General features: G+C 43.9%; 2 protein-coding genes across 2 annotated transcripts; both read left to right on the forward strand.

The window, feature by feature from the left end:
* Nucleotides 1-21,154: 21,154 nt before the first annotated feature.
* On the forward strand, nucleotides 21,155-56,657 carry LOC129496893 (multidrug and toxin extrusion protein 1-like). Its single transcript, XM_055305252.1, has 20 exons — nucleotides 21,155-21,357; nucleotides 23,158-23,221; nucleotides 25,493-25,592; nucleotides 25,724-25,850; nucleotides 26,834-26,957; nucleotides 28,413-28,481; nucleotides 29,439-29,587; nucleotides 30,688-30,730; nucleotides 32,335-32,379; nucleotides 35,412-35,509; nucleotides 35,771-35,868; nucleotides 35,972-36,085; nucleotides 36,169-36,236; nucleotides 40,286-40,394; nucleotides 40,506-40,581; nucleotides 43,791-43,860; nucleotides 44,130-44,262; nucleotides 52,732-52,826; nucleotides 53,703-53,772; nucleotides 56,245-56,657. Exons 1-20 carry the CDS (start codon nucleotides 21,155-21,157, stop codon nucleotides 56,496-56,498), a joined length of 2,109 nt encoding a protein of 702 aa, XP_055161227.1. The 3' UTR covers nucleotides 56,499-56,657.
* A 2,216-nt stretch (nucleotides 56,658-58,873) lies between these two features.
* Nucleotides 58,874-117,986, forward strand: LOC129496895 (multidrug and toxin extrusion protein 2-like). Its single transcript, XM_055305253.1, has 17 exons — nucleotides 58,874-59,044; nucleotides 59,176-59,277; nucleotides 66,737-66,805; nucleotides 69,549-69,697; nucleotides 70,543-70,585; nucleotides 71,161-71,205; nucleotides 73,352-73,449; nucleotides 75,101-75,198; nucleotides 86,428-86,541; nucleotides 87,871-87,938; nucleotides 97,632-97,740; nucleotides 98,317-98,392; nucleotides 106,289-106,358; nucleotides 107,498-107,630; nucleotides 115,607-115,701; nucleotides 116,770-116,827; nucleotides 117,317-117,986. The coding sequence occupies exons 1-17, from the start codon at nucleotides 58,874-58,876 to the stop codon at nucleotides 117,553-117,555; spliced, it is 1,737 nt and encodes a 578-aa protein (XP_055161228.1). The 3' UTR covers nucleotides 117,556-117,986.
* The last annotated feature ends 7,344 nt before the right edge of the window (nucleotides 117,987-125,330 follow it).

The raw sequence follows: 125,330 nt of genomic DNA on the forward strand, positions 1-125,330 counted from the left end.
GGCACCTAACACTTTTATTATAATTTAAAATCGTTGCAAGAGCTGGCCTATTATAAATAGTAACATGTTAAAGTAAGCAGTTACATCATTTCCTAAATAAAGCCCATGAAGTATAAACACCATCACGATTTGATACTATGATGCATTTTAAAAAGACAAGAACAAACTCCTGTGTACTAGTTAGAAATTTTATAGGTTTCCTCCTCTTTGTATGTGATATACTTTCATTCTGGATGTCTTTTATTTACGGCCCTGTCATACTTCACCCCACAAAAATGCAAATATAAGTTGAGAAGTAAAATGCCTATTTCCTGAGAACTTAGAAGTTGAAGCGTTAACAATTTTTCTTTGGGATTGAATTATCACTATGATTCATATTACAACACAGATGTATTACAAGTTTTAATACCAGAGCTGAAAATTGTCAGGTTGCCTCTTTATTTGGCACTTCTCAAGTTTTTCACACCCTGGGGCAGTGCACTCTAGGGAGAAACTGGCTTTTCTGGTGACAAAGACTGAACAAAGAAAGGGCAAAGGCAACCAAAAAGAACAGCCCGTAGGGTTTTTCTCAGGCAGAGTGGTTTTAACAAGGAAATTGAGTCTGGAAAATTCGTCCCTTAAAACTGACCTTGTCACGGGCACCTGGGTGGCTCAGTCGGTTAAGCATCGGCGTTTGGCTCAGGTCATGATCCCGGGGCCCTGGTATCATGCTTAGTGGAAGTCAGCTTCTCCCTCTCCCTCTGCCTCTCTCACCTGCTCATGCTCTCTCAAATAAATAAATAAAATCTTAAGGAAAAAAAACAAAAACAAAAACCTGACCTTGTTACAGATTTCCTTGGAAAGTCTTTAAACATCCTGGGGTGTGCTGTTAAAACCTAGGAAACCAGGAAAGCCAAACAAGCACATTGGCCACTGGTCTGGGTGGTGGCCCAGCAGAGTGGATGAAATAGGAGCCAGAGCACTTTGCAAGGAGCTTTCATTAATGTCCAGAGCTCCCAGGAGAGCTGGGTCAGAAAGCACTGATCAAAGTCAGCCCAGAGAAAGCCTCAGGACCGACTCACAGGTGGCATCTGTGCAAAGGGACGATGAAAAGAAATTTTCCCAGATGACAACATAACTTCAGAGCCAGGAATAACAACCCAGCAGGCAGGTGGTATTTCGATTTTAAATGTTTTGTATCATTTTTAAATGTTTATATTACATATTCGAAGCATCACGTGTGTCTATATCTTCAAATTCCACTTTTAGCAAGTCCTATAAATAGAATTTGAATGTGATAAAATGACAATATTTGAAACTCACCCCACTGTTTTGTACTGTTTTTTTACTTTTGAATAAGGGTAGTTTGTGATTGAATGGAGCTCGAGTCCCTTGCTCTTTTGATCATGTCTGATATTTTGAAATAGATGAAATGCATGTGTCTTGGTGGAAAGTGTAAACTTTGAAGTTAGACATGTTTACACTCAAATCCTAGTTTGACCATTGCTTTTTAAATGAGCCTTAGTATTCTTATCTGTGAATATCAATAAAGAATAATAATGCCTACATTGCATTTTTGTGTGGGGTGGTTGTGTGTGTGTGTGTGTGTGTGTGTGTGTGTGTGTGTGATATCGGACAATGTCATTTTAATACTACAGCTTGGGGACGCCTGGGTGCCTCAGTGGTTGAGCGTCTGCCTTCGGCTCAGGTCCTGATCCTGGAGTCCCGGGATCGAGTCCTGCACTGGGCTCCCCACAGGGAGCCTGCTTCTCCCTCTTGCCTGTGTCTCTGCCTCTCTCCGTATCGCTCATGAATAAATAAAATAAAAAAAATATATAATACTACAGCTGGTCTTAGGGACCTGACTTTCAGATCCAGTTCTTGCTCTAAATTCCCTATGATCTTGAGAAGTTTTCAACCTCTCTGAGACCTAGTTGTTCAATGTGAGTGTGTGTGTGTTTTTAAAGACCTACTCTTTTATTTTAAGATTTTATTTATTTATTTTAGAGAGAGAGAAGGAGCAGGAGCGAATCTGAAGCAGACTCTCCTTTGCTCGTGAGTCTAACACGGGGCTCAGTCTCACAACTCTGAGATCATGATCTGAGCCGAAACCAAGAGTCAGATGCTTAACCGACTGTACCACCGAGGCGCCCTTGTGCAATGTGTTGGATGCAAGAATTTTACTGGCTGTGTGTTACTGGCTGTGTTGTTACAAATCTTCCAGCACTAACACTCTCTGCTTGTAGCTCTCTCCAACTTCGCTGCTTCCACATGGTCCTCTGACCTAGATTAAATAGATTTGAGGCACCTTGCAGAACAAAACTCCTGGAATCATTATAAATGCAGACATTTCATAGACTCTCGGGTCGAGGCTGCTTCTGACAACATGGAGATGATGGATGCCTTTTCTGAATCTCCACATCTGAAAATATGGAATTTATTCGTTTTTATTGCTTTATGCTTGGGGACAGCAGGCTCACACAATGCATTTGCTGAGTATTCCTGTCTGTTATTTCTCTGATATTAAATTATACCCTTTATTTTTCTGCTGTCTCTGGAATCAGGACAGAAGTCATTTCCAGTCCCCCTTCTGCCACTTAGTAACCACCTACCCTCGGGCAATTGTTAGCCATTCAAACCCTAAACTAACCCATCTGAAGAAGCTAAGAACCCCTCAAGGATTGCTGTGAAGATTAGGAGATTATGGATGAAAGCACTCAGTGTAGGCCTGCAATATGGCAGTGGCTAATGCTATTACAAAAAAGAAAATGTAATTATTTCAAATTATGGGTAATGATATGATGTTTTTATGGTTGTTGTAGCAGTCAGCTTAGGCTGCCATAGCAAAATACCATGGATTGGGAGTCTTAAACAACAGACATTAATTTTCTCACTGTTTCTGTTGCCAGAAGTCCCAGATCAGGGTGCCGGCTGACTCATTTTCTACTGAGGACCCTCTTCATGGCTCTTCAATGGCTGCCATCTTGCTCTCTCTTCACATGGCCTTTTCTCTAATGCATGGGGGTCTTCTTATAAGGGCATCAGTCCTATCAGATTAGGATCCCACCTTTATGACATCATTTAGTTTTAATTACCTCCTAAAAGCTCTATCTCCAGATACAATCACATTGGGGGTTTAGAGCATGTGAATTTGGGTGGAGACACAATTCAGTTGTCATTAATATTCTTGAGGAAAGACTCAAATGGAACTACTGGCTTCCTGGCGTTCAGTGGTTCAGTAATACCCAGGTCCCTGAAAGTCCCTGCCCCCAGGTCCCCGATGTTATTTTTGATCTGAATAATCCTCAGACCACAGTAGCACCTCACAGGTATGGCCAAGCAAACAACCCTTTACAAAGATGCCTTAGAATTTGAGGGTCTCTGGGCAGCCCGGGTGGCTCAGCGGTTTAGCACCGCCTTCAGCCCAGGGCCTGATCCTGGAGACCCGGGATCGAGTCCCACATCAGGCTCCCTGCATGGAGCCTGCTTCTCCCTCTGCCTGTGTCTCTGCCTCTCTCTCTCTCTCTCTCTCTCTCTCTCTCTCTCTGTCTCATGAATAAATAATAAAATCTTTAAAAAAAAAAAGAATTTGAGGGTCTGGGGATCCCTGGGTGGCTCAGTGGTTTAGCACCTGCCTTTGACCCAGGGTGTGATCCTGGGGTCCTGGGATTGAGTCCCGCGTCAGGCTCCCTGTATGGAGACTGTTTCTTCCTCTGCCTGTGTCTCTGCCTCTCTCTCTCTCTGTGTCTCTCATGAATAAATAAATAAAATCTTAAAAAAAAAAAGAAGAGAGAGAGAATTTGAAGGTCTTCCTGATTCTTACAAACATGGTCCTTCAGATGACTCCAAGCTATTTGTAGCTGCACAGAACTTTCTGGACTGGAGGCATGGAGGACGGGATATTCATCTATCTTTGATGCTGTGTTTTAATCCTCTTTTGAACTTCTCCTGAGCTAACACAAATGTCTGCTGTCTTCCGCCCTCTTTAACCAAGTGCTGAAAATCCAAAGGGTGTGGCATTGTATGTTATATGGAAAGTATCATCTTCTTTCTTTTATAGAATTTTAGTTCCCTTAAGACATAAATTCTTGACTTTTATTTTATTTTATTTTAAAGACATATTTATTTTGAGAGAGAGAGATAGAGTACGAGAGGGAGGGGCAGAGGGAGAGGGAGACAGAATCTCCAGCAGAGTCCATGCTAAGCATGGAGCCCAATGTGGGGCTTGATCCCAGCACTCTAGGATCATGACCTGAGCCAAAACCAAGTGTCAGATACTTAATAGACTGTAACACCGAGGCACCCCAATTTTTTTAAGATTTATTTATTTATTCATAGAGACAGAGAGAGAGAGAGAGAGAGAGAGAGGCAGAGACACAGGCTGAGGGAGAAGCAGGCATCATACAGAGAGCCTGACGTGGGACTCCATGCAGAGTCTCCAGGATCACGCCCTGGGCTGCAGGCGGCGCTAAACCACTGCGCCACCGGGCGGGACTGCCCTCCCCCCCTTTTTAAAAGATTTTATTCATTCATGAGAGACACGGAGAGAGAGGCAGAGACATAGGGAGAGGGAGAAGCAGGCTCATCGCAGGGAGCTCAATGCAAGACTTGATCCTCATACTTGGGATCACGCCCTGAGCCAAAGGCAGATGCTCAACTGCTGAGCCACCCAGGAGGCCCAAGGCACCCCAATTCTTGACCTTTAAAGTCCTCAAGTTTGGGGCACCTAGGTCACTCAGTGGTTGGGCGTCTGCCTTTGGCTCAGGGTGTGATCCCCAGGACCCGGGATGGAGTCCCACATCAAGCTCCCCACAGGGAGTCTGTTTCTCCCTCTGCCTGTGTCTCTGCCTTTTTCTGTGTGTCTCTCATGAAAAAATAAAATCTTTTTTTTTAAAAAAAGTCCTCAAGTTCATCCAAAGAAATTAAGAGAGTAAGAACTCTCAGAGAACAGTGGAACATACTTGTAATATATACATATTCCACAAAGGATTCATATTTAAAATATATAAGGAGCTCTCATATTTGGTAAGAAAAATAGGCAATGTTTAGCAGACCCAATAGTAAGATACAGAAAAGATTTGAACGTACATTTCAAAAAGATGCTTGGGTGGCCAAAAAACAGAAGAAAAGATGACAAATCTCATTAATCCCTAGGGGAATGGAAATCGAAAGCAAAAATCTACTACTACACACACTGGGATGGCCAAAACAAGAAATCCCACACGTTGGTGAGGAAGTGCAGCCAATGGAAATATCCTGCACTGCCGAGGGCATTTTTCTTTTTTTTAAATTAATTAATTAATTAATTAATTAATTCATGATAGACATAGACATAGAGAGAGAGAGAGAGGCAGAGACACAGGCGGAAGGAGAAACGGGCTCCCTGCAGGGAGCCCGGTGTGGGACTTGATCCCAGGTCTCCAGGATCACGTCCTGGGATGAAGGCAGGCGCTAATCCGCTAAACCACCCAGGGATCCCCCTGAGGGCATTTTCTTACAATGGATTAGAATATAATCATGAGGGATCCCTGCGTGGTTTAGTGGTTTAGTGCCTGCCTTCGTCCCAGGATGTGATCCTGGAGACCTGGGATCGAGTCCCACACCAGGCTCCCTACAGGGAGCCTGCTTCTCCCTCCACCTGTGTCTCTGCCTCTCTCTTTTTCTCATGAATAAATAAATTAAATCTTAAAAAAAAAAGAATATAATCATGAGAATTGGTCAACTACCACTATGCAAATGAGTACAGAGGAAGCTCACAGCTGAGACACTCTCGGATGAAAGAAGTCAGACACAAACAGGTGCGCCATCTAAATTCTTTTTACATAAGTAGAAAACAGAGCTAATCTGCATTTGTATTAGTTTTCTAGGGTTGCCTTAACGTATCTCTACACTCTTGATGATAAACAGAAGAAATTTATTCTGTTACAGTTTGGAAGCCAAGAAGTTGAAAGTCAAGATGTTGGCTTTGTTCCCTCCAAAGGCTCAAGGGGAGAATCCATCGTGACCCCTTTTGGTGGTTCTAGGTGTTTCTGCATGTGTCCACATCACTGCAGTCTCTGCCCCTGTCTTCACATACCCTCTTCATGTGTGTCTTTTCCTCTTCAGTCTCCTATTAGTACACTTGTCATTAGATCTACAGCTCACCTAGGTAATCCAGGAAGATGTCTTCTTCAGATCATTAATTTAATGACATCTTCAAAGACCTTCTTCCCAAATAAGGTCACATGTATGAATTCTAGGGTTTAGGACATGGACCTATCTTTTGCGGAGTGTGGAAGACGCACAGTTCAATCCACTACCATGCAGCTAAAAGCCAAGATAGTGGTTTCATTTGGGGAGATTAGTGACTAGAAGGCCACAAGGGGGCTTTTGGGTACTTGGTAATGCTCTGTCTTTAATCTGGCTACTGGTTAGCCAGGTGTGTTCACTCTGAGAAAATTCACCAAGTTTATTTCATAAATATAAATATAATATATATATATTTCATAAGTATAATCATAAGCTTATTCACTTATGATCTGTGCACTTTGATTTATGTATGTTGAACTACAATGATACTTTTTTTTTAAAGATTTTATTTATTTATTCATGAGAGACACACACACACACACACAGAGAGAGAGGCAGAGAGAGAAGCAGGCTCCATGCAGGGAACCCGATGTGAAACTCGATCCCGGGTCTCCAGGATCACGTCCTGGGCCGAAGGCGGCACTAAAACACTGAGCCACTGGGGCTGCCCTACAATGAAACTTTTTTCAAAAGAGTTCATCAAAAGGGTTGGTAAAAATTGTCCACTTTTGGCCAACCTTCCCAGCCTCCTAATGAAGGGAGTTTGGGGTTCTCTAATCACACCATACCCAGGGATGTATCATTGGTTCCAGACACCTCAACTTTTGTAGGATGTGGGGCTTCAGTATAAAGAGGGTCAATGACAGATCACACACCCCAGAAGAAGCTACAGAATTATTATTATTTTTTTTGACAGAAAAGTTATGAGAGAAATAGCATACTTGGTTCAGATCATTCCAGAGCTCTCATGTGGGAAGCAGAGAAGTCACACCTAGTGTGAAAACAGAATTAGGTCTGGCAGGTGGGGATTTCATATTATGTCTCAACATAATGAAGAGTCTTCTCCTTCTGTGGTACTGTAAGCAGAATACCCGGAATCCGTGAATATGTTACATCATATGGCAAAGGGTAATTAAGGATGCAGGTGGAATTAAGTTGTTAATAAGTAGACAGGGTACTTGGTACCTAGGGTGGTCTAATGTAACCACAAGGCTACTTAAAAGTGGCAGAAGGTGACAGAAGAGGAAAGAGCCAGAGTGATGTGGTATGACAAAGACTCAATTGGTACTGCTGGCTTTGAAGATGGAGGAAAAAGCCATGAGCCAAGGAACATGAGCAGCCTTCAGAAGCTAGGAAGGACAAGGAAATAGATTCTCTCCTAAGGCTTCCCAGGAGGAATGCAGCCCTGCCAATACCTTGATTGTAGTCCAGTGACACCCACTTTGGACCTCTGGCCTCCAGAACAGTCAGATAATACATCTGTGTTGTTTAAGTCACTACGTTTATGGCAGCTAGTTACAGCAGCCCCAGGATGGCAGCTAGTTACAGTGGCCCCAGGAAACGGATACAAATCACAGGGTCCTCATCACTAAAGTGTTGAGGAACTAGAGGACAATTTGCGGTGATAAGCATAAAGAGCAATCTAGAGAATCTCTAGGACTCCTTATATCTTGGAGAGGAGGAGGATGGCTATATTTGCATCCTGCAATGGAGTTTGTGGTGCACTTTTATACACATGTTATCCTTTTATCTTCTGAGTAAGTTTATAGAAATAGAGGGGCATCTGGTTAGCTCTGTCGGTGAAGCGTGCAACTCTTGATCTCAGAGGTCGTGAGTTTGAGCCCAGTGTTAGTGGTGGAGATTACAGCAAAATAATAAATATCTAAAAAAAAGAAAAAAGTTTATGCAAATAGGCCAAGTGGGAATTGTTCTTTTTAAATTCTTTTTAAAATTCAATTAATTAACATATAATGTATTATTGGTTTCAGAGGTAGAGTTCAGTGATTTATCAGTCTTATATAACACCCAGTGCTTTTTACATCACATGCCCTCCTTAATGCCCATCTCCCAGTTATGTGTCCCCCAACCCCCTCCCCTCCAGCACCCCTCAGTTGTTTCCTATGATTAAGAGTCTCTTATGGTTTATCTTTCTTTGTCTCTGATTTTACCTCATTTTATTTTTTCTCTCTTCCCCTATGATCCTCTGTTTTGTTTCTTAAGTTCCACATATGAGTGAGATCATATGATAATTGTCTTTCTCTGATTGACTTATTTTGCTTAGAGTAATACCCTCTAGTTCCAAATATGTCGTTGCAAATGGTAAGATTTCATTTTTGGTTTTGGTGACTGGATAATATTCCATTATACAGATACACCACATCTTTATCCACTCATTTGTCAATGGACATCTGAGCTCTTTCCATAGTTTGGCTATTGTGGACATTGCTGATATAAACAGTGGGGTAGGGATCCCTGGGTGGCACGGTGGTTTGGCGCCTGCCTTTGGCCCAGGGCGCGATCCTGGAGACCCGGGATCGAATCCCACGTCGGGCTCCCGGTGCATGGAGCCTGCTTCTCCCTCTGCCTATGTCTCTGCCTCTCTCTCTTTCTCTCTCTGTGACTATCATAAATAAATAAAAATTAAAAAAAATTTAAACAGTGGGGTATAGGTGCCCCTTTAGATCACTACATCTGTGTCCTTGGGGTAAATACCCAGTAGTGAAATTGTGGAGATGTAGGGGAGCTCTATTTTCAACTTTTTGAGGAAGCCCCATACTGTTTTCTAGAGTGGCTCCACCAAATAGGAATTCTTTTTTTTTTTTTTTTTTTTTAGTGGGAATTATTCTTATCATTTAGGGCAAGAATGTTAAAATTCAAGATGAAGTGGCCAGTCTGTGGTCACGCAGCCAGGAAATGGCAGCAGCAAGGCCATAACCCAGGTCTCCTGATTTACAGGTGGGTGGCTCTTTCCACTCAGTGATGCTGCCTTGATGAGAGTCCAAAGGTCTCCTCTGATGGGGAAATGAATGAGTTTGGTTTACACTGTCCCAGATAATCCCTAGGGTTTCTCCTTTTAGCCTTCAAACCCAGGCCCAGTCCAGTTCTGCCCTGCACCTCTGGGCAGCCCCGAGTCTATGAGCTCCTGGCCAGTTTAGGGGCTTGAGCTCCTTTGTAGCTGAGCGAGACTTGGCCCTATGAGTGACCAACATCTTGAGCTCATATTGTGGCAGCAACTGGCCCAGGTGCTAACTCCTGGCTTTGCCTGGAGTTTGTTTATTTTGATCACAAGGGATTGTGGCAACACCATTGTACACTGAAGAACTGGGTTTAAAATCTCAGGGCGCGGGATCCCTGGGTGGCGCAGCAGTTTGGCGCCTGCCTTTGGCCCAGGGCGCGATCCTGGGGACCCGGGATCGAGTCCCGCGTTGGGCTCCCGGTGCATGGAGCCTGCTTCTCCCTCTGCCTGTGTCTCTGCCTCTCTCTCTGTCTCTGTGACTCTCATAAATAAATAAAAAATAATAATAATAAAATAAAATCTCAGGGCGCTACATCAGGTCTCAGCAAGGCATGAGCTGGGTGGGGCAGGCAGGTCTAGGTGTATGTGGGTGTACCTGAGGGGTGCAGTGCCCCAAACCCAAGGTGAGTGTGGAACAGTCTTCTCTCCTGGGCAGGGACATGGGCTTCCTCTGAACACACGTCAAACACTTACTTCCAGTTGCTTGCTCTACATCCATTCTGCCTTCATTCTATGCTACAGGAACCACAGTGCTTTTAATGGGTCATTTCCCATCCTTCTTTCTCTACCAGTCTGTACTCCATCCTATTTCAAGGGGTGTCCCCTTGTTAGCCTAAATCAATCACCAAGTCTTACCACAAAAGCCTTTATGAAGATAGTATTGGGGGGATCCCTGGGTGGCTCAGCGGTTTCGCGCCTGCCTTTGGCCCAGGGCGCGATCCTGGAGTCCCGGGATCGAGTCCTGTGTCGGGCTCCCGGCATGGAGCCTGCTTCTCCCTCTGCCTGTGTCTCTGCCTCTCTCTCTCTCTCTCTCATAAATAAATAAAAATAAATCTTTAAAGAAAAAAAAGATAGTATTGGGAAGGATGTCAACTTTCCCACTATAGGCAAGGTGAGGTTCTACCGTTTATTTTATTTATTATTTATTTTTAAGATTTTTATTTATTCATGAGAGACACAGAAGAGAGAGGCAGAGACACAGGCAGAGGGAGAAGCAGGCTCCATGCAGGGAGCCCGACGTGGGACTCAATCCCAGGAGCCCATTATCAGGCCCTGGGCCGAAGGCGGTGCCAAACCACCGAGCCACCCGGGCTGCCCCCATTTATTTTATTTTTAAAAAGATTTTATTTATTTGTTTGACAGAGCATAAGAGAGCACAAGCAGGGGGAGCAGCAGAGGGAGAGGGAGAAGCAAGCTCCTCACTGAGCAGGGAGCCCAACATGGGGCTTGATCCCAACATCCTGGGATGCTTGAGCATATGCTTAACCAGCTGAGCCACTCTGATGCCCCTGGATATGATTTTCAAGTGAAAAAAAATTTTTTTGAATCCTGGACAGACTTGGTAACCTTGGAGATCTTGACTTTTTCCTCCTTTTCAAATACCTGTAATGTTTCCTTATCTGGCAGTCACACTGAAGGGTCCACTGAGACAACTGAGAAGTGTTTACCCATCAGAGCCAAGAAAACTGCCCTTTGGGGGCATCTCTATTGGGTAGGGGCCTGCGGTGTGGGCCCTGAAAGAATTCACCCAAGGCAGAACAAAAGAAAAAGAAATTTATTGAATACACTGCAAGGGAGCAGTGTGCAGGACAGCAAAGGAGAGACTGTCTGTCATGAGGCAGTGGTAAGGGGCTATAGTTACAGGGTGAAGCAAAGGAGTATGGGAACATATGGGATTTTTCCCTTCTGGTAATCTTAGGAACTGTGCCTGGTTGTAATTGGTCAGTTAGGGTCTGTGGCTATTTTGATGTGGGGCACTGGATGAGCCTGTTTGCATTCAGCTCGGTGGTTACTGTGGGCTCTTGTACCTTGCTCAGGTTTTCTTTCTTTCTTTCTTTCTTTCTTTCTTTCTTTCTTTCTTTCTTTCTTTCTTTCTTTCTTTCTTCTTTCTTTCTTGAGATTTTATTTATTTATTTATTCATAAGAGGCACACAGAGAGAGAGAGAGAGGCAGAGATACAGGCAGAGGGAGAAGCAGACTCCCTGTGGGGAGCCTGATGTGGCACTGGGATCATGACCAGAGCCAAATGCACATGCTCAACCACTGAGCCACCCAGGTGCCCCCTTGCTTAGGTTTTCTTTGTGCAAGCCTGTTGCCTAAAAGCAGCCTCTACAAGAAGGGTCGTTTACCCGGAGCCAAATCTCATGAAGCAATAAAGCCTAGCTCTCATTGATCCTGTGTTTTCTGTGTGTATTCTGGCTCTCTTTCTATCCCAAGTTACATCCGGGTCTTGGCAAAGTCTGGTTTTTGTCTGGTTCTGACCTGTATACAGCTACTTGTGTCCCCATTTCAGGGGATGGGGGAGATTTATGATTGGACCATTTGGTGAGCATTATCAGATGGCAGAACATAGGAATTCTAGCCATTACTTTACTTCTTCATTTGTCTTGGGGATTCTGAGATCTCCTGGGAAACCAAGATTTATTTATTTATTTATTTGTTCATATACCAATATGAGCTCAAATCACTTATAGGAAAAGTAGTTTTTTTTTTTCTTCCTTGGAATGGAGAGAAGCTGTATGGTAGCTACAGCACAACCAGCCCATTAGTGTCAAGGTGTTTTACTTACTGACCTGTGGGTGAAGTGGATAAAACAGGTGTTTTGTTCTCTTTCTCTGTGTATAAATTTATAAGAAGCATTCTGTACCCAGCTCCAGTGTGTGTGTGTGTGTGTGTGTGTGTGTGTGTGTGTGTAAGGGGTGGTTCCCCACACCACCAAACAGTTCTTAGACGTTAGCCCAGGATCCTACAATTCAAGTCAATTCTTATACCATCTAACTGGAGATAGTGTCACATCCCACAGATTAAAAAGCTCAGTCCTATAAGACAGTCCCCTCACTCTTGTCCCCAAGCCTCCGTACCACTTCAAATGCCAATCACAAGTCCAGGTTGTCACCTGTGCTTCTGACCAACAGGCTATAGATTGGAGGAGGTACTCTTGACTCCCTCTTTTTTTGACCCCTTCTTTAGACTCAGTTAATTTGTTAGAGCGGCTCAAATAACTCAGAAACAGTTTACTTACTGGTTTATTATATAAGCCAATTACTTACTGGTTTTATATATACAGGTTTTATATATTACTTACTAGTTTATATATACTAGATTACTGGTTTATTATAAAATATATAACTCAAAAACAGCTAGATGGAAAAGATGCCCAGGGCAAGGTATGTGGGAAAGGATGGGGGGCTTCCGTGTTCTCCAGGGCCCACTGTCCCCAAATATCCACCTGTTCACTAACCCATCAGGTCCCTGAACCCCATCCTTTTGAGTTTTTACGGAGGCTTCAGTAAGTAGGCATGATTAATTAAATCATTACCATTGGTAATTGAACTCAACCTCTGACCCTTCTCCCCTTCCTGGAGGTTGGGGGTGAAATAAAAAGGTCCAACTCACTAATCACATAGTTGGCTCAACTGGCAAACAGCTGTCACCCTTAGGTGAGGTCCAAAAGTCACTATGAACAGAACAAAAGACATCTTGATTTCTTTTTTTCTTTAAGATTTTATTCATTTATTCATGAGAGACACAGACAGAGAAGCAGAGACAGGCAGAGGGAGAAGCAGGCTTCCTATGGGGAGCCCAATGTGGGACTTGATCACAGGACTGGGGAATCACGCCCTGAGCCAAAGGCATATGCTCAACCACTGAAACACATAGGTGTTCCCCAAACCCCATTTCAGACTGATGACCTCCGTAAAACAATAAAGCTTTTGAAAGAGGACTCCAACAATCCCCATTTTGAACTCAGTTTCTAAATGATTAAGGTCTTTCTAGCTTATCTCTTAACCTCAGGCAAGAGACCCTGTGGACAAAGCACCCTGTGCTGGGCACCCAGCTACCCCATCAGGCAGTAAACTTCCCCAAGCTAGGGAGACCCCACCTGCAGGTGATCCACTCCAAGACAATGATGGACCTGATCTTTACTGCACACCTGCATCCCCCCATCACTCTTTGCCCCACATTTTCTTTACGCAATCCTGGAAGTATTTTCAGCACTTTGGAGACTTTGAGAAGCTAGTCCCTTGTCTTCCTGGTGTTGGCCTCAGTGAAATAGATTCCTGTCCTGTTTCACCACCACTGTCTTTCTGCCTTTGGCTTTTGTGAGTGGGGAGTGGCTGGACCTCGTCTGTTTGGGACCCATGGAGCCAGGGTGTTTGTTACGCCTGGCTCCCAGCTACATTTTCTTGTATCTTTTCTTTCTTTATTTTTTTTAAGATTTTATTTATTTATCATAAGAGACACACAGAGAGAGGCAGAGACATAGGCAGAGGGAGAAGCAGGCTCCCTGTGGAGATCCTGATGTAGGACTTGATCCCAGGACTCTAGGATCATGAGCTGAGCCAGAGGCAGAGGCTCAACCACTGAGCCACCCAGGCGCCCCAATTTTCTTGTTTCAAACCACTAAGTTTGTGGTTATTTGCTACAGCCACAATCTACAAACATGCATCACTGGCCAAGATTGATTCAAGAAGAAGTAGAAGATCTGAATAGACCAGCAACTCATTTCTTATTTCATAAGAAATATAAACTTTTCCCTTTTATCTTATTTTCAAACAAAATATAGCTCCTAGAAGGCATCTAGCCGGTCTTCTAGATGAATGCCTTCAAACCTTCAAAGAACAGATAATTCTTATGATATTTTAATAATCATAGAGCATAAAAATGGAAAGCTTCACAACTTACTCTGCAAGGTTTTAAATGGTGTCAATAGCATAAGTTGGACAGTGAGCCCATATACAAAAGACTCTTACCAATGCACGCACATATAAAAATCCTGAATAAAGCACTCGTAATAAATTCACCACCCTATGCCAACAATACTACACCATAATCAAAGGAATTTTATTCCAGGAATCAGTGATGGTTAATCATTAGGGAAGCTACGATGAACTGACATGAAAATCCTAAAAGAAGAAAATGTGACTACTTCACTGAATACTGGGACAAAAAAGTAGATAAAATTAACTTCAACACATGCTTTTTTTTTTTTTTTAAGGATTTATTTACTTATTCATGAGACACACACAGAGAGAGGCAAAGGCACAGGCAGAGGGAGAAAGAGGCTTCCTGCAGGGAGCCAGATGCAGGACTTGATCCTGGATCCTGGGATCACACCCTGGGCCCAAGGCAGACACTCAACCGCTGAGCCACCCAGGCATCCCTCAACACATACTTAAAAAAAAAAAATCTCTTATCAAGACCACATATGAACATGATAATGACAATTTGTTAAAAATATGCAGCAAAGTCAGTACATTACTTATCTAGGGGGATAATAAATGAATTAATGTAGGGATATAATTAACCTGGAAGACTCAGGATCTTAATGAAGTACATTCTTTCTGAATAGATCTGCAGATATAATGCAATGTCAGTCAAAACAGCACTGTCCAAGGTAAGCCTGCTTTTTCACAACCATTCATGAAATAGTCCTTTACTTCTTCATGGACTCCAATGGACCTTCAGAAATATGACTTTTAATGTAAGAAAAGGGAGCGCCTGGGTGTCTCACTTGGTTAAATATCTCCCTTCTTCAGCTCAGGTCATGATCCCAGGGTCCCTGGGTTGAGCCCCGAGTCAGGCTCCCTGTTCAGCCGGGATCTGCTTTTCCCTCTCCCTCTGCCTCTCCCTCTGCTCCTTCTCTCTCTTTATCTCTCTCTTGCTCATTCTTTCTCAAATAAAGCAAATCTTTAAAATAATAAAACATTATATTAATGTAAGAAAAGGCTAATCAATAAGGTCAATTTCTTGGCTGCCTACTGTTCCCTTGATCGAATTGTCTAGTCTTCTGCTGTGTATTGGTCTAACCTGATTATCAACTGACAGAACTACTTCTCCTCCCTCCCACATTACTTTCCTTTGCTAGAGAAAAAATTTTCCCCCTTATCTTTGCCTCTTTTTATTCCTAAATGCTTTTTGAGTCACTATTAGATTTTTTAAAGTACGAAATACATTGGAGTAGACTAAAAGGTTTTAGTCTTTTACATAACTTGGAAAAGATCTTGGAAAGGTCTTGGAAAAGGTCTTCAAGAACATCACCTGTTTCTAATGGATTCAAGTTTTTTCTAAAATTCACAAATAAATGTCGTATCAATGGCATATCAAAATTATTCTTAAGCATTGCTTTTGAGGGCTTCTCACAGCACAGAAATGCTTGTGCTTTGGCCACATTGCATTGAGTTTTGGTGCTTTTCATCCCAATGGGATAAAAACTGAAATTTGACCTGCCACAGAAACAAGCAAGTCAAACAGTTTCATAGCTTGTTATTTATTGCCAAAGAAAGATACTTAAAAGCTACAAGAGTTGTTCACAGTTCTCTGCCAAGGGGAGAACTTCCACCTGTTCCCCAAATTCCCAATTCTATGTTAGTTTTGCCTGGTGTTACGAGTTGGATTTATTTGTTCCAGCAATTGGAGGAGTGGCTTTGGTTCTTTTTTTTAAGATTTTTAAAATATATATATTTTTTAATTTATTTATGATAGTCACAGAGAGAGAGAGAAGAGAGAGAGAGAGGCAGAGACATAGGCAGAGGGAGAAGCAGGCTCCATGCACCGGGAGCCCGACATGGGATTCGATCCCGGGTCTCCAGGATCGCGCCCTGGGCCAAAGGCAGCCGCTAAACCGCTGAGCCACCCAGGGATCCCAGTGGTTCTGGTTCTATTTAAACAATAACTTTCAGGAGCTGGACTGATGCTGACACATTACTACTAACTGTTGTCCATGCTTCACTTAGACTTCCTTGGTTCTTTACTTAATGTTCTTTTTTTCTGTTCCAGAATTCCGAAGATACTACTTTATATTTTGCTGTCATGTCCCTTAGGCTCCTCTTGGCTGTGACAGTTTTTCAGAATGCCCTGGTTTTATTTTGTTATTGACTTTGACCATGTTGAGGAGCACTGGTCAGGTATTTTATAGACTATGCCTCAATTGAGATTTGCCTTATGTTTTTCTAAAGTTAGACTGGGGGTGGGAGGGCTTGTGGGTTTCAGTGAGAAGACCAGAGGTTAAGCTCCATTTTCTTTTTTTAAGATTATTTATTTATTGAGAGAGAGAGAGAGAGAGAGAGAGAGAGAGAGAGAGAGGCACAGACACAGGCAGAGGGAGAAGCAGGCTCCATGCAGGGAGCCAGATGTGGGACTCGATCCCTGGACTCCAGGATCACACCCCGGGCTGCAGGCGGCGCTAAACCGCTGAGCCACCGGGGCTGCCCTAAGCTCCATTTTCATATCACATCAAAGGTACTATGGTTGGTTAAATAGTATCTCCTCCAAAGGCCTGTCCACTTGGACCCTCAGAATGTGACCTTATTCTGAAAAAAAGAGTCTTTGCAGATGTGAAGAAGTTGGGATGAGGTCATAATTAGAATGAGTCCTGATGTGATGGCTGGTGTCCTTATAAGAAAACATAGACGTAGACATCATACGAGGAGAATTCCGTGTAGTGGCAGAGACAGAGATTGAAATTATGTGGCCACAAAACAAGGAATGCCAAAGATTGCAGGCAACCAGAAGCTAGGACAGAAGTATGGAACAGATTCTATCTCTGAGCCCCCAAGAGGAACCAACTCTGCCAAGTCTTGATTTTATTTATTTTAAAAAAAAATATTTGAAAGAGAAAGCAAGTGGGGGGGAAGAGGAGGCAGAGGGTGAGGGAGAGAGAATCTCAAGCAGACTCTGTGCTGAGCATAGAGGCTGACATGGGGCTCGATCCCAGGACCCTGAGATCAGGAGCCAAAATCAAGAGTTGGGCTCTTAATCGACTGAGCCACCCAAGCACCCCTAAGTCTTTGATTTTAAACATCTTGCCTCCAGAACTAAAATGAATAAACTTCTGTTGTTTGAAGCCATCAAGTCTGTGGTAACTTGTTTCAGCAGCCAGAGAAAACTAAGACAGTTCCATCTATCCGTATGATTTTGATCGTGACCTTCATCGTCTGGCTGAGGTAGTGTTTACCGGTTTTCTCCCCTCTACACGTATTATTTGTCCCTCTGCATACTGTGCTCTTCGGAAGGTCACTGTACACAGCCCCTTTCAGCAGAGAATTACATTCTGCAGCACAAGGAGGGTTTGTTTGTTGCTACTGTGAGATTTCTACCATATTTTCATAGGGTATTTATTACCAATTTAAAGACTGATACTGCCTCCTGAAGAAATTGTGTGTAGCAACTTTGTTAACCCCTTTATTAATACTATTAGATTTCTTTCCCATTTGCTTTATTTGGATTGCGTGTAATTGTAATTGCAAGTAATGCTCTCACCTCTTTTTTCTCCGTATTTGTATCTTATATTTCTGTCCTAGGTCTTATTGCATTGAAGAACGGCAGTGGTTGCAGATCTAGTGTCCAGCTTAGGATTTTTGTCTGTTGGGACTCACGGCTTCCCCTTTACTCCCTACATGTAATTCTGGTGGGTCTGGTGGGTTTCTTACCAGTCACAGTGATGAAAAATTGGAAGTTTTTGGGTTTGTGACCAAATGGCTAAGATAATTTTTTAAAAAGATTTTTTATGAGAGAGAGCGAGATAGAGAGCACGAGCAGGGACAGAGGGAGAAAGAGCAGACTCCCTGTGGAACAGGGATCCTGACAGGGGTTCAGTCCCAGGACCCTGGGATCATGACCTGAGCCAAAAGCAGATGCTTAACTGACTGAGTCACCCTGAGAATTCCAGTTATGTTTTTGGTGCAAAAAGGTGATTTCATTATAGCACAAGGGCAAGAGCCATAGACAGAAGAGCTGCACTGGAATTGTGAGAAGTGACTGATTTATCTATTTTTTAATTAGTGGGGGTTAGGAAGTAGCAGAAGTCTCTAAGGAATTTGGAAGCAAAGCTTTCAGGCCCTTGATGGGTTAAGGTTACTTTTAAAAATCTTTAATAAAAGAGAAACATTAAGGCTGGAAGGCAGCCCTGAATTCCTTGAGGAAGGTCACCTCTATATGTTTCAGGTATCTATCAATGGGCGGCAAGCTGTAAAGAAATTTAATTTCAGCTACATTTCTCTTGCCTTTGTTTTTCTCAAAAACAGCACCTAGCCCTTCAGGGACAGAGCTGAGCACTGCTGCAGGTCCAGCCGAACCTAAGACTCTTTCCCTGCCCAGGATGATTGTTCCAGAGTGGGCAAGAAATCTGCATATGGCCCACCAAGTTTCCTTGCTGTTTTTTGTCTGTTTACTTGTTTGGAGCTAGAAGAGGGGGAGAGTCTTATTAGCTGGCTTGGGGGGTGAAAAAAGAGATAAGGATTCCTGGAGGCCACGGTGCCCAATACAGAGAAAAAAAGTCTGCCTACAGAGAGAGTATGAAACCAAGGAGAGAATTAAAAAACAGTGGGAATGTGAAGAGAGGGAAAACACTAGAGATCTTGTTTTAAAATCCCCGAATCAGGGATCCCTGGGTGGTGCAGCGGTTTAGCGCCTGCCTTTGGCCCAGGGCGAGATCCTGGAGACCCGGGATTGAATCCCAGTGCATGGAGCCTGCTTCTCCCTCTGCTTATGTCTCTGCCTCTCTCTCTCTGTGTGACTATCATAAATAAATAAAAATTAAAAAAAAAAATCCCTGAATCATGGAATGCCTGGGTGGCTCACTCCTTTAAGTTTCTACCTTGAGCTCAGATCCTCCATGCCTCCCAGTCCCCCCACCCCCACCCCCGGGCCCAGGGCTCCCTGCTAAGGAGCCTGCTTCCCCCTTTCCTCCCTCATGCTCACTCTATTTCTCTCTCAAATAAATACCAAAAAAAAAAAAAAAAATCCCTGAATCCAAACTTTCTGGTTATGTGAGTCCCAAAATTTATGTCCCCCCCCTTTTTTTTGCTTATACAAGGCGTTTTGACTATTACAGAAACCATCCCGTCCTAGTGACTAACGTTTGTTAGGCAATTATTGTGTAGCCGGCTGAAGGCAAGTGGTCCACCTATACAAGCCCATTCAGTTCTCACCAAAACCAGTGATGGAGACACTACCTCAATTTTACAGATGAGGGAACTGAGGATCTAGGAGGCAAGGAAGTTGCTGCGCTCTCCCAGGGAGAACGTGGCAGGTGTCTCTCGCCTCGAGTTTGTTGACACTCACAACCTCTTGTTCTCCCACTTCAGACTGATGGATAGATACTCCGGGAAGACTGGCGAACCGGATTTGTTCTATTTGGAAGATGCGGGCTTGTTGCTCTATTTTGGTAGAGTCTGAGTTCTTTAATGCAGTTGGCGGGAGAAAAGGAGCACGCAAATTCCCAGCGTAGCCTCAACTCCCAGCACGTGCCGTGCCGAGGGCGGAGCAGAGCCCGTACCCCCAAAGCCCAGGTGTGCGCGGTGCACCCGCGCCTGAAATCCCTGAGGGGGAGGCGCGGAGCTGGGGGTCAGGTGTGTGTGTGTGTGTGGGGGGGGTGATGGGAGGGACGGAGCCAGGGAGGGGGGGTGCAGGGAGGACGGACCGCGGGTGGGGTGGGGGTGATGGGAGGCACAGGCCGGGGGAGGGGCGGGGGGTGGAGCGAGGCACCAGGACGGGGTCCAGGGTTGGGGGTGGGGTGGAAGCAAGGGGGTGGAGGGGGGCGGGGCGTGGAGGGAGGCACAGGGTCGCAGGGGCGGGAGGGGCCGGGGGTCCGGGCGGGGGCCGGGGGATAGAGGGAAGCGCGGAGCCGGGGCGGATCTGGCGTCCCGGCACAGAGGTCCCGGGTTCCCAGACGGCTCTCCGTCGGTTTTCAGAGCTCATGGCCACTGCGGATTCCCGGCCCGCGAGGCCCGAGAGCGCCCACACTGCGGCGGCGGTGCACGACGTGCGCCCGCGCTCGCCCCCGGGCAGGCGGCGCGCGCTGCTGGACCCCGAGGCCACCGGCCAGCTCGTCAGGCGCGGCCCGCCCGGGGCGGAGACTGCAGCGGGGGCGGTGGAGCTCCCTGCCGTCCGCCGCCTCAGCCCGCTCCTGCCGCAGAGCGCCAGGCGCATGGAGGGGGCCGTCGAGGAGTCCGGGCCCCGAGGAGCCCCCGGGAGCCCGGGGCCGCGCTGCCCGCTGCTGTCTGGCTTCCGCGAGGAGCTGCGAGCGCTGCTGGTTCTGGCGGGCCCCGCGGTGAGTAAGGCGGCCTCCGTCGGAGGTCGGGCCCGCGAGTCGGGGGGCCCCGGGGACCTGGGGTGCGGGTGGGGGCTGAGCGAGCTGGCGGCGGGCGGGCGGGCGGGCGCGGCCCTCCGGGTGCCTCCGCGTGCGTCCCGGGCCGCGCTCTGCACCGTCTCGCCGCCGGCGCAGCTGGCGCAGCTGGCACAGCTGGCGGCGGGGGGTGCGGGGGTGCGCCCGGGCATCCGAAGCCCCCCACGGAGCCGGGACTTGCCCTTCTAAAGGCTCTCCTGGGTGCCTTCCCTGGGTGGGGATCCGAGCGAAGCAACTTTTTGGAACCACGGGAGACTTGTTTGGATACTAGCTGTTGAGTGGGGGACTTCAACCTTGAGGCTGGGGGTTGAAGGTGTAATTCTGTGTCTCACATCAAGATCTCCAAATTCTTCCTAAGTGCTCAAGTCAACTCTGCACGAGGAAACCAGAGGCACCCTGTCCCACACTCGCTTTCTCCGTTGTTGTGTGTGGGTTTTTTTTTTATTATTATTATTTTTTGATTTTTAAAGTGTGGTTCTCTTTGGGTTTGAGGTTGCATATCACTACCTTAGGGCTCTTTCTGCATGATCTGCTTAAAAGTAATGTGGGTTTTAAAAACCACAAAAAATAAAATCTCATCCCTGTCCTCTTGCCAGTTTGGGTGATTTTCAAGTCAACAGAGTACGAATCATTGCATTGGATAAGAAGAACTCGTTGTGATTTTAAGGTGTGAATAAGTTTTGGCCTTTAAGTAGACATTCCGCACCTGGGAAGCCTAAGGTGGGCAGGTCCGTCTTCCTGGCATGGTGACATCACTGTTTCTGGAATCATGTGATACCCGCTGTGGTGTCCATGGGGGCAAGAATAATACCAGGGACAAAGCCAGGACACGAAAATGTATCCAGCAAGAAGGTGTTTTTGAAGATCTCTTGCAAAATGGAAAGAATGTGTGGTTTGCAATCTCTGTACCTGGGGCCCAGTTCCCTGCTCTGATCTCAGAAGGCAGGTTAGAAAAAAGATGTGTGGTCTTGAGTAGTTCCCTAACTTATTCTAGACTCTGCTTCTTCATCCGTAATAGAGTATTAATCCCCCCCACCCACCCAAATTCTCTAGCAGGGTTGCTGTGAGAAAGATCTCTATAGGGCTGTTATTGTCTTAATAATGTGACAAACACCACAAGGCAGTTTTATGAGACCCAGCGTCTCCCAGGAGGATCCATCCTTCATCTCTGCTGGTCCCCGTAGTAACTTGATCCCCCTTGATGTAGGGAACCTTCCAGGTCTCTAGGGGTGAGCACTGGACCGACATGCCGGGCCCTTCATGTTTGTAGGTACACTTGTGTGAAGATGTGTGTGACTGTGTTAATTACAAATGTAATTAATATTTGTCCTTGTAGAAAGGATAGGAAACCAAGACAACACCAAGAGATCATTTGGGTAATCTCCTTCCAATCTTTTATATATGCATTTGTAACTGTTTTACACAATGACATCTTAGAGTTCTTCACCTTTTTGGTCTTTAGGAATTGTATATGGAGCTTCTCTTGGTCTTTCTATAGGTCTATTTCATCTGCTGTGAGTTTTCTATTTTCTGAGGAGCTTGACGAAAGAGGAGATGCCTCCTCCTTTTCCCATGCTCTCCCAAGGATCTACCATCAGTTAGGTAGGATGCCTGGTCTGAATCTCCTCTGTGTCTTTCCCATTCACCATCTCCCTTCCAGGTCTCTCATGAACATTGACCCTTGAGGATCCAATATAGGCTTCAGGCTCAGGTGTTCGGATTTACCTTACCTCTCTCCTGAGCTTCATTTTACTTAATTTTTTAAAAGATTTTATTTGTCTGACAGCACAATCAGGGATTGTGGGAGTGGGAGAAGCAGGCTCCCAGCCTGATGCTGGGGCTTGACTTCAGGACCCTCAGATCATGACCCGAGCTGAAGGCAGATACTTAACCAACTGAGCCACCCAGGTGCCCATCCCATTGAGCTTTAAATGAAGCCTGTAAAGAAAATATTCACGATACAAGGGAAAGAGGTGTGTATCAGAATACATGTCATTACATGTCCATTTATTTTGCAGGAAGCATAGTTGGAGGCTTAGCTGATGCTACTTAGCCTTGGGCGTTTCAACCATGTTTGCTTTTTGTCAGTAGGATTGTATCTCTCTTTGTTCTTTTAAGTATTTTATTTTTATTGCCAGGCTCAGCCAGAGTCCTAAAAACTAATTCCAGCGAGGGATTGCCCGCTGTTTAGGAGCACAGGCTGTGAGCAGCATTAGTGAGGATGTAAAAGAAGTGGAATATTCTGGGCTGAACCCAAGGGAGCTGTGTGGAGGAAGGATGACCCGGAGAGGGGAGAGGGAGCTGGAGAACCTTACCTTCTAGGGCTGCAGGGCAGAACGAGCAGAGTAGGCCCCCGCAGGGTGGGGGACATCTGGATGAACTGGCCAGACTACACACAAGACATGGAGGGTACTGGTTTGATTTTTATCCAATGGACAGTGGGGAAATAATCTGAAGAGAGCACTTGGTGACATCTGTAAGATGCAGTAGGAGCAGGTTGCCAGAGGCAGAAGACAGTCTAGGCTGAGATGATAAAGGTCTGAAAGAATGAGAGGCATTTCAAAAGGTGATGGGTGTGGGGGCAGGTGTGCACAGGAGGCCTGGGGTTGGTCCAGGACCCTCTCTCTCTCCTTCCCATTCTGTCCCAGGTTTCCTGTCTCTCAGCTGTATGCAGGTCTTCACCTGCCTTCCATCATGTTCCAAGCCTGGACCATGGCAGCCTCTAACTGTCCTCTTTCCTCTTCAGGTCATGCTGCCCCAAATGCTCCTCCACTCGGAGTCAGCCACCAAAGTTCTCTTCGGATGTGCATGTGAGCTTGTCACTGTCTTTTCGCTGGTGTTGGGAGATCCTCTGGGGTTTGACTCCCATCAGTCCCTCGGGTCTCCTCTCAATTTCTCTGTCTCTTAGTGGTCCTTCACCCAACCTTGCCTCAGACCTCCCACCTTTCTGCTTCATTTCCTCTGCCTGGAATCTTCTCCCCAGACAGCCCACCTTCACCCGCCTAGTCACCATACAGGTTTCTACAGAACTTCATTTCTCCCAGAACCTTCTCTGACTCCCAGGCTGCTGTTCTCTTAGAGCTTGTCTTCTTTGTAGTGGCCATCATATGTGTAATTGGTCGTGTTATCCCATGTTGAGCATTTTTCCCTGCTGTGTGGTGGGTTCCATGGGGGTAGGAGTGGAGCAGTGGTGTTCATCTTACTTCTCTCCATATCCCCGGTGCTTGGCATGAGCTTTGTGCTCCAAAGATGCTGACCATCTGCAAGTCAAGGGACTTGGGTCCTCATTGCACCTCTGTTACCAGCCAACTCTGTGACTCTGGGCTGGCGGCTTGGCCCACCTGTGTGAATTTCCCCATGTGTCATAGAAGAGGCTGTGCCTCTTCTGACCTGGCAGCTCCTTCCAGGGCTGACCTCTTGATGCCAGGAGTGAGTGTTCAGGCATCCCTGGGAAGGGGAGGGAAGACCAGGGCTTCCAGAAGTGTGTTCACACAGCACACTGGACAGGCTTATTATACCTGTTGCCTCTGGCATCTGGCCCTGGAGAGCACCCTTCCAATGCCTTCAGGGAACAGAAGTGGCTCCTTCTTTAGACAGCAGTATGCCCCATGATTGGGGGGGGGGCAGTTCAGGAGAGTCTTGTCCTTGACCACCATGTCTTGACTGGTGTGGGTAGGATGGGCATGGGGGTGTTGAAAGGCAGATCCTATAGCCCCACCAATGTCCGGATCAGTCTCTCGAGCTACAGTGGGTCATAGCCCACTGAACAATATCTCCAGGTGATGCTCACCTACATGAACCACAGCTGTGGCCAAGAGCTCACCCGAACAGCTTGAAACCAGGATTTAGGAACAAGTATGCAGTTAGCAAATATCCACTCTGGAGCCAAGCTCTTCTTAATTTTTTTTTAATTTATTTATGATAGTCACAAAGAGAGAGAGAGAGAGGCAGAGACATAGGCAGAGGGAGAAGCAGGCTCCATGCACCGGGAGCCCGATGTGGGATTCGATCCCGGGTCTCCAGGATCGCGCCCTGGGCCAAAGGCAGGCACCAAACCGCTGCGCCACCCAGGGATCCTGAGCCAAGCTCTTCTTGGGACTGAAGGTCAGAAAAGGTTTCTGTGTTGGGCAACCTCAACCCCATGTTCCTGCCACCACCCTAGCAAGGCTATGGCAGCTCTGACAAAGAAATAGTTTTAGCATCTCACATGGATGAGCTTAACTCAGTTGGGCTTCTGGCGTTTTGTCTAGGAAACATAACTGTTCCCACCCTTGGACTGGGCACTTGCCCTAAGAAAATGCCTTGTTCCCCACCCAAGTACAAAAGGTGTTGTGTGTAGTACAGTTAGTCATAGCAAAATCAGAGAAGTGGCCCAAAGGCCTGATCCTTGAGAAGACTTAGTTTTTATAGGAAGCCATGAGAAACAGCTTACACATGGCCTGCAGGGGGACCTGCAGAGGGACCAGGGGACTGTGTAGCAGAAATAGGATATTCCATGGGAAAGGAGAAAACGGATTCCATGACATACCCATTTGCAATAGCTTACATGCATAAAGGTTGAGAGGATGATGACCTGAAAATATTTCAAGTTGATAATGAGTTTACAAAAAAAAAAAAAAAAAAAAAAAGATCCTGTGACCTTTAAAGTTATAAAAGTTCTCAGACTCCAAGCTTCTCAGAGAACATCCATAAGGGTGGTGACAGGGCCTAGATAGTGGCCATCCCTTGGGACAGGCCTTTGGCGAGGGTGGGGGGTAGGGGGGTGAGTTCATAGGTTCTATAGAATTTCATTTTCCATACTAACTTTTTTTTTAAGATTTTATTTATTTATTTGAGAGAGGGAGAGCACAAGCAGGGGGAGAGACAGGCAGAGGGAGAAGCAGGCTCCCTGCCGTGCGGAGAGCCCAACGCGGGGCTTGTTCCCAGGACCCTGGGATCATGACTGAACTGAAGGCAGATGTTTCATTGCCTGAGCCACCTGGGCACCCTTCACACTCACTTTTTGATTTTCACTCTTGCCTCTGGCTTTTCATTGTTTGCTTGCTTTTGCAATACATTCCAAAAGCACCCTTTCCACTCAGTGGCAGAAGGTTCTGTTGGATGAGAAGCTGTGTCACTGGGGGCCAAAGAGCGGCGGAACTTTGAGCTCAGAGCAGAGGAATCTGTTTCCCTTGAAAGATGGTCAGAGGTAGCATTAGCATTGCTGATTGGACCAGTATAAGCATCTCATGCCCCAGCTTTGAAAGTGGCCCATGAGGCAGACACCAGCAGCAGTGTGTCTTGAGGCACCTGTTCTGTTTTCTGGGGCATAGGAGTTGGAGGAAACCCCTTCTTGGACCACGTGAGCCTCCGCTTTGCCAAGAGGTACTGTACTGCTTACGTCTGGCAGGTGGTGGTGGTAGGGTGTGAAGTGGTTGGAAATCACCCTAAGGAATTAAGGTAAGTGTCCAAACATGTTGGAGCAACTCATGGTAGTTCCTGGAACCATGAAGAAAAATAGCTCAGTGTTCCTTCTTGACTTTGCCCTCCTCTCCTGAGCCTTCCTAGGGTTTAAGAATGAAACGTGCTTGGCAGATGAGGGGATGTCTCATCCCAAGGTTCCAGAGCCCACTGCCCTTGCAGTTGGATTTCCCCATTTTCACCTCAGGTACTCCTGTCTGTGGAATTTGCTGGCTTTTGAAGGCTGTATTCCCTCTAGGCCTCACTGGGAATTTGAGATAACAAGGCGATGATCTCAGAAAACAGCTGAGAATTTCAAGGGGAAGATATACCCTGTGATCTATGGCCCGAGAATCTAAAGTGAAAAAAGCTGGGAAGTTCTCAAAAATGGTACGCTGGGACAGCCTGGGTGGCTCAGCGGTTTAGTGCCTGCCTTCGGCCCAGGACGTGATCCTGGAGACCCAGGATCAAGTCCCACATCGGGCTCCCTGCGTGGAGCCTGCTTCTCCCTCTGCCTGTGTGTGTGCCTGCCTTTCTTTCTCTCTGTATGTCTCATGAATAAGTAAATAAAGCCTTAAAAAATGGGATGCTGATAATGGTTGCAAATGAACGTTTTAATTAATATTCTCTAAGAAGCCTACCAGAAGTTGCACATTTGCCTGTGAAAGTTGGCAGAGGCTCACTAATGGATTTTTCTTTACCTTTTTTTTTTTTGAAAGATTTATTGTTTTTGAAAGAGAAAAAGAGCATGAATGGAAGGCACAGAGGGAGAGGGAATCTCTGTACTGAGCCTGGGGCCAGACGCAGGGCTCGATCTCACGACCCTAAGATCACAATCTGAAACCAGGAGTCTTGACACTCCAACCAACTGCACCACCCTGGCACCCCTGGTTTCTTTACTTCTGACTGTGGAGTAGATTTGCCCCCTCCCACCCCCGACCTTGCGCTGTCCTCCCATTGTGAGGGTTGGCACTTACCTGAAGTTCCTTTTCTGTCTCTTCCAAGTTCTTGGCCCAGTTGATGGTGTTTCTGATCAGTTTCGTAAGCTCTGTGTTCTGTGGCCACCTGGGGAAGCTGGAGCTGGACTCTGTCACCCTTGCGATTGCGGTACGTATGGGACTTGCTAACACACGTTTCTGAAAGCTGTCTTAGTTTCCTCGGGCTGCTCTTAAAAAGTACCACTCTTTAATGGCTTAAAACAGCACAATTTGTTAACTTACGGCGCTGGAGGTCAGAAGTCTCAAGTGGGTTTCGCTGGGCTAAAAAACATGGTGTGTGTTGGGCTGTCACCTTATTTCTGTTTGCAACAGTAATTCCCCTCTGCTAGGTAACCCCACATTTTCCAGGTTCCGGGGATTAAGGCGGGACCTCTTTGGAGGATGCTTATTCTGTCTCTCACATCAGTGAATTTGTAATCCATGGAGCTCTGGTCCTTGCCCCCTTATTTCCATCTCCATGATATAGAACTAGAAGATGAAATCCTGGATCCTAGTGTCTAAACCTAAAATTGGGAGGATCCCCAGATCCTCTCTGTATCCTAGGTGTGAATCCTCCAAACCAAAGAGAGCTGTCATTGACCTCTGCCAGGGACTGACTGGCTATGCATGGCTAACTGGCCCTGCCAGCCTGTTTGGGGTGGCCAGCTGGGTGTTTCGGGGAAGATGGAGGCAGCGGCTTTCAGCAGGTGTGTGTCTCTGTTCTTTTCATCCTCTCCCATCCCTCCTTACTGCTGCCCCACTAAGGCACACATTCTTACCTGCCTGGGCCCTCTAGCCATTGGCGTTTGCGATCTCTAGACTACCTTGAATTGGCTCCAGGTATATATGGATTGTGTTGCTTTCAGGGAGCAACATGGGCAACCCCAGGCTTCATTCCTTTTGGGGCTTTAATGTTTGGAAATCTGGGGGAAGAAATGCATTCAGCAAGCCTCTGGCAGATTCTCTTTAAAAGAGCCAAGGAAGTGTAGGAAAGTTAGTGCTTTAGGGTGAGCCTAGTCCCTGCAGACTCAGGTGGACATAGCAGGTTCCAGACATCCTATGATGCCATACCCTGGTGTTGGGGATGCTGCCCTGGGCTCCCCAAAGTTTCAGGGACCCAAGGGTTTAGTTGGTGACCCTGGTCAAGAGAACTACACTTGGAAGCCCTCTGGCCTTGACTTCAGAGGCCTGATTCCGAGCCCCTAGAGTCCTTTGAGATATTGTAACAGGCCATCCTGGGTCTTCAGCAATTGGATTTATTTAGAACTGCTACTGTGCTATGTTGCATTCCCCTTAAGGAAGATTCAAGTTCCTCTGAAATGGGATCAAAATGCTTAGGTCTTGTGAAAGAAAAAGGCTTGGTTATAATCTTTGGTGAAATTTTTTTTGTCTTTAAACTTGTGCACATCCTTTGATTAAACGGGCCCAGTGGATTTGTGCAGGGGTTCCAGGGGAGAACAGAGTTGAGTAGGCTGATTTGGGAGGCTTGCCGGAGGCATGCAGCTGCCTCTGATCAGTGCAGACAGAGAATTGTTGTCTTCCTGTCTTCATTTCACTCCATTTTGCCTTCTTGTGTTTCTTTCAGATTATCAATGTCACTGGTGTCTCGGTGGGCTTCGGCTTATCTTCTGCTTGTGACACCCTCATGTCCCAGGTAAATGGAAGCTCCAGGTGACCCTCACAAATGACCCTGGACATCTTCTCGTGAGTGGAGCTGGGAGGTCCCCACCAGCTGCAAGGGAGGGTTTTGCACCCAGAGGGAGGAATCCCTGACAGCAAGCCCTGCTGTCATTTTGTCAGCCATCATTTCCACTTCTTTGAAAGGTGGCCGGATGCCTTGCAGGCTTGTGAAGCAGTGTTTATCTGTATAGCTGCCTTATGCTACCTTTTGACCAAACGGGACATTTTGTACAGGCCCCTCTCTGCGCTTTTCACATCGTTGAGTTTGGCACAGTTCCGTGGGTTTCAAACTTGAGTGCCCATCTGAGCTCCCAGGGTGGGGGGCTTGTTAAAACAGTCTGGTGCACTCCTGCCAGTGGTATACTGGTAAACATTGAATGACCAGGTCTTGGGTGGGAGGAGGGAAATGTTCTGATCTGCATGGTTTGCTAATTCCAGTGGCAGAAGTAACTACTTTCTCTTATGGCTAGTCTCAAGTTAACCACTCAGATGTCCCTGAACATGGCCCTGGGGACAGACGTGTAGGGTTTGGCTTTTGGAAGCCTATAGGAGGAGCTGGCTTGGGCACACTGCTAGCCCTACCCCAGAGTTTCTGCTTCACTGGGTTGGGGGTGGGGCCCAAGATCCTGCAGAGGTCTCATGAAGTCCCAAGAGGTCTCATGAGGAGATTTTAAAACTGACTGGTATCTGGGCACCCAACCTGGACCTGTTAAATCCAGATTATATTTGCGTGGCATCGGTGTTTTAAAAATGTCCTCCAGGTGATCCTAACAGGCAGCCTTGTCTGACAACCACTGGTACCTAAAGAATGTGGCAAAGTCCTAGGACCATCTTTATGAATTGTTATTGAAGGCTTTGGGGTGGCCATTTCACCCAGAGAAGGGGGTGCCATTTCTCTGCTAACGGGTCTGTCTTGTCTCTGTGCACCCAGACGTACGGGAGCCAGAACTTGAAGCATGTGGGGGTCATCCTGCAGAGGGGCATACTGGTGCTGCTCCTCTGCTGCTTCCCCTGCTGGGCGCTCTTCCTCAACACCGAGACTATCCTGCTGCTCTTCAGGCAGGACCCGGCCGTGTCCAAGTAAGATGGGCCCATGCTGTGGTGGGATTGCATCTATCTTGGCAGAAAAGTCCCATCCAGTTTCAGCCTCTGGAAATTTCAAAGGCCAGGGACAAGGCCACACACCAGAGAGGGAGTCAGGTGTTCCCTAGCTGCTTTCTGGCAGGCCAAAAGGCTTTCCACCCCTGGCACCTAAGATCTGGTCCCCTCCTCATTTGAGTGACTTCAGGGTAGAAAGTTTTGAGAGAAACAAGATTTGCAAACATCTTCCACTTGAGATAGTAGCTTAGTGTTTTTTTTTAAAGATTTATTTATTCATGAGAGAGAGAGAGAGAGAGGCAGAGACACAGGCAGAGGGAGAAGCAGGCTCCATGCAGGGACCCCGACACGGGACTTGATCCCGGGACTCCAGGATCGCGCTCTGGGCCAAAGGCAGGCGCTAAACCACTGAGCCACCCAGGGATCCTGCTTATTGTGTTTGTTCGTGGTATTGTGGTTCTTGGTCCTTGTTGCCCTTAAAATCACCTGGGTGGTCTTAAAACCCACCCATAACTGGTCCCTCTCCACACTCAGCATTCTGCTTTAATTGGCCTGGGGTGCGGCATGAGCATCCATGCATTTCAGAGTTCCCCTAGGTGATTCTAATGTGCTGCCAAGTTTGAGGCCTGCTGGTTTGGTTAACACAGACGCTTAAAATCAGTTCTTGTTCCAAGAGCAGTGGCTGTGAATCTAGGGGATGTTTGGCAATGTTGGGAGGCATTTCTGGTTATCAGAACTAGTATGGGGGCTTTGCTACTGGGAGCAGCCAGAGATACTGTGAAGCCTCTTTCGATGCACACAGCACTATCTGGCTGTAGAGCTGAGTTTGAAAAACCGTGTCCTAGACCTAAAGGTTTGGAAGAACCAAGGGAGGTAATCTGGGTTATGAGATGATAAGATCTATGTGTCCTGTCTCACATTTGCTCCAGCACTTTATCCCAATGAATCCAGAAAGAGGCAAGAACAGGCAAGGCGGTGTTAGTTTATCCTCCCTTCCCTTCCCTTGAAATGGAGACCCCCCTCCCCCCAAAAAAAGAAATGGAGACCCCTGCCACCTTTTTTTTTTTCTTTTTATTATATAGGCTTACCCAGGATTATGTCATGGTCTTCATTCCAGCTCTTCCCGTAAGTTTTGAAGGGTTACAAGGTCCCTCTCTTGAGATTCACTGGTAGAAGGCAGCTGAGATACCTGTGAGCTCAGGGCGTTGGGTCAGTCTTCTATGACTCACACATGTGATCATGTGATGTTGGCTCCTTCAAGAAGTGTGGCTTTAATTATGCCCACAAGAGACATGAACATCTGTCCCCCTCAAGAAACACCCGTGTCACAAGGCAAGTCTAGGAGGCCACTGTCCTGAACTCCTGCAGCTGGAGGGACCTCTGGGATCATCCACAAAAAGAAGTTCAGACTTTTTTTTGTATGGTGGTAAATTCTTCCCCATCTCAGAACCCCTTAGGGCCTCACTCTGAACTTCTAGTTTTTTTCCTTGCTAAGCGTGACCACACAGAGCCTTCCATGTGTGTTCATGGTGGACACAGTAGTGCGTGGTCAATGAACAATTAAAGCTAATTTTATTCAGTTGGACGATGGGCTGCCGTAACAAAATACCACAGATTGGGTGGCTCAAGCAACAGAAATCAATTTTTCTCACACTAGGGGAATCTGGAAAGTCAAACTCAGAATGTGGTAGGGTTGTTATCCTTGGGAGACCTTTCTCTATGGCTTGTAGATGGTCGCCTCCTTGCTGCCTCTCTCTGAGTGTGTGCAGTCCTGGTGTGTCTTGTCTTATAATGACACCAATCCTATTGGATTAGGGCCCACCCTGATGGCCTCATTTTAATGTAATCACCACTTTATTTAAATAACTTACTTTTAAAAATATTTTATTTACTTATAAGAGAGAGCACATGAGCAGGGGGAGGGGCAAGGGAGTAGACTCCCCACTGAGCAGGGAGCCTGATGTGGGGCTCAATCCCAGGAACTCTGAGCTGAAGGCAGATGTTTAACCGACTGAGCCCCCTAGGCTGCCCCTTAATCACCTCTTTAAAAACTTTCACCAAATACTAGTCATGTTGAGGGTTAGGGCTTCAACATATGAATTTGGATGGATAAAATTGAGCTCTTAAAAATAGCCATGTACTCTCCTAATTGGCATTGTGGTCTTAATTTATCCTGAAAAATTTTTTAAAGATTGTATTTTTTTATTCATGAGACACAGAGAGAGGCAGAGACATAAGCAAAGGGAGAAGCAGGCTCTCTGCGGGGAGCCCAATGTGGAACTCGATCTCGGGACCTGGGGATCATGCCCTGAGCTGAGGGCAGATGCTCAGCCACTCTGCCACTCAGGCGTCCTTATCCTGAAGCCTTTAAAGTTGAATATTCTTTTGTTATTCTTCCAAGTAGGACAGTTGCCTAGTCTGTAAGAGGGGTGCTTCCCCTAGGGTTTGCCCAGGGACCTCCTTTACAGCCAAGCCTCAGAAGAATCTTTGCCATGCACTCAAGGAAACCACTCTCTCAGACCCTAGGGTCACTTGGATCACGCTCGTCCATAAAAGAGATGTTTGGAACACTCTGGCCCCAGACAACTTGCCCCCACCCCCTGCTCCATCCTGAGATGGCATGCCTCTGCAGCTCTATATGGGAGCAGAGGGCAGCCAAGCCGTGGCTCCCAGCTCACTGCTGTGTGGCAAGGCCAAAATGTTAACATTCATCTCTTGTTCTCTTCTAGGCAACTTTTCTTTATGCGTTACAAGCTAAATATTTGCTCAACCAGGTAATGCAGACTCTCCTTTTTCTTTTGAGGGGGTGAAGTGCTCATGGGAGTCGATGCCTTCTGGTGATGGGGGCCCTGAAAATACACAGGGTGGAGAAGGTCACCTCCCAGGAGCCACTGAAGTTACATTTCCCCGGGTTGTACACGTAGGACTTTGGTGTGGACAGGTTTATGAAGTGAAATCAAGGAAAGGATACGTTATTATTGGCTCTGGAAAATTCTTATCCTGTTCCCCCTCGGAAATATTGTCATTGGCAGGACAGAGTTAGCACTGTGGTGTTACCTAGCTCCCTGGAAGGAAGGGTGTGTGCCTGTGTGCCCCGCAGAAAGTGCCTGTCAGGCTCCAGGGAGCCAACCTCTGAGCTCAGATGGGTCTGAAAGGCCTGACTCTCCTCCGTGGGGCGTGAAGGCCCATGTTGTGATGATACTTCATGTCAGTTAGAACTCCACATGTGACTTAACAGCAACAGCCAAAAAACCCGAGACAGCTGCCCTGGCTCAGGTATGGAATTAGGTACTAGAGTTTGTAGAACTATGGACTTTCTTCCAGATGAATCCAGGTAAATGAGGGTTCCGGGCAGTGGGTCATGGCCACACAGGCAGCTCTCCAGGGCACAGGGAGGGAACAAGGGAAGGAGATTTTCCATCATCTATATAGTGTTATTAAGTTTAAGATACTACCCTGTGTGTGGAACATTTTAAATCTTCACCCCTCTCTCTTATCCTCTGAGGGACAAGGAAAGACCTAGAAGGAGGAGCCTGGAGCTCAGAGAGGCCAGGAAGCATGACCTGGGTTTGAGAGAACACACAGCAAACCTGAAGTGTTTTGGTCACCAAGGGTGGTAACGCGGAGGCCATGATGTGGGTAGAGGGACCCAGCTTAGGACAGAATCAGGGAGATGGGCCAGCCCAGGTTCTGTATGTGCAGGGACCTTGCATTTGTTCTCTGCTGCAGATTTCAATTGGTGGGAAACCAGTGGATGGCCAGGGGAGGAGAGGGGCCTTTCGGAGCTGGTCTAAACAAAAGATGCTGCAGTTCTGTGCCAGGAGAGGATGTCCTATGGGAGCAACAGGAGACACAATGCCAGAGTGGATCCTATAGAATGAAATGACCCAGTGACCAGAGGGATGGGTGGGAGAGTGAGGCATTGCATGTAACCCAGCTTCGTCTTGGGGCCCAGCCCAGTTGTGAATGTGGGGCACAAGGGAAGCGGCTGGTGTGGGGGCACCATTACCACAATTGGAGAGGGTGGGAAGAGCCCTGATGAAATGGGCAGGGTGCTGCCTATACTTTTAGTGGGGGGGGGGGCGGTGTTCAGAGAAGGTGACCCCATCTGGCTTCTGCTGACTTTCCTCTGCAGGAAGCCATCTCTTGCATATTTTTGGTTTCAATCATGTGTGGGTGCATAGCTCCTGATTTATAGCTCTAACCACCGGTCTTGCCCTGCTGCCTGTGGGAGGCCTGTGAACGTTGCACACTTGACCTTCTCATTCCCCAGGCCTGCGTCTCCATTTGCCTCTGTTCCCTGTTAGCAGCCTCGCACATCTCCTCTTTGGGTAACCTGTTCTCACGTGGGTCTCGATCTTTTCCTTTGCTCCCCCAGCCCATCAGTGATAGTCCTGTAGGTCCTGCTTGTCCTCCCTCCGTCCCCCTTACCTCATTTCCTCTCTCATTCTTTCTCCTACTTCTTCGATGCCTCAGTAGCTTCTTACGGAGTCTCCCCGCTGCCGGTCCTTACCTGGGCCAACCCCATACTGCTGCTTTTACCTTCTACCCGAAAGGAATGGGTGGTCACCTACCTTTGTGGGTAAAAACGAAGCAGGGTCAAGTGATCCACATAAGCGGTTCGGCCGATATCCTGAGCCCAGGACTACCGAGACCATCAGAGACAAACGCACAGCATGGCAGGTGTGCCAGCCGGAGCATGGCGGAGATTAGAGGAGTGTGGTTCTCACCTGACATAGGGAAGAGTTAGCATACGACCATGAAGGATGGAGTTCGGGTGCAACAAGCAGGCAGACAAGCCAGGGGAAGGCTTGTTTCGGCATTGGCTCAGGGCAAAGCAGGAAAGGGATCAGTGCCAGGTCTGCCCTGCCACGTGGACCCAAGTCTTCCTTCCTTGGGGAGCTCAGATAGATGCAGATTGCTGTGTCCAGAAATCCACGGGAAGCTCTGTCCCCAGGTCAGAAATTGAGGCTGCTTTTGGTGTGTGTGTGTGTGTGTGTGTGTGTGTGTGTGTGTGTGTGTGTGTGAGAAAGTGTCGGCAATCTCCCAGATGAGAGGGAGCTTTTGTGTTTGTTGATACAACCGCAAACAGCAAGATGTCACATGGTCTGTGATTTCAGAGAGCCGGCTTTCTCAGAGAGTGAAAAAGCAGCAGTCGTTCAGAGATGGGGCCGGGGTGACAGTTCGCAGCTGGGAGAAGTAGGAGCACTTCCTGTGAGCGTCACAGCTAGCTTTGTCACGTCTGCACCTTTGTCCCTGATGCTTGATGGTTGAGGATGCCCAGTGGGCAGCTTGGTGCCTCCCCAGCCCGGGTCATTTGTGTCCTCCACCTGCCGTCTTAGGCTGAGATGCCAGGCGGCCTGGACTGTTCTGCTCTGTACGTCTGAGCAGAGCCAGGTGTGATGGAGTCGTCCTCCCACTCCAGCCTCGTGAGGTCATCTTAGATTTTCTTAGGTCACTGAACTTTCCGTTCAGTCGAGAAAGTGCTGAGCTTTTCACCCACTGTCCCGTGTGGAAGGGGACTGGTTTATACCCAGTCCCCACCAGTCCTTGCACTCTGGGAGGCGAGCCACCTGTCTTCCTGCCTCTCCGCTGCCTTCTCATCTCCTGCCTGTGTCCCCGTGGCCAGAGCTGCGTGCTTCACGCCCCTGGGAGGAGGAGAGGGTGGGAGGCAGGAAGGTAGGAGCAGTGACATGGACATCCAGGTAGGTCGTCACGGCGGCTTGCCACGCATGCGTGTATGGGGAGAAGGCAGCAGTCCTGCTGCTTGGTCTCCAGTGTGGGGTGTGGTCTCTCCTCGTTTCAGGGAATTGTCCTGCCCCAGATCCTAACCGGAGTAGCAGCCAACCTTGTCAATGCCGTCATCAACTATCTGTTTATTTATCAGCTGTATCTTGGGGTGATGTGAGTCCAGCTGATTCTTGGGATGGGGGAAGGAATGACCTGCATGTGGCTTTTCCAGAGAGGGATGGGAGGGATGGGGGGGGGAGACCTAGACCTGGTCAGGCATCCATATGTGGTCCTCTCCCTGGGCCACACTGGAATATACTGTCTGGGGTGGAGAGTGAGGCTGCTCCGGGAAGAAGATGTGTTTAGGGCTTCTGCAGGGTTCCCAGCAGGATGGAAGACAGGGGGTCCTCCCCTCACTGGGACCGTTCTTCCCAGGGGGTCAGCGCTGGCAAATATGATTTCCCAGTTCACCCTGGCACTGGTCCTCTTCCATTACATCATTTCGGGGAAACTGCATGAAGCTACGTGGGGAGGTAAAGACTGCCATTTGTCTTCCATGTTGGACATGGGTTTTGTGTTGGGTTGACATCCAACCCAACCACTCATGGTGTTAATACTTCTGTGTCCCCACTGCAGGGTGGTCCCTTGAGTGTCTACAGGACTGGGCCTCCTTTTTCAACCTGGCCATCCCCAGCATGCTCATGCTGTGCATGGAGTGGTGGGCCTACGAGATTGGGAGCTTACTGAGTGGTCAGTGTGGGGACAGGTGGTGATGGCTGGTGTGAACATGGGCCCCTTCCAGGAACAAAGTGTCAGCCGCCTCTCTCTACCAGGTATCCTCGGCATGGTGGAGCTGGGAGCCCAGTCTGTCGTGTATGAATTGACTGTCATTTTATACATGGTGAGTGAGTGGGAGCCAGTCATGGGGAGGTGCTAGGTGTTCCCCTTGAAAAAAAGTCCCAGGAATGAGCATAGGCATTTATCACATGAGTAGGGTTTTTTTTTTTTGTAAAGATTTTATTTATTTATTCATGAGACACACAGAGACAGGAAGAGACATAGGTAGATGGAGAAGCAGGCTCCTCATGGGAGCCCAATGTGGGACTTGATCCCCAGACTGGGATCATGCCCTGAGCCGAAGGCAGATGCTCAACTGCTGAGCCACCCAGGCATCCCATGTGAGTAGTTTTAAAAATGATTTGTGAAAATAAAATTTCATCCCAGAACCAGGGAGGGTCCATTTGGAATGATGGGGTCTTGCCTGTGAGCTGAGGGGAGTTGGGAAGAATGAATTGTTCAGCGCTGGTCATACACGTCTTAGCATGATTCAGATCTGAATGATTGGCTTTGATTGCCACACTGGCCAAGCATGAAGAAGCTTTTCCAGTTGTCAAACACAAAGGCCTTGGGGACAGGTGGGGGCACAAAGGGCGATGGCCCTGGGCGCATGGCAAGAGGAGCCTAGCTCCTCATGTCTCCCCAAGTTCTATTCCTGCCTGGGTCTGATGGTTCTTAAGCTCAGTGTGATCACTCCTAGGTTAGACCCCAAAGACAGGGAAGCAGGGTCTCTAGCAGATACTTGTATCCAAGCCCACAGCAGCATTATTCATGATAGCCAAAAGGTGAAAGAACTCAAGTGACCATCAACAGATGGAAAAGCAGCTGGTGGTCTGTGTGTACAACGGAATATTATCCAGCCTTGGAAAAGAAGCAGATTTTGATGTGCTAGAGAAGAATCCCAGTTGTTAGAGGCTTTCCTTTAACTTTGTTTCATTGAAAGCAGCAACTGGAAATTCTGAAGGGCTTTCATCTCTAACAAGTGCCACTTCAGAAAGGGAAAATTGTAAGCCGAAGGGGACGGAAGCTGGCATATGTGCTTTGTCATGGTTTGTGGTATTAATGCTTAGAATCCCCCTGCCCTGCCTTGAGGTTGGTTATATTAAAATTTTATATAAAACATGTCTTTCCTATTTTTTAAAAGATTCATTCTAGAGAACGTGGGGTTGGGGGGTGGTGGTGAGAGGGGTGGGGGAGAGGGAGAGAGAATCTCAAGCAGACTCCATGCTGAGCATGGGGCTCAATCTCAAGACCTCAAGATCAGACCAGATCCAAAACTAAGAGTCAGATGCTGAACTGTGCCGCCCAGGCACCCCCGTATTTCCTTTTTTTTTTTTTTTTTAAGAATCATTCTCTTGAGGACCTATGCTTTTTGTTTTTGCTTTCATTCTGTTCTCAGCAGAATTTTTAAACCTATATTTGTCACTTCAACACTTGATATTTTATATCCTTTTTAAATTCCAGGGGATCCCTGGGTGGCTCAGCGGTTTAGCACCTGCCTTTGGCCCAGGGTGCGATCCTGGAGTCCCGGGATCGAGTCCGCGTCGGGCTCCCTGTGTGGAACCTGCTTCTCCCTCTGCCTGTGTCTCTGCCTCTCTCTATATATCATGAATAAATAAGTAAATCTTTAAAAAAAATAAATTCCAGTAAGTTCAGTAACTATATCCAAATCAAAATGCTTACCAGTTGTATCACTGCGCACATAATTTTTCAGTCTCTTGCAGAATATTTATTTTCTAATGTTTCAAAATTATGAACACCACTTCAGAGATGCTTGAGGACAAAGTATCTTTATATACTTCTTTCTTTTTTTCTTTTTTAAGATTCTATGTATTTATTCATGAGAGAGACAGAGGCAGAGACACAGGCAGAGGGAGAAGCAGACTTCCTGAGGGGAGCCTGATGCGGGACTCAATCCCAGGACCCCAGGATCACGTCCTGGGTTAAAGGCAGACGCTAAACCATTGAGCCACTCAGGCATTCATCCCTCCTTGATTGTTTCTTTAGGGTAAATTCCTAAAAGGGAAATTTAATTACAGTTATTAAGCCTTTGTTTTTTAAAGATTGTGTTTAGTTATTTGAGAGAGAAAGAGCACAAGCAGGGGGAGAGGGAGAGGGAGAAGCAGATTCCCTGTGGGAGTCTGATCCCAGGACCCTGGGATCATGACCCGAGCCAAAGTCAGATACTTAGCCAGCCGAGCCACCTAGATGCCCTCAGTTTTAAGTCTTTTGCATATGTTGATATATGCTTTCCAATAGGCTTTTATGAGAATTTACATTTGTATTTTTTTAATCAAAGGAGGGATTTATACCCTTTACTTCTCTTCCTCAGCTGTTTATATTTTGCCCCATTCCCTTGTGCTATTGATTAATCTATGTATCCATCTATTACCTCTATAATCTCTATTCAAATATTATCTGTTCTGATAATGTCCTTTAAAACGATTTTTCTCCTGGAACTAAAGTGTTATACAGCTTCTTTGTTTTTTTAAAGATTTAATTATTTGAGGGAGAATGTGTGTAAGCAAGGGGAGGGGCAGAGGAAGAGAACCTCCAGCAAACTCAGTGCTGGGTGCAGAGCCGACAGTGGTAGGGGGGTGGGCTGGGTCCCCACCCCCATCCCATGACCTGAGCTAAAACTAAGATTCTGAGGCTCCACCAGCTGAGCCACCCAGGCGCTCCTAACGTGTTATGCTTCTTTAGTGCCCTTTAATCTGGAACATATCCCCAGCCATTGTCTTTCTTGACCTTGACGTTTTTGAAGTACAGGGGCCACTTTACACAGACTTCCCTCGAGTTGTCATAGCTGACACTTCCTTGTGAGTAGTTTGAATCTGCATGCATTTTTGGCAGGAATACTACAGATGGGTCCCTCCTGGGTTTCTCCATCACTGAGTTACTCTCTTTAAAGCCCTTTGAAACTGATAAATAATTGGTGGGGGAGCTGTTGGCTCCCACTGGTGAGTTTCCAGGCAGGGACTCAGTCTTGTAGGTCTCAGATCGGTGAGATTTTTTTAGTCCTGCCCATAAGGCAAAATTAATGTTTCAAAGGGTGATGACTTTTTTTTTAAATTAATACTAATTTCTCAAGTGGTAAATTTATAGCTACTAGTAATGACTGATTTCTATTGAATAATTACTACACGTGAGGCATTGTTCTCAGCAGCTAGCATATATGGACTCATCAATTCCCCACTGTAACCCTAGGAGGTAGGCTCTGTTACAAGATCCTATTCACTGACAAAATAACTGTGGGCAAGAGAGGGTGAGTAATTTGCTCAGGGTCATACAGCTGATAAGTGGCTTAGCCAGGACTTGAACCCAGGCGGTATAGCTTCAAAATTCCCATTCCTAACCACAATGCCATTTTGCCTTTCTAGCCTTTCTGGATCTGCTTTAGCACCATGTTTCTAATCCTGCCCCTCCTTGCCCCCCCCCCCCCCCCCCCGCGAGCTAGCCTGCTATCAGCCTGATATACATCTTTCTGTTCTTAAGTTCCTTTAACCCAACATTTTGGGGAAGGAGCGGGGAGGCCAGCGTTTTAGGATCTTTTTTTTTTTTTGTAAGATTTTATTTATTTATTAATGAAAGACACAGAGGCAAAGACATAGGCAGAGGGAGAAGCAGGCTTCTTGCAGGGAGCCTGATGGCAGGACTCTATCCCAGGACCCGGGATCATGATTTGAGCCAAAGGCAGATGCTCAACCACTGAGCCACCCAGGTGCCCCTAGGATTCTGACTTTTAAACTTGATCCAATGATGGTCTTTCAGAACAGACTTAGCTTGGACTCCTGGCAGTCCATTCATCCTCACATATGCTGAAGGAAGAATGTGGTCATACAGGATCCTCCCATTTCAGAAGCCATGCACAAAAGCCCAGTGAGTAATGCAGTCTCACATTAGCCTTGGGGGCACCCAGCTCAACAGAAGGAATATTGCAGATTAGCAATTGTGGATTAGCAATTAGAACTTGTAGTGCTGAGTTTTACCAAGGTGTGCTGCAGTATCTACTAGGTTGAGCCAAGAGGCAGGGCTGCTTCTTGGCTTCTGCTCTTTCTTTCCTTTTCATTATTGTATGCTTCTTTTTCATTATTTTTTCTCTTTTCATTTTAGATACCTTCAGGTTTTAGCATGGCTGCCAGCGTCCGAGTAGGGAATGCACTGGGTGCTGGAAACATTGAGCAGGCCAAGAAGTCCTCAGCTGTCGCCCTGCTGGTCACAGGTGCTTAGACTCTCCAGTCTGTGACTCACCTGAGCGGTCTTGGCACGGGAAGCCCAGCTTCCCGTCCCCTCCTTTCTCACTGTGCTGTCTCTCTGCCATTTTTACCTCTAGGATTCTTTGCTGTAACCTTTTGTGTCGTGATGTTAGGCTGTAAGGATCTCGTGGGGTTCATTTTCACTACTGACCGGTGAGTGCAGAGATTTTCTTGAAATGTGAAATCTAGGGTAATGAAATGGTTAGGTAGGTGATTTCACGCTGGGCTTCCTGGGAGTGCTGCACTGTGGAGGGTCACCAAGCCATTTGCAAGACTAGAGAAACCCACTGATGTTACCTGGGAAGAACTGATTAGCTATAGGAGGCAATTTATCATCTAGAATGCCAGTGTATTGGGCACAGGGAGTAATATATGCTACTAATGATCAGGATATACGTGTATCTTAAGGAAACCCTTTTTGGGTACCATTAATTACATTTCCAGTTAATGATTTTGTTTCCAATGACAAGAATTATTTAGTATCTCAGAATCTGCCTAAGTGCCTGGCATGTACAAGTTTGTAATACACTCATCAATTCAAATTGAAGTTAAGCTCTCCCTAATGAGTCATCTCAAAAATTCACATTATCAGGCTGATTACTGAGAAGAACTCTTGTAAGGGATGGGTCCGGTCCGCTCTGTGGTTTGGGAGTTTGGATTGATTGGTTGCTTTTGAGTTGTTTTTTTTTTAAGATTTTATTTATTTTTTCATGAGAGACACAGAGAGAGGGGCAGAGACAGGCAGAGGGAGAAGCAGGCTCCCTGTAGGGAGCTTGATGTGGGACTTGACCCCAGGACTCCAGGATCATGACATGAGCCAAAGGCAGACCTCAACCGCTGAGCTACCCAGGTGCCGGGGATTGGTTGCTTTCATCAGTGAGGATGGCTGGTGTGTTTTGGCTATGTGCATATATTGCAAGGATACCTCTGATTTGGGATTCTTTTATCAACAATTATAAAATGTAAAATTAACTTTTCCTTCATGGATTTAAAAAGCAAGTGGTGGACAGAACTGCCTCACAGTCCACTCTTTAGGTATTTGTCTTTTGACCTTTTCTTTTGTTTAAAGGTGTACATATTTATTTGAGAGAGAGAATGAGTGGGAGGGGCAGAGAGAGAGGGAGAGAGAATCTCCAGCACTCTGTATTTAGCACTGAGCCCAACACAGGGCTTGATCTCACAACCTCGACATCACAACCTGAGCCGAAACCAAGACTCTGATGCTCAACCAGCTGAGCCACCTAGGCGCCCCTGTCTTTTGACTTCTGGTGTTGGGTTGTCCTCTTTCAGCCTCAGCCATTTCACTGTGGGGAAATACAATGTCTAAGTGTTTCTCACTTCAGAGTGAGTGGAAAGGCAACCAGAAATCATTCTGGTTTTCTTGCAAAGGAATCAGAATTAACATCATCAGGCCTGTAGCCTGTGCTGATGATTTTAGTAGGAACATGGCAGGTGTTTGATCCTGAGTCTGTCTCCTTCCAGAAACCATGCAAGGCAGGCAAATGCTTGGAAAAACAAAAGGCCCACAAACCATATCTTTGATGATATTAGAGGGACAGAATACTCACAATATCAAATTATTTATGAGCTGGTCGGGATCAGCTAAAACTGGTAGAATTGGTGATGCAAATTCTAACAACACACGGACACCTAACCTAATCAAAGAGGAAAAAGGGGAGAGAGCTCCTCAACACAAAGTAAGAGGAGGGGAATTATTTGAAAATGAAACAATTTTTTTTTAAACCATGAGAGACTAGTTTGCATGACTTGTGAGTAAAGTATTATTATTATTATTATTATTATTATTATTATTATAAAAATTTTAAAATATTTTATTCATTTATTCATGAGAGACACAGAGAGAGAGAGAGGGGTAGAGACACAGGCTCCATGCAGGGAGTCCGATGCGGGACTCAATCCAGGGACTCCAGGATCACTCCCTGAGCCAAAGGCAGGCACTCAACCGCTGAACCACCCAGGCATCCCTTGTGAGGAAATTAAAAAAAAAAATGTGGAAGGAATAAAAAATCTTCTAGGAAAATAATGTACCAAATGTACCTTGGAAAACAATTTTCTTAGAAGAAATAAAAATGTATTTTAAAATCTCAGAAAGCACTAATCCCTGGGAGCTCCAAAGGAGAATTTTATAAAACCTTTAAAATATAATTCAGTGTTGTCAAACTGTTGCAGAGACCAGAAAAAAGAAAATACAACATTAGTACTGAAATATGACAAAGTTTGTACCATAAAAAGTTGCAGAACAATCTCACTTATTAATACCAATCTTAAAATCCAAAATAAGGTATTAGTGGACAGAATTCAGCAGCATATAGAAGATAACACCTTTTGATAGAATATAAAAGTGAAGATAATATATCAGGTGGAAAAGTCAAGTTGCGGAACATCATGTAGAGAATGCTAGAACATGAAATGACAGAAACTAGAAGAAGATAAGGAATGCATTTGTATCTGTCCTGGACAAGTAAGTACAGACAGTACTAATGGTTGTTGCCTTATCTGGGGGAGGTGGTAATGGGTGGGCTGGGAACAGAGAGGAAGTCAGATTTTTCTTGTTATCTTTTTCATGTCGTTGGATTTCTGTTAACCATTGCATATGTTACCTATTCAAAAAATAAAATTGAATTTGAAGAAGAACTGTGGTTCTGTCTTTTTTTTTTTTTTTTTTTGGAGAGGGGAGGGGACAGATCATCTTGTTCAGTGCTGGACTTCTTGTTTTTTTAATTCACTCAACAAATACTTATTGCCAGACAATGTTCTGGGTTTCATTTGTTAATCACTCAGGAGTATTATGGAATTTTTATTATTATTATTTTTTATTTTTACCTCACTGGGTTAGTGGCAGCATTTTCTCATTTCTCTTCAAGTGTAGGCGTCATAATCAAAGTCTCTAGCTGTAGAGGTTAGGGACTATTTTTAGGCACCAAGAAGAATTCTGTAAAATGTTATCTATGGCCTTTGTAATTTTCCCACCTTGCTTCCACAGAGAACCTTAACCACTCCGCTGTGCATGCTTCATCCAGACACACGGAGAGAGATGTGTGGAATCGTGTTAAAAGAAGGATGATGTTATAATCCAAGTTTTATTTTTTTATGGGGGCAGTGGAGCACCTAATCATTTGATTTAACTATCTCCATCGACCAAATGGACTGAATATTTCTTCTGAAAGTCATGAGATGCATTGTAGGGTTGGTTTTCCTTATGGGCCAAGCAACGGGAGGATTGTCCCCAAATTGGGCTTGTTGGCTGGAATGCATGAGCCAAATGCCATCCCCTGCATCAGAGTCTGCTTTTTTCCCACATGTCTGTCTCCTGATCACTATGTGTTTTCTTTTCCTAACAGAGAAATCATTGTTTTAGTGGCTCACGTGATTCCAATCTCTGCTGTTTCCCATCTGTTTGAAAGTCTTGCTGTAAGTATGGTGGAATTATTCCCTTCAAGCACCTTTATGATCTGTGTGTTTCTTCTGATAGTGGTAAATTAAAAGAGAAAAGAGCAATTGGGGTGGGGCAGGTAGGTGATGCTGAATATTTTTAGCATATTTGCTTGACAAGAATACACTGGCACATGATGTGATGATGGACTTTAAGTCTGCGTCCCCTGGGATGGGGAGTGCTCAGGGATGGGAATCTTTGAGAAGCCTCAGCAGTGTTCTCACTGATAAATGTTATCTACCTACAGTGCACAAGTGGTGGCATTCTGCGGGGAACTGGAAACCAGAAGGTTGGGGCCATTGTCAATACCATTGGGTATTATGTGATTGGTCTCCCTGTTGGGATTTCGCTGATGTTTGCAACCAAACTGGGAGTGATTGGTAAGTATTACCCAGGGGAAGGCATATCTGTTTTACTCCTGGGCCCCAGAAATTACTGTTGGCACCTGCAGGCTTCTTTTGGTGACTTGGCTCTGAAACTTTGGAACTTGTGCACATTCATTATGTACTTGCCTGTCAGAAAGAGCAGGGAGTGGAGTGGGCAGGATGTAGCCAGGGCCCAAGGCTCTAGGTTCATGCCTCTTTTACCCTGCCAAGCCCTCTTCTACACTGACCTACTCAAGCAGAGCAGGATGACCTTTCTACTCCTCTCCCTGTCTTGTGTCATCAGGTTGTCATTTCTTTGAAGTTGGTGACAGCAGGGGTGTAGTTCTGTCCATTGGTGACAGCCCTTTGATGGTGAGACCCTGAGAGTGAGGCTTTAGGACTAGTTGAGGCCATTATAAACTGGCCATACTGGAGTATTCGGGGAGAGTCAGAAGAAGCCCTGGGTCAGCCTTGGTGTGATCCTTCAGAACCTCTGACAGCATACGTAGCATGCTGGCTGTATACATCCTAGAGCATCCACGCCCTGTGGCTGAGCCCACACAGCACCTAGAGCTGTGCTCTTGACATCACCTTCATTGCCATTCTGTACCCTCTACTTCCCTCCTGTATGACTTTTTAAGCCATGTGTCTTGCAGGTCTCCCCACAAGGGTATGGGTGTGATGTGTATAAACATCACAGAAGGAAGGCACAGGAGTACTGGGGGAGACCCTTTATCACCTTACCACCTTTGGAAGAAAGAACCCAATCCACAGGATCTGGAATTAACAGAGCTAATCTTTCAAAGAGAAAGTACAGAAACAAATGACTGCCCAGTTTTGGTTTCTAAAATAATAATTTGGAATACATGGGCAGTTCATAAATGATTATCTTAAAACCTAAATACATTATCTTTGGGTGAAGTAGTGATGGACTTGAGTGTGGCTCATTTTTATCCATTAGTACTTGGCAGGCTCGGAGTGGTGAGAAGTCATCTGATACCTAGAGTGAACTTCCCATCCCATTAGGCTGCATGTTGTTCTCAAGTTCAATAATATTTTATGAAAAATATTGGAGATGTTGAAAGGATGGAGTTGCCAATGCAAAGGTCACTGGACTTTCATCAGTCGTGCAGAAAATTACTTAGCTGAGTCTCTGGCATTACTCATATTTTGGATTTGCCATTGGCATAGCTAAGAAAAATATTGGAGGAATCCACTTAAAAATACGGATCTGTCTGTGGTCCCAGTGCTGTATGAGGCCCGGCCCACTTGTTCATTTGACAAAAGCAAACCTGATTTGTACAAAGTAGAGGGAGTGAAGAATCACTTAAAAGAAGTGCTGTGGAGATGCCACGCCTGGGTAGTTCAGTCAGTTAAGTGTCTGCCTTTAGCTCAGGTCATGATCCCAGGGTCCTGGGATTGAGCCCCTGCTCAGTGGGGAGCCTGTTTCTCCCTCTCCCTCTGTCCCTCTGTCCCTCCCCCCCAGTCATGCTTTCTCTCTCTTAAATAAATTAAGTTTTTAAAAAATGCTCTGATACAAACTTCTAGTTATAAAGTAAGTCCTGGGAGTGTAATGTGCAGCACAGTGGTTATAGTTAATAATACTATATCGCATGTTTGAAGGTTACTAAGGGAGTAGATCTTAAAAGTCTTCATCCTCAGAAAAAGAACCTTGTAAGTCTGTGGTGAAAGATACCAAGATTTACTGTGATCATTTTATAGAATATACAAATATTGAATCATGATGTTGCACACTTGAAACTAGTATATCAGTTGTATCTCAGTTTTAGTTTATTATTTAAAGATTTTATTTATTTATAAATGAGAGACACACAGAGAGAGAGAGAGAGGCGCAGAGACACAGGCAGAGGGAGAAGCAGGCTCCCTGCAGGGAGCCCGATGTTGGACTCGATCCCTGGACCTGGGATCGCGACCTGAGCCTAAGGCAGGGGCTCAACCGCTGAGCCACCCAGGCATGCCTTATATCTCAATTTTTAAAATGTTGGGAACTCTGAGTCGATGAGGGTTCTGTGAGAACATTGTAGTTAATCCCTGCCACCCACCTCTCCCAGAAAAAAAGGTGCATAATACTAACTGATTTTTAATATTGTGGCACCATTGGCAGGGGATGCAGTATACATACCCAGGGTGCTCAGAGGAGCATCAGTATGCTACAGGCTCTCATGGGCAGCTCCAGCAAATCATAAAGTTCATCCTAATTCCCTGGGAGGCTTTTTCAAATACATTCCTAGGTCTTGCCTACGAGATTCTCCTACTCCTACTGTTTTGGGGTTCCTAGGTTGAGTTGAACAGAAATCTTTTAAATGGTGTCTAGTGAAATTGCTGGAAATCTAAAAATTACACCTGGGGATAGCTGGTTATTTTCTGTTTAGGGTGGTTAGGATAAGCTTGTAGTTTCTATGGATTGGGAACACTGGATTTATGTAAATGGAGGCTTTCTCTCTCAAATCCAGAAAGCCTCCATATATATATTTATATATATATTTACATTTGTGTACATATATATACACACATATATACAAATGTATATATACATATACGTATACATTTATGTATATATACAAATACATATATTTGCTTTTGTTTTTCATGGAAATGGCCAGTGGCCATTAACTTTACTCATCTAAATGTTGGGCTGATCTCTCTGGAAACATGTGATGGGGGCGAATGGTATCAAGAAGCAGATCTGTAAACTGCACTAAATCTGTCTACCTGCATCTTAAAGCACAAGTCTGGTCTAGCTACATTACCCTTGCCCAGATCTAGAGGAGCTGTGAAAATGAACAAAACCCAGCCAAATTGGAAAAGCAAAGGCCATTTATTTTGAGCTTACTCCAACAAGGGATGTGGCCCCCACATCGCTGGAGTTTTGGCAGAGACCCGGGGCAGGCAGAAGAGTAGGAGAACTTTGTGGTGGGGACAAGGGAAGATTTTTGAGCACCCTGGAGGACACTGGTGGCCTAGGAAAGAGGTGGGCTAACTGGAAGTCAGGCATCTTATGTGATTGGTTAGGGGTGCAGGTTTGGTTTTCTCTGCTTGGCCCTAAGTTGGAAGCAGGGACAAAAATTAAGGAAGCTGTTTGTCCTTGATCATGTCCTGCCCATTCTGGTTCAACTGTTACAGAAGTTATTATTGAGCTCCCTGGAGTATCCCTAGAGATAGTCTGGCTTCTGGCAAGTCTGATGTGTAGCAGGCTGGCTTTTGGGTTGTTTATCATAGGTAGGGGGTTTCCTGGGTATGTTGCTGCAGGCAGTGAGTCATAGTTCTATTTTCACATATGGTGTGGCCATTGTTTCTCTATTCAGTGTCTTAGTCTCTTTTTCAGGGAAAACTAGAGGGGCCAGATCTTCACCACTTGGGATTATAAAATCGTCTTCATAGTCAATCATATTGCAAGATCTCCTTGAGTTTCTTGATGTTGGCCATCATGGCGGTCATCGCTGGGAAAGCGGCTGTGCAGAAACATTTCAAGAGTTGGGGTAATATGTAACCAACCAGCACCATACCTCCTGATAGAATCCCTTCCCACGAAGTTCAGGAGCAGTTTTTCTCTGATGTCTTTTCCACTAGATAAAATCTCCTGGCTAAAGATTGTGAAGAAGCTGTTTACGAAGATGTTGTGGGAAGGCAGCCTTAAGCTGCTAGTGGTCGGACCCTGGTGACCTTTTGCACACTGGTCAGTCCAGTAATGTGGGTGAAATCCCTAGACACAGCCTTTCAAGTTCCTAGTTCATAGGGTATAACCAATGTATCCCCAAGGGAGCCAACCAAATGTTGTATCCAGTGTGCACAAAGACTGTAGGGAGTACCTTTGGCCAAGGGAGCACCTTTCTACTTTTCCAGAAGATTGTGGGTGATGAGGACAGTATAGTATAGTTTTTGAGTAAGCAGTATAGTTTTGAGTAAGTATTCTACAGGGTTCTTTTATATAGTTCCCATAAAGCGTGGGTCTCAGTCACTTGATGTAAAATTTAGGATGTCTCAGGTTGGAAATGCAAAATCAAGCAGCTTTTTAGGGATGGTAAGGGCTGTAGTTTTTCAGCAAGGAAATGCTTCAGTCTATCTGGAAACTAGGTATAGTATTCTGAAACGTATGGCGCAGCGGTTTGGCCCTTGCCTTTGGCCCAGGGCGCGATCCTGGAGACCCGGGATCGAATCCCACGTCAGGCTCCCGGTGCATGGAACCTGCTTCTCCCTCTGCCTGTGTCTCTGCCTCTCTCTCTCACTGTGTGACTATCATAAATAAATAAAAATTAAAAAAAATTTAAATCTCATGAAAGATGCCAGTGGCAGAAGATCCATCTGAAGGTGTTCAAAAGGCCCTTGAGGCCTGACTCCTGGCCATGTCAGCCATCATGGTCTCTCAAGGGTTATTTTGCTGACAGGTGACACATGACCTGAAAATAACCTCAGCTCTCTTTTTAAAAGTTTTCCCATCAAGGGATGCTGGGGTGGTTCAGTGGTTTATAGCACCTGCCTTCAGCTCAGGGCGTGATCCTGGAGTCCCAGGATCGAGTCCCATATCGGGCTCCCTGCGTGGAGCCTGCTTCTCCCTCTGCCTCTCTGTGTGTCTCTCATAATAAATAAATAAAATATTTAAAAATAAATAAAGTTTTCCCACCAATGTTGATTTAAGATACTAACCAACCTATCATGATTAATAGTTTCATGGAGAAACTTAGCTAATATCCATTTGAAATCCTTTCCTGCTACCAAGACATGGCCATCTTTTTTTTTTTTTTTTTTTTTTTTTTTTTTTAAGACATGGCCATCTTGATGATGCTACAGGTTACCTGAGTGAAGGGTACAACCAGACATTTTTCCTGTTCATCTTTTTCAAAATCAGAGGCTTAACATTGATGTTTTATAATGGCTTCTTTAAACCCTCCAGAGATGGAACTTTTGAGGCCTAAGATAAGATCAGAATGTGGTTAAAAGCAGCTTATCTGACATAATGATATGTGAGCTTCTCCTTTGGCTTCTACATTTTCTTGTTTGATGTGGGCCACAATCTTTAAATTGGCCACCTGTCTGGGAAATAGAAGTGCATTTAAAAGTTCCTTGGGGAGACACCTGGGTGGCTCATCAAAGACTCCCTTCGGCTCAGGGAGTGATTATGCCCTGAGATTTTAAAGATAAAAGATTTTAAGGATAAAATCTTTAAAAAAATAATAAATAAAATTTCCTTAGGGCACCTGGGTGGCATAGTTGGTTAAGCCTCCCAACTCTTGGTCTCAGTTTGTGGCTTCAGGGTCGAGCTCCATATTGGGCTCTGCACTCTGTGGAGTCTGCTTGGGGTTCTCTCACCCCCTCCCCCTGTCCCTCTCTCTCTCTCTCAAATAAATAACATCTTTTTGTTAAAAAAAAAAAAAGATGTTATTTATTTATTTATGAGAGACCCAGAGAGGCAGAGACACAGGCAGAGGGAGCAGCAGGCTCTCTGTGGGGAGCCCGATGTGGGACTCAGTCCCAGAACCCTGGGATCCCACCCTGAGCCAAAGGCAGGGTGCACAACCACTGAGCCACCCAGGTGTTCCTCTGTGAGTAGAATATTATCAGGTACAGTGTCAAGATCCTTGCCTGGGATCCGTGTCCAGTATAATACAGGAGGGCAAGGTATATGCAGAGCAGATCCTCTGTGACTGAATAGGGGAGTCCTCTGGAACCTCAAAAGAGGTGGTAGTCCCTCTGGTATCACAATTCCCTCTGCCTATGACATTTTGCAGGAGTGGTATCACAGAGCAGGAAGGTGTGTTTCTTAGTCAAGGGCTCAAGGGTTATAGGTAAAGACTGGGAGACTGGGGGATCCCTGGGTGGCGCAGCGGTTTAGCGCCTGCCTTTGGCCCAGGGCGCAGTCCTGGAGACCCGGGATCGAATCCCACGTCGGGCTCCCACGTCGGGCTCCCGGTGTATGGAGCCTGCTTCTCCCTCTGCCTGTGTCTCTGCCTCTCACTCTCTCTCTCTGTGCAACTATCATAAAAAAAAAAAAAAAAAAAAGACTGGGAGACTGGGAAAACCTATGGTTCTTTGAAATACCAACCACCTGTGTGGTGTGTTTAGCCTGAGGCAGAGGCTGGGCACAGGGGGCAGGGCTGCATGTGGAGAGTGGCTTGCGTCCAGCAGGCATTGATGAGGACCATCTCTATTTAAAGTTCATTCACCTAGAGTGTTTGACGGCCTGGCAGGATATTGAGTGCCTTTGCCATCCTTGAGCACTCGGTGATTTCAAATGACTTTTCTTTTTCCTGGTTTTTCTTTCCTAGGTGTCCCTTCTTTGTACAATATCTGCAAGCATGCTTGTAGTAGGTGGTTGGCTGGGGGTGGGGGAGCTCCCTCCAGCTGTCTCTCTGCAGAGCCCCACATTTACTTTGGGTCTGGTCTCATTTTTGTCCCAAATTCCTTTCAAACTGTTGCTGGGCACTGCCGTTCAGTGAAAAGGCTATTTTTCATACCACGTTCTGTTATCATAGGAGGTCTCCAATTTCAAGTTTTTTATTTAAGATTTTATTATTTATTTATTTGAGAGAGAAAGAGAGCACAAGTTGGGGAAGAGGAAGAGGGAGAAGCAAAACCCCTGCTGAGCAGAGAGCCTGATGTGGGGCTCAATCCCAGGACCCTGAGATCACGACCTGAGCTGAAGGCAGACGCTTAACCAACTGAGCCACCCAGGCTCCAATATCAGCTTTAATTTTCCCACTGACATAAGGAGACAAAAGGGCGGCTGTGATATCAGCACCTTCTCTGACTCCTGAATGGCAGTTAGGATGGGGGAAAAGGGGAATGCTTTCTGGATCAAAGTCAGTCTTTAGGACATGAACCTGTAACAGGAGAACCTCATCTGGTTTTAGTGTTAACCTGCTGCGAAGTTGGTCCATGTGGATGCCAGTTGGGGGAGAACCACAAACTCATGGGTCTGTGAGATTGGTGGACACAACAGGTTTCTAGGGCCCGTGCCTGTGTCCTGGTCTCTGATTTCTTCCTCTGTGACAGACAACACTTTATAGAGCACAACAAACACCCCCCACCAAAAAAAAAAAAAAAAAAAAAAAAAAAAAAAACCAGCACAAAACACAGCAAAAAGGATGAAAAGGAATGACCTGATTCCACCAAGGATGCCAAACAAATGGAAATCAATGACAAGACCTGGCTACCAAACCAAAGAAGAAATAGCCAAGGAGCTCATTGTAAAGAGATGGAGACCTGGCCCCCACTTAACCGTGTCCTCTCGGACTGCACACACCATGAGCAGAAAGGCACAGGAGCCCTCTGTGGGTTACCACATCTGGTTGGAGGTGGGGGTCCATGGTGTGAGGTTGTGTAGGCCAGGTCTTGTGAGGCCTCCATGATGAGCTGTGGAAATAAAGACCAACCAAATTTGAAAAGGCAAAGGCCATTTGTTTTGAGCTTGGTTTAGCAAGGAGTCTGCCACCATCACTTGAATTTTGGCAGAGATCCAGAGGCTGGCAGAGGGGTGGGAAAGCTTTGCAGTGGAATAAAGGGAGGACTGAGGTATGCCCCATGTCCTGGGGAAGCTGGAATAGAGCTAAGTAGAACTGGGGCACCCTGTGTGATTGGCCAGGGGTGCTCCGTTTGCTTCTCTCTGGCTGGGTCCTAAGTTGGAAGCAGGAACAAAAATTAGGGAAGGTGTCAATTGTTGATCAGTTGTGGCCATTTTGGGTCAATTGTTGCAGAAATTATTATTTAGCTTCCTGATGTCCCAGGCTGGCTGCTTAGGTTGTTTATTGTAGATAAGGGGTTGGTTTTCAGGACGGGTTGTCGGAGGCTGTGGATTAGAATTCTGTTTTATATAAGATCTGACCATTGCCCATTTATATATTCAGTTCTTCTGAATTGACCAAAGAAATCTTCCTCTCTTGGGGCCGTCCTCTGTCCTGTGTGGGCTTACCAGGTGGAGTGTGATGGTACCTAGAGATCCACAAGGCTCTTCTGGTCCTCCATTCCCACTCAGCCTCTCCATTTGTGTGGTCATCTGTCTGCTGATAACCCTGTCCTGGGAGCTCTGGAAGTCTGTGCCCAAAGCCAGTGAGAGCCTGCAGGAAGCACCAGGGGATAGAACTTACAAGCCTGCTAACTTTTGCATTTTGAGATGGTCACCCCCCTTTTTTGAGGAAAATAGAACATAGCAGTTTGGAAGTATAGTACTCTTAGAAACAGGAGATAGTCTTGGGAACTTCATTTCCTTAGAACTGGCGCTTCTCTTAATATTTAGGATCACAACGGCCAAAAATAGACTCTGAGATCCACAACACTGGGCAGTGACTTGCCCTGGGCCTCCCAGGACCTTTTGGAAACCAAAGGAGAGAGCATGTGAGAGGTCTCTGGCTCACTGTGGGCTCTACCTCAGCCATGAATGCAGATTCTCAGAAGTGAGTTGGGATGAACTTACTTAGGGGTTGCCGGTTTTCCACGGAATTAACCTCTGTTAAATATTTCCATTTCTAGGTCTGTGGTCAGGGATCATCATCTGTGCGATCACACAGTCTCTGTGTTTTCTAGGCTTTATTCTTCGGCTAAATTGGAAAAAAGCCTGCGAAGAGGTAACTATGCTCACTGCTGGCCAGTTAAAATTTCCTGTCCTAGGGCAGCCTGGGTGGCTCAGCGGTTTGAGCGCCTGCCTTCCGCCCGGGGCGTGATCCTGGAGTCCCAGGATCGAGTCCCACGTTGGGCTTCCTGCATGGAGCCTGCTTCTCCCTCTGCCTGTGTCTCTGCCTCTGTGTCTCTCATGAATAAATAAATCTTAAAAAAAAAGTTTCTGTCCTAGAAAACAGAATTGGCTCAGGTGCTCTTTCTCTCTCGCTGTCTCCTTTTTGAAGGGTCTTTCTCTTTTTATCACCAATGCTACTTTGTTGTTGCTGTTTTAGCTGCATCTAATTCAGATGTGAAGGGCCAGATGACCCTGGATTTATCCATTGAATAGAAAAATAGGGGTTCTTTTCTTCCTTGTATCCCATACTAAGTTATCACCCTTGTGCCTGAAAAGCCAATTTCAGGACAAGGTTTGTAACTGGAGAGAAAGGATGCCAGCAGTTTATCCTGATAACTGTATTTTATGATCCTCAAATATGTTACCAAGATACCTGTGTGCATCTGTGTCTCCAACTTGCTGGGGTCAGTGTGGGGTCTGAAAATAGATGGCAGATAAAGGAGATGAAGGGGAAAGAAGGGCCTCTATGATCTTGGGACCTGCCTTCCCCCGTATCTGTGCTTTTCCATCCATCCTTCCCTACCCACTGACCCCGTCAGTCTTTCAGAAAGACGACTCTATACTGGTAAACTGGAGAAGCTCCAATCACACATCAGTTAAAGATACTGGCTTGGTTTTTTCCTAAACTGGGTGGTCAAATCAGATATTTTATTAACATTATGGTAAATAAATAAAGCCTCGTGAATTTACTTTGAGTTTCGTCTTCTAGGCCCAGGTACATGCCAATCTGAGACTAAATACCACCCAGGATGGGACTTCTGCTGCCTGTCAGGACCCAGGTATGGAATAACTAATGGCCTCAGCTCTGCGAACAAGCCTGTCCCGCTGGTCCTGGAGGGGCCGTCGGTGAGATACAACTAGATTTGCTGCTGTGAGCTCCTGCTGGAGTACTCAGACAATAAAGTTTCAGAAACAAATGATAAAGTAACACAAATGTGACATAAACAGAATTGCAAGTTTGTTTGCTTGGATTCCAGATATTAATAGACTACTATTGATGATTATAGACAATTGCAGGTCGCCAGTTCATTGGCTGATTTATGGTACTCGTGTAAGCATTCCACAGGCTGGGTGATCTTGTGCGGTGACCTTAATCTTGGAAATTGACTTCAGTATTTTTGTGTTAATGGGGTTCCCCTGCTCCCCAGGCAAGCATGCAGGTGGGCTTTTCACAGATTATTATTTTTTAGATTTTAAACGACAAAAAAGATTTTATTTATTCGTGAGAGACACAGAGAGAGGCAGAGACATAGGCAGAGGGAGAAACGGGCTCCCTGCAGGGAGCCTGATGTGGGACTCGATCCCAGGACCCCTGGATCATGCCCTGAGCTGAAGGCAGACTCTCAACTGTTAAGCTACCCAGGTGCCCCAGATTGTTTTTAACTGTTGCTTCTGGGAAGCATCATGAGAATGTGTGTATCATTTTTCTTCTGCCCAATTAGCAATCCTGACCCCAGCACCCCACCAAGATTCCCACTTTCTCAAGCAGTTAGTGACCTACTCATATTCATCCCTTCTTTATAACCAAAACCCTTTGAGCTCACAGGCTGACTGAATTACAGCTGGCCACCAATTCTCTTGTTCCTCCTGCTAGTTCTCATTTATCTTGTCTGGTCCCCTGTGTATATGCATGGTTGTCTTTTTTTTTTTTTTTATGATAGTCACAGAGAGAGAGAGAGAGAGAGAGGAGAGAGAGAGAGAGAGCAGAGGCACAGGCAGAGGGAGAAGCAGGCTCCAAGCACCGGGAGCCCGATGTGGGACTCGATCCCGGGTCTCCAGGATCGCGCCCTGGGCCAAAGGCAGGCGCCAAACCGCTGCGCCACCCAGGGATCCCTGCATGGTTGTCTTTGTTCCAGATCTTGTATTTGAACATCGTCTGGAGAAGTAATTTGAGGCTAATGATGTATCTGTTTTCAGAGAGGATTTTCCTTTGCTTCTGTCAACCCCTTAGGGTTACCAGCAATCTAGGGCAATGTCTGCACTTGAGCTTCTTGGATCACCAGCAGACCTGGAGGCAACCAGGGTGAGGGCTGGTTTACTTTTGGTTCATCCTTAATTCTTGGATGCAGCCCTTGAGTTCCAGCCTGAAGTATACAGAGGAGTTTACATTGGTAGCACTCTGGCACCTTCAAGATGGTATTTTTCATTTATGTTACTCGGCTTTCATCATTGTGTTCAGAGGATGGTTGGTCCAAGTTTTCTACCATCTACCACTTGTAAAAGCAGGGGGATAATTCCTTACCTCATGCTACTGTTGTGAGCATCAAGTGAGCTGCTTATGTGTGAAGTGCATTTTCAAAAAAACATTTGTTTTTAAAGATTTTATTTATTTATTCATGTGTGAGAGAGAGAGGCAGAGGCAGAGGGAGAAGCAGGCTCCCTGCAGGGAGCCCGATGTGGGACTCGATCCTGATCCTGGAACTCTGGGATCATGACCTGAGCCAAAGGCAGATGCTCAACCACTGAGCCACCCCAGTGCCCCAAGATTATTTATTTGAGAGAGAGTGATTAGGAGCTGGGGAGGGGCCGAAGGGGAGAGTGAAGCAGACTCCCCGCTGAGGAGAAAACATGTTGTAAGAGTGAGCTAATATTACTGTGTGAAATTCTTTCCTCTCACAACTCCAAGGGCATTGTAACATTCCTAATATCCACAATGCTTACTGAGAAGTTGGATGCCCATCTTATTTATTCTTGTTCCATTAAGCCTTCATTTTCCCTCGGGAAGTGTTGTAAGACTGGATGTACATCTGAGTCAGTTCACCTTCCAAACTGCTGATTAGATGAGTATTGGCCCCTTGAAAACTCACCCTACGAACCTTAACTCAGAACCCCTGTATTTCTCTGGTTCTTTTGGTGTCATGGAGCTCTCCAGAAGACCCATGCTGGCAACAGTAGGATCCGGTCAGTTTGTGAATGAGCGAATGGAGAGGCACTCTGAGATAGATTTTTTTTTCAAAATTTTATTTATTCGTGAGAGAGGCAGAGACATAGGCAGAGGGCAAAGCGGGCTCTCTGCAGGGAGCCCGACGTAGGCCTTGATGCCAGGACCCCGTGTTCACCACCTGAGCCAAAGGCAGACACTCAACCACTGAACCACCCAGGTGCCCCAGAATTTCTTTTATTGATCCAAGGTAGCAACTGCTTCCTGAACAAACTTTCCCCCTGGTGAGTGACACACATGTATGGGATCATTGATACAAAGGAAAAAAATATCCTTTTATATTGCTAACTGAGTTCCTTTTTGCCTTCAGTGGGCCCTGAGAACCGTGGAGGTATTTTAATGCAAGATGTTCGAAGAAAAGTCAGGGCTCCGGTGGGCCAGCAGGTGTGCCAGCCAACGCACCAGCCGATGCACGGAGAAGAACATCTTTGCGTCCAGCCCACGGGCACCACTACCTTGACTGGGAGTCAGTTGATGCTGCGGCGTGGGCTCCTGCTCGTGGGCGTCTTTTCAGTCTTGCTCATGGGGATTTTAGTGAAAGTATATATAAAAATTAAGTGGTAGGCCAGAGAAAGAGAAGTGTGTGTCAGGTCAAGTGATACTTTTGAGCTTACAAATAATTCATGGGCCAAACAGTGAGAGTTTTTCAGTTAAGGCAGTTAAATGGCACCTGTGGATTTCAAGAATTGAATTCAAAGTTATGTTTTCTAATGAAGAAACTTAGGTACAAATTATGTTCTTGTCCAAGGCAGTGTCTGAAAGAGGGATGATCATTCAGCTCATCCAGCATTGTCTCAACCAAGGACCATTGTGTACTGGTTGCATTCACCTATGGTTTTGCTAGTTGTGTTTACTGTTTAGATAGAAACCCATGTATTCAGTGCTTAAGGATTTTGAGTTATTTAAAATATATTTTGCAATATATCTTTTCCTTGTGCCTTTGATGATTATTCAGTGGGCAAATGGCATTTGTCAACATTCATTTGGGTTCCAAATTGCAGGCACTGTGGGCAGTAGAGGGGCTTGAGAAACCAAAAGGGAGAAGACTTAGGTTAGGCAAAAGGAGTCGGATGGCATTGAGGAGCATGCTTCCTGTTAAGGACCTGTCTTAATCTGTTGAGGGTGCCATGGATTGTCAGACGAGAGAGGAAGCTGTGCGCCTTGCTGAGAACCAGCACTTCATTTTTCTAGAGTGGTGGGCATCCCACAGAGAGGAGTAAATGGTTTGAAGAGCTAACCCAGGAAAAGGAAGTCAGACCCTTTCCTATACTTTTTTAGAAAAAAAAAAAAATCTATCTATTCATGAGAAAAACCGAGAAAAGCAGAGGCAGAGGGAGAAGCAGGCTCCCTGCGGTGAACCTGATGTGGGACTTGATCCCAACACCCTTGGATCATGACCTGAGCCAAAGGCAGACACTCAACCACTGAGCCACCGGGTGCCCTAGCCCTTTTCCTCTGCTGATAGAAGGAGGTCGTTACAAAGTTGGAAGGCAGAGGAATTGACAAGGGGGGGCTAGAAGAGGGAAGCTGGGGTCCTAGCTGGCCCCGTTCATTTTCTGTCCAAACAGAAGGGGTATCGTCTTTGTCTTTAAGAAGGCATCCCAGCTTTAGGTGGCAAACATGTGTTTTCAGGAGGTTTTGTGTGGTTGTGTCTCAAAAGGATGAGGTTTTGATGAATGCTTCCTTCTCCCCTGGCCTCGAAGAACAGTTAGGGAACTTTCTAGAGCTGTGAAAGCCCAAACAGCCATTGTTAATTCATTTTGGGTGGGGGGTGGGGGGTCAGAGCACAAGACTTCAGTATAGTGGCCTTGGATTAAGTAGCAACAAAGTAGTATAGTACTTGGACTCAGCCTCCCTCCTCCCCCCACCCCCTCTGCCCACGCCCCAGGGCCACACCGTTAACTCGGCAAGCCTCAGTGTGAAGTACACTGGGTGCTTGGATGGCACAAAGCTACAAAGCTAGGCGTGGCTTTTGCCCTGAGAGAACAGATAATGGACCAGGTCAGAAGAGTTAGCTAACACGTGTGAAAAAACACCCAAGGCCACCTTCAGGCATTTCCACCCTCAGTGCCTGCTTCTTGGAGGGTCATTTTGCAGGGACCGTGGTAAAGGCCTGCCCTGAAGGTTGGGTTGGGCCCCAGCAACATCCCCTCTCCCAGCTGTTAGGAAGTCCACACACATTCTCTTCGTTCTGTCCCGGACAGGTACCCTAGCCTTCTAGAGACTTCTAAGCCTATCTGCCCTTTTTCATCCGGAGGCCCGGGCATCCGGGTGGGGGATGGGGGATGGGGATGCGGAGGGCTTATCTCTGGGCCCAAACTGCTGGCCAAGGAGTGCACCACCCCACCACCCTCCGCCAGCCCCGGGAATACTTTCTGTAACACCTGTAACTCGAGGCAGAGGAAGAGGTCACCTGAAAAGCCAGCAAAGTGCTCCGGAGGTGCGGAGGGTGGAATTACGAATTCGCCCTCTCCACTCCCCCCGCCCCCAGCACAGTTCACTCTAACGACTAGTCTCCTTTGTCATCGCAGGGCGACCTCCCACTCCCTCGACCGCGTCCGGTACCCCCCGCCCCCGCCGGACTGCGACCCCTCACCTACCACCTCCTCGGGGGTTCCGCGCCCCGCCCCCAACTCCTGGGGATCTGCGGACGGCGATGTTGGCAGGGGGCGTCCTGGGTCCGCAGGCGCGACCCGCCTGCTTCCCCACCCCCACATCCCCACCCCCGCCCCCGGCCGCAGGTGGGGCGGTCCGCACCCCCACCCCCACCCCCGCCCCCGGCCGCAGGTGGGGCGGTCCGCACCCCCACCCCCGCCCCCGCCCCCGGCCGCAGGTGGGGCGGTCCGCATCCCCACCCCCTGCCGCGTCCGCGCGGGGCGGGGCGGGCCCGGGCCGCCCCCAGCCCACCGCCGCCTCCGGCGCTCAGAGCCCGCTTAGGCATGGAGGCCCCCGCCGCCGCCCCCGCCTCTCCCGCCGCCCCCGCCGCCCCGGACAGCACCCAGCAGCCCGACGCCCCCGGCTGGCGCGGCTGCCTGCGGGGCCTGCGGGGCGCGCTGCCGCCCGACGTGCGACGCGAGGCGGCTGCGCTGGGGGCGCTCGCGGGCCCCGTGGTGAGTGCGCGGCCCCGCGCCCCCCGCGCCCCCCGCCGGCCCCCCGACGGCCCCCCGCGCCCCTGCGCTCCCGGAGCCTCCCCGGCGGGCGGCTGGGGGTCAGCTCGCGCTCTCCCGCTCTCCCTCCGCAGTTCCTGGCGCAGCTGATGATCTTCCTCATTGGCGTCGTCAGTTCCATCTTCTGCGGGCACCTGGGCAAAGTGGAGCTGGATGCCGTTACGCTCGCCGTGTCGGTAGGTGTCACGTTTTTTGAATCTTGTCTCTGGGGTCGACGCGGGATTTGCACCGTCTCCTGGGTCGTGTCTCTTCCCTCGAGGAGTCGGACTTTGGCCCAGGGGTGTACCTTTGCTTTGTCTTTAGATTTGGGGGGAGACTGTGTGGGCCGCCTAGGGAGGAGTGTTTCCGTCTCTGCAACCGTCCGGTGGGGGCCGAGCTTGAATTACCGAGCGGCCCAGGGGCGCAGGGAATGTATAGCAAGATAGAAATTTGTGCTGGTGAAGCGATCGGACCCTGCATTTCCCGCCCTGTTCTAAGATCCCACGAAGAGCTTAAACGTAGGGACGCCTGGGCGGCTGAACGGCTGAGCGTCTGCCTTTGGCTCAGGGCGTGATCCCGGTCTGCGATCCAGTCCCGCACCGGGTTCCCTGCAGGGAGCCTGCTTCTCCCTCTGCCTGTGTCTCTGCCTCTCTCTCTCTCTGTGTCTCCCATGAATAAATAAATAAAAAATCTTAAAAAAAAATCTTAAAGGTAATGTAGGTTGTCTGCTTTTAGTTGGAATTATATAGTTCATTATGGGTGTAGTGTTTCACACACTTTAAAAAAAAAGATTTTATTTATTAATGAAAGAGGGGCAGAGGCACAGACAGAAAGAGAAGCAGGCTCCCTGCGGGGAGCCCTATGTGGGACTCCATCCCAGGACCCAGGGATCAGCCCTGGGCGGAAGGCAGACACTCAACAGCTGAGCCACCCAGGATGCTCCAGGGTTTCACACTGCGGGTTTTTTTTTTTTTTCTTTTCGGTTTCACACTCTTAATAAACTATCTCCCTTGGGCCATGGGTTGAAATTACAAGGACTTTGAAGTCTTTTGTTTATGTTTGTGAGGTGGTGGAAAGTTGCCTCACTCTTGCATTTCACCCAGGCATTCAGAGAAGGTGGAAAACTCTTCCAGTGGTGACGGCAAGGTGGTCTCTCCCAGTCTTAGAGGATGTCCCCTCCGTCCCCACAGGAGGTGGGAATATGCCCTAAGATCCTGGTGGGACCACAGAAGTTTCTCCTTTCAGCTTTACAGTTGGGCTGACCTTGGTGTGGAATCAGACGTTTTATTTACAGGTCTGTTAAGCGAACTGGTTTAGGGATATTTCTGCTTCCTTTGAAAGTTTAGTTGCGGCCTCTAGAAAGTCAAAAAAGCAGAAAAGCTTTTTATATTACAGGCTGTTAACTGTGTCCCCTGGAGAGGATGAACTTGACCCCTCCCCCGCAGGGGGCACACCTTGTCCTCCTGGTCCTTCTGTTGGCTGGGAACAGATATTAACAGTGAGTTATTATTGGAAACTTAAAGGACACTTTTTCTCTCTTTCTCCACAGGGCCCGCAGTTGGTGGTCTACTTTTTCTTATCACAGCTTTCTTTCCCAGACCTTTCTTTCCCACCATCCTTTCTTAAAAATTGTTAATATTAATTTTTTTTACTGAGATATAATTGAAATACAAGTATATAATGTAACGATGATATTTGTGCGTATTGTGGCATAATCACTATAATAAATTTAGTTCTGTCCCTATACAGAAAAGATTTTTTTCCACGTGATGAAATCCAAGAGTTAGTCTCTTAGCAACTTTCAAATATGCAGTGCAATAGAGTAATATTAAGTATAGTCACCAGGCTGTCCATTGTATCCCATCCTTTATATATTTTGTAACTGGAACTAGCTTTGTACCTTTTGACTGCCTTATCTAGCTCCTTGGCACCCTCCCAGTCTCGGAATCACCAGTCTGCTCTCTGTACGTATCAGTTCAGTTTTTCTCAGTTTAGATACCACGTGTGAGTGAGATTATAGGGCATTTGTCTGTGATGGACTTATTTCACTTAGCATAATGCTCTCATTGCCCATCCATGTTGTTACAAATTGCAAGATTTCTTTATTTTTTATGGTTGAATAATATTCCACAGTGTATGCATGCACCATGTTTTCTTTATTCTTGTATCCTTCAGTGGACATTAGGTTGTTTCCATATCTTGGCTTATGAATAATGCTGCAGTGATCATGGTGGTATAGGTATCTTTTTGACTTACTGTTTTTGTTTTCTTTGGTTAAATACCCAGAAGTAAGATTGTGGGATGATATGGTAGTTCTCTTTTTAAGTTTTTGAGGCTCATCCATACCACTTTCCAGAGTGGCTGTGTGCCAGTTTGCATCCCCTCCAATGGTGCCTGAGGATATCCCATCTTCTCTAACACTTTTTATTTTCTGTCTCTTCGCAGGTGTGCGGTGATAGTTCATTGTGGTTTTAATTTGCATTTCCCAGGGTCGCTCAGGGTTGAGCATCTGCCTTAGGCTCAGGGTGTGATCCTGGGGTCCTGGGGTCAAGTTCTGTATCGGGTGCCCCACAGGGAGCCTGCTTCTCCTGCTCCCTGTGTCTCTGCCTCTCTCTCTCTTTGTGTGTCATGAATGAATACATAAAATCGAAAGAAGGGAAGAAAAGAAGAAAGAAAGAGGTCCAGTCCCATTCTTTGACCTGTAGCTGTCCAATTTTCCCAACACTCTTTTTTTTAAGATTTTATTTATTCATTCATGATAGACATAGAGAGAGAGAGAGAGAGGCAGAGACACAGGCAGAGGGAGAAGCCAGCCCCACGCAGGGAGCCCGATGCGGGACTCGATCCCGGGACCCCGGGATCGCACCCTGGGCCAAAGGCAGGCGCCAAACCGCCGAGCCACCCAGGGATCCCCTTCCCAACACTCTTTATTGAATAGACTGTCTTTTCGCCGTGCCCACTTTGGAGGGATGGACTCCATGTATGCCATCCTGTACTTTTTTCCCCTGTCAATGATAGCTAGTGGCCAGTACAGCACCTCTCCTGTGCTCATCAACACCCCAGCACCTGAGTGCTAATCTTTTTGGGTGTGTGGGCCCCACTTTCCTCCATCTCACTGGCTTCCAGGACCACCCTCCCCTCCACCCAATCCATTTCAGGACTCATGCTCCACACATTTTCATCCCTCAGCATGGACTCATTGTAGATGTTTTAAACTTTATTTTCCCTGCTGGCAACCTTTTATCCTTGTCCTGTTGAGTTCCCGCACCTCCTACCTGTTGTCTGACCTCATGGGGTCTTCCCATGCTGTGGTTCCCCCTTCTTCTCTCCCTCTGCAGCCCTGTTGGGCCCCACTCTCAGGATTGTGAGCCAGGTGGTCCGTGCCTGACGTTCCCTCGTCTGCCCATCAACACCAGACCTCTGTTAACTCCCCTCGTCAAGACCAAGCCTTCTGCCTATGTTTCAGAACCATTCTTTCCATTTCTTCTTCTTCTTCTTCTTCTTCTTCTTCTTCTTCTTCTTCTTCTTCTTCTTCTTCTTCTTCTTTCTTTCTTTCTTTCTTTCTTTCTTTCTTCTTTCTTCTTCTTCTTTCTCCTTCTCCTTTCTTCTCCTTCTTCTTCTCCTTCTCCCTCTCCTCCTCCTCCTCCTTCTTTTTTTAAAGATTCTTATTTATTCATAAGAGACATAGAGAAAGAGGCAGAGACATAGGCAGAGGGAGAAGCAGGCTCCTTGCAGGGATGCAGTACTCGATTCCAGGACCCTAGGATCATGCCCTGAGCCAAAGGCAGACACTCAACCACTGAGCCACCCAGACGTCCCCCATTTCTTCTATTTAATTGATCCCTCGGCCACTATGATAAACCTATGCAACGCAAGTCTCTCCTTTTCTGTAACATCTCCCATCTGCCCGTCCCTGCCCAGCCCCCTGTCCGGCCGCTTATGGTCTTTGCCAGAAAGTCTATGTCTTCATGTCCTCTTCCCCCCATTGCAAGCTGGCCTGTGTCTCTCTATCTCGCCATCGAACCTGATCTGGCTAATGCTGTCGGTGACATCCCCCTCTGGCCTCTCTGCCACTCCTGGCCTCCCGGGGGACCCGGTGTCCTTGTGCTTCCACTGCTCCTTCTGCTACCTCTAGCTGTTGTACATCTTTCCCTTCCCCTTCTCCTCCTCTTCCTCGGTGCCTCTCAAATTTATGTCTCCATCTTCCACCGAGGTGCCCTCCTGGGTTTGCCCGCCTCAGGACTTACCGGCTTGAACCCTCCAGGAACACCTCACACTCAGGATGTGTGAGCATCCTTCCTGGGAGTACCCTCGGCACTCCCCTCTGTCTTTACACCCTACATCTCCATCGGGCTGCAAGCCCTGCTAATAACTTCATTTCCCACCTTTCTTAAAATTACTTCTTTTCTTCTGTTTCCTGCCACTAGTCTCCTAGCCCAGCTTTCACCCTACTTTCCTGCCAGCCTGGGCCACCTCCTCTAGGCCTTACTCCATCTCACCTTCCTTGAGTCCCAGCCATTAAAAAAATAATAATAATAAAAATCAGGACACCTGGGTGGCTCAGTGATTGAGCATCTGCCTTTGGCTCAGGGTGTGATCCCAGTACAGGGATCAAGTCCCACATCAGGCTACCTGCAAGGAGCCTGCTTCTCTGACGGTCTCTGCCTCTCTCTGTGTCTTTCATGAATAAACAAGTAAAATCTTAAAAAAAAAAAAAAAAAAAAAAATCAAGCCATTCCCTGGGTTAATACCCTTCAGTGCTCCCTTCACCAGACAGTGAAATCCAGGCCTTGGGTGTCCTGCCTGTGGGTGGTGCCCACTGCATTTTGTGGCTTGCACATGAGCCTGGGGCATATCCTTCTAGACGTGGCTTAGGGGCATCTGCAAAAAGCCTTCCCAAAAGCCCCAGCAGGGCCTATCCTTTCCCTGCTGTGCCACATCCTCTGCTCTGTGTGCCCTCCTGCTGATGTTAAATTTTGCTGAGCCTGGCTGCTGGCACAGATCTGGCCCAAGTGAATGTTTCAGAGAAATATGTAGCTTGGGGGAACCGTGAGCGGGGCCTCACCTGGGCACCTCCCGATGATCTCCCTTCCAGCGCTGCTCCTTTATACTCTTCCATCCCAGATCACCCAATGGTAAGAGCATAAGAACCGTTTTGTGTTTTTTTTTTTTTAAGATTTTATTGATTTGTTCATGAGAGACATAGGTAGAGGGAGAAGCAGGCTCCATGCAGGGAGCCCGATGTGGGACTTGATCCTGGGACTCCAGGATCACGCCCTGAGCAGAAGGCAGACACTCAACTGCTGACCCACCCAGGCATCCCTATTTCCATGCTTTGAAGAAAAAATTAATAGGTACAGAGTAAATAGAATTTTAAAATTCTGTCGTTATACCTCAAAAGGGAGTGTGGGAAGGTTGGTATATTCCAAAGAGAAGAACTTTTGTAGCTAAAATCTGAGGTAAGGTCTGTGCCTGTCCTTCCTGGAGCAGTGAGTAGTTGGTTAGACTATGCTTTTAACCAGCTATTAAATTGTAATTAATTGCTGAGAAGACAATAGGCCCAATATCAAAACTATTTATGAAAGCTAGATATATTTAAAAATCTTTTGCCTTAGGAAAAATTCTGTTTGTGGAATGAAAGAATTTACAAAAGTGTTTGTTTCTTATATTTTTTAAAGATTTAAAAAAAGATTTTTGCAGAAAGAGGAAGAATGAGCAAGAGGGGCTCAAGAGGGGCAAGAGAGAAGCAGGCTCCCCGCTGAGAGGGAGCCCCGACCTGGACCTGGGGCTGGATCCCAGGACCCCAGGATCATGACTTGAGCTGAAAGCAGGTAGCTGACTGAGCCATCCAGGCGCCCCAAAGTGTTTGTATTTTAAATAAAAGAGCATTTTTAAAAAAGATTTAATTTTTTTAACGTAATCCCTCCTACCCATGTGGGCCTCAAACTCACGACCCCGAGACCAAGAGTGATGTGCTCCACTGGCTGAGCCAGCCAGGCACTCCCCAAGAACATTTATTCATATCCCACCTTGTTTCATGAAGAATTTGAGTCAGTTTATAAAAATACTTTCAAGACAGAAAGATAAACACTTAGCTGGTAGAATAGGGTTAGAGAAACATGGATAGAAAAATATTCAGCTGGGAGTGGTTAGGATTGGAGAAGCTACAAATTGCACTCTGAGCTCCCTGCCCTGGTAGTTTCCAGAAATTCCCAGCACGCCCAAGAGGTTACTGAGCCAGCTACTTGCGGGGAAGGAGGGCCTTTCCTGATAACTAGTCAGAGGAGTGTTTCTTGCAGCCTTTGGTGAAATAGACACTCTGATGTGGAAGATAGTGTTCTGGACAACTTGCCCCAAGAAATACGGTTGTGAGTCTTGGACCCTCTGAGTTTCCATGCGGTCATTGTATGGGGAGAGGGTGACATCAGAGCTCAGTGTTAGATGCCCGCCCTTGACGGGAATCAGCTCTGACAATGGACTTGACCTGGGGATAGGCTTGAAGCTGTAGAGGCAGAGTAATAGCTGTGTTTCCCCTGTGCTTTTTCTGGAAGGCTGAGTTTTAGCCCTGACACTGGACTGGGCATGCAGAGCACAAGGCCTCTGGCAGGGGTGCCTCCTGCTGCTCGCTAGACTGGCCTGGGGCCTTACTCTGTGTGTGGCCTGTCACTGACTCCCAGGGGCTAGAGTCTGTGACGTTGGTCAGCCAATAAGTTAACTCACCTGGGGTTGACCTCACTGCTAAATGTGAGACCAGGGATGAAAATAGGGTCTCCAGTTCTCCCCAACCCTTGCCATTGCAAAATAGCACATTGGGCTCTGACCCTTACCTTTAGGTTACTGTCTGTGCCCTTAATGGTCAGGGGCCCGGGGTGAGGTTAAGGCGAGAGGGTGACACAGAACTAGTCCCTGTTTCTCACGGGAGGGTTAAAGCCTGAGGCCAGACTTGCCAGCTTCAGGCCACCATCCGAATGACCGAAGCTTTCTGTGACTTGCTCAAGTGTTCCATAAAATGGGAATAGTGCTCATGACAGCCCTGACAGGGGCTTGGGACAGGACCTGCATGTAGCATTTGCTCAGAATGGGTTTGCTGTCATTATTATTAAATGCACATCGCAGACCAGGGGCATTCATCCATTCATTCATTCACGTATTTAATTAAGTAATTAAGTTTATTTACTGGAAGATTCTATTTATTTTAGAGAGTAGTATGTGAGCAGGGGAGGGAGGCAGGGGCAGAGGGAGAGAGAGAATCCCAAATCACACTCCCAGCTGAGCACAGAGCCTGATTCCGTGCTTGATCCCAGGATGCTAAGATCACAACCCAAGCTAAAGTGAGGAGTCAGATGGTTAATGGACTGTGAGCCACCCAGGGGCATTGCCCCCCAGGGGCATTGGTTTTAGATATTAATCATAATTCAGCCTTTTAATATAGACATTGTAACGTGCATTGTGTTGAGAAAAACTTGGTTGTAAGCCACTCTGGTTGCTGCAAAGTGATTGTGATTCTTAGAGGCTATATTTTTGTTTACAGTAGCAGTCACCTGTGTGACGTGAAATAAAATCATGGGTTACTCCTTCGAGAGGGAGCTGTTAGCAGTGACTCTGCCCCCCCTAGTCCCCCGGATGCTGGGTGAAGCTCTGTGCTGTTCCTTGCAGGTTGTAAACGTTACTGGGATTTCCGTTGGAACTGGCTTGGCCTCCGCTTGTGATACACTGATGTCTCAGGTGAGCACCAATCACCCTCCCCCACACACCTGTTTTGGTCGGTTACCTATCTTGTGGGAGATGATAGAAGAGACCATCCCCTTTATGGCTTCTGTTGCCTTTTATTTGTCAAATACCATGCTGCTGGTGGCTGTAGATGCAAGCACAGCCAGCTTTCCTAATTGTGTCCTCAGGGTCCATGTGCTCAGGTGGGGCTGGGTTTTCCATTTTCTTCCCTGTTGTGATCTCTCCTACTGTAAAACTGTACACCCTCACCTGATGTTTAAGACTCACATCTCCATTGCCTGCCCACATGTCTCCTGAGGGCCAGGCTTGAATGTCCGTCATGACATCTCAGCCTCAGCTTGACCAGACTAAACTCATCAGGTTTTCCCACCTGAACTATTTTTCCTCTAGGATTGTCTCTTACAAGAATATACCACCTTCTGCTCAAGTCTGAATCCTATATCTCCCATCTTCATATGGCAGACAATCTGCTTATTTGTCTCTATCCTCATTGCTTTTTGTGGGATTGGGAACTCCGGTTTGGTGTGCTAGCATAATCGGTGGAGAGTCAGATTCTGGTCCAGGCCTTTCATTCCTGGTGCTGTCTTCCATCTCACTCACTTTACAGCCATAGCAGTTTCCCTACTAGGATCTGAGATGCTTGGGGAGAAAGGCTTTATCCCATTCAGTCTTTGAATCCCTATGGTTCAGCATTGTGCTTGTTATGTAGTGGGTACCCTGGAAGTTTGTTGAATGAGTGAGATGAAGGCAGAGAAGCAAGCAGAAATGGGTAGATGGGTGGATAGATGGTTGGATAGATGGATGATGGATGATGGATGGCTACATGGATGAGTAGAGGGATAGACAGATGGATAGATGGTTGGGTGGATGATTGGGTAGATAGATGATAAGTGGATAGATGGTTGGGTAGATGGTGGTGAATGGTTAAATAGATGGGTGATGCACGGATGGTGGGTGGATGTGTGATAGATGAGCCCTGCCTTCAAACCCACTGCCTGGAACAGAGAGGACAGGGTTCTGTCCTAAGGAAAGAGGAGCACTGAGCATAGGTGGTGTCTCCTGAGCCATTGTACTCCGCTCCCCAGCAGTTTGTGCATGAAGATATCCTGAGATAGTTTTTAAAGGCTAAGCTAAATATGGCTCTAAAGGACTTAATGTAGGGGATGCCTGGGTGGCTCAGCGGTTAAGCGTCTCCCTTCGGCTCAGGTCGTGATCCTGGGGTCCTGAGATTGAGTCCCGTATCAGGCTCCCTGTGTCCCTATGCCTGCTTCTTGAGAACCTCTGCCTATGTCTCTGTCTCTCTCTCTCTCTCATGAATAAATAAAATCTTTAAAAAAGAAATAAATGAAAAGATTGTGCAAAAAATTATTAAAAAGTAAAATAAAAAGATTGTAAAGATCAAGCACATCTAGAAACTGCAGGTCACCTGGAAAAGTATTTGAAAAGGATGGGGAAAAAAATCACTAATATTTAATCCTTCGGAGTTATCTCTATTAACTTTTTGGTCAGTATCCTCCAGATGTTTCCATCTCTGTACACCCACACCACTCTAAAACCTACTTGATTTTATTACATTTTCCTCCCAATAAACCATATGTTTTGGAAAATGCATGAAAAGAAGTAGATATACACATTCCGTTTGATAGTTGTACAATATTCTCTGTCATTTATATTGCCATTCTTTTTATTTAATTTGTTGTTTCTACTGACTCTTGTTCTGTGGTTTAAATTAGGCCCCTTTTTGGTGGTAGAAGGAGATAGCAATTCAGGTTCCTTGGAGGAAAGGGAGTGTGGGCAGAGCTCCCGAGAAGCCTGGACTTGGCCAAAGGCACTGTGGGGCACAGGGCCCCTCTGCCTCCATCGGGGCTGCTTCTGTCTGGGCCTGGCCTGTGTCCCCACCCCAGCCCGCTCTCTGCTCCGTGCTCTGGCCACCCAGAGGCTGCTCACTTCTGGCTTCTGTGCCCTCGTCACTCTAAAACTTCAGCTGGTTATGTCGTGTCTCTGCTGGGAACTGTCCGGTGACCCCATGCCCCTGCGGAGGCTGCTGGGCCTGCAGCTGTGCCCCACCCAGTGCCACCCCGCCCTGCTTCTCCCAGATGTCTGCCTGGCTTATTCCATCAGCTGCTGACATCACCTTCCCAGAAAGGCCGCCTGTCACTAGTGTGAAGACTGTGCTGGCCCTCAACACTCCCCCTGTCACCCTGCTTTATTTTTCCCCAAACATCACTGCCACGTCCTAGGGAAAGCACTCTGGATCTTAGGTATTTCTCTGTTCACTGTCTGTCTCCTTTTCCTTCCAGAAAGTCCGCTCCATGACCCCAGGGTCTCTGACCGCTCTGTTCACTGCAGAGTTAGATCCTGGGTCCCGAATGCATCTGGCATGCAGGAGGAATTCAGGACATGTTTTATGAACGAATCTTCTAGGCCCTAACCTGGGCCCAGTTCTTCCTGCCCCATTTAAGCTCTGCTCTCTGCTACCAGTGCCCTCGTTTCTAACTGTCCCTCTTCCCGGGAGCAGGGCCCTCATCATCCCAGGGCATGTTCAAAATGCCACGGGTGCCAGTAGCTCCCCGACAGCTTGGCCCTGACGCTGGGGTGTGGGAGACGCGGCCGCCCGGCTGCAGGGGTGGCAGGCGGGGCGCTGGCCTGTGGGGAGCTGTTTGGAGGGCAGGGGCCCCGGCCTCGGCCTGCCCAGCACGAGGGGGCATTCTTCCTCACTGTATGTTTCTATCTCAAGTCCTTTGGAGGCAAGAACCTGAAGCGCGTGGGGATCATACTGCAAAGAGGAATCCTCATCCTGATGCTGTGTTGCTTTCCGTGCTGGGCCATCTTCATCAACACGGAGCGTATCCTCTTGCTCTTGAAACAGGACCCCGAAGTCTCCAGGTCAGCAGTGTCTGTCAGAACCCCAGGTCCATAGTAAGGGACCGTCTGGTCCTCCTACCTGTGTTTGTGTTGACATTCTCAGCCAGTTACCTGGACTTGAGCCCCGTGGCGAATGAGAGCTGGGACTTGTGGATCACAGGATATAGGGCAGGGACCCTCTGACACACAGGGACACCGTGTAACTTGGTGACCCGATGCCCTACCCAGAGCAAAAACACAGAACGAGAAGGTAATACCCTTGGCCTGGGTCTGCCTTTTCCTGGGTTGTTCAGTTCTGGTGTTTTGCAAATGCACAGAGTATTTCTCCCTGGAAGCAGAATAGCAACATACTTGCCTTCACGTTTTCACAGTTGGTTTTTTTGTGTTTTTTGTTTTTGTTTTTTTAACTCTACAATTCCAGCAAACTCTCTGGGATTGTTTGCAGGGTACGCAGGATGCAAGGAGGCGTCTCTCCTTTCGAGAAGACTGTTCTTCTTGCTTCCATGTGAGATACATTTATGGTCCTCACCCTAAAATGTTTCTGATTCTCACCCACATTTTAGTTCATTTTGCTGTGTTCATTCCACTGCTTCTGCTAAGAATGAGCTAAGAGATGTAAAGTCCAACTCCCCTTTAGAAAGAGGACACTCAAAAAAAAAAAAAAAGAAAGAAAGCGGACACTCAGCAGGGCCGATATAGTGTTAATTTGGGTTGTTAGATAAAGCCTCTTAGAAATGTTATTAAATATCCCCACATAAGTTATGTTTAGCTTTAGTTTATTAGAAGAAAATGTATGGATTCAATGTGAGGAAGCATGACCATCAATTATTGGAATATTAACCAAAGGCTGTTTGTATTTATTTCAGGATAGCCCAGATTTACGTGATGATTTTTATTCCCGCTCTTCCTGTAAGTGTCAAGGATACTTTGCATTGTGTTATGTGAAACAGCTCATGAACGTGGTCATGCGTGCGCCTCCCCACTCATTTATCACAGTGCTATTCCTCTCTGTGTTCAGCATGTATCTCTGGGACCTGCCATCCCTCCCTTACTGATTCTCAGAGCTTGTACCACTTTGAGGTTTGGCAGCTTAAATGAAATACACACACTGGTCAGAGGAAGAACGATCCTTCCTTATGTCATGGTTTACTTTCAATTGCCAATTAATCAGGATGTTTCCCAGGGGCTCCCCTGGGATTTGGGGACATATCCCCAGCTGGCACCCTCAGTTGGAGCCATTCAGATGTCAAGGTCGTAAGCGGTTTCAGCATCAGCCAGTTAGAGGTTGACTTGTCAGTTCATCAGGGAGTCCTTTCTGGAAAATTTCAAACACTCAGCATCCTAGCATTGATTAGTGTGGCTCCGGTTCTCCAATTATGAGGTCACATCAAGAGGAAGTATCTTCTTGAAAAACCAAACTGATAGAAACCGTTGGAATTACACTTTCATCATAACAGGAGGTATTGTTCTGTTTTATATTATAGGCAGCATTCCTGTTCCAGCTGCAGACGAGATATTTGCAAAGTCAGGTACAGATTCTTTTTATGTTTTTACTCCATGGTACTGGAAACATAGAGTAAATATTCTTAGGGAGTTTCCCCATAAAAGTAATTCATATTTTTTCCCCCTGGAATCCTACCCAGAGCTCCTTGTTTGGGAGACGTGAAGTCTTGTAGATAGATTTCGTCCAGCTCAGGAGAGGGGCCTGTTTCAATCTGATTCCTGAGCCTACCTCTTGTTTTACCCCACAGTCCACACACTCCACCCCTCACCTCTTCTGTGGGCTGCCTGTTTGCTTTGCGTCTGGCCCAGGCCTGGCTCTGGTGCCTCTGTTGGAGGGGAAGAGGTCCCAGGGTGCCTCCGCCCACATCCCCAGAAGTACCCGGGGTTCACCGGTGCCCGGTACCCCAGAAGGAGAAGGGACATGGATGAGAAGGCTGAGGATGAGCTCCGCTTCACCCTGCCACCTCCCCAAGTCCTTCTTCTGTGAGCCACCTGCTTGCCTTCCCGCGACTTCTGTCCATGGAAGCCCCTCTCTCTTGATGGTGGTCAGCTCGGTTTTTAAAAAAATGGAGAGTCCTACAGAAAATGTTTATCGGAGGACTAGTGTGGAGTAGGGCACAGACCCAAAAGAAGCAAGGAACGGTGGCATCGTAAAACACGGAGGTGAACGCTCAGCATGCACCTGCCGGGGCCAGGCCTTGCGGGTGTTCTGTGTGAGAGAACCTCACAAAGAGCCCTCCCCGCGGCCCCGGTGGAGAACTGAAGTCACTTGGCCCAGGTGTCTCCCAGGTGGTCTTCCCGTGATGCTGCCTGCTGGGAAGTGATTTGCTGTCCAGGCAGTTCCTTCTCTCCTCTCTGTGATACCAGCTGTGGCCCAGCGGGTCATTCAGAAGCATCAACAGACTTCTGGTTGGTTGCGCTCACAGCAGTGCCCAAGGAGGAGACGGGCCTGGTGGCTTGGACCCTGGCCGGTGTGGTCCCATTGTGGCTATGCTGTCCTTTAAAGTCCCTGCCGGGAAAACAAAACAAACAAACAAACAAAAAAAAAATAAAGTCCCTGCCTGGGCAGCCTGGGTGGCTCAGCAGTTTAGCGCTGCCTTCGGCCCAGGGCGTGATCCTGGAGACCCGGGATCGAGTCCCGCGTTGGGCTCCTTGCATGGAGCCTGCTTCTCCCTCTGCCCCGCCCCCCCCCCCCCCCCCCGTGTCATAAATAAATAGATAAAGTCTTAAAAAAGAAAACAAATGTCCCTGCCCGAGTAACTGTGAGTGTGGAGATGACCCTCTGTACACTTCCTCTCCCTCCCTCGAGTCCTGTGGCTCTCACACGTTCTCCTTCTACTGGGGCTTTTGGGGGTGTTTGGATGCCATGTGGCTCTCTTCCTCTCAGCTTGATTCAGGCACTGTTTGCCTGAAGTTACATGGACCTCCCCTTGGCAGAGGTTGGGTCCCCATCCTGACCTCCCTACCTCCAGATGGTTGTGGCTCTAGGTTGCCCCCGTTCCACTGATCGGCTGCACATCACAAGTTTCCACGACCCCTCCTCAGGGGTTCATTCATTTTTTAGAGCGACTCACAGAACTTAGGGCACGTTTGCATACGATTTACCAGTTTATTATAAAAGAATATGACAGAGAATGCAGACAAACACCCAGAGGGTGAGGTGTGTGGGAAGAGGTGCCTTTTTCCCAGCAGGTCCTCGTGTTCACCAACCTGGAAGCTCTGAACCCTGTGCTTTGGGGATTTTTATGGAGGCTTCCTTGTGTCGGCAGGATCGATCATGTACTCTGTTCCTAGCCCCTCTCCCCTTCTGGCACAAGAGATGGACTGAAAAAACCAACCTTCTCATCATGGCTTGGTTCTTCTGGTGACCAGTTCCCATCTGGGAGCCCACTCAGAGTCACCTCTGAGGACAAAAGGCACCCTTGTCACCCAAGAGATTCCAAAGGGTTAAGGAACTCATGTCAAGATTAGTATTAGACCAATATTAGAACAAAGGAGCCACCTAGTACCCTTATCACTAGGGATATTGCAAGGGATTTACGAGCTCTGTGCTGGAGACTGGCAGTGGGGTGGGGGCAGAGACCAGTACATGTATTTTCCATTATTTCATACCACCTAATTGATTAACTTTTGAAAATGCTATTTGTTTTCTTATTTGTCTGGGGGCTTTAGGGGATCATCATGCCGCAAGTGATGACTGGGATTGCAGCAAATGTGATCAATGTGGGCATGAATGCCCTCCTGCTCTATGCCCTGGACCTCGGAGTGGTGTAAGTTGTGACCCACAGGCACTGAGTGTCTGCTGCGTGCTGGCTCCAGTCCCGGAGGCTGGGAGACTGGGGAGTGGAGCAGCCTGAGAGGGATTCCTGGGAGATGCTCAGTATGATGGGGTGGGGGTGGGGAGGGATGGTGCTGGTGCTCTGGAGCACCTGGAAGGGCAGCCCGCCCAGGCTGTGGGAAGGGAGGCCTGTGGGGCTCAGTTGGAGGAGATGAAGGAGAATGAGCTGACACCTGCATGTCGGCGTGGAGTTAGCCCGAGGAGCCTGTGAAGACTGAGATGGGTGACGGGAGCAGAGGCAGGAGGGGGCAGAGGACTGTAGGGATTCTCTTGCTTATCTCTGAGTCGTAAGAAATCGAGCCGTTTCCATCTTTATGATGCTCGAGGATATGAGGATCCCACATAGAAAGCAGTGTCAGTTTGGACCTCCTGCTGGAGGTGCCATGCTCTCAGACCATGCCTCACTTGAACCTTCTGATGTGCCAGCCCAGAGCCACCTCCCTCCCACGTGGCAGGTATGGTCACACCAGCGCTTGTTGACCAAGCCTGGTTTAGTGGGTCATGATTGACACTTTAAAAAATGAAGTATATTATGAATAAGATAAAATGAAATAGAATAGAAAATATGAGAAGGTATGGGTTTTTTTATGAGGCTTTTGGTTGTGTGTGTGCATGAATGTGTGCACACATAGTGTACCAGGTGGCGATAGAAAATTTATTTCTTACTATCAGTTGCAGTAGGAAATATATATAAAAGCCATTAAGTGAATGACAGTGGAGAGGTGGAATATAAGATAATGAAAAAAAGGTTTGTGACGTCTTCCTTATGCCAGAAAACTGAAAGAGGCTTTGGCCGTGGGGGAGGTAAGAATCAGCAGGTTTACGGGCTGGTGACATCAACCCATGTAAACACCTGAGTGGGGGTCTGAGTTTCCTCTGCAGGTGCACCTTGCAGACCCTCTCTTAGAAGTTCCTTGAACTAAATAAATAAATAAAAATCTTAAAAAAGTTTCTTGAACAGATCTACAAAGGACAGTTTGGGGGTAGTTGGGTAAGAGGAGAACCCATAATGGATTAATAAGGATAAAATTTGAGGATTGGTCAGAAGAATGAAATGAACAAGTAGAAAGCAAGCAGAGTTCCGGGCTCTCTGTGCCAGGATGGAGGATCGTTTTATTTGTGGTGTAAAATGTCATCTGTTGAAGATGCTCTTAAGGTTACCTTGTAATAATAGCAAACAAATTTATTATAATCCTGGGAAATAAAACAACTATGAACCTTAGGCCAGTATTTTGAACATGGTAGCTGTGTTTTGATACTCTGTTTAATCATGTGTATGAATTTATCTGATGGGTTATTTCAGGCTGTGAGCAGAGAAATGGTGACAAATGTTTATGTTCTTTTGTCTCTTTGGTTGATGAATAGTCACATTGGGCTCTTCCACAAAATTCAGTGTTGGTGGAAAGAAAGCAAGTCTGCCATAAGTGGGTACTGCATTTAAATCATTAAAAAATACCCCACAGGTTCTAGGCTTTTCTGAAGATTGTGATTCTTTAATGGAACCAAAGCTTGTCAGGGGTAGCCTGTTTCTTTGTACTTGGATGGAATACACTCACAGGGAATGCTCACGTTCTCTCCTTCAGAGGATCTGCCTGGGCAAACACCACTTCCCAGTTCCTCCTGTCTGCTCTTCTTTTCCTGTACGTCTGGTGGAGAAAACTCCATGTTGACACCTGGGGAGGTACGAGGACTTTCATTTCTTACATTATGTTATTTGTTATTCAGAAGGATATAATTCTGGGTTTGGGAATTTTTTTTCCCCAAGAGAGTTTTGTTTTTTAGATCTTTTGGAAAATTTGAAAATTATAGAAAATATTTAAATCAGTGAAAATATAAAAGTGATAGGTCACTATGAGATTTTTTTTTAATTATTTATTTATTTATTTATTTATTTATTTACGATAGTCATACAGAGAGAGAGAGAGAGAGAGAGAGGCAGAGACACAGGCAGAGGGAGAAGCAGGCTCCATGCACCGGAGCCCGACGTGGGATTCGATCCCGGGTCTCCAGGACCGCGCCCTGGGCCAAATGCAGGCGCCAAACCGCTGCGCCACCCAGGGATCCCCAGATTTTTAAAAAATTTTATGTCCATGAAGGCAGCTTTTGGTCATACAGAACTGTTGGCAGCTGTTGGGTTATAAGAATTGATACTTAATTAAAATTGCAGGTAGAAAATCCTAATTGTTCTTTGCAATACAAGTGAAGTTAGATCAATGTCTTAACTCAGGTGAACAGATTGAACTCTCTTAAACAATCAGTACCACTTACAGGTTAGCTAAATTCCTTTAAATAGTTTAACATGCATTTGTAAATTTAGTAAAATAGATTTTTTCTAATCTTTAAAATTGTGTAAAATATCATGTAAAATTTGCTGTCTTAACCATTTAGTACATCCATGATGTGTAACTGTCACCACCATCTATTTCAAAACCATTTTTATCGCCCCCCCCAAAAGAAACTTTGTACCAATTAAGCAAAAACTCCTCTCATTTTCCCTCGCTTAAGCCCCCCAGTACCTCCATCTATTTTCTGTAGCCCTAGCGCCTTTCCTGTAGGTTCTTAGGGCGTTTCTACATGTGGGATCACGCTATGTGTGAATAGAGAGGATTTTACTTCTTTCCTATTCTTGATTAATTGATCTGATGGAGCTTCCAGTGCAATGTTGAATAGAAGTAGCAAAAGCGAGTTATCTTTGTCTTGTTTCTGATTTCAGGGTTAGAGTTTTTAGCCTTTAACCATCAATATGATACCTGTGGGATTTTCATAGAAACCCTTCATCAGGTTGAGAAAATTTCCTCTATTCCTATTTTGTCGAGTGTTTTTGTTCCTAAAATGGTGTTGGATTTTTTTTTTCTGCATTAACTGAGATGAGCACTATTTGTTTTTCCCCTCTTCGTTTTATTAATATGATGCATTACATTGATTGGTGTTAATCATTGCTTGCATTCCTGGAATAAATCCCATTTGGTCACAGTGTTACCATCCTTTTAATATGCAGCTGGGTGTGTTTTGTCAGTATTTTGTTGAGGATTTTTTTTTAAGATTTAATTTATTTATTCATGAGAGAGGCAAAGAGAGGCAAAGACACAGGCAGAGGAAGAAGCAGGCTCCCTGTAGGGAGCCCGATGTGGGACTCGATCCCAGGACCCTGGGATCACGCCCTGAACCGAAGGCAGATGCTTAACCACTGAGCCACCTAGGCATCCCTGTTATTTTTTATTTTAGTTATGAATCTTTGCTCTTTTTCTCTTGGTCAGTTTAGCTAAAGTGTTGTCAGTTTTGTTGATCTGTTTTTTTTCCCCCAAAGAATCAGTTTTTGCTTTCTTCTCTTATTTTTCTTTTATTTCATTTATGTTTGCTTTAATTTTCAGTATTCATATCGTTCTAGCTTTAGGTTTCATTTGCTCTTTTTCTTTTTCGAAATCCAGTGTGTAAAATTAGTTTTATCGATTTGAGAGCTTTTCTCTTTTTTTAATCTATAAATTTCCCTTGGAGTTCTCCTTTTCTGCTCCTCATGTGACATGTTGTGTATTTGTTTTCTTTTGTTTCAGAGTATTTTCTGATTTCCCTGTGTTTTATTTAAGAACATGTTTAATTTTTACATGCATGTGAGTTTTTCAGATTTCCTTCTATTATTGGTTTCTTTCCTTCTTCTCTTGTGGTTGGGGAAGATACTTTGTATCATCTCAGTCTTTTTAAATTAATTTAAACTTTTTTGTGCTGAAGTATGGTCTGTCCTGGACAATACCCCATGTGCATTCGAGAATATTGCTGATATAGAGTGGAGTAGATGTCTGGTAGGGCTTGGTGTATAGTATTGTTTTAAGCCCTCTATATTTCCTTAATGATCATCTGTCCATATGTTCCATTCATTACTGAAAATAGTGTACTGGTGTCTCCAGCTATTTTGTGGAACTAATTCTCCAGTTCTATCAATGTTTGCTTCATATTTTGGGGGGCTCTGTTGTTTGGTACATACCTGTTTAAAATTATGTCTTCTTTATAAACTATTTGATCAATATATGTTATTTTTTTGTTCTTTGTAACAGATTTTGGCTTAAAATTTTTTTTGTTTGTTTCACATTAGTATAGCCACCCCAACTCTCTTTTGGTTACTATTTGTTTTGTTTGTTTGTTTTTTGGTGCATTCCATCAGCATCTGCCTTTTGATTGGAGAATTTAATCCACTTACATTTAAAGTAGTTACTGATGAGGGCAGACTTTCTTTACCATTTTACTATTTGATTTCTGTATGTTTTATACTTTTTTTTGTGTTTTATTCCCCCCTCCACTGCCTTCTTTTTTGTTTAGTTGATTTTTTTTTTGTAGTGAACTGTTTTGATTCCACTCCCATTTCCTTTGTATAGATAATTTAGATTCGTTCTTCATAGTTACTGTGGGGATTATATTGAACATCTTAAATTTATAACAACTGGGGCAGTCCGGGTGGCTCAGCGGTTTAGCACCTGCCTTCAGCCCAGGGTCTGATCCTGGAGACCTGGGATCGAGTCCCACGTCGGGCTCCCTGCATGGAGCCTGCTTCTCCCTCTGCCTGTGTCTCTGCCTCTCTCTCTCTCTCTGTGACTATCATAAATAAATAAAAATTAAAAAAATATATTTAAAAAAATTATAACAATTCTGTTTGAATAGATACCAAATTAACTTCAATAGCATCCAAAAATGGTGCTTCTATACATACCGCTCTCTCCCACATCCCTTTATGTTTTTGTTGTTACTGATCACATCTTTATTCATGTGTGTCTGGTAATGAAGATTTGTAATTCTTCTCTGTGCATTTGTCTTTTGAATTATGGAGGCAATAAAACATGGAGTTACAAACCAAAGATACAATAATACTGTCTTTTATATTTGCCCATATAGTTACCTTTACTGTCTTTATTTGTTTACACAACTTTGAGTTTTCTCTGGCATCCTTTCAACCTGAAGGGCTCCCTTTAACATTTCTTTTAGGGCAGGTCTAGTAGTAACAAAAATCCCTCAGCTTTTGTTTAGCTAGGTATGTTTTAATTTCTCCCTCACTTTAAAAAAGATCTTATTTATTTATTTGGGGGAGAGAGATTGAGAATGTGAGCATGAGCAGGGCGTGGGGGCAGAGGGAGAGGGGAAAGCCAACTCCTCACTGAGCAGGGAGCCCGATGTGGGACTCAATCCCAGGGCCCCGAGATCATAACCTAAGCTAAAGACAGATGCTTCACTGACTGAGCCACCCAGGTGTCCTAAATTTCTCCCTCATTTTTTAAAAATATTATTTATTTATTCAGAGAGAGAGAGAGAGGCAGAGACACAGGCAGAGGGAGAAGCAGGCTCCATGCAGGAAGCCTGATGAAGGACTCGATGCTGGGTCTCCAGGATCACACCCCGGGCTGCAGGTGGCGCTAAACCGCTGCGCCACTGGGGCTGCCCTCTCCCTCATTTTTTAAGGATACTTTCATCAGATACAAAATTCTTGGCTGACAGCTTTTTTCTTTCAGCAATTTATTTGTGTCATTCTACTGCTTGGTATGGCCTCCATGGGTCTGATGAGAAACTGGCTATTAATCTTACTGTAGATTTCTTGTATGTGATGAGTCACTTCTCTCCTGCTGCCTAAAAAATTCTTGGTCTTTTAATTTGGTTATAATATGTCTTGCTGTGGATCTCATTGCTTTGCAGTTTGTTGAGCTTCTTTGATATATTTTCATATCTTTCTGGCAGCCATTAACCTACTTCCTGCCTGTGAATTTGCTATTCTGAACATTTCACAAAATTTAACCATACAATATGTGATCCTTTGCAAGTGGTTTATTTTACTTAGCATATTTTCAAGGTTCATCCGTGCTGTAGTGTATATCGGTACTTCATTTCTTTTTACAACTGAGTAATATTCCATTATATGGATATACCATGTTTAATTTATCCATTCAACAGTTAATGGATATTTGGTTTTCACTTTTCTGCTATTATGAATAATGCTGCTGTCAACATTCACGTACAAGTTTTTGTGTGGATATATCTTTCAGTTCTTTGGGGTAAATAACTAGGAGTAGGATTGATAAGTCATATGGCAATTCTATGATTAGCCATTTGCAGAATTGTCAGACTTTTCCAAACTGGCTACATGATTTTACATTCCCACCACATCTGCACCAACTTAACTTTTTTCTTTTTTCTTTTCTTTTCTTTTTTTTTCTTTTCTTTCTTTTCTTCTTTTCTTTCTTTCTCTCTCTCTCTTTCTTTTCTTTTTCTTCTTTGTTTCATTCATTCATTCATTCATTCATTCATTCATTCTAGGTATCCTGTTAGATAGGAAAAGCTATTCTGTGATTTGACTTTCATTTCCCTGATGGTGGTTGATATTGAGTACCTTGCATTTCAATGGCTTGCTTGGCTTTTGTATTTCCTTCTCTTTACATTTCTTCAGCTCTCTGGCTGTAAGGATGCTTTATATCATGCCATTCCATCAGATGCTTTGCATCTTTATGTAATTCTGTTATCTTGTCCTCCACCTTTCTCACCTGATTAGATTTGTGGTCTTTTGATGTCCTTCCTGATAACTGGAACACAGATTTTAATGGCATCTGATTGGATTCTGTATCTTGTGTTTTTGGTCCTGTGGATACAGCATTGCAGTTACAAATTACTGAATATTTAAAAGTCACGGGGAAGTAGAGAATAACAACACTCATAATTTACAATACCAGATTTAATAGATGTTAACATTTTGTTTCTTCCACTTAAAAAATAAAGATTACAGATAGTGTTTGTGTTAGTTAAGATTTCATTCTGCTATGGATAGCAATTTCTTTAGAAAAATTGGGGTTTATTTTTCTCTCACTTGCAAAAAATTCTGAGGTAGGTGTCTAGGGATGTTATGTCTGTCTATAGTGTCACGATCATGTCCAGGGCCATCACTGCTAGTTGAGCTCACACAGGTTGCCACTTGGAGGGAGGGCTGGAACCCCCCCTGGGCTTCACTCACCATGTATCCTAGCACAGGCCTTCAGTGTCCTTTTCTGAGCACAGAGGTGGATCTGCTGCCTAAGCTATATGCCATAGCATTGTATCCACCCATAAGGGGCATTAAATAGGTTAATAGAGGTCCTGGTTCCAAGCTCTATTTATCTTATTTCTTTGCAGTATATAGTTTCCATTCCCAGGGTCACTCCACAGATCATAATGGCTACAACATTGCTATCAAGTTTGTAGGAAGGAGGAGGGCGAAGAACGGAACATTCTCCCTTTAAATGTGTTAAATTTCCTGAAAGTTGCCCACACCCAATTCTGATTTGTCCTGTTGGCCAGTACCTAGCCACGCAGTCCTTTTAAGCTGAAAGAAATGTACACGTGGCCCCCAAACTTTTTGTAAGTTTATTTCTATGAAAGTAAGGACATGGATTTAGGTAGGTAGGTCGTGGTCTCTGCCACAGCTGGGAGCCATGAAGTGCTCAGGGTATGTAAACAGCTGTGGCTCTTCTCCTGCAATCACCCTGGATACTCTTACCTTGCTAGATTCCATGCGTGCTCCTACCTGACAAAGATGTTCCCCAGAAAAGTTATTTATCATTCTACTAATGGGTGTAATTACTTCTTAGATAAATAAACTGAAATTGTGTCCCATGTGGGAAAATTATTTCAATCTACTGGGTCCCAGTATATTTGTAGAAATGCCACAGACTCGAGATCAGGGTTTGCCCACAATAAACATACTTTATGCACATTTGAAAACAAAACTAACCTGTTAAAAATGATAAAAGAAGTGCGAACTTAGGCCCTTATACCTTAACCCTTTCTTACAATCAACCTCCCTTCATTTTTCTTTTCATTTTTAAAAGCAGGAATGAAATCTTAGAAAACATCTGCCATTCTGCCCAGCCACACATGGTGTTCAGTCATTTCCTCTTGTCAGATCACAGTTCTTAATCATTTCCTATTCTTTAGGTTTCAAAGTTGAACTGTTTTGCCTGTTTTGTAACAGCTTTGTTGAGATATATAATACAGATGCCTGTATGTTAATAGTTACGTATATATTACATGCAGAACTGTATATGATACAGTTTTAGGACATTTCCATCACCCAAAATGATTCCTCATGACCCTGGTTGGTTCCTGACATCATCATGAGCCCCAGGCAACCACTAATCTGCTCTCTCAATCTCTGTAGTGTGGCCTTTTTCGGACCATCATAAGTATTTTATACGTCAATAATCTGGTTATGAGACAAACTAAGGGCCTCTGCAGAGGTGGCTAATTACCAACGATGAATAAATCAGGTGACAAAGGAGATCTCATATATATTATGCAAAGTGATTCTTAGCTCCTTGCTCAATTTATGTCTTTTATTTTTTAAAAGATTTTATTTATTCATGAGAGACAGAGAGAGAGAGAGAGAGAGAGAGAGAGAGAGAGAGAAAGAGGCAGAGACACAGGCAGAGGGAGAAACAGGCTCCATGCAGGAAGCCTGACATGGGACTTGATCTCGGGACTCCAGGATCACACCCTGGGCCAAAGGCAGGCGCCAAACTGCTGAACCACCCAGGGATCCCCTATGTCTTTGTTTTCCTTTTTTTTTTCTTTTTTTATTTATGATAGTCACACACACACACACACACAGAGAGAGAGAGAGAGAGAGAGAGAGAGAGAGAGGCAGAGACACAGGCAGAGGGAGAAGCAGGCTCCATGCATCGGGAGCCCGATGTGGGATTCGATCCCGGGTCCCCAGGATCGCGCCCCGGGCCAAAAGCAGGCGCCAAACCGCTGCGCCACCCAGGGATCCCCTGTCTTTGTTTTTATCTCCTCCCCACCCCTCAATTTTAATGATGTAGGAAAAGGGCCATATCTAAATAGTTTTTTATAAACACAAATGCATATTTGGGACCCTAGAACTGTGGATCTAGTTCCTTATACCTGGTTGGTAGATCTTTAATGTTGGGGGGGGCAGGATAAGATTTTGGTGTAGATTGACTTACCTGCTGTGAAATTAATAACTATTTAATATTATTTAAATAATCACATTTCTCTAAATATTCATTCAATAACTAAGACCCCAAAACTTAGAATTAACAATTTAGATTTCCCAATCATTTAAACACTTACTGTAAATTTATCACTTTTACACGTTTAATTAAAATCTTAGGTCTAATACATCAATTCCATAAATGCCTTTAACCACCTTAAAAGCAGTTTTAAGATTATGTACAAAATGTTTGGGTTGCCTGGGTGGCTCAGTTGGTTAAGCATCTGCCTTCAGCTCAGGTCATGATCTCCAGGTTCCGGGATCGAGCCCCACATCTGGTTCCCTGCTCAGCAAGGAGTCTGCTTCTCCTTCTCCCTCTGCCCACCCCACCCCCAACACTCATGGTTGTGCACTCTTTCTCTGTACCAAATAAATAAATAAATAGAATCTTTAAAAAAAAAAAGGTTTAATTACAAAACTCCTTCAGTTTTCTCACACCAAACTCATTCACAGAAGTCTTAATATAAAAAAATGTCAATTTTTTTTTAATCTCTTTTTTCTTACTTTTATTCCTCCTCAAGGGATTATCTTAGCCTGCTTGTCTAGCGGGCAAGGTTACCTTCTCTGACTGTGTTTAAGGATAGTGGTGGCAGGCAGTGGTTCAGGGTGCCGACTTGGATGTGCCTTTCCAGATGGTGTCCTGCATCTGTTACCTAGTGTGAGAGGCCCTCCCCTCTCTGCGGGTAGACTTTTTCCATTACAGTAGGTATTTCCAAAGTACTGTTTGTGACCACGGAGATGAGTTTTTTTCCTACCCCCCAAAATACTTGTCCTAAGCGTTTTTTTCCTCTTCATAACATTTACTTAGCTTAAAAGACTAGATTTTTTTATGTTTATTCCTGGGCCATACCTCTACCCATTTTGTTAATTCTAGGACTCATATTTTTTTGCATTTTAATACTCTAAAGTTGGAATTTCTGTTTGATTTGATGTGCTAAAATACCATGTTATATTTTAATTGGTAGATTCGTTATGGCACATATCTTAAATGTGTTGAAAACCACACTTAAAGGGGACCCCTGGGTTGCTCAGCAGTTTAGCACCTGTCTTCGGCCCAGGGTGTGATCCTGGAGTCCCGGGATCGAATCCCGCATCAGGCTCCCTGCAACCAGCCTGCTTCTCCCTCTGACTGTGTCTCTGCCTCTCTCTTGCTCTGTGTCTCTCATGAATAAATAAATACAATCTTAAAAAAAAAGAAAACCACACTTAATTTCACGAAGCTTTGTCTGATTTATGCCTGCTATCTCAGATTGTGGTTTTGACTGGCCTGTTTATGATTTTGTCTGTGAGCTTATTCCCCAAGGAGGTTGTTTCCCCTGTGAGTCCCATATATGCCCTGTCCATTTTGTGAAGGTTCTGTGTCTGCTCAGATCAAATAAAGTACACCTGCTCCAGTCCCCGTGTCTCAGCTCAGGTTTCCTGAGCATGACTGCACATCAGGTTCAAGCCCTCTTTCACACATGGTGACCCTTTCTGCTCATGGCTTGTTCATACCCATGGCTCCAGGTTGGCAGGCAGGTTTTCTGGTTTTTTGATGGGGGACAGAGGAGGGGACAGTGCTTTCATGGCTCCTAATGCTCCCTGCTCATTGGGGCTTATGCCTTGATCCCCTGTCACTTCTTACCAGCCCCAGCCATCGTGTAATTCATGTGGAACATTCTGCATTGGTTCTTGATGGCTTCACTTCCAAATTTGGGAATATGGGGTGGGGTCTCCGACCCTCTCTCTTCCCTTGTGGCCAGTAAGGTAAGGTTCTTTGTTCTTATGTTACAGAAACTCCTGTGTTTTTCAGTGCCTTCCTCCCCTGCCCCTTCTCTCCCTTTTGTGTCCTAGACCTCAGATCCAAAGCATTGAATTTCTCTTGCTCAAATTCATGGCACGCTGGTACCATTTCTTGCAGGCAGGCCCTCTCTCCTGTTTTTGACTGTTTCTCTCTCCATTTTACAATTCCCACTCTCCTCCCTTGAGGCACCCTCTCTGTGTTTAGTGTATGTCTTTTGCTTTGCATCTTCAAGAAATGCAAAGTGGTTTTATTTTTTGGCTGTGTGGATGTTTATATTTACCTAATAGTATGATAGTTTAAATTTCTTTTTTTCACCATAAACTTTTTTCACTTGGCCTGGAGATTGGCAGACCACCCTACAAAGCAAATCCAGCCACAGCTTGTTTTTGTAACTAGAATTTGATTGGAACACAGCCACACCTAATCATTTGCACATGCCCATGGCTGTTCTTGTGCTGCTACAGCAGAGTTGAGCAGTGGCGACAGAGACCATTTGGCCCATGACGTTGAAAATATTTACTATTTGGTCCTTTATGAAAAATGTTACTGACCTCGCTGACTTAGCACAATATTTTATTGTTTTGATTTAAATTGTAGTGAAGTATATATAACATAAAGTTTGCTGTCTTAACCATTTTTAAGTGTATAGTTAAGTAGTGTGAAGCACATTCACATTGTAGGGCAACCATCACCACCACTCATCTCCAGAACTTTTTCATCTCACAAAACTGGAACTCTGTTCCCATGAAGGAGTAACTCCTGCTCCCCCTCTTTCTGTCCTCTGTTGACCACTGTTTCATCATTCCACCTTCAGTCTCCGAGTTTGAGTCCCTTTGATACCTCATGTAAGTGGAATCTTACAGTATTCCTCCTTTTGTGTCTTAGCATAGTGTCCTCAGGGTTCATCCATGTTGTAGCATGTGTCAGACTCTCTTTCCCTTTTAAGGCTCAGTAATACCCCATTGTGTGTGTGTGTGTGTGTGTGTGTGTGTGTGTTTGTATGTTTGTATTTCACATTCTGCTTATTCACTCATCTGTCGATGAACATTTGGGTTGCTTCCACCATTTGGCTCTTGTGAATAATGCTGCTATGAACATAGGTGTGCAGATAGCTCCTAGAGGTCATGCTTTCAGTTCTTTTTATGTATCTTCAGAGGTGATACTTTGGATAATATGATACTTTTATTTTTAATTTTTTTGAGGAACCATATCACTTTACTTTCCATAGTGGTTGCACTGTTTTAGATTCCCACCAATAGTACACAATGGTTACAACATTATCTACATCCTTACCAAGACATACCATTTTCTGTTTCTTTTTTAAAGAAGCCATTTTAATGATGACATCTCACACATCCTTGTGAGGTATCATTTATTGTGATTTTGATTTGCATTTTCCTAATGATTAAGGATGTTAAGCATTCTTTCTTGTGCTTGTGGCTATTTGTATATCTTATTTAATTTTTTTAAAGATTTATTTATTTATTCATGAGAGAGATAGACTGAGAGAGAGGCAGAGACTTAGGCAGAGGGAGAAGTAGAATCCTCATAGGGAGCCCGATGTGGGACTCAATCCTGGGACCATGCCCTGAGCCGAAGGCAGATGCTCAACCACTGAGCCACCCAGGCATCGCCAGATTCTGTTCTGTTGATGGTGTTTTTTAATGCACAGAAGTTTTAAATTTTGAGAGTTGAAAAGATCTATTTTTACAATCATTGCATGTGAGCAGTATATTTTCACATGGATCTAGTTTCCTAGTGATGATCTCCTTGATGCCCCCATTAGCCTACAGCCACAACCTGCCTTAGTGAATATCCTACATGTGTTCTTATGGAGCTCTATGAAAGTGTCTCTGCCATTTATACCCAGTCATGAAATGTGTGGGTGGGAGGGCATATACATACTTCAGTTTCACGAAGTATTGCCAGCCCTGTTTCCACCATCTCAAACTGTGGTCTTGTTTGACATCTTTAAAAAGTATATTATTTTTATGGGCAACTGTGATTGCTCCCAGTCCCTGGCTATTTGGAGGAAGCAGGCATGTTATATAGAATTGTTGGTATCAGAGACTGTTGAAAAGTAAAAGCTGTTTTCTCTCTTCCCTGTTCTCTAGGTTGGACTAGGGACTGTTTCCAAGAATGGAGCTCCTACATCCAGCTGGCTATTCCCAGTATGTTCATGGTGTGCATCGAGTGGTGGACCTTTGAGATTGGAACCTTCCTTGCAGGTTTGTCAGCAGTTCAGTAGAAATCAAGAACAGCCTGGCTACTCTTGTTTCCAGAGCTTTTTAAGAGATGTAGGCCTTACTTCTTCCTTTCCCTTATGTCAAGTGCTCAGGGAAGTTTCCAACTAGGGAAGCTAAGGTGTAAATCCTTGCCCGACCATAAGCATATTCCAGTTGAGTGAGGCTTTATACATTCAGAAAGGGAGGCCACATCTAAAAGGTTTGCCAGGGTCATGGAGAGGGAGAACAGAAACCCAATTATGGGTCTCGTGACTTCTCAGACCTTCTATTTCCACTGACTTTTTCTAGGCATTGTGCAAGTTTTTAAGCCATTTTCAAACATAATGGTTTGTTGGCTCTGTTTTTGATGTGATCTTTATTTCTATCAGAGCTGTATTAATTTTGGTCATAGGTATTTACCCTACTCATCTATTTTTTAAAGATTTTATTTATTTATTTATGAGAGACAGAGATTGAGAGAGAGGCAGAGACATAGGCAGAGGAAGAAGCAGGCTCCCCACGGGGAGCCCAATGCAGGACTCAATTCCAAGACCCCAGGATCACAACCTGAGCCGAAGGCAGACACTCATCCACTGAGCTACCCAGATGCCCCTCACCTTAGCCATCTTATTGCCAGTAAAGTTATAGAGGAAATAATAGAGACAGAGGATGATAAATAATTGATGTTAAAGTTCCTGGGGGACATTTGGATACTCCAGTAGTCCCACCATGTCTATACAGAGTCCCACTGCTTTCCATCCTTTTCTTCCCACATTGGGATCCTACGTCTCCCCAAGGAATGACCTGCAACTTTAGGAGCCTTGTTGTTTTCTACTTTAAACCTGATGTTTTGTTCCTTGGTAGAACAGGAGCTTGCAGATTGAACTCGTTTCAGGTCTTAGCTGCTCTAGTTCTTGGAAGCTTCCTAGGAGTGGACCTCTGGGGCTCTCCTCAGCACAGATAGTGAATTCTGCCTTTGGTTTTGCTTCCTTCTGGGAGCAGTCCTGGCTTCTTTTAAAATTCTTTTTTAAAAAGATTTACTTATTTGAGAGAGTGAGAAAGATTGTGCGTGTATGCATGAGTTGGGGAGAAGGGGAGAGAATTTTCAGAGACTCTCTGCTGAGTGCGGAGCCTGTGAGTGAGGCTCAATGTCATGACCCATGAGATCATAATCTGAGCTGAAACCAAGAGGTAGACACTTACCTGACTGAGCCACTCAGGTACCACCCAAGCTTCTTTTAAATTAAGATATGTTTTAGTTTCATAAGGAAAATGTTTGCTTTAATCCACCTCCTAAGATGTGTTTTGTGTTTGTCTGTGCCAACATTTCAGGACTGATTAGTGTGACAGAGCTTGGGGCCCAGGCCATCATTTACGAACTGGCCTCTGCAGCCTACATGGTAAGAACCTTGGGGTAAGACCCAGCACCTTCTCTGTATAAGCTCTGCTGGGCCATCATCATTGCATTCATTCAATCCACTGTGCTGTGTGCTGGGGAGAGAGGAGAAACCAGACAGCAGGAGGGTGAGCCAAGCATACTGGAGGGAGCGTAGATTTGGGGGCCAGATCCTGGGTTTGAGTTCTGCCATGCTGCTCCTCCCACTGTGCAGCCGTGGGCTCATTATTTAACCTTTCTGAGCTTCAGTTGTCCCATATACAAAATGGAAAAAAATAATACGTATGTAGCAAGTGAAGACAAAATACGATAATGTATTACAGCACTTAGCACAACGCCTGGCGTGTTTATTCACATATGAAGTTGGTGCTAGGACATGATGGAGAGTGAGACGGAGATAGTCTCTGCCCTCTCGTGGCCTGTGGGCTGGTGGGGAGACAGAGACAAACGGATACATGAGAGGATTACAAATATATATGACATGTACCACAGGAGAAGCAAAAAAAAGTCCTAGATGCATAAAAATAGAGATGGATACCTTTTTAGGGAGGGGAGTCAGAAACAGTCCTTCTGAGCCACTAGGTAAGCTGAGCCTGGAAAGGTGAGGGGGAGCCAGCCCCGGAAGCCCAAGGCTGAGAGCTGATGCCCAGCGTGGGCGAAGGCTCTGTGATGGGAAGGAATACATGGCGCGCTCAGGGACCCAAAACGGGAACCTGGTTGAAGGGGTTAGTGAGGAAAGAAGGGGGTGACATGTAGAAGCTGGCTTAGGGGAGAACAGACATTTGAGGGGTTCTGGAAGGAGGCTACTGGAATCATTAGGTGAGCACATAGGAGGCTGCTGGTGGGCGGGTAGAAAAGTGGGTTAGTTGTGTTCTAGGGCAGAGTTGATAGGATGTGACCAGGGTTTGGATGTGGAAGGCAAGGCGATGAATAGGAAGAATCACAAATGACCCCCAAGTTTCTGGCTTGAATAATTGTGCCTCTTACCTCTTGATTCTTTTGGAATATTCCAAACCTGTACAAGTATTCCCTTTTTTTGTTTGATTCTTATTTTTTGGTAAAGATCAACAAAGCCCCTCTGGGCAGTGGGATATGGGCCATTTTTGTTTCCATGTATTATTATTTTTTTATTCTCAAAAACAAGGTTTTGTTTTTGTTTTTAAGATTTTATTTATTTATTCATGAGAGACACCGAGAGAGAGGCAGAGACACAGGCAGAGAGAGAAGCAGGCTCCATGGAGGGAGCCCAATAATGGCAGTTGATCCGGGACTCCAGGATCACGCCCTGGGCCGAACGAGGTGCTCAACTGCTGAGCCACACAGTCGTCCCCAAAACAAAGGTTTTTTTAGTGGGGATTGATGCTGACATTTAGGAAGAAAACGGGAAAATGTCTAGGAGCAAACCCCAAGATGTAGAAGTTGAGAATAGGACAGCTCAGCCCAAAAGGAGGACAGGCCAATGTGGAATGAAGAAAATCAGGAGAACATGTTGTGGAGGAAGCCAGCTATGAAGAATGAGTCACAGAAGGAATGACAGTTGAGTGGAGGGCTTCTGGGCAGGAGGGGCGTAGCATAAAGTGAGGTTGGAAAGTGCCCCTAAGATTTCAGGTCATCCGGAGACCTTAGATGGGGAGCAAGAGCCATATTCCAGCAAACACTGACTTTCAGGGTTAGCGAAGGAGCAGAGGCTACTGAGGTAGACCATTCTGTCTGGAGGTTTGGTAGTTGATGGTGGGAAATAATCCCATCAAGGGAGGGTTTTGGTGTGGCTTCTCTATTTAAATGTGGATGCTAGAGCTTATGCATAGGTATGTGATCAACAGTACCAGTCTTCTGCCTCTATCATCTTCAGATCTTCATGTTTTTCTACCTGTTCTGTTCTAGCCTTCCTTTTGTTTTTATTTTAAATTGTGCTAAAAACCACATAACAAAATTTACCATCTCTTAATTTATTTATTAGAGAGAGAACACACATGAGAGAGCACAAGCAGGAAGGAGGAGGCAGAGGGAGAAGGAGAAGCAGACTCTCCACTGTTCAGGGAGCCTGACGGGCTTGATCCCAAGACCCTGAGGTCATAACCTGAGCCAAACTGAGCCACCCAGGTCCCCCAAAATTTACCATCTTAACCAGGTTTAACTGTGCAGTTCAGTCGTGTTAACATTGTTGTGCAGCCAAACTCCAGAACCTTTTCATCCCATAAGACTGAAACTCTACCCATTCAGCAATTACCCGCTCCCCCTGCCCTCAGCCTCTGGCAGCAACTATTCCACTTCCTGTTTTTTGTCACGGGCTTTCCTTTGTTAGAGGCAGTAAGGCAATAATTCATTATTCCTATGGAAGAAAAAAAAACAAGTCCCTGCAGGAGTGAGCTTACAGTCAAAATTACAGAATACAAAGAAATAACCACCATGAGCAAGAGTTTGAACAGACACAACAAACAGAAAAATTAGAGTTCAGAACTTAAGATGTTGGAGTAATAATCGGGGAATAGAAAAGTATTATGTTTAAAGTCAATAAACATAAAAGAAGGAGCTGAAACCAAAAAGAACAATATTTGGAAAAGAACCAGATAGGATTTTGTAAAATCACAGATTATAGCTATACAGATATAATACTTAATGTGATAAACAGATGTTAAATCAGGAGAAGCAAATCATAAACTTGAAGACTGATCAGTGGAAATTCCAGAAGAAAACAAAGACATGTAAATAGATGGAATTAGGTATAAAGACCAACCCATGCATATGTGATCAGATGATTTTTTTTTTTGATCAGATGATTTTTAACAAAGATGATGAGACCATTCAATGGGGAAAGGACAGTCTTTTCAATAACGAGTACTGGAAAACTGGATATCTCACATACAGAAGAATGAAGTTGTACTCTTAACTCTTACTCAAAGTGGATCGAAGACCTAAGTGTAAGCCCTAAACAATAAAACTTTCAGAAGATGACATAAGGCAGAAGCTTCACAGCATTGGATTTGGCAATGGTTTCTTGCATGTGACACCAAAGGCTCAGGCAACAACAACAAAAAAACCAGACAAGCTGGAATTTATGAAAATTGAAAAATTGTGTGCATGCATCCAAAGACAAGATCCACAGAGTAAAAAGGCAACCCACAAAATGAGAAAATATTCACAAATCCTATGGGAAAATATTCACAAATTCTCTGTCTATATACCCCAGAATATAGTCAGAACTCCTAAAACTCAGTAGCAAAAAATCAACAACTGGATTAAAAAGTGAGCAAAGGCCTTGAATAGGTATTTCTCCAAGGAAGATACACATATGGACAGTAAGCACATGATGATGCCCACCATCACTGATCATTAGGAAATATTTATGAAAAACCACATTGGGATATCATCTCATACCTGTTAGGATGGCTATTATTAAAAAAATAAAAACAACTAATAGAAGTTGGTGAAGGTACAGAAAAATTGAGACCCTTGTACACTGTTGGTGGTGGGACCAACCACCAATGGTGCACTCACTATGGAAAGAAAGTGTTGTGGTTCTTCAAAAAATTAAAAATAAAAGTATGATATGATCCAGCAATGTCATTTTGGGGTATACATGAAAATAAAAAGCAGGATCTTCAAGAACTACTGTACAACCTTGTTCATAGCTGCGTTATTCACAGGAGCCAACAATGGAAGCAACCCACATGTCTACCGACATGTGGAGTAAAGTACAGAAGATTTTCAAATTCTTGCTGTGTATTATCTGAAAGGACTGAGTGTGAATAAGACCACAGTGCAAGGAATCATTAAGTAGGTTCTCTGTGTGCCTCATGCACAAATGCTATTTCTTTTTTGCTTTACAGATAAGTGGATAAGCAAACATTATATATATATATCTCCACACAATGGAGTACTATTCAGCCATAAAAAGGAAGGAGAGTCACATGCTACAAAATGGATGAACCTTGGGACAATATACTAAGTGAAGTAAGGCAGTCACAAAAAGACAAATACAGGCAAACCTCGGAGGTATTGCAGGTTTGGTTCCAGACCACCACCACAAAGTGAATGTCACAATAAAGTGAATGAAAAGTTTTTTTGTTTTACAGTACATATGCAAGTCATATTTATACTATACAGTCTGTTAAGTGTATAGTAACATGTCTAAAAAGTGTACATATCCTACTTAAAATAGTTCGTTGCTAAAGAATACTAACCATCATCTGAGTTTTTAGCAAGTTGGAATCTTTTTGCTGGTGGAGGGTCCTGTCTTGATGTTGCTGGCTGCTGACTGATCAGGGTGGTGGCTGCTGCAGGTTGGGGTGGCCACGGCAATTTTTAAAAATGAGACAACACTGAAGTTTGCCGCATTGATGGACTCTTCCTTTCATGAATGAATTCTCTGTAGCACTGAATGCTGTTTGATAGCATTTTATCCATCTCAGAACTTCTTTCAAAATTGGAGTCAATCCTCTCAAACCCTGCTGCTGCTTTAATCAAGTAAGTTCATGAGATATTCTAAATCCTTTGTTTTGTCATTTCAATAGTCTTCACAGTGTCTTCACTAGGAGTGGTTGTCATCATAAGAAACCATTTTCTTTGCTCATCCATAAAAAACAACTCCTCATCTACTGAAGTTTTGTCATGAGATTGCAGCCGTTCAGTCCCATGTTCAGACTCCCTTTCTGTTTCTAGTTCTCTTGCTATTTCTACCATATCTGCAGTTACTTCCCCCACTGAAGTCTTGAACCCCTCAGAGTCATCCATAGGGTTGAAATCAGCTTCCTCTAAACTCCTATTGTTGATATTTTGACCTCTTCCCATTAATGATGAATGTTCTTAATGGCATCTAGAATGGTGAATCCTTTCAGATGGTTTCCAATTTACTTTGCCCACATCCATCAGAAGCATAACTATCTATAACAGGAATAGCCTTATGAAATGTATTTCTTAAATAGTAAGACTTGAAAGTTAAAATTACTCCTTGATCCGTAGGTTGCAGATTTGACACTGTTGGCAGGCCCAGAAACAACAGAAATCCCACTGTGCATCTCCATTGGAGCTTTTGGATGACCAGGTGCATTGTCAATCAGCAATAATATTTTGAAAGGAATCTTTTTTTCTGAGAAGTAGTTCTCAACAGTGGGCTTAAAATATTCAGAGAACTGTGTTGTAAATATACGTACTGTCATCCAGTTTTTGTCATTCCATTTATAGAGCACAGGAGAGTAGATTTAGCATAATTCTTTTAAAGGTTTTTTTTTAAGATTTTATTTATTTATTCATGAGAGACACAGAGAGAGGCAGAGGCCAAGGGAGAAGCAGGTTCCCCGCGGGGAGCCCAATGCAGGACTCGATCCTAGGACCCCTGGGATCATGACTTGAGCCAAAGGCAGGCACTCAACCACTGAGCCACTCAGGCACCCTGATTTAGCATAATTCTAACAGGCCCTAGGATTTCCAAACTGGTAAGTCAGCATTGGCTTCAACTTAGTCATTAGGCCCTAACAAGAGAGTAAAGCCTTTCCTTTGAACGTTTGAAGCCAGACACTGATTTGTCTCTAGCTGTGAAAGTCCTAGATGGTATCTTCTGATATAAGGCCATTTCATGTTCATTGAAAATCTGTTGTTGAGTACCTTCTTATAACCTTCATTCGTTATCTGAGCTCCATCTTCTGGAGAACTTGCTGCAGCTTCTGCATCAGCACTTGCTGCTTGACTTTTCACTTTGATGGTATGGAGACGGCTTCTTTCCTTAAACCTCAGCAACCAACCTCTGCTAGCTTCAGACTTTCTCCTGCAGCTTCCTCACCTCCCAGCCTTCACAAAAGAGAAGGGAGTCAGGGCCTGGCTCTGGGTTAGGCTTTGGCTTCAGGTAGTGTTGGGGTTGGTTAGGCCTTCTCTCCAGAACACTAAACCTTTCTCCACATCCAAGAGTGCTTTGTTCTCATCCTTGTGCTCCCTGGAGTGACACTTACCCTTTCCTTCAAGAACTTCTCCTCTGCCTTCCCAGCTTGGCTGTTTGGTGCCAGAGGCCTCGCTTTCAGCCTGTCTCAGCTTCTGAGATCCCTTTCTCACTAAGCTCAATCATGTCTAGCTTTTGATATAAATTAAGAGACGTGTGACTCTTTTTTGCCCTTGAACACTCATGGGTCATTATAGTTATTGCCCAATTTTATATTTTTGGTCTCAGGGAAGGGGGAGGACTAGGAAGAGGGAGAGATGGGGGAATGTCCAGTTGTGGAACAGTCATAACACACATAACATTTATCAGTTAGGTTTGTTGTCTTAAATAGATGCAGCTTGTGGCACCCCAAAACAATGACATCAGTAACATCAAAGATCACTGATTACAGATCATCATAATAAATGTAATAATGAAAAAGTTTGAAATATTACAAGAATCACCAAATGTGATGCAGAGACAAGGAATGGTGGCAATAGACTTGCTTGATGCAGGATTGCCACAGATTTTAATTTTTAAATATCGCAGTATCTGCGAAGTGCACTAGAGCAAAGTGCAGTAAAACAAGGTATGCCTTTATTGTGTGATTCCACTTATATGAGGTCCTCAGCATAGTGAAAATCATAGCCACAAGTAGAATGGTGGTTGCCAGAGGTTGGGAGGGGAATTGGGGAGGAGCTGTTTATTGTTTATTTATAATAGAGTTTCAGTTTCACAAGATGAAGAAAGTTCTGGAGATGGATGGTGGTGATAGTTGCACAACATTATGAGTCTATTTAGTATATTAAACTGTACATTAAAAATGACTATATGGTTAAAAAACATAATTGGAGTAATAGGAAATACTTAAGTTGGTGTATTTTATGTGTTTTTTAACCACAATAAATAAAAATGGGAAAAAGTAGAGATAGAATATATGAAAGGTATAGATCCTTATGTGCATCCAGTAGGAATTTCACAGACAATAAAAGATGCAGTATTCAGAGCCATTTAATAAGAGACAGAGACAGACCCTTGGAAGTGAGACATAATCCAGTGTTCAGAAATCATAATGAGCATGGTATTGGAGATTCTAGCCTGGGCAATTAGGAAGAAAAAATATTAGGCATCCAGATTGGAAAGGAAGAAGTACAACTATCTGTATTTGCAGATGACATTATTTTATCTATAGAAAACCCAAAGTAGTGTACACACACACACACACACACACACACACACACTGAAACTACTAGAGCTAATAAATGAGTTCTGAATGCCACATTGCAGAATGCCACATCAGTACACAAAAATCAGTTGTGTTTCAGATTGAAACTGAAAATGGAATTAAGAAAATGGTTCCGTTAGCCCCGCCATCAAAAAGAATAGTCAGTAGTAAATTCAGCCAAAGAAAGGTGAAACTTGTGCACTGAAAACTACAAAACATTATTGAAAGAAATGAAAGAATACTTGAGTAAATGAAAAGATTTCCCATGTTCATGGGTTAGAAAACTCAGTATCGTCTATTGGCATCACACACCCCACCACTACCACCAAAGATGATCTACACTTTCAGTGTAATCTCTTTCAAAGTTTGAACTGGCCTTTCTTGCAGATTGGATAAACTGATCCTAAAATTCATACAGAGATGCAAGGGACCCCAAATAATCAAAATAAGCTTGGAAAATGAACAAGGTTGGATGAGTCATCCTTCAACAATTGCAATAAAAACCTGAAGACCATGAAATGATATAATCAAAATATTTGGAGGTCCATGTCAGTCCTTATCCAACTAAGCTAGGGCTCGAGAAGGAATAGATTAAAACACTGAGAGACATCACAGGGTATCACTGAAAGAAACATTGGTGTCAAAACAATGGTAAGCAAAGAAATTGATAAATATGGATGTATCTAAACCAGCACGGACTATAAAGAAAAATTCAACTAATTTGCACAGTGCAAAATTAGGTAGAAATAAAATCCTTACTAGTAATAAGAAATTGGGAGAGCATTTTCTTAGTTAAAACAATCTAGACATAGGAAGAAGGTGGGAAATAGTTGATTAAGTTAAAAGTTTTAAAGTCTATGCATGTTGACAAACTAGTTTAAGGGGACTATCCAAGAGAGGGGAAATAGGATGTGTTTCCAAGCCAGTAGCAGGGATACAAAAGGGAATTAAGAAAAAAACATGATCTGGGCAGCCCGGGTGGCTCAGCGGTTTAGCGCCGCCTTCAGTCCAGGGCCTGATCCTGGAGTCCCAGGATCGAGTCCCACATCGGGCTCCCTGCATGGAGCCTGCTTCTTCCTCTGCTTATGTCTCTGCCTCTTTCTCTCCTCTGTGTCTTTCATGAATAAATAAATAAAATATTAAGAAAAAAAAGAGAAGGGCTTGGTTCTGAGGTGCTCACATCATACAGGGTGCTCTCCTGCTTTGCTTTTTCTATTTTCGCCTAGTCTTTCTGAGTGTTGTGAGTCTCAGAGTGAGATCCAGATAGGCCATGGGGTCTGGATGTGCTGTTGGTACCAAATCTCCCTGTGTAGTGCTCACCACTGCCTCGCTGATGGACTTGAAGTTTCAAGCCTTCTGAGGTTGGGCTGGGAAGAACTAGCAGGATCTGGCCTCTGCCTGTTTGTATTTGGGATTGTGGCTTCCTGTGGTTCTACCCCAGGATTATGAAATGTGCTTTCCCTCTTCTAGAAGCCAGTCTGGCTTCTTATAAGTGTCTCTCTTATTCTCAGTGATGTGACTGTACTATGTTTCTGCTAAGCATCTTTACTGACATTTTAATGAGATTTGGGAGGGAAGAGAGTTGAACATGTGAGCCAGTCACTCATCTTGAACCAGAGGACAATTAGGCGTACCCTGGGCAGACAAGTCTTAAAATGTATTATATAGTCAAGTCCATTGTTTTTCAAAGTTTTTAATTGAATATATGTATATATACATTTTTTACCAACTCATGCTGATTCTCAAAATAGTAACAGAGATTGTTGGGAGAATGCTGTTTTTAGTAGGAATGAAAAGTTAAAGCTGATATATAAATTGTCAGCAGACATGACAGCTAAAACCAGAGTATTCAGTAACCATCCATGTTACCTGAATAGATCCTGAGGGCAACACTATATTACAGGACAATAATAGGAGGTGAAAAACATGACCCTGAAGGTTGAATAATGGTCTATTCAAGAAGCAAGAAAACTTATAGCTTCAGATTTCTGTAATGAATGATGAAAAATAGATTTTTGCTATTTTGAAGGGACATATTTCAGTGTCCTGCATAATTCAATATATGGGATGTTTGACATGATGGGGGTTACAGAGTCAGATTTCATCAACATTTATTGAGTTCCTACAGTGTGCCAGGCTTTGTTCTAAGTGCTTTTTCTCATGGTTCATTTAATTTTTACAAATTATTTATACATTTATAATACATTAAATCTTCTCTTGTAGAATGTAGCAAGATTAAATTAAATCTTGATGGTGTATGTGTTTAGCCAATAAAGGAGGTGCTTTACCCTCAAGTCCCGCTTCATTAAGGAATTCTGCTCTGATGTATGTGATACAGGTAGTGGTCAGGGCAGCCACTGTATTTCTGTAGCAATGAAGAAATTGGGTGTTAGTGGGACTGAGCAATTTGATTATGGGCACACAGCTCAGATGTAATAGAACCAGTTCTAGAACACAGATTCCAGTCTCTCTAGGCTTCTCATGTGGTTGGACCTGAGGGCACTAACATTCTAACTTTCAGGCCCTCGGACTTCTTATGGTTTGTGATTGTTCGTTCTCAGGTGCCCCTGGGCTTTGGTGTGGCGGCCAGTGTCCGAGTGGGCAATGCTTTGGGTGCAGGGAATGCTGAGCAGGCTTGGCACTCTAGCGTCACTGTTCTTCTGTGTGCGGGTAAGTTAAAGCAGTTCCACTCTCTGGTGTCCATACTAAGTTCTGTGTGTTGAGTTAAAATACACATAATCAGAATTTCTCTAGGGAATTGACTTATGGAGATGTGCTCAGCTTAAATATCCTTGAAGCTCTTTCCACTTTACTCAGTTAAAACTTCTAATTATGATTTTCTGTTATTAGGTACTGATGATCTAATGTTACTCTCGGTACTGTTGAAAATTTTTTCATATTGTTAGCATCTGCAGGCTTATTTTCTGACCAAAGTCTGTGTGACTGATTTGCCATGTTCCTGGATCGCTGCCTCCTCTAGCAGTTTTAATATTTTGGGATCTGAGCAGTTAGAGAAGATTCTGATTGTATTGATATCTTACTGACACTTTTTCTAGGCATCCGCCTTAGGAAAAGGAATCAGAATCATCTGATCTTCGTTGTTCTTTTCATAGACAGTAAGAAGAAGCACTTTAAATTATCACATTTCTTACACCATTGACAGAAATATCTCATGAGCATCCAGTCCTAGGATTTATTACACGCTGGAGAATTCTCATTTCCAGTTGCTTCTTCTGTATATTTCAGGTGTTTGCGCACTCGTAGTGGGCGTTTTACTTGCAGCTTTGAAGGATGTCGTTGCCTACGTATTTACCAGTGACAAGTATGTACTCACCTTTTAAGAAGAAAAATGTTTTCTATTTTATGCTTTCTTTTATTCAGTGTACTTTTATGGTTTGATGAGGTGAGTACTATTTTCCTGCACAGGAAAATCCATAGTGCAGCCAGGAATGAGAACCAGAGTACCAACTTTGAATGAATTTGGGTGAAGGAAGCCCCTGATAACCATCCCCTATTCCTCCAATATTCAGTTTCTTTATTTATCAAACCTGAGTAGGGTTTCTCTTGTGCTCAGGGCTAGTTTTGCTCAAAGAGACACAGAAAAACATGTGGAACATCTTCATCCCCAGAAAGGCATCTCCCAGTCCAAAGCACACTGACACCATGCATGCCTGAATCAAAAGGGCAGAATTGGTATAAATCATTAAGTCAGTCTTATGTTGAATTTTATTGTGTTTTCTGCAACTCTGTAATTATTTAGATATAATGAAGTACCTTTTGAATAAACCAGATCCTCCTGATGAAAAAGCTTCAGTAATCTGCATTGGTTGCCTCAGATTACTATTCTGAAGAAATTCAGTTTTATTACTTTCAAGTATGCTCTCTTATTTTCATATGACCTCACTGGTTTTAGATGAATGTTTAAACATATTTTTTAAAAGATTGTACTTATTTATTTGACAGAGAAATCACAAGTTGGGTAGGGCAGAGGGAGAGGGACAAGCAGACTCTCTGCTGAGCAGGGAGCTCAAGGTGGAGCTCGATCCCAGGACCTGAGCTGAAGGCAGATGCTTAGCCAACTGAGCCATCCAGGCACCCCGACATATTCTTATAAAATCTTAGGACTGGGGAGATTGTCCAATGGAATTATAGGGACTGGACTTACTCTGCTGCTTTAAACAACTAAAAAATTGGACAAAAATCTATATTTTCAAATGTTTTTCAGACACTAGACAATAGGCAGCATGGATTAGTAATCTGTGAGAGAGGAAACAGAAAACCCTGTGATTGCTCCAGCTCACCAGGAGGGCATTTCCAGGCCACAGCCCAGATGGGGACCTGGCAAAGCCCTTTCATCTCTTGGGTTGAAGGAAGGGAATTAGAAGTTTGGGGAGGCCTGTGACTGGAGTCCACAAAGAGCACTAGCGGGAGAGAGCTTCCAGAGAGAGTTTGGAGAAGGTCTCCATTGAATCTTCAACTTATTTCCTTGAGGATAGTAATTGAAGCTATGGGAAAATCACCTGAAAGTAGCAGGAAGAACAATCTCTGAAGCTCACCAGGGCTGGGAAGAATTTGTGTTCCCACCAGCCAGAACAAACCAACCTCGTGAGGTGTGGGGCAGCTAGTGGAGTTCTCATAAGTGGAGTTCTCATCTTGCCTCAACAGTGGAGGAAAATCAGCCCTAGAATGAAGGCTGCTCTGGTGCCTCCTAACAAAACATAAAAGCAAATCTGAAAGGATCAAACCATTTCCAAGAAATTTAACTGCATTCCAGAACTTAACTGCATCACACCTCAGGAGTGTCTAAAATAATACAAGACTGTGTAGTACCCAAGGAAGTAAAACTCACAATGCTTGCTCACAATTAAAAGTGACCAGGCATGAAAAGAAGTGAGAAACAAATCCATAATGAGAAGACACATCAATCAAGGAAATTGACCCAGAAATGAAATAAATGATAGTTAGTGCACAGGGATAATGAAAGTTTTTATAACCTTGTTCTGTATTTTGGAGAGTTGGAGAAAAACATGAGCATGTTAAAGTAAGCCATCAAAGATTTTTAAAGCAACAAGTTGAATTTACAGAGTTGGGGGAAAAATGAGATGAAAATATATTGGATGAGATTAATAGCAGATTGGATACTGTAGGAGATAGGTGAACTTGAAGACAGAGCAATGGCACATATCCTAAAGGAAATGTGGAGAGGAAAGAAAGACTAGAAAAAGAGGAATGGAGCGTCAGCAAGCCATAACTGACCTAAATGTAATTAAGGGTTCCCAACGCAGAGGAGAGAGAATCAGGAGTGAAAAAAAAAATACTGGAAGGCATAATGGCAAAAAAACTTTCTAAATTTAGCAAATTTTAGGATCAAATGCATCTAAAAGGCTATTTGGTGTAATCACCCTTCTGACATTGGGATTCCTCCAATACATCTGTGCCAAGTGGTCCAGCTTACGTTTTTATGGCCTCAGCAACAAGGAACTTGCTGTCTCTCAAGGCAGCTTTGGGTCTTGGGACACCCTTATTTTGAGTTAAAACCTACCCTTCCCCACCACTAACTTTCACCCACTTCTTTCAATTTTATGTTTCTGAGAAAGTCCATTTCTGAGTTACAGCCCTACGGCTCTCTGAAGGTGGCTCTTATGCTCTGCAGAGTCTTCTCCATGATAGATACATGTAATTCCTTGTGGAATGTTATTTTGAGTTCCACCCTCTTGAATTCACACACACCTGAAGATAGTACTCTTGGTCACCACCATTTAGAGCCGAGCTATTTCCATTCTAGCTCATTCTTCCTGACAGACTGCTAGAGAAGTATAATTTTTGATGGCTGCATCCCCACCCTTCCTCCATGTGGGTGTCTTCTTGTGTCCACGTGCAGCATCCTACATTTGTACCTATTGATCTTTAATATTTTTTGGCACATTCTGACATTTTTGCTTCTCAGTTCTGTTAGTGACAGTATTTCCTATCTTTTTCAGCTGCTGGCATCTGTACACGTGATATATACTTTTATATTTCCATTTTCTCTTCTTTGATCTAAAGCTCTGGCATCTTCATTGTAGTCTTCCTCTTTATCCCCAAGTCCTACCAGCATCCTGGGTGAACTTAGCATCTGCATGGATGAGCCATCCATTGTCCCAGTCCCTCACTCCAGTGCCCTAGTCCTCACCCCAGGAACTCTCTCTCCCCTGCTTCAGGTGCACTGTCCCATGGTCATACTTTGCTCTTTGTCATCACATAGAACTGTTCATCTCCAGTCCTGCAGTTGGCCACAACTCCAGTCCTTCAAACATGCTTTTAAAGATTCTCAAACATGTATGTGCTTAAAAAGATTCTTCAACCACATGGGCCCTCTAATATGTTGACACCTCTGACTTTGCATTTATTCTCAGTCTGTCATCACATCCCTGCCATTCCTTCTCTACGTATATAACTTAGATGCCATAGTGCGTTATTTCAGTAACTCTTGCTAGTAACCTAAATTCCTTTCGCCCTCCTGTATGGCAGATCCCCCACCCTGGAGGAATCCAGTTGCACATTTTCTGTGCTAATAACTGATCATTTTGGAAAAGCTATGATACATTTCTAGGGCAAATTGGTTGCCTAGAAATTTAGGACTACCAACCACAAATATACCCTCAGCACTGCCTATCCGCCATTTCTTTGGTCATCTCATTGTCCATCTCTATAATCCATATTAGACCTTCTCTGCTCTCCTCAAACCACTGATCCCTCCCGACTATCTTTGGCCATCACTCTCAGCAAATGACCTTGCCTTTCCCTTGAGTTTATCCAGCTTGGTGTCTTTTGAGTGTCTTGGTTATGTAGATTCATGTATTTCATCAAAGTTTGTAGCCATTCTTTTTCTAAAACCTTTTATTTCTGCCTCTTTCTCTCTCCTCACCTCCTGGGACTCCCGGTGTGTGTGTGGGTGTACTTGGTATGCCAACAGGTCTCTGCACCTCTGTTCATTTCTCTTCATTTACTTTTCTTTCTATTTCTCATATGGAATAATCTCAATTATCCTATCTTCAGGGTCACCCATTCTTCCTTCTGCCAGGTGGAGACTCTCTACTGAATTATTTATTTTAGTTTTTGTACTTTTCAACTCCACAGTTTATGTTTCTCTTATAATATCTTTCTCTTCATTGATAGTATCTATTTGATGAGACATCATTCTCATATTTTCCTTTAGTTCTTTACATACAGTTTAAAAAAAAAACTCTTTGAACATATTTAATATAGCTGATTTAAGGGTTTTTTTTTTTTTTTGATTTAAGGGTTTTTTTGTGAGTCCAAAGTCTGGGCTTCTTCAAAGATAAGTTTTAGTAATTGCGTCCCCTTCCCCCGACCCCCATATATCTGCCATACTTTCTTATTTCTTTATTAATTTTTTTTTGGAAACTGGACATTTTTTATATTATAATATGGCAGTTCTGGAGACCAGAATTCTGCCTCCCCAAGGTTTTTTGTTGTTGTTGTTTGCTGTTGTTTGTTCGCTTAGTGACTTTTATGAATTAGTTTAGTAAGATCTGTTTTGTTTTTTGTTTTTTGTTTGTTTTTTTTTTTTTTGGTCAAATGTGGCCACTAAAGTCTCTTGCATTAGCTTAGTGATCAGCTAATTATTGGACAAAGATTTCCTTGGATACTTGCATCCCAGACATCTCCCACTCTTGGCTGGGGGGCTCTCTGTGCATGTGTCAGGGCATATCTTCAACATCCAGGCCAATACAACTTGGCCTTAACCCCTCATTTCCTGCTTGTGCAGAGCCTCAAGTTCAGCCAGAGGTGATAGATTAGGGCCTTCTCTGGTCTTTCTTGAGCATGTGCACAGACATACATGTGCGTATGGCCTTCTAGATTCCCAGGAATATGTCAGAGTTTTCAGAGCTGCTGTTTCTATTGCATCACCCAGATTTTCCTAACCAGACTTGTTAGTTTGTCCATTGTCTATGCCAACTCTTATCTTTTCTCTTCAGGCAGCAGCAGCTAAACCATTTCCCCATAAATATTTTTGACAAACATCTCTCAGAGATCAATGTTAGCACTGGGCAAGTGTGAGTCAAATTAAATGAAAAACCTGTTCTTCTGAGGAACAACCAGATAAGTGATCTATCTACAAAATAATTATTCTTTGAGAATGAAGTTTGAAAAAGTTCAGCTCACACTTCTTCCTCCAATCTTGAAAATATAGGTTCTTATTTTTCTTTTTTTCAAAAGGTTTTATTTATTTGAGAGTGAGTAGGCAAGAGAGAGAATAGTAGCGTGGGGTGCGGGGTTGGGAGAGGGGCAGGACAGAGGGAGAAGCAGACTCCCCGTGAGCAGGGAGCCCAATGCAAGGCTTGATCCTCGAACGCTAGGATCATGACCTGAGATGAAGGCAGATGCTTAACCGACTAGGCCACCCAGGTGCCCCTGGGCTGTTATTTTTCAAGGTTACTGCTGACCTGGGAGCAGGGGATAATATTAAGGTCAGTGAGAACACCACAAAGCTCCAAATTATTACCAAGACTCAGCAGATTTTCTTGAAGAAGCATTCCCCAGGTCACTGCAAGTCTTTGGTTAAGAGTTCTGAAAAAATTGATTCTGACGATATTTGCTAGTTTCTGACAAATTATCTTTCACCTGTGAATGAGCCATTCTTTCCTCTTTCTTTGTATGCTTGTGATTTTGTTGTTGTTGCTGTTGAAATTACATTTTGAATATTGTAATGAGATAACTGGAAATCATGTTCTCCTTCTTCCTTGTCCATTGCTGTTTTGCTTGTTCTCATTGCTGTTCTGCAGTTGTCCATTTGTGGTTTTCCAAACCACTTTTTTTTTTTTTGCAAAGACTGTGTTCCTTGTCATGTATGGTGTCTATTATCTCCTCATTCAGCCAGTAGCCTAGCAGATTTCCTTAAATGTCTTTAAAATAAAATTTAAAAAAGATTTTGTTTATTCATGAGAGACACCTACAGAGAAGCAGAGACACAGGCAGAAGGAGAAGCAGGCTCCCTGCAGGGAGCCTAATATGGGACTCGATCCCAGGACCCTGGGATCACACCCTGAGCTGAAAGCAGATGCTCAACCACTGAGCCACCCAGGCATCTGTAAATGTATTGATCCAATAAGAAAAGACTATTTTTTAAAAGTTCTGTCTGTGACAAGCACTGCATTGAAAGGCACTTCGGCCCAAAGGGGTTGAGGACAGTGGCTGGCCTCTGTGCCAGTCCCTTAGTGAACTGCCAAAGAGAACAAAACATACAACTCTGGTTTGGGGAGGAAAAGATCTTTATTGTCCAGCATGCCACAGTAAGCCACATCAGGAATGCAGGCAGCCATCCCTGTAGCTGCCTGTCATGAGACCAGGGGATGGGAAATGGTAGTAGCTACTATGCAGAACACCAAAATTCATCTATACTTACTAGCCTCTTTCCTCATCATGCACAATTGCTGCAAGCTTTCAGCTAGACTCCAGAGTTCTGAAATGGTTGCTTTTGACATTTCTTAACAGTTCAAAAATTGTTTGGGTAAAAGGATTGATCCTTGGAACTTCTTATTCCACCATTTTCCATGATGTCACCTGGGTATAGACTTTTCATGCTAATTTGACACTTATTCTTTTGAAGGAGAATTTTTTTCTGGAAATCTTTCAGATATTCTTTTTGTCCTTGGATGTGCTTAGGTAAAAGTGAATCTTTTTTCTTTTATTCAGTATGGCACTTTATAGACTTCCAGTCTGAAGCACTGGATTTTTCTTTCGCTCTAGGAAATTTATATAAATGGTAGACTTAATGGGTTAATTTGTTTGTCTCTTTTCTCTCACTTTCTGTCTCTGTTTTGGCATGTTTCCTCAGCTTTGTCTTTCAAATTAAAATTTAGTATTTTGTCCTATTTCATTATCTAGTCCTTAAATAGGATGTTTTAGTTTAGTGTTTGTATGTTTCATTTCATTTTTTCCCATTTGCTATTTTTTCCTTGCATGCTGCATTTGCCTACAGAAATGTCAGCTGTTTGTGTTGGCTTTTCTGCATGCTCATTTTGGTCTTTCCTTTTTTTTTTTTTTTTTGCTGTTGATTTTCTTCAGTGTCTGCTAAACACTGGGTTAATGCCTTTATTTGAATAAAGAGCATATTGTCATTTTGTTTAGAGATAATGTACACGTTAGGTCACTTTATGGTCCTATGAATAAGTTCAAGGATGTCACTCCTCTGTGAGATGGCTGCCTGCAGGCTGTATTGGTGGTATCTGTTGACCAGCAGTCTTCCCCTTTAGGGTGAATTGTAGGGATGCAGAAAGCTTCCTTTGGGAACAGTATGATAGCCTATTTTACATATTATGACCACATTGGGTCCATTGTGCAGGACTTTAGTCACCCCCAGCTCTGCTGTGTCTCTCCAAAATCCCAGTACCCCTACTGTAGTTCCCCCTCAGGCACATCTTCCACCATAATCAGAGTTTAGAGGATTCACGAGGAGGCATATGCTTCCTATATGAACGCTGACTTACAGCTCCATTTTTGAGGAAGACTCCTATTCACAGAGAAAGATTACCCTATATAGGCTGAAACCTTCTTTTTTTCCAAGCTGCACATTTTTATACTCATACGCAAAACTTTAAGAGTTATCCTTGGGATGCCTGGGCGGCTCAGTTGGTTAAGTGTCTGACTTCTGATTTTGGCTCAGGTCATGATCTCAGGGTCCTAGGATTGAACCCCACATCAGACTCCCTGCTGAATGGGGAGTCTGCATGTCTCCTTCTCCCTCTGCCCCTACCCCCCACTTGCGCTCATGCAAAAAAAAAAAAAAAAAAAAAAGAACAATCCTCTATAATAGCAGCTTAGACCACATACCTTTTACCCTAAATTCTAACTAATAAAATTTAGGGATGCCGGGGTTGCTCAGTGGTTGAGCATCTGCCTTTGGCTCAGGGTGTGATCCTGGAATTCTGGGATCGAGTCCCACATCGGACTCCCTGCATGGAGCCTGCTTCTCCCTCTGCCTATGTGTGTCTCTGCCTCTCTCTCTGTGTCTCCCATGAATAAATAAATAAAATCTTAAAAAAATAAAAGTTAAATTAGTGAAGCTTTATTGTGTACTCATTTTGTCCAATAGAAAAGTCGGGTTTCACTGAATTACCTGATCAATTTGTTAAGTTTGTCAGAACAATAGTTAATTAGTACTCCACTCACATGTGATTTTTGAGTCACTGACTGCTTTCTTTTCCTCCAACAGAGATATTATTTACCTTGTGAGCCAAGTGATGCCTATTTTTGCTCCCTTTCATCTATTTGATGCACTTGCAGTGAGTATTTGGGGTGATTTTACTCTGTCTAATATTCATGGCAAAATTTGTTTTGTGTTTCTAACTTTTGAATTAAATGTCTATGATTTCATCTTTGAGAAGAAAGAGCTCTTGCTTCGAGCATTCTTAGCCATTTGTGGGAAATTTAGATTGCTCTAGAGTACTGCATCTCAAGGTGGAAGAAACCAGAGTTATCTAGCCGCCTCTTCTTTATCTGGGGCCTGAATGCCCTGTGTGACATTCTAGCCAAGTGATCCCGGTGGTCCCTGCTGTGCTGTCCAAGGCAGGCCAGGCCACCTTGGAGTTAACTCTGATCACTAAAAAGTCTTTCCCCAGGCTGATGATTTTCTATAGATTTAAAGGTATTTGAAGACTCTTCTGTACCCTGGAATTGATGCCTTGAGGCTTAGTCCCAATTTCAGCAATTAGCCTTCATGGCATGATTTCTAGGTACATTTGCCATGTTGCTTTTCCCCCCAAGGAATTTCTCTATTTGTTAATGTCACTCTGAAGATGTACCTATTGAACACTGTGTTAAAAATAATGTGGAAAAGAACAAGATGATTATCACCACTCAGGTTCTGGGCATTTTTTAAAACCTTGATCCCATTAGTATTTTTTTCAGCCATGATATCAGACTAGTTTCTGCAGAGATTTCCATCAGTGAATCTCTTTTTTTAACATATGCTTTTACAAAAAAAAAAAAATAGGATTTACTTATTTTAGCAGAAGAGGGGCAGAGGGAGAGGAAGAGAAAAACTTAATCAGACTCCTTGCTGAGTGCAGAGCCCATTGCAGGGCTTAATCTCACGATCCTGAGATCATAACCTGAGCTAAAATCAAGAATCAGACATTTAACTGACTGAGCCACCCAGGCACCCCACAAAGTATTTTTTAAAATAGGGATTTAAATAATGTTATCTGAGGGGTTTCTAATGAAGTTGCTATAGTTTATTGTTGTTAACATAACCTTAGAAGGAAAATATTTTTCTTTATCTCTTACATAATGTGCAATTCCTGTTTTGAGATTGAACTGTTTGACCATATCTAAAACTTGTGATGTGTTAATGTAGTATTCCAAACTTGATGTGATGACAGGTAAATAATTGCAGTGTTGGTTTTGGTATTTCTCTCTTTAGGGTACCTGTGGGGGAGTCCTACGAGGTACAGGAAAACAAAAGATTGGTGCTATCTTGAATGCCATTGGTTATTATGTTTTTGGTTTTCCCATTGGAGTATCTCTGATGTTTGCTGCTAAACTTGGGATAATAGGTATGTTTTTGATTCTTCAGTGATCAACCTCAAATATCATTTGTCATATTAAGATACACTGCTTGAGATATAAGGCAGTTGACTGAAAAGTAGTCCCTGTGGCATTATTTTCTACCCAGTCAGTGCCTTGCCTGTACAAAAACACTGGAAGTACAGTCTTGAACAAAATAGGCATAATCTGTGCCCTCAGGATGAGGCCAGGATTAATTAATTACACAGTAATTACATTGGCTTCAGTACTACAAGAGAGAATAGCTTGGTCCTGTGAGCACCTGTCATGGGTCGGTGGATGGACTTGCCCTCCTCCGTAATGGATTAGCCTCAGACCTGAAACATGATGAATTACCTAGGTGAAGTGAACACCATATTGAAAAACTGTTCTTTTCCCACTAAGTGATCTTGGCACGCTTGTCGAAAATTAGTTGGTCACAGATGGATGAGTTTATTTCTGGATTCTCTATTCTACTCCATTAGTTTCTCTGTCTGGCTTATACCAGTACCACTCTGTTTTGATTACTGTAGCTGTGTAGTAAGTTTGGAAATCAGGAAGTATAAGCCTTCCAACTTTGTTCTTTTTAAATTTTGTTTTGGCTATTTGGGGATCCTTGGAATTCCACATGAATTTGAGGGTCAGGTTTTCCATTTTTGCAAAAAAAAAAAAAAAAAGCCATTAGAAATTTTATCTGCATTGAACCTGTAGGCTGCTTTGGAGAGAATATTGCCATCTTAATAATACCAAGTCTTCCAGTCCATGAATACAGGATGTCTATCCATTTATTTAGACCTTTCATTTCTTACAGCAGTGTTTTGTAGTTCTCAGTGTTCCTTACTTCCTTGGTTAAATTTATTCCTAGATATTTTATTCTTTTGGAACTATTGTGAATAGAATTTTTAATTTCCTTTTCATATTGTCCCTTGATGGTATATTAAAACACAATTGATTTTTGTGTGTTGATCTTGTAAGTTTACTGAATTTATTAGCTGTTGTATTTTTTTGTGTGTAGATTTTTAAGATTCTGTATATATAGGATCATGTCATATATAAATAAAAATAATTTTACTTTTTCTAATTTTTTAAAAAAGATTTTATTCATTTATTCATGAGAGACACACAGAGAGAGTGAGAGAGAGAGAGAGAAAGAGGCAAAGACATAGGCGGAGGGAGGGAGAAACAGGCTCCATGCAGGGAGCCCAATGTAGGACTTGATCCCGGAACTCTGGGATCATGCCCTGAGCCAAAGGTAGATGCTCAACCGATGAGCCACTCAGGCGTCCCTAAATATTTTTTTTTTCATCATGATAAGTGTACTCTTTAATCCCCATCACCTATTTCCTTCTTTCCCCCAACTCACCTCCCCTCTGATAACCAGTTTATTCTCTGTAGTTAAGAGTGTTTCTTAGTTTGTCTATCTTTCCTATGCTCGTTTGTTTTGTTTCTTAAGTTCTACATATGACTTAGATCATATGATATTTGCCTTTCTTTGGCTGACTTTTTATCTCGCTTAGCATTATACTCTCTAGCTCTATCCATGCTATTGAAAATGGCCAGATTTCATTCTCTTAATGGCTGAATAATATTCCAGTGTGCGTGTGTGTGTGTGTGTGTGTGTGTGTGTGTGTATTTTCTTTATCCATCCACCTGTTGATGGACACTGGGCTATTCCATATCTTGGCTATGAAAAATAATTCAGTAATAAACATAGGGATAAATATATCTCTTTGAATTAATGTTTTTCATTTCTTTGGGTAAATACCCAGAAGTGGGATTGTGAGGTCATATGGTAGTTCTATTTTTCTTTTTTAAGGAAACTTTATACTCTTTCCCTAAGTGGCTGCACAAATTCAGATTCTCACCAACAGTGTATGAGGTTCCCTTTTCTTCACATCCTTGCTAACACTTTTTATTTCTTGTCTTTTTTTTTGTACTAGCCATTCGGACTGGTATGAGGTGATATCTTGTAGTTTTGATTTGCATTTCCCTGGTGATTAGTAATCTTTTCACATGTCTGTTGACTATCGGTATGTCTTCCTTGGGAAAATCTCTGTTCAGGTTCTCTGACCATTTTTTAATCAGATTGGCTTTTTTGGTGTCGATTATATAACTTCTTTATATATTTTGAATATTAACCCCTAATCAGATAAATTATTTGCAGATATCTTCTCCCATTCAGTAGATTGCCTTATGATCCCTATCTTATGAGTTCACACTACATGTTTTTAGTATTTATTTCTATTGTGTTCTCTGGCACTTTTTATATCTTATGCTCTTTGAATGTAGGCTTCCTCAAAAGTCTCTTCCTCAAAAGTCTCAGGGCCTCAGTCTTTGGTGTCTTTGGCTCTTGGATCTCAATCTCTGGGCCTGACTTCATCATGCCTGAGGTCCTACTCTGTGTATTTCAGCTGCCCCACATATTCACGGTGGCCTTGCCAACATCTCTGCCTCCTGATTCCCTTTCTGATCTAGTCATCCAGGCTCAAGAACTCTGCCCCAATGATGCTGCCAAGTCTTACCAGTTCTGTCTCTATAATCTTTCATATCTGTGAGGGATTTATCCTGATTTCAGAGAAGAGTTGAGAGTTTATAATAGCTATGGCATTATAGCATTTATTATCTCCATAAACTACATACCTAACCCAGATATTTATTACTCTTATTAAGGCATTACCATTCAGCATCGGTTTTCCTGAAGTGCAAGTAAACAAAGTGGTACATGGGGCGGCTTATATTTTTCAGACATCTCCGTTCTTCCTCAGAAAAATTCTTTCCTGGGTTTAATCTCAAAACAGTACCTGTAGATTTTTGTCCCTAGGCAATAAATCCACTCATGTCAAAAGGGAGGCAACTCTAACATTCAGCCACCTGTTAGTCTAAGACCTGGAGGCTGTTTGTGTTTTCATGAATTGGGTGCATTAGTGACACTCTTCGTAGTTTATGTTCAAATATCTGATGAACATTTTGGAAATGTTAAGTTTCTGGGGGCACCTGGGTGGCTTAGTCAGTTTAAGCGTCTGCCTTCAGCTCAGGTCATGATCCCAGGGTCCTGGGATCAAGCCCCGCTCGCATTGGGCTTCCTGCTCAGTGGGGAGTCTGCTTCTCTCTCACACACTGCATGCTGTTCCCTCTGCTTTGTGCTCTCTGTCAAATAAATAACATCTTTGAAAAATAAAAGGAAATGTTAGCTTTAGTTCAAGCATTTTTAAAAATCATTTTCCTTGATAGCTTTTACACATTTCTTGTTAATTTTAGCCCTGGGCAGGTACGCCGGGATGGCTCAGTGGTTTGGCACATGCCTACGGCCTAGGGCTTGATCCTGGGGTCCTGGGATCGAGGCCCACATCGGGCTCCCTGCATGAAGCCTGCTTCTCTCTCCACCTGTATCTCTGCCTCTCTCTCTCTGTGTCTCTCATGAATACATAAATTTAAAAATCTTAAAAGGATCCCTGAGTGGCTCAGCGGTTTGGCACCCACCTTTGGCCCAGGGCCTGATCCTGGAGTCCCGGGATCGAGTCCCGCTTTGAGCTCCTGACATGGAGCCTGCTTCTCCCTCTGCCTGTGTCTCTGCCTCTCTCTCTCTCTCTCTCACACACACACTCTCATAAATAAATAAAAATAAAATCTTTAAAAAAATAAAAATAATAAAAAGTAAATAAAAATCTTAAAAAAAATTAGCCCTGGACATCTTATCCTTTTGTTGCTATTGAGGTTTCCCTTCCACTATGTAATCTAAGTGGTTGTTGTTTGTATGTAGGAGGGCTATTAGTTACTATTTGTGAATTTTGTATTTTGATACAATTTGGAATTATTCTTAATTGTAATAGCCTTCTGTTGATTCTCATGGCTTTTCCAGGTATACAGTCCTATCATCTACAAATAATTTTATATTGTCTTTACCAGATTTTATACTACTGATTTCTCTTTCTTTCTTTTTCTTTCTTTCTTTCTTTCTTTCTTTCTTTCTTTCTTTCTTTCTTTCTTTCTTTCTTCTTTCTTTCTTTCTTTCTGCCTCTAGTAATATACTAAATTATTGTAGTAGTTGTAGAAATGCTTGTCCTTTTCAGGACTTTTATAAACAATGCTTCCAGTGTTTCTATAATAAATATCATGAAGGATTTGGGGCTAACATACACACACGCAAACACACATAAGTAAATATGTGTGTACATGCTTTTTAAATCATGTTTAGGAAATATATTAAGTCTATTTTTTTAGATATTTCCAACAAGAATGGTTGGGTATTTTCTCAAATACAATTATATGTCATAGGTTAAAAAATAATTTTACTTCTTCTTTTCCAATTTTTGTGCCTTTTATTTTTATTTTTTGTGCCTATTCTGCAAGAACTTCTACAATAGGATTTAACATTATTTCTAAATTCTCTTACTTTATTTTTACTTTTAGTTTAAAAAGTAACTTTTTAGGGCATATGGAAATGAGCCTATAGTTTTTCTCCTTAGGTATATTATGATAAATGATATTAATTGCTTTCTTTATATTGAACAATCCTGGTTATTATGTGCGATTTTATTGGGCTGCTGGATTCTATTAATATCTTATTTAAGAATTTTTTGCAATGATATAAGTAAGATTAGTCTGTAGTTATATTTTTTGTGTAATCTTTATTGGGGTTTGGTATTAATTAACGTTATATTCGTGGGACGCCTGGGTGGCTCAGAAGTTAAGCATCTGCCTTTGGTTCAGGGTGTGATCCCAGATCCAGGATCGTGTCCCACATCAGGCTTCCTGCAGGGAGTCTGCTTCTCCCTCTGTCTGTGTCTCTGCTTCTCTCTCTCTTTCTCTCTCTGTCTCTTATGAATAAATAAATAAAAACCTTTTAAAAAATTAATGTTCTATTCCTTTCATAAAAAGAATTATATTTCTTTCCTTTTTGTAGCCTTGGAACAATTTACATAGTTTAGTAATGATTTGTTTTAGAAAGGTTTGCTGGAATTCTTCTATGAAACATGGAATTCGTCTATGAAACTGTTATGACCTCATCTTTTGGAGGGGTTTATCCTTTTTACAGCTTTTTCCATTTTGTCTCTGAAAAATCAGTCTTTAGATTTTTTTCTTTTTGGAGGTCACTTTAGCAAGTTAATTTTTTTAGAAAGTTATTCATTATCAAGATTCTAAGTGTACAGAATTGTGCAAAATAATCTATCATGTGCTTTTGGGGTAAGTTGTTATACATGTGTTCTGCATATATATATACACATCTGTACTGTAGACTTCAGTAACAGTGAATTTTATTTTCTTTAGTGAAAAAATTGTTTAATTAGAAGACTGACTAAATGCTGTAGTATGTATTCAAATAGGCTCTGTAAAGCTTTTATTTTTATTTTATTTGAGAGAGAGAGAGCAAGCACAAGTGGGGGACAGAAGGAGAGGAAGAAGCAGACTCCCTGCTGAGCAGGGAGGCCTCCATGGAGCTTGTCCCAGGACCCCAAGATCATGACCTGAGTGAAAGGTGGATTTGTTTAACCGACTCAGCCACCCAGGTGCCCCTCAAATAGGTTGTTTTGTTCTGTATCCAGTCAGTACATTTTTTAAATGTAAAAATTTTGCATCAACCCCCATTTCTCTGTGAAATTTTAATCTTGGAGCTGTCATAAGAGTCTCTCTATGTCCACACAAACATGTGCTTAGTTTCTTATCTTGAATTTTTGGAAATGTTACTTGGTGGCTTAATGAATAACTGTCTTCAATGTCATCTCTCTTTTTAAAGACTGGTGGAGGCTGAGAGCATATGGGGCATCTGATTAATGTCAGGCTGGGCTTCATCATTCTCTATTTGGGATGCACAACTGCCAGATACTTATTATTGTCTCATAGTGCTACCAAGCACTGCCCTAAACACTGGAGAAGGAGAATTTACCTAAATTGCAAGAACCCCTGTTCTTAATAAGCTGCTGAGTTTTTACAATTCAAGTTTACTTAAAAAACAAACCACAGCAATTGCACGACTCGGTATTTACCCCAAAGTTGCAGATGTAGTGAAACAGAGCAGCACCTGTTTCACTACAATATTCATAGCAACAATGTCCACAATATTCATAGCAATAATGTTCACAATAGGCAAACTATAGAAGGAACCAAGATGTCTTCTGACAGATGAATGGGTAAAGAAGTGACTATATAAAATGGAATATTACTCAGCCATCCAAAAGGATGAATACATAACATTCACATCGATGTGGATGGAACTGGAGGATATTATGCTGAGTGAAGTAAGTTAATTGGAGAAAGACAATTATCATATGGTTTCATTCATATGTGGAATATAAAAGTAGTGCAAGAGACCATAAGGAAGGAGGGGAACCTGAATGGGGAAAAATCAGAGAGGAAGACGAACCATGAGAGACTCTTAACTCTGGGAAACAAACTGAGGGTTGCTGAAGGGGAGGTCCAAGGGGAAGAGGTCATTCGGTGATGGGCATCAAGGAGGGCACGTGATGTGATGAGCACTGTTATACTATATGTATGTAAATTTAACTTAAATTTTAAAACTGTTTAAAAAAAAACCCACAGAAACCTCTCTCTTATTAGAATCTAACACTCCTTTAAAATAAGATCTCCCTCTCTTTGTTCACTAAGATGCTTTTTATTATTGTACTTGGTAGGTGCTTGGGTTTGTTAAAAAGTACTTTTAAATTATTGAAATTTAATAGTATGGAAATTTAGGGAAAATTCATAAAATGTAAAGGAAATTAAATTACCTTTAATTACACTGCTGAGCACTAACATTGGAGGCATTCAGTGTATTTTATTCCATTATTATAAAATTGCTTTTATTCCAGTATGTTCTATTTTTCATAAATGCTGAATATGTAATCACCTTCTATACCACATTAGACATGTGGTTTTTAGTACCTCTGTAATATTTTCTTGTATCATTTCTTTAATACTTCCCTGATTGTGGAATTTAAATTGCTTCTCTTTATAAATCAGATTTGATGAGCATCCTAGGTGTATGAATTACTAACATCCCTGAATCTTTCCCCAGGATGGATTCCTAGGCATAGAGTCACCCCATCAAAGGGTGTAAACAGTCAGTCTACCTACTTCTCAACTGAAAAGAAGCTTTGTTTAATTATCAGGAATCTTGTTTCATTACCTGGAGTCCACAGAGGACCAGCCTCAGTGTCCCTTGTCAGTGGGGGGCCCCACACGTGGAATGAATGAATGGATGGACTAATTCTCACTTTATGCCACATTCCATCTCTAACCAAAGCAGCCTGCTTTGTGGTGAAATTGTTGATATGCCAGTGGATATTTTATATCCACTTTGGCCTATAATGGATATTTAACAAGTTTAAATCATTTCTTCTCAGTAGATAGGCATTGTTTATAACTTTTTTTTTTTTTTGACAGATCCCTTTATAATCTCAGTAACCACACAGAGGTTGTTTCCCATTGGCTGGGACCCACCCTTCCCTCTCCTTCAGCCCCTGTCCTGGAGCTGTCACAACTGGGTCCTCCCCTCTTCCACTGGGGAGAGCCACCTGCCCTTCTTGCTGACTCTGGACTGTAGGTCACCATCACAGTGTTCAGTGACTTTCGTGACCCTTGGTGCCCTTCCAGCTATCACGTTGGCTGCCTTATTTGGTGTCTGTTCCCCCAGGAGCATGTAAACTCCATGATAGCACTGATTTTGCCGCCTGTCCGGTTCTGTGTTCTAGCACTTACAGCAATGCCTTAGTGCAATCAAAGCCAATACATAATTGTGAAATCAACATATAAGCAGCAGAGAGTTTAATGGTGTTTTTACTGTTCATCGGCAGGTTGATTGCCGCTGATCAATCAATGGTAAACTGGAGTCTAATTCTGGTCCATAACTATGTACATTTTTAACTGAAATTATTTTATTTTAACTGAAGTTAATTTAACTCTATGGATACAGTAATTTTGGAAGAATGTTAACATGAGAGGAACAGCATTGAAGAACATCTAAGCTGTGGTTCTCGTTCTGCATCCCTAGGTCTCTGGTCTGGATTGATAGTCTGTGTTTTCTTTCAAGCCCTTTTCTATTTGGTGCTCATCTGGAAGACAAACTGGGAGAGAGTTGCCGAGCAGGTAACCACGTGTCCTTCTGGAAGTCTGGCTCTTCCTTGTTCCCGTGACACTGGAAGGAATCTGCGAGGGTTGAAATGCTAAGGATGCCATTGGCAGCATGACCTGCTTGGATTCATGCAAAGTGTCTGAGAGCTAGGGGCAGAAGGACATCGTATGTTAGCACATTTTCTTCTTAGTACAGAGTTCATTCAGGGTCTATGCACTAGAGTCAACCATGGCAGGCATGAGCTTAGAAAATATTTTGCCTTTTTAGTATAAAAATGGGGGGGGTGTTTCCTAATTATACTGATTTGTTGTCTGTTTTCAGGCCTCTTCCTAGAAATGTTTTGGTCCATATTTTCCTAAAAAGCGGTATGCTAAATATCTATGATCAGAGGGAAATATTTGGAAGTGGAGCCAAAACCTCCAGGGAGGGGAATGGGATCTTGACTCTGTGGGCATCTCTGTGTGAATGGCGAGCCCTTTCTGTTCTGTGAAGATGAGATGGATGGGAGTTTGGCATTACTAAGGATTTGGGGGGGGGGGTGTTACTGATAAAGAGATGGAGGAGGAGTTTAGTGCACAAAGCCTCACTGTTTCAGTGTTGTCCTCCCCTCCCCCACCCTACCAGGTTTCACATGCCCTCGGTTTTCTTAATTGCAATGTATGAGGTCTTTCCAATCCTGGTGTAATTGATGGAGGGATAAATTTTATAGGACACACAGTTGGGCCATAAACCATCCTGTATGTAATAACACCATTTGTCCTTAGACTTATTCTCTATATCAGTGCTTTGGAACACTGAAGTGCATGGGGGGGGGGATATAAATATATATATATATATGTTAAATTTGCAACTGTAGGGACAAGTAGCTTTTTACATCATTGTTGTGAGCTGAGCACAGGGGAGAATAGCAGTTGACCAGTGTTATGTTCTGTTCTCATTGGCATTTCAGGACCAGAAAAGACTGTGTTAGATGTTCGAGCTCTTTAGCAGTGGTTTCATCAGTAGCTCCAGTGAAGTTTTAACAAGAGACTACTCACCTAACTTGACTTACCCTTTGTTTACTTAGTGACGCTTGTTCTCAGGCACAGGTCCGAGCTGGGCTGAAGGGGATCATCAGAGAGACCACGCCGTCACCAGCAGGTAACAGACTACGTGGTCTATGGCCCTTGTGCCTGATGGGGCAGAAACCCAGTGTAGCCAGAGTTGCTTAGTTTATGAGATCCCACCTCTGGCACGATAAATCTTGTCTCTGCCCTAATAACTGGGAGATAAGCTCAAGGTTCTCCTGAAATATTCTTTTTTTTTGTTTTTGTTTTAAAGATTTTATTTATGTATTCATAGAGATGCAGAGAGAGAGAGAGGCAGAGACACAGGCAGAGGGAGAAGCAGGCTCCATGCAGAGAGCCCAGTGTGGGACTCCATCCCGGGTCTCCAGGATCACGCTCCGGGCTGCAGGCGGCGCTAAACCGCTGCACCACTGGGGCTGCCCAAATATTCTTAATGTAATTTCACTTATACCAGCCGATAATTGATAGTCATTGTTTACAATGTATTCTTATGTAACTTTCCATGATATCCCTCTGTTGAACCTTGTACATAAGTATGTACTCCACTCTTCTCTGCAATCAGATCTGCCTGTCTTGGAGAAAGAAGTAACCGATGGAGTAATTTTACCTGATATCATCACACCCGAGAGCCAGACCCTCCAATTAATGGTAATAGAAGAAAACAACCAGTATGCTGTGCCCACCATTGGGGATGTTTTGACAGTGAGCCAGTTGGTTTTCTATCGTGGAATAGCTCTAGCTCTTGCTGTTGCTGTTCTTTTAGCAGGAATTTTAATAAGGGTTTTCAATGACCGTGGCTAAAATAGAAGAATTATCAGCAGCCCACAAACCAGACATGATAATTATCTACATGATATATGAAGCCTGGGAGGTGACCCTGTCACGTGGACAGCGGTTTTTCCCCCAGTTGCGGGTGGAAAGGATATCAATGATGCTTTCTTAGTTATCCCAAGAATCTGCACTATCCTATTTGAGATCAAGAAAGGAGTTAGAATTCTACATTTCTCCCAGATGTTAACCCTATCATGGTTTTTAAATCTGTAAATTTGATTTTCCCTGCTGGAAGTATTCTGTACTCTTCTGTTGAATATCTTCCTTCTTTCAGGAAAGTTCATTGTCCTCTAAAATTGATTGCTGATCCAGTTTTGTTTGTATTTCTCTGTTAATGTATTTAATCTTATCAGTGGGTGTGTATTAAGTGCCTGTTCAAGTCCCATCTCAGGTATAGCCATATAAACTTTTATAAAATAAACATCTTAAAATTAAAAATGTTTGCTACTAATATTTGAGGGTATGACATCTATCTAAACCAAACTTTTAGTTTTGGGCCTCTGAGCACATTTTTGTGGCAACTTCCATATTAAAAAATCAAGCTCTGTTCTCTTCTGTGGCTCAGCTCCCCAAATGTTGCCCCCTCCCAGCAGATTTTTATTTTGTTTTTTATCTTTAAAAGATTTTATTGATTTATTCATGAGAGACACAGAGGCAGAGGGAGAAACAGGCTCTCTGGGGGGAACCCAATGCGGGACTCAATCTCGGGACCCGGGTGTCATGCCCTGAGCTAAAGACAGACGCTCAACCACTGAGCCACCCAGGTATCCCTCCATTTCTTTTTTAAAAAAAGGTTTTATTTACTTATTTGAGAGAAAAACTTAAACACAAGCTGGGGGAGGGGTGGAAGGAGAGGGAGAAGAAGACTCTCACTAAGTAGGGAGCCAGCCTGGGGGTTCAATCCCAGGACCCTGAGATCATGACCTGAACCAAAGTGAGCTGCTTACCCAATTGAACCACTCAGGCACCCCTTGATTTTTATTTTAATTTAATTTCGATTACAAACGATGTTGAGCATCTTTTCATTGGTTTGTTGTCCATCTGTATATCTTTTTTTGAGAAATGTCTATTCAAGTCCTTTGCCCATTTTTCAATTGTTTTTCTATTGTTTTATATATATGTGTCTTAATATATTAAGATATACCTTAGTATATTATTAAGATATATCTAAGATATTAAGATATATTAATAATATACTATATAGTATATACACTCTTAATAATATACTAAGATATATCTTAATATTAAGACATATATAAATATATATAGTTGTAATACATACATACACACATAATGTATATTCTAGATACTAGACCCTTGTCAGAAGTAAAGTTTGCAAATATTTTCTCTCATTCTGTAGGCTATTCTTTCATTTTCCTGACAGTGTCCTCTGTTGCACAGAAAGTTTGTAATTTTTTTTGAAAGTGTAAATTTGATGAAGCTCAGTATATCTATTTTTTCTTTTGTTGCTTCTGCTTTTGTCATCATAAGAATCCATTGCCACATGATAAGAAAAAAAATGTAAGTACTCTTGGAATCTCAAAATGTTATAGAAGAATTTAAAAACAAAACAGAAGATTGTGTTTCCAGTGTGCTATGTCGGGAGGTTGGAGGTCCTCACCCCTGTCCTCAACCAAGAATTCTAGAACTTATTTCTAGTCTGTCACCTGTAACTCCAAATGTGTGTGATTTTTCTACACCAACAACCAATTCTCCAAATCTCCCAACACCAACTGGAGGTCCAGTGATTCAATTTAATTCTGACACTAAGTACCCAGAGTCAGTGTCAGACTCCATAAACTAAGGGCTCAGACCCACAAGACTGACCCCAGTTTCAGAAGGCAATTGCAAGTCCAGGCCAACCAAACTTTTTCTTACTGACCAGCTGTCAATTGGGGGTTTTCATGACCCACTTCTTGGATTTGATAATTTGCTAGAACAGTTCACAGGACTCAGGAAGATGCTTTACATATGGCTACTGGTTTATTATAAAGGACACAACTCAGGAACAGCTAAATGGAAGAGATGCACAGGGGTGACGGTGCTCAGAGGTTCCACGCCCTTTCTGGGCATGTCACCCTTCCGGCACCTCAATGTGTTCACCAATCCAGAAGTTCTACAAATCCTGTTGTTTAGAGGTTTTTATAAAGGTTTTATTACATAGGTGTAATTGATTAAGTCACTGACCATTGGTGATTAGACTCATCTCCAGCCACTCTCCCCTTGCTGGAGTCTGGGGTACAGGGCTGCAAGTTCCATCCCTCGGATCATCTGTTGGTCTTTCTGTTGACCATTCCAAGTCCTGAAGTCATCTAGGGAGCCCATCAAGAATAACTTTATTAGGATAAGCTCAGGTAAGGTTGAAAGGGGCTCATCATGAATAAGAAAAGATGCCCCTCTCACCCCGTCACTGAAGAAATCCCAAGGAATTTAGAAGCTGTTGTATCAGAAACTGTGGACACAGATATCACAATATCAAAAGAAGAATAGCTGAACAAACTAAGTATCAACCACTCTTGTTAGATCCATCAGAGAACTAAGGTCATAAGGATAACTTCTTCTTCCTTCCAAATTGAAGAGACAGGCAGATACAGCTTATTAGAGCAGAGGCAGATGGAGCCAGTAAGAGATCTTGAAACTTAAATTGTAATTGACAAATTGCTGGAGGCTTAATGTGTTCAAGCTTATGGGGGTTTTGTCTTAGGTGGGCCCCATAAAATTCCATGAATTTTGTCTTTACATTCTCAGGGAGAAAAATCCTTTCATGCTTCTATAGGAGATAAGGGAAATGGAACCATTTAAAAATATGCCCATAGGGGCACCTGGGTGGCTCAGTGGTTGAGCATCTGCCTTTGGCTTAGGTTGTAATCCCACGGTCCTGGGATCAAGTCCCACATCAGGCCCTTCAAAGGGATCCTTCTCCCTCTGCCTGTGTCTCTGCCTTTCTCTCTGTTCTCTCATGAATAAATAAATAAAATACTTAAAAAAATAAAAATATTCCCAGAGCATTCTGTGCTTTTTAACCAAAGCCTACACTCAAGGGAAACTATTTTACCAGAGGCCAGCTACCATGGGTTTTATCAGAATCTAACCTGATGGAAGGGAAATACTAGACTTTAGCCCCACCAGCCTTCCACAAAGTGAAGCAAAATACCCAACTTCACCCCCTCTACCCTTCTTCTCTCTTTGTAGGGGATGGAGTGAAACTGAGAAGCATTCAGTAAAAGTATGAAGGGAACCGTCCAGAGAAACATGCTCTTTAAAAGACTGAGACCTTATTCAACTATAGAACACTTCCCTCCCCCACACCTTAGCATCACATCCATGGAGCTCCTGTATAATACCAAGAGATTACAGCTGAAAGAATGACGTCTCAGACCTTACTTAGGAACTCTCTAGGAAAGCCCAAAGACAATAGAAGAGACAACATCAATGGGCCAGGGGTAATTTTAGCCCCTGGCAGCTATGGTCACAAAAACAATAGACAGAGTGTATCTCTCCCAAGCAGATAAACCTAAAACCTCACATCAAAGACCTATTGACCTTAATTCCTTTTATCCAGTTCATCAGGCCCAGCTTTCAATGAGTAATTGTAAGGCATGCTTAAAGGCAAAACAGAGTTTGAAGAGAGAAAGCAAGCATCAAACCAAACTCAGATATGGAAGAGATTTTGGAATTATCAGACTGGAAATTTTAAATAGGATTAATTGCTAAGGGTCTATTGGAAAAAGTGAACAACATGCAGGAATAGATGAGTAATGTAAACTAGAGAGAAATTCTAAGAAAGTATCAAAAGGAAGAGTTAGAAATAAACACTAACAAAACAAAAATTCCTTCTATGGGCTTTTTAGTAGACTAGATATGATCAAGGAAAAAATCAGTGAGTTTTTAGAGATATCAATAGAAACTTCCTGTCTTAGCCTGTTCAGAGGGCTCTAGCAAGTACCACAGACTGAGTAGCTTATAAGCAACAGACATTTACTGCATACAGTCCTGGAGTCTGGGAAGTCCAAGGTTAAGTTGCAAGCATGGTTTCATCCCATTGAGGGCCCTCTTCCTGGATCCTCACATGGTAGAAGGGACAAAGGATACCTCTGGGGCCTCTTTTAGAACACTAATCTCATCCATTCTCCTCCCAAAGGCCCTACTTCTTAATTTCATCATTCTTGGGGATTAGGGTTAAACATGAATTTCGGGGAGATTTACTATGCTGAGTGAAATAAGTCAATTGGGGAAGGACAGTCATATGGTTTCACTCATATATGAAATATAAGAAATAGCGAAAGGGATTGTAAGGGAAAGGAGGAGAACTGAGTGGGAAAAATTAGGGAGACAAACCATGAGAGACTCCTAACTGGGAAACAATGGGTTGTGGAAGGAGAGGTGGGGGTGGGGGGATGGGGTAACCGGGTAACAGGCAATGAGGAAGGCACTTGATGGGATGAGCACTGGGTGTTATACTACATGTTGGCAAATTGAATTTTTTAAAAATGTAAAAAATAAATAGGCTATATCACACACACACACTCAAATAATGCAAAGAGAAAAAGAATGGGGAAACAACATCCAAGAACCATGGGACAAATAGAAAAGGTGTAACGTGCAGTTAATGGTAATATCAGAAGAAGAAAAAGAAGAACAGAAGAAATAGTTGACATTAACAACCACAAATTTTCCAAAATAATGACAAACACCAAACTACAGATCCAGGAAACTTAAAGAATACTGAGTAAGATAAATGCCCCAAACTCTACACCTAAGTATATTATATTTAAGCTGCAGAAAGTTGAATATAAGAGAAAATCTTGAAAAGCCAGAGGGGGAAAACACTACCCATAATAGAGCAAGCAGAAGAATTAGATCAGACTTCTCTGCAGAAACTAGGCAAACGAGAGTGGAGTGGAATATTTAAAGTATTGAAAGTAAAAAACCATCAACCTAGAAATCTGTATCTAGGGAAATTATTCTTCAAAAATGAAAAGGAAATAGAAACTTTCTCAGAAAAATAAAAGTTGAGGAAATTTATCATCAGTACACCTGCCTTGCAAGAAATCTTAGTTCTTCAGAGAGAAGAAACATGATATACATCAGAAACTTGGATATACGTATACACCCAAGAAAGGAAGAGCCTTAGAAAAGAAATGAAGGGAAAATTAAATCTTTTTCTTCTCATATTCTTAATTGATCTAATGGAGGAAAAGTTTGTTGAAAATAATAAGAACAACAGTGCATTTGGCTATTTTAGCTTAAGGATAACTAAATGAGTAACAGCAGTGTTACAAGGATTGGGAGGGAGGTATTGGGAATACTCTGTTATAAGGCATTTGCACTATCCTTGAAGTGTTATTTTAAAGAGGAATTAGAGGGGTTGCCTGGGTGGCTCAATTAATTAAGCATCTGACTCTCAGTTGTGAGATCAAGCCCTGTGCTGGGCATGGAGCCTGCCCTCCCCCCACAAAAGAAAACAAGAGGAATTAGATTCATTGTGTAAATACCACAAACACTAGGATAACCACTAAAAATTTTTAAGAAAAAGTAGAATTGTTATGCTAGCAGAGGAAAGAAAATAGAATCATATAAAATACTCAATTAAAATCAGGAAAGGCAAAAATAAAGTGAAGGAGAAAAATGAAACTACAAGGGCAGAAAGTAGAAAAAGTAACTAGATAATTAATCCCATTATATGAATATTCACACCCTGACTATAAAAACAAACAGCATAAAAGGACACATCCTCAACATGATAAAAGCCTTATGTGAAAAATTCACAACCAAAGTCAAGAGTGAAAAACTCAAAGCTTTTCCCCTAAGATCAGGGACAGGACAAGGATGCACATTTTCATCAGTTCTCCTCAGCACAATACTACAAAGTCTAGCCACAGCATTAGGCAAGAAAAAGAAATGAAAAGGCACCCAAACTACAAAGGAAGAAGTAAAATTATGTACCTTCATTAGTGACAATGATCTTATATGTAGAAAACCTGAGATTCCCTGAAACTGTTACACCTATTAAATGAATTCAGCAAAGTTGCCAGATACAAATAAACCCATGTAATCAGTCCTTTATCTATATGCTAGCAATGAGTAATCCAAAAAGGAAAGTAGGAAAACAATCCCACTATATGATTGCATCAAAAAGGATAAAATATTTAGGAGTAAATTAACCAAGGAGGCAAAAAATCTTCTTCACCAAAGACTATAAAATGTTAAGACAAAAATAGAAAAGATGTCTTGTGTTCATGGATTGGAAAACTTAATATTATTAAGATAGCCATAGTACTGGAAGTGATCTACAGGTATGATGTAGTTTCTATCAAGATCCCAAAGACATTTTGCAGAAATAGAAAAACCTAAAGACTCCTAACTCTGGGAAATGAACTAGTGGTGGTGGAAGGGGAGGAGGGCAGGGGGTGGGGGTGAATGGGTGACGGGCACTGAGGGGGGCACTTGATGGGATATGCACTGGGTGTTATTCTGTATGTTGGCAAATTGAACACCAATAAAAAATAAATGTATTATTAAAAAAAAGAAAAACCCATCATAAAATTCACATGGAATCTCAAGGGATCCAAGCAGCCAGAACATCTTGAAAGAAAACGAAGTTGGAAGTCTTACACTTCCTGATTTCAAAACTTAACTACAAAGATACAGTAAGCAAAACTATGTGGTACTGACAAAATGCCATATATACACCAATGGACAGAACTGAGACCCCAAATAAACCCTTGAATATATGGTCAAATGATTTTCAACAAGACTGCCAAGACCATTCAATGGTCTTAAATAAATGGTGCTGGAAAGCTCAGAAATATGCATGAAAAAGAACAAAATTGGGCTAGAATTCAAACTTAAAAATATATATATATATATATATATGTATATATATATATATGGGAAAATCTTTATAACACTGGTTTAGGCAATGATTTCTTAGATATGATACCAAAGGGATAAGCAACAAAAGATAAATGGGTTGGATTTCATCAAAATTAAATACTTTTTTACATCAAAAGATATTTTCAAGAGTATAAAAAGGCAACCCACTGAATGGAAGGAAATATTTGTAAATCCTATGGATTAAAAAAAATCCTATGGATCAAGGGGATTAGTGTCCAGAATATATGAAGAACTTATACAACTCAACAGCAACAAGAAACAAACGGCCCAATTAAAAAATGATCAAAAGAGTTGAATAGACATTTCTCTGTGAAAGATAAACAAATGGCCAGTCAACACAAGAGAACATTCTTTTTACATCACTAGTCATTAGAAAAAGGCGAATTAAAACCACAAGACTTCAAAAATAAATAAATAATAAACCACAAGACTTCACACCATTTACAAAGACCATTATAAAAAAAAACGTAACGGGAAAAAAACAAGTGTTGGCAAGGATGTAGACAGGACGGAAATCTTGTGCGTTACTGATAGAATATAAAATGGTGTGGCCACTGTGGCAGATAGTATGTGCGGTCTTTATCAATGAAATATAAATTACCACATGATGCAACAATTCCACTTCTAGTTATATACCCCAAAAGAATTGAAAGCAGGGAATCAGAGACTCGTACTCCGCTGTTCATAGCAGCATTATTTACAATAGCCAAGTAGAAGCAACCCAAACATCTATCAACAGGTAATCAGATAAATAAATGTTGTATGTACATACAATGGAATATTAATCAGCCTTAATAAGGAATGAAATTTTGATATATGTTCTAACTTGAATGAACCTTGATAACATG

Source organism: Nyctereutes procyonoides, unplaced genomic scaffold, assembly GCF_905146905.1.
Source record: "Nyctereutes procyonoides isolate TBG_1078 unplaced genomic scaffold, NYPRO_anot_genome, whole genome shotgun sequence".
Taxonomy (NCBI): domain Eukaryota; kingdom Metazoa; phylum Chordata; class Mammalia; order Carnivora; family Canidae; genus Nyctereutes; species Nyctereutes procyonoides.

Bases quoted from the DNA above. Each gene is read 5' to 3' on its own strand.
- LOC129496895 (XM_055305253.1), top strand. From the start codon at position 58,874: ATGGAGGCCCCCGCCGCCGCCCCCGCCTCTCCCGCCGCCCCCGCCGCC. The intron at 69,698-70,542 runs GTCAGCAGTGTC...TATTTATTTCAG, and splicing joins CAGGACCCCGAAGTCTCCAG to GATAGCCCAGATTTACGTGA. The intron at 97,741-98,316 runs GTAAGTTAAAGC...TGTATATTTCAG, and splicing joins CACTGTTCTTCTGTGTGCGG to GTGTTTGCGCACTCGTAGTG.
- LOC129496893 (XM_055305252.1), top strand. From the start codon at position 21,155: ATGGTGACATCACTGTTTCTGGAATCATGTGATACCCGCTGTGGTGTC. The intron at 30,731-32,334 runs GTAAGTTTTGAA...GTTCTCTTCTAG, and splicing joins TCTTCATTCCAGCTCTTCCC to GCAACTTTTCTTTATGCGTT. The intron at 35,869-35,971 runs GTAAAGACTGCC...TCCCCACTGCAG, and splicing joins GCATGAAGCTACGTGGGGAG to GGTGGTCCCTTGAGTGTCTA.